Consider the following 144,179-nt stretch of genomic DNA (forward strand, 5'->3'; position numbering starts at 1 on the left):
TGGATTGCTAGGGCTGTAGCTTCTGGGTCAGATTTTGCAGTACCAGCGTGCATCTGGTAACCAGCAGTTCTGCGTTCAGGAAGTTCTGGCCCCGTTTTGGAATGTGTGTTGGTCTTGACAGGGCATTGCAGCATGGGAACCTTTTGATGGGTAGGTAGATCAAATGTGTGTTGATTAGGGTTATATTTGGAATATAGGGTTTTTTACAATTTAGAAAAAGAATTCAAAATTATATTGGGATTACGATTGACCCGATTCTGTTTTTCAAAGGTCAAAAATTAGGCGGGGGGGAGGGGCAGGAATTAGGCAATCTGAAAATATAACTAAGCATTTAATTTATAGTAACATAGAATGTTTCAAAATAATGTTTCCCCCATTTAATCTGAAAAGTATGAATGAAAGCATGATGGTTTTTTTAATAATTTTGCAATGTAAGTACCAAACAAAAAAGTCACTTGCACAGTACAAAAGTAGTCTGACAAGTCTGTTCTTCTAGCAAAAACAGCCATCCCTTGTTATTTTCACAATATTATCTTGGCTTAGCCCATGGTAATATCTGCACATACAATATCTGTCAAATATTAGTAACTCCACCAAAATAAGCATTTAAGATTCCAGGTAACAGCAACAGGGGTTCAGGAAAATGTGTGAAAGGAGTAAAAGAGAAATAGTTTAGCTAAATATTTATCTCAGTAAGAATTACATGTAAATATATTTTTGTCCAGATTCATAAAGTTCTATTTCCAAGTTATTCCTGTGTATTTTCTCTAACAAATATTGTACCTCGGTTCCAAAATCTTTCCTTTCCATGATACCCATATTTTTTTCTGAGCATAAAACCTCAGTAAAATATATTTTTCTGAGCATCCACCACAGTAAAAGATATTTTAAGGACATTTAAGTTCAGTCCTCTGCTTCTGGGTCACTACGTTCATACCCAGAAAGTAAAGTCTGTTGTTGTCTTCCATGCAGTGTTTCCCTCTGAGCATTGTGGTTTCAGTACATGGGCCTAATGCCAAAGGTTGGTACCTCAGGAGCAAAAATGGAGCAACTTGCCACCTGAGTTCTGGAAGGAGGGACACGTATTCGCAACAACAGTATTGCTTTGATCATTCCCTTCTCTTTTGCTCTTTTTAATTACTTTTCATAATGCCTCTTCTTGCACTATTAGAGTATTTTTGTATTTTTCAAAGCTTGTTCCCTGTACTTGGAGTCCAGTTGTCCCCTCATGCCCGTTCTGCAGTTGAGAGCATCACTCTTTCGGAGTCAAGGGGTGCCGGTGTACTACTGTGAGGGACACACTAGGTCTTCTACATCAGGGCGGCAATTGTCTTTGACTTTAAACTGCAGCTGAACCCATTGAAATTACCTGAGCTGACAGCCCTGTGGATGCCAACAGTATGCCTTAACGTACCTGTTAATAGTTCCTCATCCACTTCCTAGATTGCCAAAAAAGGGACCTTGTAATCCATATATATGTGTATAGGAAATCTGTGTATGTGTGTGTATATATATATATATATAAAAAACCCCTTTTATATATATTACTTGCTTTGTTTAAATTAAAGGATACACATGGACTTCTTTTTAGGGTGAAATTATTTGGCTGACAGGATTTGTGCTTCTTTCTGTTCTCCACATTTTGTCATAACTGGGAATACGGTATTTGTGTTATATAAATGGTTTTTTAATTTTGTTTTTATCACCGTATTACGTTCCCATGGCAAGTGAAGTACCAGCAAATGGTCTTTGAGAGGAGAGATATACACACGTGTTTTCTAATCCTTCCACTCCTTGCCCTAAAATGTGTGCAGTATGATCATGTGCTATTAAAACAACTGATATTTTCCACCCCAGAATGTGTGCCAGTGGCTGGTAAAATAATCTCTTTATGCCTCTCTTATATCCCATAAGATTATTGTGGTAAGTATTTGGAATTAAACACCAGGATATCACTTTTAACATTTTCAGTTGATTCAGAATCCTCACTGTAAGCTGCTACATAGTACTTTTTCATATATTACTTATTATAATAGCAGAACTATTCTAGTAGGACATCATGACTACAGCTTATAAGAAATTATATGGATATCTGTGACACAGAGTAATATATAGAAACCTGTCATATAGAGGAGGCAGACTTGATAGATCTCTTATTGTATTTCTGTATTAATGCAATTATAGAGGATAGTTTCTATAGAAGATGCTAAAGCTTATTGAAAGACAGTGAACGGTAACTATTTTAAACTTGGTTCCATTTAGTAGAATTCTAAATAGGTCAATTGATCTTGTAATATTTTAAACACGTTCTGCTGTCTTTATAACTTGGTTGTCTTCAACATCTTTTTTTCAGGGAAGAGAGTCTTTTTTTTTTTTTTTTAAATAATTAACTGTCATCCTAATGCTTTAGGTTTCACAATTCTTTTTCTGAAGAGCTGAATTGTATCATTTATGTAGTCAACCTGTTAGACACGATCCAAGGTCACCACAGTACAGTCTTTCCCAAAACTTGTAACTGGGGGAGACAGAGGAATGCATATATAAACATTAAAAACAGTGGGTCATATATCGTCTGGGGTATTTAAGAGCATCAGTTGTGGCGTTCTTGGCTGGAGGCTGGACGGAGGTCTGGATTTGTGGAGAACAGTATCAGGACTCTTGCTGGCTTTGCTGCAGTTATGATCTCACCTGTTATGTCAGTGCTTTAATGAGTGATATGGGACTTGCAGGATTTAAGGGGAAGGTCTGAGCATAAAATTGATCATGTCCGTGTGCGTGCAAACATATCTTCTATCTGGATATGACATAACGTACATTCAGCTGTACACTTTAATGCAAGGTATCTCATTAAATTGTGGGTTAATCAAACCTATAAAATTACAGCTTTCGTATGTGTAATACATAAGGGGATATCTTTGCTCTAATGCCATAAGATCATCTGGTACATGGGCCTCTTTTCAAACTCTTAACTGATAAAGACTGTCTTTTCTCCATTACACATCACATTTACTCCTCTGAGATTAGCTTTAGGGATATCGATTTGTGGAGAGACTTGTAAAATGACTCTCTGAACTGACATTACATATTACAATTTTCAGAACACAGTTCTGAAGAGAAACTGCCTTTTCAAAATTCAGCTGCTTTATGAGAGAATGCTTTTCATGAGAACACGTTATTACACCTGGATACAAATTTCCAGTGCAAATTAGAGGGACAAGTGTTCATATTTCTGAGTGCTATTTATCTTACAGCTATAAAAATTACAGTTGTGGCTGATAATATTGCTTTATTCCTTAATGCCATAAAGAAACAGTTTTGTTGCTTTCCTACAGGAAGGGAAATATAAATTTGTTTTGAAGTAAATAACAAGATTAGTTTTTCACACTTATACTCTTCAGTATGAGTATCAATAATTATAAAGTGTCCATCAGTGTAACCTGCTAATCCTAAATTACTTTTAAAATCCTGTTGTTTAGCAAAGTCTAAATTTCCAATTTTATGACAGACACATGCATATAGATATATATAGATATGTAAAATAAGGTAGAATGTATTCATTTGTAAACAGAACTTACCTATTTGTGTGTCTTAACAGCTTCTACTCTAACATTATAGGGTTGTTTATGTAAGGCCTTTTCCACTACAGTATACGACTGGATGATTTCTTGAATTCTATCTAAAAATGTAAATAAACAATGTACTTTAAGTATGCTAACCAATACAATTTTTTTCATCACTAAGCAATGTATTTTTTGCAAGTACATTTGTTCGTATTCTGAAACTGGAAAAATCCCCTTACGTAGCATTCCCGTAGTCAAATGTTTACAAGGGCATAAGGAATATAAAACAAAGACAATTTTTAGGATTTTGTTAAGATTCATGTTTATCACAGTGTGGACAGAAATGCAAAAAGAAGCATTTTCTTATCTATTCCTGTTACATTAGAAAAGTTCATGCCCTGCTCTTAGCATTTTCCAACACAGCTGTAGAGTAGTTTAAAGCCTATTTTTTAAATAAGTGATGCTCAATTTGTCTTTGATGATCCGCATGATTCAGGTGAGATGGGAGCACGGTCGGGCCCTTATTTGCATAAAAATTAATCACAGAAAAATGTAAATTGATAAAATTTTGCCTGGCTTTTCCCCCCTATTCGAGAACCCATGGATGGCTCCCAGAAGCAATCATCTCAGTATGGTGCCGCGTTGGATGCTATACAAATGATCACATTTGTGTTGAATACTCACTCATTTAAATGTCAGCACTGATGGGGCGGTACATCACTAGAAAAAATGAAAAATAAATACACAGCAGCTGAAGACCATCAAATCTGTGGGCACTCTTTAGAGATATATGATCTAATGTGAAAAAATTGTAGATTAATTATCCTTTTTCAAAATGGTAATTGTTTTAGTATCACATCAGAAAAAAAAATCTGCAATTTATTTGGAATCAAACAAAAACCAGTAACATTAAATACGTCATTACATCATTGTGTTTATTAGAAGGCTACAATTAATTCCTGAGGCTCCTTTGGTCTCCAGAACTGCATAAAATGAAACAAAAGAACATTGCTATTAATTTTCAAACACACTCTAATCCTGCAAATAATTTACCCAACAAAAATAAAGCAGTAACAATTCAAAAGTACAAACTTTGTGGTTTTACCTGCGATGTATTTTTTATTTTTCTAAACTACATATTTGCATGACATTGCTGTCATATAATAGCATCTCACAATCCTTAATGAATTTTTCATCTTTTCAAAGGAAAGAAATAATTTTCCTCATGTCATATATGTGTAACTGAAGCATAGATATTGTAGAAAAATTGCAAAAGCTCCCAAGAGTAGGCAGCACAGAATCCAGCCCCTCTTGTAATTTTGTATTAGAGAACTAAACTTGCTTCTGCTGCCTTATTGTGTAAACTTCATATGGGAGAGTAAATAAATTGGGTACCCTGGTTATGGCTCCAAATTCAAGTTTCTAACTGAGCTAAATCTAGCAGAGACAGAAGAAATGGCAGTTTACACTTTTTTTTTTTTTTTTTTTAACCTTCTGGCTTTAAGAAGCAATCTCTAGAAAATTATAGCAACACAAGGACTCCTCTAATTTATAATCATCTGTAATGGGTCAGCCACAGTGCATTAGATTAGTGCATTAGATCTTCAGGGCCTGGAATGCAGTGTTTCAGCAATGCAGCATGAGTCTGAACTGAAAGGACAAATTTCAAAAGACATTTTTTATGCCTGCACTGGAGAGCTTTGAATATTAGTATAATGTAGGTTTAAAAAAAAAAAATTTTTTTCCTCTTTCAATTTTTTTTATTTAGAGGGATCTGGCAGTGGTTGCAAGTGTGAATTATCAGGGATGTGCCCCCACTTTAATTCACATGCCTTACCTTCCATGCCATTTACTGTACCAGTATATTAGAAAATGTATGTAACGCACGTTAAAAAAACCCACCACCGTTTCACAGGACTACATCTGACTTTTTGCAACTATATTAAATGCAGAGCAATAGTTCTGCTTACAGATAGAATAACGTATTTTATGGTTTTTGTCTTTTGTTGTTAAAGTCCGTGATTCAAATCCTGGCTGCACTGAAATTGATGGGAGTTTTGCCAGTCATTTCAGTTCAGCAAGAATTTCAGTAAGGGTACATATTATTTATTTTTTGAAAATGTCAGGTAGTTGTAGTTTTGCATGTGAGTAATTGTATTTATATACTGTAAATGATGCTGTGTGGGAACAGAATACATGGCTGATGAAGAAGGCTTGAAGAGTATCTGATAGCATAGGTGAGAATGCTGACTTAGTGCCTTTTGTTGTTGTTTGGGGGTTTGTAGGGATTGTATGGATAGGAATTTAACCCCATACTGCAGGGCTGGGGTTGGGGGGAGATTAATATCCTTCACATTGTCATGTATATAGCTGTCAGTGTTGGCACTGTTGTTGTATCCTTATTTTTCCTATATCTCAGTTGAGCATTTAGACTGCTTTTGTCCCCACTGATCTATTGGGCATACAGATACTCCTCTTCTACTCCACTGTACAACAACCACTCTTCCTCTGACCTCATGCCTACGTATTGTCCGATCATGCTTCTGCCCCTCACTATATTCCTGCTACATTTAACTCTTAAATATTGATCGATATCAACAAGTAGCTACATATGTAGTCTGGAAATAATCCACAAGACAAAACAGGTTAGACTGCATGCAGCATGAAGGAATACACTTGAGTGTAGAGGAAACTGTGACCAGGAGCAGGAACATGACTGTATGAGAAGGATGCGATTAGCACGTAAGTGACGCATGGATAGCATATGTGCTACGCACAGTTTACTTGAGAGTATCTGCACCCCAGGTAGTTACTTTGGATTCTGCGTGCTGGGTTTGTTTTCCAAACTCTGTCACCTCTCACTGTTTGATACCTCCTTTCAACCTTACAGAAGCGGGTACATCATCGCCTCTTTGGGTCACCTCCCCACCCCAACCTTATGAATGGAAAACAGAACAAAGCCACACACAAGGCTTTTCTGCTTTCCACAGAAAACCAGGAATGCCAACCCTGTCATCCCCAGTAGGTACTTAAAGAACTGTACCATGCAGGGCAGTATTGTGGATGCCACATAACCACTTGCAGATCTGCAGCCTAATGCAGTGTCTCTCCCTCAGCTACATTGGACTTCTCCAGTGGAGGTTATAGCTATGGCAAGAAGTAAAAGGAAGATCTCAAAAAGCAATGGACTTTCATAAAAATTTTCTTTATGGGTAAAAGGGAAAGGATTTTTTTTCTTTCCTTCTCCCTCAACCCCTGCATGTAGAGTCCAAAATATCTTACTTAGTCATGTATATGGAGAAAAGGAGGAGGCTGAGGGGAGACCACATTGCGCTCAACAACTACCTGAAAGGAGGTTGTAGCGAGGTGGGTGCTGGTCTCTTCTGTCAGGTGGCTGGTGATAGGACGAGAGGAAATGGCCTAAAGTTACAGCAGGGGAGGTTTAGATTTGGATATTAGGAAAAATTTCTTTACTGAAAGGGTTGTCAGGCATTGGAACAGGCTGCCCAGGGAAGCGGTGGAGTCACCATCCCTGGAGGTATTCAAAAAGGACATAGACAAGGCACTTCACGACATGGTTTAGTGGGCATGGTTGATGGTTGGACTCGATGATCTTAAAGGTCTTTTCCAACCTAAATGATTCTATGATATTTGGAGAGATATTTGTAAGTAGCATAATACCAGATATGTGAAAAATACCATGGCTTACAAGTGGAAGGGAAGTATTAGTCTCCATCATATTTCATGAAATGGCTATATTTTATCAATATTAAACATAGCATATAATTTCAATGAATGGCTTTATTTTAGCTTAGATTTCTTAAAGTCAAGTCTATCTTTTCAAGCCTAATACAAAAAGTGACCTGATTTTCTAGAGCACCTACAGCTGCTGCTGACTTCTAGGCTCCTCTACTAAAGAGTCTTTGAAAATCTCATTACTCTTCACTATGGAATTCAGAGTGCAACTTTAAATACCAAGGTTTGAAAACTTTAGTGTGTATTAAACACATAGAAACTAGAGACAGAAAAAGAAAAAATTGTGCATTGCTCTGTGCAAGCTGAATAACTGAACAAAAGCATTTGTCCTTGGCAATAATAAAGTCCTAATCTGTTAATTTTTCATACGTGTTTATTAAAGACATGCTGATTGGGCTACTTTGGGTTCACCAAAGTAATTATTATATACAGTATCTTATTCAAATTATATACTGCACTGCAGTTTGCTTCATTGCAGTGTTAGAAAGAATATAATTGTTTCTTGATAGAAGATGGAAGGGTCCTCTTTTTATACCTTAAAAGCTTTTATTTTTAATCCTTTATTTCATGTCTGCCTTTCCACACAAGAAGAAATTTGTGTTACTGTCCCCATGTAAGAGGAGCCTTCTCAGAAAATATGGGAGAGAAGTAGGGGGTTTTTTTAAAGTAGTTATTTCATAGCTGGTTTTAAAAGAACAGGCATATCTACGTCTTTTTCAGAGTGCTTAAGCTCAAATTACCAAGGGGAAAAATACTGCTCTGAAATTCACTCTACTGTCACCAAAATCAAGTCCAAAGCATGTGGTTACCCTGATATTCTTCATATTCTATTATGGATTCTCTGATGGTTTTTTATCCCCCCTTTCCTCTGGTTGTTGTGAATATATGTACCCAGCATGGCTTGTGGAAGTTTATTATTATCAGGAAGACAGACTGCATGTAATTACCTTCTCTTTTTTGAAAAGGAAGTAAAGGAAGGTACTGTGAGTGCATCAGGGATAGCCATAATTCAGAAACAGGCTAAAAAAAGACAAACACAAACTACCTAGTCTAACAGGGGCTCTGGCAATGCAAAATCACTGCAAATTATGAATAAACAAACTCTGTAGTTGCTTGAATATAACAAACCACTCAGTACAGGTGGCTGGCTGAATAGGTATGTACTTGTTTCCCCCAAGCTACTCAGTCTGTAACACTTCCCCCCAGAAAAGTAGAACTAGATTCAAGGTTTTTAGTAATAAGTAGTCTAATTATATGAAACATATGAATGAGTCATTGAAAAAAATGGAACTAAGAGAAAAAGCTAGAGTAGTTGTTGTTGTTCATTTGTCAGGCACTGAAGACTGAAATAAGCTGGTGGTAAAATATTCTAGAAGGACAGCCTGGATTTTTTCAGTATGCATCACAAGCTATAAGCACAAATCCTTTGTGCCCTGACTAGGACCTTCAGAAGTCCTTTTTGGTCCATTTCATATGATCAGGTATGTTTAGGCATTTGTTTTCAGGTTAGGTGTCAGTACTGATGATGTATTTTAAAGACAACAAAAAAAATCATTAAAACTGGTAGGAGCCTTCTCATTTCCAAAAAAGGCAGAAAAACTTATAATCCTGATTAAGCTATGAATACTTAGATGGAATTAGATGGAAGCACATATTAATGATAGAAGTTCCTTACTTCCAGTAGTAAATTATATTATAGATAGTTTTGGTGAATGATTACCGGGGAGGTCAATGTATATTAAATAACCTCAGCCACTGACTTTCTGACCCTCAAGCAGTCTGCCCAACTCTCTCTTTCCCCTCACACTAGGCAAAAAGCTGGAGGACAGCTACAGACCACAGCATCGTGTTCTCTGAGAATTATTATCTTGCTTGCTTGGAAAACAACCCTGCATTTTCCTAGTTTGGATGCACTGTCTGTTGTATCAATCAGCAAATTTTAGTATGTTCACTTCTCAGAAAGAACTGGATACCCTGAAGGGGGCTCAGATAGGTGAAGCCAGTTCATCTTTCTCGCTGTTGTTCATGACTTTTGTTCAGCTTCTACCAGCACAGTAATAATGAACGTGTCTCTTTTTCTCTTTGAAAGATGCAGTAGTGCAAACAAACCCGAAGAAATCAGACCAGGCTGTATTAATTCCAGCCAGTTTGTGATCAAACGTCAGCAGTCTGCTAGTGAAATCTGCCAAATGCCTACTATGGCTCTGCTAACTGGAGCAGATGTTTTCAAGAGGATCCTTTTGGATGTATTGTCCCAACATGGCTGCATAGGCTGCAGTCAGCTACAGCTAGGCTCAGCCAAATTCAAAATTTGAAGTTTGATTGCCATTGGGAAATTATCCCACCCTCCAGTTCAGTGTGTTTAAATGATTTTTAAGTCAAAACAATGTCACTGCCAGGAGGTCCCATCTTTCAGACAATAGAGAGATAGTACACCAGCACCAGAACTCCAGCTGCTTTTGTCTTAAACAGCAGCCTAATGAAAAGGACTTACTCTATGCCTGGGTTTTAACTTTTTATAATTCAAACATATCATGTACTGTGTAGTTACTCTCTGCTAGTTACATGCTGTCTCACGTTGATGCCATATACCTTCTTAAATCACTAGCCCCTTCTTAAATTTTAAGCCAAAATATCTGCAAAGTGGTCTCTTGGCAGTTATTTAGTTGCATGCAATTATCTTTCCCTGTTGGCTTTTCTGTTTTAGCATCCCTTAACTGTTCAAAACTAGTTCCTATGAAGTTAAAGAAAGGGATGGGATGTGTGATATCAATCATTATTCCTGACTGGCATGTGAGAACTCTCTCTAGCTGCTAATTGGGAGACCGTTCTGCAGCAAGGACAATTAAATATGCCATGGTAGCCTCAATATATTGACTTCACACGGGGAAAGTAAACTAATGTGTATGGATTTATTTTTTTATTTCCAGGAATTTCAAAAGAATCCTTGATTTCACAAGCACTTGATTTACTCAAGTATGAGAATGTATTTTCTAGTTCAAAAAGTGAATTTCAAAACATGGGTAAGGATTTTTCTTATGGCTCTAATAAAAATATGATGAGAGTTACTGTTAGTAAATAAATTTCATACATATTAAGCCTGGAAATAAAACTCTGGTAGTTTGTTTATAGTTTGCATTGAGGTTTGTGATTTACATATGCATACATGTGTGTGAAAGAGATTCAGGGAGACCTGCTAGCTACTCAAAGCATGCGTAATTTTATTTCACTTTCTTTGAGACAGCTACTAAAAAAAAAAACCAAACCACAAACAATTGTAACCCTGCAATCTGTAATAAACTGAATACAAAACTGAAATAACGTTAGCTGGCAGTAACGGGGGTTCAGCAGCTGAAGTGTCTGTGAGGCCGCGTTGGGTGAATCACTGTCTCCACCTGCTGCTGGCTGCAAGAAATTAGACTGCTAAACCCTCGGTGGCAGGTGATGCTACAAACATAAGAGATTCTGTAATGATATAAATTTGGTTTTGCGTATACATAGTTGCTGTAACTGCAGTCATTAATTCAGTATAGTTTAAAATATGTCAGCTTTTCATGTGTAACACAGGAGTTTTATAAATTGGCTATAAAAATTTACCAGGTGTCGAAATTTGCTGGCCTCAGAGTTTTCTGCAAAGACTTTTTGGCATATGTTCATTAATATGTTCATTATTATTAACTAACATGTTCATTAATAATAACAGGGAAAACTTGGCAGAAACTTCACATAACCATGGACTACACTCATTGCTGTTGAGCATCTGGTTCAAGAGCCTCTCTCTAGTGCCGTTAGGAACAGAAGAAACGTAAAGATAAGGACTAATTTCCAGCTGATGAAGTATGTAAATCAGTGAGTGGGTGATACATTATAGGCAGTGGTCTAAGTCAGGAGAAATGGGGAGGAGCGCACGAGTTAGTTCAAGGAATTAAAACTGACACAATTACATTACAACAGCTTCCTAACAGTGAAACAAATATATTCTCTTTTTTTTACAACACCTTTTGCTCCAATACCAGGTTAAAAATAATTGCAAATTCAGTGTTGCCTACATTACCTCCTCCAGCTACCTAAAGAACCTTCAAACCTGAAAGGAAATTGTTGTGAAATAGAATTTGTTCCTATGAATAAAGCACCTGCAAAGCATAACTTCAGCTTTCTTCTTAAGAGATACTATTTTGCAATAATTCCAGAACCAACAGAAATATGCAGACAAACAGGGACTTCAACCTGCAACATGTTTTAGGCTTTTAAACACTTGCTATGAATTCTTACTACAAATTTCAGTCTTGGCTCAGTATACTGAACCTAGCATAAGTAATTAGCTTGTCCCCTTTTAAGGAATTAGAGATGCATGTAGGTGTGACTGATGGACCCATGTGAATTTCTGTGCTTTGATACATACACCAACAGACTCTATTATTTAGCATAAGAGAGGACTGGGAGCTGTTATAAAATGTTATAGTGCTTTAAAAGGCTCAAACCAGAGTAAGCTTCATGGGGGTATTGGTGGGTATATTGTAAATTATTTTTTTTAATTGTGAAAGTTATAACAATGAGGAAAATTCGTCATAACTGTAATTTTTATCTAACCCACTTTTAGATCTTTGGATAATTTTAAAACCATAGGTTTTTTCTGATTATGAACTGTAACTAATTTATCTAATCTTGCTCAAATTAGATATTTCACCAGTTTTGTAGGACAGTTTATAAACTTGTGTATTAACAACTTAAATCAAGATTAGGATTATAAATCTTTGCTATGAGTTAAAATAGGTAGGTTAAATAAGTCAAGATAAGAATAGTAATGAATTGCTTTTTCTCATTTAAATCAGACTGTGAGCATTGTTTGTATCTAGTTTTACTGGTTATTATATAAAATGTATGTATTAAGTGGAAAGGTTTTGTCCTTATGTAAACCAGGCATTGGGGACAAAAAATTTAGGACAACTCTGTTTTACTGAGTCTGAGTTATGACTCATCAGGAATGTGTAATATAAGCCTCTGAGTATTGTTAGGTACTTTCCTACATCCTCCAACCAAAGACAAGTATGTAAAAACAATTAGCTATCACAATGAACATAAACTAGAAATTTGTATGAGAGCTTCAAATAATTCAAATAACTTGCAAGGTTCATTTAAATCTGAGTTTCACTGTACCGTCATGTGGACCTTTGGATTTCCCCAAGACTGTCAGGTAATGATACATGGATTAGTCTACATTGTGTCTGGGCTGAGGATGCAGCTGTTTAATCCTATTGCAATTCTTGCTAGTCTCCTGGAATGAAACAATTAGGTCAGAGACCCTTATATTCCCCTTTCTGGGATTTGAAGAAAGCGCCGCTTATTTTCCACAGTATGTGTGAGATCATAACCGCAGGTCTGTCTTCTAACCATGTTTGTGACCGCTGCTTCCTATTGCAAACGTGTACAACATCAAAGTTTGGGCCGTCTCCAGCAACCCAATTTGGCTAAAGCCTAGTTCTCTGCCTTTCTGTGTATTGGAAACTAAGGTATTGTCATGGTTTAACCCCAGCTGGCAACTAATCCCCACGCAGCTGCTCACTTACTCCCCGCCTGGTGGGATGGGGGAGAGAATCAGAAGGGTAAAAGTGAGGAAACTCGTGGGCTGAGATAAAGACAGTTTAATAGGGAAAGCAAAAGCCATGCACACAAGCAAAGCAAAACAAGGAATTCATTCACCACTTCCCATGGGCAGGCCGGTGTTCAGCCATTTTCAGGACAGCAGGGCTCCATCACGCCTAACGGTGACTCAGGAAGAAGAACGCCATCAGCCCGAACGTCCTCCCTTCCTCCTTCTTCCCCCAGCTTTATGTGCTGAGCATGACGTCCTATGGTCTGGAATATCCCTTGGTCAGTCGGGGTCAGCTGTCCCAGCTGTGTCCCCTCCCAACTCCTTGTGCCCCCCCCAGCCTGCTCACTGGTGGGGTGGGGTGAGAGGCAGAAAAGGCCTCGGCTCTGTGCAAGCACTGCTCAGCAGTAACGAAAACATCCCTGTGTTATCAACACTGTTTTCAGCACAAATCCAAAACATAGCCCCATACCAGCTACTATGAAGAAAATTAACTCTATCCCAGCCAAAACCAGCACAGGTATATAAATTAGCATCCCCTAATAGAAGTTAGACAAGGCCTTTCATTTCTGGCACCTGAATGTCATAATCGTTTATCTACCCATCCAACTGTATCCCGTACGTACACCTCCTTCCTTTGCACTTTGTGACCAAAGTTCTCGATGTTCGTAAACCAAAAGTAGTAGTCTGTAGCTATTGTAGTAAGAGTGTGTAAGAGAAAAAAGAGTGAGTAAGTATACGTTAACGGTTTGTCACACCAAGGACCGACTTACTCGTAACAGTAACGTAGGCAAGAATAGTTTCTAAGAAAACTTCAATGAACAAATGTTTCAAATGGCTTTCTAAATCACACCTTCAAGAACGAACTCCTTTCTAGAGAGAAAGAGAAAATGGTTTAATACAGCAGTTGTTGGTCTGGGTCCTCATCTTGGCCATCCACACCAAAACCAGTATGGTAGGCTCAGCAGGATGCCGTATGGACTGATTTTTTCAAAAATATGTTTGTATGTCTAGTTCTTATTGATTGCAATGGATTGATTTTTAAAAGTCAAGATATAAATCAATCAATTGAAGCAATAAATCCACATGATAAGGTCAGTATGCAGTATTCGTAACCTCACATAGATCAGTTTCTTGTCCACCACACTAAACCTGCAGTATGACAATGTGCACTGTATACATTGCTATCAAGAATCACCAGGTATTTAAAATAATCTTGAATATATCCACTGTACACACACAAAAATCTGATGGTCTGAATTTCAGTTTTCCTTCTGTAGACAATTTTTTTTGGTTGCTGCAAAACTTTATTTTTAAACAGAGTCAGTTCACAGTTATTTGGCTCTAATGTTAGCAACATTCAAACAGCTAAGAAGAATTGAACTACAGTCACTTTCAAATGCATTTATTTCAAGTGAATTTTTTCTGAGGATTAGATTTTATGTTCATTTCAATTGTTGACTTTAATTTCTTGCCAAATCAGCAAGATTCTAGCGAATCTCTTCTGAATTTTGCAAAGATATTTGATTAAATTCAACAAACCCAATAAAAAATGAATAGGATAACTAAAGTCACGTTTTCTCAATTATTTCTTTCTGCTTCCAGAAGAGATTTCTTTTACTTCTCTAGAAGTAAAATTGTTCTAGTTCCAGTTACTCTGACCTAGACAAGCGCGAAGATAAAAACAAACAGAAATCAAAGCAAAAAGAAATCTCATATCTGTTTTGCTGAGCCAAAACTAAAGAAATAAAATATATCCACAAAGATTCACTTCTTTTTTGTACCTAAATTGCACAAAAGCTCTAGCTGCTTCTTAGCAGAGTGCAGCATCTTTCAGCTGTTCTGTTTGATCTGCACTATTGCAATGTTCTTTTATGAGGCTTTGTGAACATCCCTTGACCCCTTCATCCCATGTAAATGTCATAGAAGTGTACGGGATCTTCTTGAGTTCTTCTTTGATATTCGCTGGCAGAAAGTATTTTAATGAATATTTCCTTAAGATCCTTTACTTCAGGTTGTCTTTTATTTTAAACATGACATGATGTCAAATCAATGTGATAATTTGACTATCACTCTCTTCCTCTACATCTTTCTAATACTTTCTTTAAAAAGTTTGAATATCTGGTGTCACAGATACATTATTTTCTGATTTGGAGATCTTATAATTTCTGAGGATTTAACTGAAAGTCTTATATAGCTAAATTATATTTCAGTGAAGAAAAGTGAGACTCTTAAAGCCTGTAGTATTTCATAGAAACTTATGGAACATAAGGAAACCTCTCTATTAATAAAAACCATGTATCTCAAAGAAAAATTTGCCTCAACTTTAGCTTTGATTCCAGGGATTTCAAGGTGATCCAGGATGAGTAACTGAGGTGCATCTAATGTTCAATGAACTTTTATATACCCAAGATCTATATAGTAAAGAACATGAATCAAAAGTTTAATATGCTGAATCTGTCTGTAAGTGGTCAGTATAGTTGACTTTATAAGATAAATCTGGGAGAACATTCTATTACGTCATTTAAGTGATAAATAAAATATAAATTTAAGCACATACATGAAATTGAGTATACTTCCATGAAATTTCTAAATCAGTTCTATATTTGTGTATCTAAGAAAGGGGGGGCCTCTTTTAAATAGGTGCTGTAATTTAAGTACATTATGATATCGTTGTTATTAGTGGTACTTCAAGCTGATAATACCTACCAGCCAATCATTTTCTTTACTATACTATTTAATATTTAATACTTACTTTAACGTTTGCTATTTAACACATTAATGTGTGTTTTGATATGTCATGTATTTTCACATCTCAGTGGTCCGTAATGTCAAGAAGCTATTTAAAGTAAAGCTCAAAAATCAAAGCTCAAATGGTAGACCTAGATCAAAATGTGATGCGTGTTCTTGCAAGTAAGTTCGAGTGCATGTGATCAGCTGCAGAATCAGGGTGGTGTTACAGTTCAGGATATGTTTTCAAACTATCTGTGGAAACTATACCTGAGCAGCTCCTTCAGCACATAATGGAGACTTCAAGCTTCATAATCCAGACTTTCAACTTGCCCACCTCTAGTTTCACGATACATCTGATGAAAGAATGGAAGAACTTTTACTTTAACTACTTAATAATCATTTTCCATTATAATTTTCTAAGACTTAACTATATTTTTAGATGGCCATGAGGGGAGAAGCATGAAGGGACAACGACATCTGGCCAGTGGATACATACCAAAGCAGAGTATCCCTTGTGGAACAAGGTAACATACATGTTGCCCATCTTTCCAAATGGAAAATTTAATGCGTTAATTGCAGCACAAAAAGAAATAGCATTTATGGTAGTTTGTTTAGTTTATGCTAAATGTAACAAAGCAGAGTAAGCTTAATTTGCTGTACAGACATACCACGTGAAGGTTGCCATTTGAAAAAGAAAAAATTATAATACTCTGTGGTTTTGATAAATCACAAGAAATATAATGAAGCTTTGGGATTTGCTCTGTTGACCTTTAATGCTGAAACACCAAGTTTTCAGAGAATGCTGTTTCCATAACAACATGTTACTGAGTGTTCAGCTTTTTAGAGAAACTTTTTTTCCATTGTTTATTTCATCAATGTTCACCTGTAAATCAGATACTCACCAATAAGAGGTACTTTATTAGCACAGGATGAACTTAGCCCACTGATATCCTTTCATACCTGTAGTACTTATTTGCATTTAACATCTTTGTGTGGTTTTTTTTAATATACCCAGTAATCTTAAATTACAGCAACAGCGGTTTTATTGCTTGAAGAATACGGTTCCATTCTTAGACACATTGACATACTTGTTGCAATTAGCAATCAGTAAGTACAACTTGAGTATTTTAGGGTGATGTAACTGGACTCTAAATGATGGAATTTTACAACTGTATTAAATCTAGACTTGATAGGTTAACTTTCCTCAATAAAATAATTAATCAGGAATTGAATCAAAAGTTGTCTGCTTGAGCAGGTGACTTATCTGTCAGGCTATGTAGTTTTAGTAGCCTTCACATGCCAATACATCTATTCAAATAGAGGTAAAAAAATTACGTGAGGGGAAGGAAAGGAGACAGTAATAATTTATGTACACTCAACACTCATTAAAGAGGGGGAAAAATGCCAGTCACATCAAAAACTGTTTAAAATAGCCGAATGCATTTCTAATAGTACTTTCCACCAGGGATGTTGTAGAGTCACCTCTGATCATAAAATTAGAAGGTAAAGTATTCTGCAAGACAGTATAACCCGAATCCTGAAAAGACTTAGTTATGCTTGATTTCTGCAAGCAAGGGGAACTCTTTGTGGTAGTGATGTTTAAAAGGCATTTGCTGTGTTTGCAGAATGAAGGTCACACATAAGATGTAATAGATCCCATGGAATGTTTATTTTGAAACTTCAGATAATTTTGCATGTTCATTGCTTCCAAGGTTGAGAAGCTAGAAATATTTTCCTTTGACTGTCAGCCTGTGTGTTCTTGTATATGGGATGTCATTGCTCTGTATAAACATTTACAATATACTTGTGTGAGGTTAACTTTAAATATACACAGCATTCTCTGCAACACACTAATAAATCAAAGCAGAAATTGAGAAGGTTTGTTGAAGCAAATGTATCAAATTCAAGTAATGTTTTGCTCTTTCACTGAAAGCATTTTTACTAGCCACTTGAAGTAGTCCTCACTCTTAATAGCCCATTCACTACAGAAGTCCTCAGTCAAACAGTCTTATTGCTTTATGCATGTGAAACCGCAAGTTTGATGTAATGGAGAGACAAAAGCAAAGCCATCAGCTACTATTGGATGAGATACCACAAATCTGTTAAAAAGACAGTAAGCAGACAGTAATTCATTTTAATAGAGGTATAAAATTATTTTCTTTGAACACAGTTAACTTTAACTTAAGTACATCTTCAACTAGAAAAAAAATCAGTTATCCGTATTTTAATCAGAAACTTACTGTAAAAGCCACAGTGCAAAAGTCATCACTTTTTGATGTAATGAATTCATTTCTTAGTTCAAACAGACATTGAAAATTACCCTTTGAGCATATCTTACCTTGCCAATGGTTTGCATGCGCCTAGTCTCTTCCTTCAAGTCCCTTCTGTTCATTTCAGAAGTAACTTCTGGACTTCTGAGCTAGAGTTGATGCCTTCCTTGACATAGAATGTGGAAGCCATATAGGACTTGGGAGGGTTTTAATTTTTTTGATACTTCTTGCTCCATTACTGTTTATACAGTTCACGAGTGTGAGGCAGTGAATATGGAAAATAAAAATTTCCAGTCCAAGCTTGTCAGAAAAGTGTTGCCTGTTGGCATAGCTCAGGTTCCTTTGGGCAGTGACTTTTCTGGCTGGCATGTGTGCCTTCCACGCTAACCTAACCAACTGAGGTTAAGTCTGCAGTGGTATCGAGAGCGCTTTATATCCACAAGATTTTAACCTATGGCACCCACTGTGGAAATGCTTTTAGAAGGCGGTCATTGGTTGGACAGGGACTGAAATGCTGTCTGCACTTCAGATGGAGCAATGCTGGACAATGGGGTTGGAACTGCTGCCTTGAAAATGAATGTTTTTCTCATTTATGGCTTTTGGACGAATAGTTTCTCATGTCTAGCTGTCTCAGTCAAAACTAAGATGACATGTTTGTCACTGTGTTGGTGGCCCTGGAAAGATTGAAAAGGATAGAATAGAGGCTCGTGTGATGTTTTTATTATCATCCTTGGATCTTAATAAAGAGGGGTTTGCAATACTTGCAAAAACATGTGAATTATTGAAATAACTGTCCTTGTTCTCAATTACCTTATTCTGTAGTAACTAACGCACTGACAAAGGATTTAATGATGGCCACAAGGACTGTCCTGTCGAAGGTTTTTGCAGCCAGCCATTTAAAATGCACATCAACTTTAAAATAGTTATTTAAATATCTCTTAGCAAAGCATTGAAAACTTACTTGATCCACTATCTTTATGATATTTTTAATCAAGGGGATAAAACGCCCCACATTTTACATTGTAATTTTATATGAAAAAGGTTAATGTATATGCCATGAAAAACTTGGAGGTAAAGAATAAGTTAAATACATTGTTTCTCATATTGTTAGCAGAGATGTTACCTTTTGACCTTCCTTTTGAGATTTTTTAGAACATTTGATGCTTCTGATAATAGTTTAATATTACTTTCTTCACATTGATTAAATACACTTCATACATCACTGAACAATGAGTAACATTCAAATAAGGCTGTCCGCTGAACTGCCTGCAAAAATGATAAAGTAAAAAATTAATCTCCAAAGTAAAGTCAAGCCTGAAATTGAAATCTTTGATGCATACATTTCATAATTAGTTCATTCTGCTATATCTAAAATGCAAATATAGTGCTTTTAAAATAATTCAGATCTTCTTGCACGGAGCATTAATGAATTGTTCTAGCTTCTGCACCTCTGACTTCGACAGATTCTGGAGTCATTTGACTTTGTTGTCGTTTTCTTTGTTAAGTTGCTGAATTTTCTCTTTTATAAGGTTACTTAAAGTAGTCCTCCTTATCTCTTGTGTTGATATAACATTTGTTCCAGTCAGTGGATCCACCTACATGTCCAGGGAAAAGAATTCCATAGAGTATATGCAGAATCAAGGCATAAGGATATAGTAGAAAAAAGTCCCCCCATTGCTCTGTCATCAGCCACCTGCGACCATTTTTAGTGGTCCGACTGTCTGTAGATCTATTGTCTGAACAGTGAAATTATCCTGCCACGGTGGGGATTGTTGGGGATTTTTTTTTGCATGTGTGCATGGTTTTTGTTTTGTATTTACATATTTTAGCTTGGGTCATTTTCCTCAAACAGTTAACTTGGCAATCACAGCAGCGTTAAGGAGGTAGAAGCAAGTGTTTGAGAATGGACAGAAATGTTGCCACACCATGTCTTACCAGAAATCTTCTGGCAGGTACGATGCTCTGTTTGCATTCCTGCAGTAATGATCTTGAGTGATAACATAAGAAATAGGACATATTTGTTGTCTTTTGGCTTTTCTAGGCTTAATTTATGTGGAAGTTTTCAAGACCAAGTTTTTAACATATGTCCCTGAATCTCATTTAGATGTCTACATCATCCTCTGGATCTGGATGAGTTCCCATTTTATCTGATAGTGCTGACTAGTTATCGGGCCAAAACCTTGCAAGATGTTGGGAACTGAAGGGTTAAGTCATAGGTAGTAGTTGTGTTAAAATAATAAGCAGAGAGTAATATTCTTTCTGTGTCACTTCTAAGACAATAAACTGTTACATTCAAGGGTGACAAAACTGCAAATAAATGATGCAATTTTACTGATGAGCTGAGGGAAAATAAATACTTACATTTTACCCCAAAGGACATGGCCTTCTTCACCATGCAAAAAAAAGTCTTCTGAAGAAAATGTTAAAATTCAGCTTATGAATAAGGAAAATCTTCATTTCATAACATGTGATCTAAGCAAGAAAAATAATTACCAAAAGGAATTTAATGCTTATGAAAGATCAACGCTCTCATATATTCTGAGAAAACCCATACATAAGCTGATTAAAGCAGAAAGCCGGAAGACTGACTTCCACTCAGCTACGGTACAATTATGCTATCTTACTTTACATGTCCATTTCTTATTTACCCTGGCTGTAAAATGAGCATTTATTTCACAGAAGTTTTCCCACAACTTCACAAAACAGTGTTCAAGATCATGGTGGAAAGCTGTGCACAGCAGGCGGTATAAGTGTTCTTCTTTTAAATATATGTGTAACTCTCATAACATCTGCAAGAGAAAAGGTAAGGATATCAACAGAGTACAGGCACAGCAGAAAATTAGAATGAAAATACTTAACAGAGATGGATAAAATAGATTGAGATCTCACTTATGATGCACACCTAGAGTAATCCTGTAATTTTGCTGATATCTGTGTCTCACAATTAGTCTTCAGGTCTGGGGTTTATGGTACAGACAGAGGAAAAAAGGTGCAATTGTAACTACATCTTAAAAGTTCAGCATTCTGGAGAATATAAAGTTGGGATAAATGTTCAACATTATCACACTTCCTTCAAAAACTAAGTTTCTTACTGATTTTTGTACAAGTTCATTTTTGTCAATACTCTAGCAATGTTTTGTAGCTAACCCTTTACAGTGGTAACAAAATAGTATCTAGCGACAACTGCATGTACCTTTGTATTCACAGCTAGTTGTAGAAGTACAAGGCAAGTACAGCTGGAGCCAGGCTTTCCATGGACGGAGGTTCTACTTTTGAAGAAGAAAAAATTGAATAAGGAGCTGGAGGAGGAAACAGAAGAATCATTATTTGTAAGTAATCTGGAACTGTCATATTAGCAGCTGTGATCCATAAATTTTAGCATAACAGAGAAAGATATGTGAAATACTTTAAAGGCAGATACATATAGATTACATACTATTGTGGTGTTTCTACAGCGACTATCCGCAAAAACTACCTTTAATCTAATGAGGCTAATCTTCCTAGACTGCCTTTATGGTTAATGCAGTAATTCAGTGCCCAATGGACAAGTCGTAATAGGAAGCCCATTTTTGCTGGTTGTAGATTAGCATCCATAAATTTAGCCTTTGTGAATCCAAGCCTTGTGCACACTCTGATGAGGCTGTGCTGCCCATACTTGTAAACAAGGCATTTTGCTTGTGCCTTTTGGAAATAACACATTATGAACAAAAAATAACAAGACCAAGCTGGCATCAGTGTTGAACTGTTTGTAGTTTCACATGCTGAGTGATACTGTTTGTCAAATTTTCAAGAAGATATGGATCAAAACTAGAGGGAATTAAATAAAGTATGATTTGGAATCAGGAACTAGCAGAAGACTGAGAAAGAACAGGAAGAATGAGGATGGGGAAGTTAAAGTGGGAGACGTTTAATCAGCAAGTCAGAACTGGAATGAGAGTAAAGAGTGCTTTTGAGAGAATGGGTTAAATTTGCATTAATCACAGATTTTTGCTTTCCTCTTGGGAAATCTAGTTTGCTCCATCTCCTGTCCCATCAGATGTGCATCTGTAAGAATTCAAAAGCAAAGTTTTGAAAGCAGATGGTTGAGTTTGAAAGACCCACAGTCCTCCTAAATGCAACCAAATGTCGCTAGCCTTCTGTACCTTCATATACTACTTGTGTGTGACTTCTGTTGGTAAAACAAGAATACAGTACAGCTTGACCGGAGAGATTAGAAGTGTGCAAGCTAATTGGAAGAAACTGTGAATAAAGCAGAAGACTGCAGATGCCATACATCTTATTTGGAGTTGAAGGGGTTTTGTTTTGTATGGAATTTTTTGTTTTGTTTATTTTCTTGGCCTTTAAAAGATTAAATGGTGACCCTAAGTATCTGAGTGAAAAAAAGAAACGGGAAAATTTTAATATATAGGAATATAAAAGCCTTTGTTAGATATTACATATTAGAAATTTAGAAAGAGCACATGTTAGAATAAGATTTTCATTCTTTCCAGGTTCTTCTGTATTGCAGATTCTAAACTGTTTCCACAACAGTCACCTCAGGCCATTTGTTTCATTATAGCATCAAGGTAAGAGCCACGGATTTTTAAGTAACAGTGAGAGCACTAAATGCACTGTTTTTTCTCAGCAGCCCGGTGGTTAGTAACCCCAACAGTTAATCTCTAACAATTAGAGAAATCACCCTTCACTCAGTGGCATAATTCTCATAAATCCTTAACCAACCCCCTTATTGACAAATAAAAGTTTTATGCTTGTTTCAACATTTTACCATGTAAGTTCCTAGAAATTCATTAAGCTACTCTAGCGTGAAACAGGAGTAGCCCAGCTTTTTCGAAAAACAACTGAATTATTGTAACAGCAGAGGTACGCAGAGGGCAATGAGAATCGGTTGACCAAACAGCAGCTGTAGGAGTAGCTGCACTTACTGCATGGAGCAACAGATGGCGGTATTTTCTTATCTGTTAGGAGAGTTAAATACGGGCTCTCACTCTACGACTATTCTAAATCATATATTGACAGTTACTGAAATCCAGCACAAAAATAGTTTTTCAGAAACTCGGTGCATATGTCACTTATGGATAAATGTTAATTTTAGAAGCAGATTACACTGTAAGAAACTCCTTTTTTAGATATCCAGAATTTAAATATAAAAACATCCAAGAGCCCTTCCCTGCTAAGGTCACTCTCTGAGATTAATTACTGCGTGGCCTTTGAGCCCAGAAGATGATATGATGGGAAGGAGTAGCAGGAAAAAGGCACTCCTCAACCAACAATGTTAATACAAGGGATTTTACCTGCTTAGAAAAGATGCAGCACACAGGTCCGCAGAAGGTGAAGAGGCTAATTTTGCTCCTTGCTGAAAAAGACTCCATAAATTTCCTGTGCAGCAACTGCACATGTACTTGGCCTTTGCATGTGAACGCAAGGAGGTAGCTCTTAGCAAAATGAAAGACCTCGCACTGACTGCCAAGCCCTTGGAGTGCCCGTAGAAACACATGGCGAGCTACGAGACCGTGACTTCTGTGTATATGCACTGGTTGGTCCCCATGTGAATTGCCATAATTTCTGCTGGCTTGTCCATAAAGCAGACCAACTGGGAGATCAATCTTTTAGCCAGTTTTTATCTAGTATTTAAAATAAATAAAAAGTGAGCCTCTCCTGTCTCTAACATAGAGAGGATAGTAAATCATACGTGGGACTATTACTGCTCCACAGCCAACTTCCTACCACATCAGAAACTACACTGGGTTCTAGTTTCTAGAAAGGAGTATTCATGCGTTAACATACTACTACTGGAGGGAAAAAAAAAAAAAATATATATACACAGACACACACACATATAAAAATTAATCCTTAGATGAAATCCTGAGTGTACTATAGAGAATGAAAAACCTGCCATTCACTGTAGAATACGTATTTCACCACTTTGCATAAGATACAGTTATATCTTTTCTTTTTCTTTTTTCTTTTTCTTTTTTTTTTTTTAAACAATTCACATACAAAGTCAAACCATAAAGCAGATTCTTCCTTTTTAAAATACAAACACTCCTGGCAAGAAAGTATTGGAGAATTTGATGATAGGGTGGATCCCCAAAAGACAAGAATGAAGAATCATTTGAAGATGATGAACTGCAAAAAATCACAAGACAATGATAGCTTTATACTTTCTTTGGAATATTTTCCCATCCAGTTCCTCTTCCTCTGCTTTTTCTGTTTTTTCTTTTAAAACCCAGCCTTCCTATTCTGTCTTTTTGTCCACAAGTATGCATTATACTTTTCTAATTTAGTTCTCATAAGGAAGTTAGAAACCTGGGGCATAAAAAGTAGAGACTCTGAAGACTAATGTTTGTATATAACACTCAGTCTTTTAAGTTCACAGAGCATTTTATCAGCCTGAAATTCAGCTGTTTATTCAGACCTCAACCAAGGCTCTCTACAGGATTTAAGGAAGTGCAACCCAGCAGTTTGAGTTCAGAGACCAGCACATTATAAGCCATGCCTTCCCAGGCCCTGTTTTTGGGAGTGTGGGATTCTGACCTGGATGTTAGGACTGAGGTTACATTAGTGGAAAAGTCACCAGACGGCAGCAGTCACACCGGCTGTGGAAAGAGAATGACAATTGAAAGTGTTATGTTGGCTCATGTTTTAAAGGCTCAGTGTTATGAATGCAAACTCTCTATATTATTTCTTAGAAAATAAATGCAACTTTATAGATGGTTGTCCAACTGTCCTTTATTGTGTTTGAGAAAGAATTGGGTTTAGTGCTTGAATAGAGCCTCAATATTATTCTGTCATTTCCTTACTTTATTAGCCACTATTTCCTGCAAAGAATCTCGCAAATGAATTTGAAGAAAGCTAATGTGCTGGTCTAATGATGGATTGCTTTCAGGACTGATCAAGGTACTTTCTTCCCATCCAGTGAATGAATCATGGTCATTCAACAGTGGACTGTTGGACAGATGTGTGAAGTGCTCTTTGCTTTAAAGCTTTCCCAACATGAGGAATAATCTTAGGACCACAATGTCATCAAATAAAAATACTATACTGTTATAGAGGCTCAGATTAGTATTAATATAATAAATCCAGACACTGTGTCCTTCAAAAACAGAGAGAAAACATCAGCATGTATGCACCATTTGCCTTTAATCACAGAGACATACTGAACATGCTCGAAATGCCAATAGTTTTATAGATTGCTGTGCAGTTTACTACTCTTTTCTCTACTTCTTTCCCTTAAGAGATGAAATCTACAGCAGCAGCATGACAGGAGATACATTAAATCAGTCAGTGGACCCATGAAGAGAGAAACTCCATCTTTCTGCAGTAATAGCAGAAATTCAAAGTAGGTTTCTTGAACAGAGAAAGGTGTCTGACTCCAATAGCAGCATTCCCTCTGCATCTCCTGTAAATCAAAACAAGTCCACAATACTGAAGGATGTCCATATTTTCAAGTTCTTCTATACTTTCTGATACACTAACTTTTCATTGTAGCTCAACCTGTGCAACCATTTTGCATGAAAACTAAAATCCAAAGAAAACTCAGCAGAGTGCACCTGTTTAAATACTTATTTATTAATTTTAATAAGAAAATGGTTTTGCTTTCCTGAACCCCTTTTGATTCTTACCCTCTCAAAAATAGAACCACATGGTCTTTCATTTTTCTTTTGTAGGATCCAACATCCTTTTGTCTTCATATCAAATCTTTTGGTTTTCAGAGATAATGCCTATGGATGTTATTACCAAAATACTTAGTTTTGAGCTGGCTGCAACAGTATGTGTTGTATGAACTGTATTGCTGCAGAATTGCTGCTGCAATTACACTGTAGATGCAGTTTGTATTTAGCAAGGCAAGCTTCCATTGTATTATAGAATCATAGAATTGTTTAGGTTGGAAGAGACCTCTAAGATCCAAACATTATACTCACAACCATTCTGGTGGCTTCTTTTAGAGAAACTGAGTATGGTTGGGTTGCTCTTACAGTTAATGTTAGTAAAACTGAATGTTAATAGGAATATTGGAATGTACAAATAACATTAGTAAAAATGTAAAACCACTTTCTTGTTCACATCATGCAGAAGCAGCTGTAATCTGTATGTTATCAGGATGTAAAGAATAAGAACTAACTTCATTAAAATAGTTTTTCTCAGGTTAATATGGGAAACAATGCCACCTTCTCAAGCTATTGATGATGCTCCAAAGTATTCATTGCTCAGAGTCCGGGTGGGCATCAGTCTGCTGGTAGGAGGTGGTGAGTGATTGCTTTTGTGTCACTTGATTTTGTGTTTGCTGAGGTTTTTTCTCCACTTAGTATAGTGTCTTTATCTTGACCCACAAGGTTTTCCTCACTTTTCCTCTTGCAATTCTCTCTTCCATCCCGCTGGGTGGGTGTGAGTGAGCAGCTGGGTGGGGGCTTAACTGCTGGCTGGGGTCAACCTACCACCACCTGTTTCAGATGTGGTACAGTAGAAGAATATAAACCACTCCAACTTAAATTCCCTTTAGACTCACTTAGATTTACCTCTGAATTTGACCTAGTGATTTTTATTTTATTTTATTTTTTTTAGTCCTAAAGCAGTAGGTTGCATTTTGCGAAGTCCTAAATTCTATGCGGTTACCTATTCATATTTCACAGAACAGGCTGCCAGGCAAGACGAAGGTGGTGTTCAAATGGCTTTTTTATCCCTTGAGGGTCTGACGTTATTTTGAAATGTGAACTATATTATTTTATATACTAGTATTTTATTTAATTTCTGTTATTGTACAGCACTTAAAGAATGCTTTCCATGGTAGAAGCAGACTCTTCTACTGCAGTATAAAATATTGTGCCTTTAAAAATAACAACTGAGAATGCCAAGGAAAAATAGCAAGGGGTTATGGGTTTTTTAGTATAGTAATATGATATGGTGCAGGGCATGGATCACATGTATCTGACACAGTGATATAGAGAACAGAGTCCGTCACAAATATTTCCTTCTCTTCTAGTCTGTAAAGATAGCCGCTACTTGGTAATTGTGAAAATCTCAGACAGTGAAAACCTGTGACCTTCTGGGGAGACTCAAACAAGAAACTTTTTAGGCCAGACTGTCTTTTCAAATTTGTTCATTCCATCAAAAAATTTTAACTCCTTCTAATTCCTTAACTTTATAACATATTGACATTTTTACATTTTCCTCTCATAAACAGAATTTTTTACTGTAGGAAAGAGAAGGAATGCTCATAAATTTGGGGATGAACTGGGAAAGCAGTACACTTAGAGATACACCAGAACTGCATTTTAGAAACTCCCTTGTCCATTAAAAAAAAAAAAAAAAAAAAAAGAAAGAAAAAGAAAATAACTGCTCCTATCATTATACAGTTCAGAGTCTCCAGAGCAAAGACAGCAAATACTCATCTCACACCCTGAGAACAGACTTTTGCCTACATTAAGTAACCCTTCAAAGGACAAGAAGAGAGAGAGAAAAAAGTATGTGTGCGGGGACAGTCCTTTGTTGCTAAAGACAGTTAAAGAGAATTGGACATGTTACCACTTATTTTTGCACCTGAGATTGTACTGCAGTGATGATCGGAGCCTAATGACAGAGGATTCATGAATTCAGAACGCAGAATGAGTTTTTGCTTTTAAAAAAATTTAGCTGAACCAATGGGAGCTTCATAGCTGAGTCAGTGTTACTTTGTGCTACACCAAATTTGTTGTCATTTTCCTCTTAATTGTTCTTTTCCTCTTAATATTAAAAAGGATTGATGTTAGAAGGCATACTATCCTCTTTACTGCAAACATTACATTCTTCTAGCACTATCTGTCCAATAAACTAAATAATAGTAACTTGAAATAAAGAACAACACATTATGAAAGTTAATTCAGTTGTAACCACACATATACGCAGGAACATTCATTGAACTTTAAAGTAGGTATCTCATTAGCAAGAAACACCAAATTTTGCAGGACTGAAACCTCCTATCACATTTAAAAAACAGCTAACATCTTGGCTCCTAGATCACCAATGGTATCTATGTGCACAACAGACATGAATACAGCCACCATTTCAATAAATTGTAGTTTTGACTGAATTAATTGTAAATTAAATTTTGGACTTGATTTTAGAAATTTACTGTTCATATAGTACATTCAAGTTACAAAATATAGAGCCTGATGATATTTCTTTCTTTTTTTTTTGTTCAAGACTGATTTCTTCACTTTGGAAGCTGAAAATATGCTGCATCTTCTACAAGAAGATCTGTCTTCTTTGTGGATTGAAACCTTCTCACAAACTGTCTCAGAACAGACCTCTGCAGCTATGAACCAGAAAGCAGTAAATACAATTGCATATAGAAATGGAGCTGGCTGCCAAAACAGGCAATTCATATTGACCGAGGCATTCCCTTTGGTAGGTAACAATCCCCAAAGTCAACTGTAATGACCAGTCACTGCTGCTACCTACTCACTCCTTGTCTATTTTTCCGCATTCTTACACATGGTCTTTAAAATTTCATCAACTTATACTTAAATCCTTGCATTATTGCTAATAAGCCCACTAAGGAGAAATATGCAATCAGTATTAAAGGGCTTAACAGCTCATCCCTCTCAGGATGTAAAGGCGGCCAAGCTATGGAACATTTCAGACAGTTCAGAGAGCTGACCTCAAGGAACTGTGCCTGTGGAGGACTTACCTACTATCGAGGGTGTGGTGGCTTGGCTTGGTCAGGAATGGAGGCCACAGATTCATTCTGTAAACACTACTAATTTTATGGGATTGTCCTGGAACAGACCCAGTTATTGCAAAGGTGACTCTCAGTAACTTTAAGCTGTTTCTTGGTGGCTGCGTGTCTCTCATCCATAAAGTCCATCTCCTGATTCCTTGTCATAATCACTGATTTCATGGATTTAAAGATAATCTCTTAAGTGGGAACTCCCTGTAAACCAACTCAGGGGTGTCCTGAATATTAAGCAACTTCTTAGAAGTATGAATTGTCCCATACTTTCCAACAGAATATTTGAATGCTAGAGAATCCGTATGTCAGCTAAGGCAGGGCTAATCACTGTAACAACCATGTCAAGCATGTGTGCTTCTCCCTGTTCATTCAATATGGAGACAGATATTGAGCAGAGTAGGAGAAGCATTAGAACATCTAGTTCTGAATGTCTACAAGATAACAAAACCACAGAAATTATCTTCTTTTCAATGATAGCCCATGATAGTGTTGTGGGCTGTGAATGAGCAACAGAAACATTCGGGAGAGGAGTGTGAAGGAAAAGCTAAAATCCACAATGCTGCTGAAGGAAGGACTGTAATGGACATTGCAGGTAAAAAGACAATCTTAAAGTCTCAGTTAACTCTTTGTGAAATTGCATATAGGTGGGTTTTCATACAGCTACAGTATTTTGTTACAGAGCTAAAAGACGACCCTTTCCGAATAAATGCTTACAACTATCTTTAGAAATCCTTTACCTTGATTTTCACTTTCTTACAGAAAAATTAACGCTATTAGAAAAAATATTAACATTGAATAAACATGCTGTTTGGTTTTGTATTTTAATAGGCTTTTTTTAGTTTAATCTTAACTCAAAAGAATAGCGCTTTTGGACTAAGAATGAATTGCACTACATATAGGTATTACTTTGAAATGTTTGTGAAAAGTTAAAGGGAATACACCTATAAGGCCAGAATTCTACACCATCCAGAGCAATGATGTGCCTAATTTGAGAGCATAATTCATGTCATTGTATGTACAAATTATACTAGTTGCTGCCTAACTGACCATTACTTTTAAAAATTTTTAATCTATGTACACAACTGCAGTCATTGTGCAGGTTAATTAAATGCTATCGAAAATCAGACTTGGTGTAAAGGTTATGTTAAATAAATATCAGAATACTTAAAAATTATTAATTGATCAGTATTGCATGCAAGATGATATACATTTCAGAGTAAGATTCTGAAGTATTTTTATGATATTACTGTTAATAATTTTTATTGCTTACTTGATACATCTGTGAGTATGTAAAGACTGATTGTTCTTAATACCTTTAAAATAATTAGAAGAAAAAAAAGGTTATTGGGATCATGAATCCATTTTATATACTAGTCAATCAAGAGAGTAAGAAAGGAGAAATAAAGACTTGAGATTAGCTCAAAGATAAAACAAACATTAAAAATGTAAAGGAATTATGTGTTAAATTTACAATTATATTTTTATAACATTAATTATTAGATGGATGTCAGTCATGTAAATTTAGGTCAGATCAAAATTACAACCATCCCAAAATATCATTGAGTTTATTGAAGGTTTTAAAGTTGAAGTCATGCAACCGGTGCCAGGAATTAGATACCACAAACAGGTGGCTCAGAAGTCAGCAACTTGCTCCCTGCTTCACACAATACCAATTAATTCATTAATTACACTTAAGGCAACATGGACAGGCAGTATTGGAGAGGAGAGACCAGAAATGAAGTTTCTCCATCTTTGCTAAATACATAACTACTATGCACAAGAAGAATAGTCCTTTTTGAATTTTGTCTGTTTGTCCTTATTAGTTTTAAATGTGTAATGACCTGTTTTCACAGAGGGTGATGAGATTTCTGACCAACTGTGCTCTAGTTTGTATTATAAGAGGTTCCTGAGAGTAGGACAACCAGAATCAGGCCCACTGACTCCTTCAACTACTCTTTTAACAGCTAAGCTACACGTAATAATAGAGGATGCAAACCACCTACCCTGTTTTTGAATAAAAGTAGCGTGGCTGATTTCTCTCGTGCTCCACTCTGCTGTCCATTCCTAAAAAGCCTGCTCAGATGCACATAACTAGGACCTGCTAGGTTTGACCTGGAGATTAGATATTATCTCAGGACTGAAGAAAGTTGAAGGGGAAGTTACTTCCATGCACATATTGAAGCCTAATTGTAGGGACTTGGGGAAAAAAAATCACTCTAAGAGACACAAACTGAATTAAATCGAGGACCTACAAAGTGAAGTACACAGTGAAAAGTATGTCACTTTCTGGTTTATGGGTGACTTCCTTGATTTTCAGTGCCTTCTGTCTTCAATCCCTTTTTCATGCACCAAAACAAATATCTTGATATTGTCCACTGTTTCTGTTGAAGTGCAGTGGCAGCTGCACACCTGAATTCCTCCTGTTACTCTGAAAATCACCAAAAGTTATTTTTTAACCCACCACGCATTTTCTGCTTCATAATGATTAGATCTATGCCTACCTTATTGATATTTTTTTTTCCCTTTTCCTCATTTCTTCTTCTAGTTCATAACCAATATTCATTCCTCCTATGTCCATCTTTAGGCAGCCTTTACCTTGCTGCAGCTGTATTCTTACCCTCAGATAATCAACACTGTTTACCTCTCTTGTAAAAATGATAAAGTTCAATAAAAAGTTATAATAAAGAAATGATTGCGTGGTAGTTATCACTCTGTAGATACAACTAGTAACAGTAGGGATTCCTGACACACCATCCTTTCTTCAAAAACTGCCAGTGTCACTTCTTTTTTATGCTTTTGCTAGCAAAACTGAATCAATGGGCTAAGAATGCATACACTTCAGCTAACTTGAATGAGCAGCATAAACGCTAGCATGCTGCTTGGAGAATTAATAGATGGGAAAGAAGATAAAACAGATAAATCTTTTTCGCAAAGCTATGATATGGAAAGAATTGTGATTTACTGTATCAAAAATAAATTCAAAAAAATCTAGAAAGGGAAAGCCAAAAAAATGAGGAAAAGAAACGCTTTAAAAACTGGGGGAAAAAATCTCTCTTTTTAATTTTAGAGTGTTGAAAAGTTTGCCTGGCATTGATGTGCTATATAAAATGAATGTAAACCCTACTCAGTACTACTTCAAACAAAAATGGCAGTGCAATTTTCAAATTGTGAATTTAACATCTTGCATGCTTTGAGTGGTTTTAAGTGTTATTCTGTGTATTAACAGGAGACAGATCCTCTAGATGATAAAAGCACATGTGCAGTGTATTATTCCACCCTTTTGGGAGCAGGAAAAATTTTTTTGCTTGTGTTTCAAATGCAAATTTTCTCACTTCCTAAAGGAACTTTTGAGACTCCTTAATATTGCATATTATTAAATTTTGAATGCTAGGTAATTTTAAAATGAATTGCTTAACTAGACACAAATTCCTGTATTGATGTTCTTTAAAAGTTCAGATTAAACTCATTGTATTAGCATTAACAGTGTGCGACTTGGTTACTTGAAAGACTCTCTGTTCCTTGTATACCTTGTTATAGCACAAAGAATTTAAGTTCAAGATGAGGACGTGCTGACTTATCTAGGATTTTCTCATAAAACATCCTACTAGAGCTATCTAAGCTATGGTTTAAGAATACAAATTCCAGAATTGACCAAATCCTGAAATTTCTGTGCTAAAGAGAAGATCCAACATTTTTCTTTTGACTGTATGGAATGCGAATTTGGCTGATCATGGTGGTTACCTGTTCAGATCTACTAATTTGTGTAGTTAAATATTTTTTATTTTTCTTTCTGTTAAGCATAATGACAGGAAAAGCAGACTGCTGACAGTTAATTCCTGATCTCTCTCATTTGTTTTAAATCTTCTATTTCATTTTTCATATAACAGTATCACTATATAAATTGTTAAAGTAAAAACAAGTATCAAAAAGTTAGTTCTAGCCAAACTACAGAGAAATTACACCTTTTAATCTGCTTCTGTGATGTTAATTTTTTAAAGTTTCATTAACATAGGAAAGTATGAAATATTAGGATATTTGATGCTTTTGCATTTGGATATACCATTCTGAGTCATACAGTTTTAGCCATAACATATCTCTGAATTATAATGCCCCCCAAAATTTATAGATTTAAAAGCTGCCATCTTCATACTATAAATAACCACTGCTGTCACTGAATAGTAGTAGATGAATAAATCTGTGTCTTTTAACCTCCCTGTTGTTAAAGCCAAGGTTTTAAAACAATGTTTACCTGACGTTATAATATCAAATTTTCTATTTAAAAAAAAAAATCAAGTGGGAATTACTGCACATTATGTTTCTGACTTTCATCTATTTAACAGAATGGTAAGATAGTAGTCTTAACTGTTAATGCACAAAATCCCTGTATTGTGTTTGAATTAAGGTTGCTGTGTGCATCAGAAGTGAAATTCGATCCCCTTGAAATGCATGGGATGTTCAAAACCTAAAGAACACAGAAATTAAAGGATTTGGCTACCAATAACAGTTTTCTTATACCGTATAACAGACACAAACAGCCTATATGGAACACAAACACGTTGCAGGAAATACGCTATATAATTCTTAGGCATGCTGTTATCACACACCGTCTTCCCCTAGGGAAATCCATGATATTGTGCCAGAACAGACGTATTCCCAAGTTACATCATTGCTCCCTTACTGAGAGTATATATGCTGGAGTTTGGAAAGGCATTGCTAAAACATTATCCTTTACATGAGGTAAACAAAAAAATATGGTACGTGCATGACTGTGGACATGGGTCATCAGCGAGCTGTGACTTGGTGGTAGGGAAGCATATGTAATGCTGACATTTGTCAGTTTTCATTTTCTTGCTCCTGCCTTTGTACTAAGTATAGCATAAGTAGAATAACCAAACTGGATGGACAATAAAGTGATTTTGGAGAGGCGAGCACATAGATTCTTTTTATAAGATATTTAACAATGGTTCAGGTTCATGCATATCAGAGAAGCCCAGCTTCTTTAAGCCCTCCAGACAGATGAAGAACAAAATGGTTGAACAGTTTTATGGAGAGTACGAAAGAAAAGGTAACTGGTTTTTCCTTTGTTAAAGATCCTCACTGTTGTCCATTCTTCAGCGGTTTCCTAGGCAGGTTTAATAATTTCTGGAATTTCCTAGTCTGTCACAAAGTAATTTCTGATTCGTCAAAGACCATCTTCATCTAAAAAACTAAGATTCATGACCTAAACAAAATCCATTCTCAAGGCCCCTCAGTTGTTTCAGAAAACATTACTGAAGGCATATATCAAAAGGTAGTCTTATATTCTAGTCCTGATCTTTATGACAAAAACCCCCTTTTTTTTCTACAAAGAATTATAGTATTTTTTTCCTTCCTGTAATTAACCAAACAAATATAAAACGCTAGAGAGAAAACGAGACTTTTGCTATACTGGATATAAAAATTTGCTTTTCTGTAACTTTAGTTTAATTTAAATGGGTTTCAGTAAAAATCTCACAAAGGTTGTTTACCCAAATTTTCCTCTCTAATCCTTTAAGATTTCAATGGTGCACCTCCTTTATCTTCCAGCAATAATGGTTCAGACCCGACGATATTTGCGTTCCCATATACAGCTCAGTTTTAGTACAAAGACTTCTTTTAAACATCCAGAGAAAGAGAGGGGTGTTTTGCACATCTTGTTGTTGTTTCATCATGGACCATTCTGCAATGTTACCAGCTACCCCTGTGGTATTACTGTTGGTGGTGGTTGTTGTTGTTGTTATTATCTTCTTCTGTGATGTAACTATAACTCAACCTTTTATTTAAATTGTGATTTATTAACATCCAATATATGAACAACTGGATGAAATAGAGTGTAGGTAGTTTTAAGTAATGTAGTAAGATCAGAATAAATTCTTTATTCTAACATGTTATAAACTTTGTCTTTGCTTCTCTGAAAATAGAAGAAAAGCAAGAATGAGAAGAGTGGAAATAAAATCACCATTATCCTTAATGACTCTCTGGGCAGTTTAAACATCATAGCTGATTCTTTGTTTGTGTACATCCTCAGAAAGCTAACAGGAGTCCGAGTTTCCTGTGGAGAACTTCTTTTTGGCCAAATGGTATGTACTTGCTGTGCATCCTTCCTCCTCTGTACAGTATAGAAAGAAAAGATGGGGTCGGAACTGCCGTCGAGTTAAATGTCTGGCCCGTGTGTACGCGGCTGCCTCTGGGAACAGAAAAGCAACGAGTAATGATTGCCTTTCCTCAGGGGAAAATCTGGGTCTGTCTCATCTACCCTATGTCCATTTTTATGTAATTTTTAGGAAGGTAATATACCCGAGTCTTTTATTTGTCTGTCAGGTAGAATTGAAATTAGCCATCAGATCTGAAAGATGTTATGGGAAGGACCCACAGACAGAAAAACAGACCTATTGCTCTTGCATGCATAAGCCTTATTTCTGTCGGTAATGAGGCTGTTTTTCTGACAGTTTTCATTTGTAAGAGTAAGAGCAGTGGGTACATGTTAATAAGGTGGCATAATACCATCTTCACTGCCTTACAGAGGTGTGTAATACTAGAAAAGCAAATGTAATAAAAGTATTTAAAATAAGTGCAGGGGTTTTTTTCTTCCCTTTCAAGTATTTTTGTAAATCTGCATTATTTGTAGAACTTCTTTAGGACACTTATTTTCAATTATTTTTCACTCTTCATCTTTTTAAAAGATATTTTCCATAATAGTTCTGATTATACTAACTGGTTAGTATAAATCCATATGAATCTGTTAATGCAATCATTGTAAGATATATGAGCTATAGAAATACTGTATGTGTTTTATGACACATTTGGGAAAAAAAAGGCAAAGATATTTATCTAGAAAAGAATATGTTTTTGACTGATCTAGATGCCACAAAACTCAGAAGGAGAAAGCTACAATGTTGATATCATTAAGCATTCTGTAATGCACTGTTATTTGTGTATTTAGGAATTTTTGTTGTAAGGTATTATGAGGTATAAGTATTTTTGCAATTCCAGATTTGTTCATACAGTTCAGCATTTGGGCATGTATGTTTTTTGACCTAGAGAAGCCTTTGTGCCATATGAAGCTCTATCCGTACAGATTTTTGGCAGATGGGTTCCCTTAAGAGGTGTTGGAAGAATAGCATTGTCCATGTTGAGGAAATGAACTACTAGAAAGCAAGTTAAGTTACATGTTTTCACAAATGAGGTATAATGTTTGGGCTTGGTAAACCCAGAAGAATAGAATTCACTGTAGTCTTTGTAAATACATTAGGTAACTGAAGGCAACTGGCAGGCACTTAATATTGAAGTGTAGTAGATAAACCTCAGTGTGGAAAAACCCAGCAGTTTGAAAAATGTAGTTAAATATAGCTGTGTTTAATACTGTGTACCAGAATGGTTGTCATGTAATAGGTACTCTCCTAGGATAATATTAGATAGAAAGCACAGGCAACATAAAGAAAGTCAATTGGGGTTATTTTCAAGCAATCCCTTATCCAAAAATATTTCTTTGAATAGTGGGAAAAGGTTTGTTGTTGGAGAACAAGACAGAAGTTAAACACAATATGGAAAGAAAATGACATAGGCTGGTTTTGCTTTAACATCTAAACAAATTTTTTATATGTATGAACCCTTGGACTAACTCAGATACAAATTGGATGAATAGATTATTTGTTCCTTTTACTTGGTCTGAAGAGAATGGTATCTCTCCATTTACTAGAGCTTTATATTCCTGAATACTTCCTTTTAGTTTTGCCTTACAAATCACTTGTTTAGTATTTCAGTCTCAATAACCTGAAAGATATTATTTCCATCTTAGGGAAATGAATAACAGCCTTTAAACCAGCTACACCGGCTCACGCAAGGAGCCCTATCCAGTCTGTGGAGGAGGGACTAAAAACTCAGGAACAAATGAAACTCATTGCAAATATACAGTATACAGAGGTATTTCAATACACTTTGTGTGAATCTTCTACAATATAAAATATTTTTCATGTTATTCAAGAACTTTATCAAAGACACTGATTTTTAAAGACCCCAGTGAGGTACTGATCAGGTAAATTCAACAGATGCTATATTACGTTGTCTGTGAAGGCCTTAAGAAGATACTCGAATATACGTGCAATTTAGGCATAGATATATTTTGACTGATTAGAAGTCAAGAACTATGACCTTTACGGAGATTAAAAAATAGTCATGTGGACATGTGCATGAATAATTACATATAGGACAGTAAAACAGGCCTGATGGTTTCAGTACTAATAACTCCTTAGGGTAACTGTCAAAACATGAAAAGAGCAAAGAGTGAGGTACTGTTTACTTTAGAGGCATTTGGAATTTAAAAAGTAATTTTCATCCATATGGATAAGCAGTCAATATTTTAGCATCTGGTGATGCAGAGGATATGTGATCAGAGCTTAGCATATGATATATGTAGTAGAACTGGAGAGGGTCTTTTTTTTTTTTTTTTGCCTTTGGAAACATTTTCATCAGAACTGTATTGAAATTACATGGACTATAAAAAAAAAAAAACACAACCAACAACTGGTGCTAATAACCTTAATACTATGTAGCTTGTGGATGTGTTATGTAGTTTGTTGATGGTGTTGACATAATGAAATAAGTCCCAACTGAAGATAAGAAGTAATGCTTCATGATCAGACTGGAGAGATTATCTAAGCATATGTTGTACAACATAAACTGTGCACAGTACATATTTCTATTCTGAATATGGAAGACACAGGAAAACCAGCAATTTTTAAATTAAGCATTATGGCAAGAATAGCTGTTTTCTCTAGTATAAGATGTGTAAAGATCTAGCCATGAAATATAAATGAAAAATAAAATATTCTAATTATAAGTAAGCAATATTTGGACCATCTGTTGGCCATAATCAACTCCTGTATCAACTGAATTAAATATCACTCAGGAAGATGCAGTCGGCTAGGCATATATACCTTGGATTTTTTAAGATGCTACTGAAATATTTAAAATGGATTTAGTTATTTACAGAACCTAAAATCCTGGGAGAAATTTGTGATAATTTCGTTCCCTGAATTTTTTGCCACGTAGACATATTACTCAGAGTTGCAATTCAAAAGAAATTTTTCATTATTACTTAAACTGCCATCGGCTGAACAGAGATTTCTGTATGATCAACCAGCTGCAAAAAGAATTGTGCTTATCTGAATGCTTATAAACTTGACCAAGGAACTTATGCCTTAGGGAAAATAATTGCAGAGGTAAAGGTACTAAAAAAGAGATCTGACTGTCAAAAGATGTGCCTTGTATGACAGAGCAGCTTACAAGACTCAAAGCCCACTGGAAAAACATGGAGATCCAAGGACTGATTCCTTTCCTAGATTATTTCCACAGATTGCTATAGCACAGTCAAGCTGATGAGGATTTGACTAGAGAATCTGTGTTTCTAACTTTGTTGTTTATAAAGAGCTATTCTGTATGTTGTCTATATATTATATGTATGATATCTATTATATTGGATATTTGTTTATCATATAATTAATGCAGAAATGGTCAAGACTGATTTTCTCGTTGTTGTCTACTTTTCTTGGCTTCATCTGGTACGTCTTTCATGTGTACAACCTATCAGTGATCCAAAATGAAAAATTATGTAATTACCAAAACAACAGTGAAAAAAAATTAATATCTTCAGTAGTATCATGGGAAGAATTTGCATGAAAATATTTGTAGTGCTCTTCAAACAAATACAGTAACAGTGCCTATAGCTCTCCAGTTTACATGGAGTACTGAGTTCTCAGCACTCTGTTCTCGCTTGTAGCTGACCCCAGGCATGTCTTGGCAACTGCAAGTAGTTCAACTAATCTGCAAAGAAGTGACTTTAAAAAACCTTTGCTGAAGATATTAATTATGCAATACAGCAAAGGAATGAAGAATAATGCACTATATTTATTAAATGACATATGTAGGCTTATTTTTGTAATAAATTTAATACAAATATTTTTGTTTGTTAGGAAAAATCATGCAGTCCTGTTCCCTTGAATCCAGGGTAAAGTGAACTATACAGACTATAAGGTATGGTCTGTTTGGATTTCATTCCAAAAATCTCTTGCCAGTATATTTTTTTCAGGATCATTCTATCTCTATTACTGTGTCTAATACTTTCTTGTTGCTTTCTTTGTCAGTTTTACGGTGGTCTTGCAGCTTTCTGGCCTCTCTCATCCTTTTATTAAGATACGTTCAGTAAAGTTTCTCCTTATAGCTGAAATTGTTCCTATTTGCAAAGATATGCTTATTAAGCAAGAGTCTTCTATTGCTTATGATATCTTACTCTACAAAGGAGCTTAATGGCTTTTTATACTTATCTTAAATGTATACCAGGGCTTGTACCATTTCATCCTGCTTCAGGGAGTTTTAAGTCAAATTATAATAGTGTATTCATATTCATTCTCATTGTTATAAAACATCCTATTTTAGGTATTTGGTTAAATGTATTATATGAAAGGTTAAAGGAGGCCCTTAAGAACCAACATCTTAATTAAAATAGTTATAAAATTTTAAAATTTTGTGATTGTTTTCTACTGTGGGCAGGATTCATCCACATGATCCAGAAAATAAGGCTATGATAAATTGAAGTTGCCTGTTAGAAGAAAATAAAATAAAACAAACCAGTCGCCATTCTTTTTCCCCTGGTAGATCACATCTAGTTACAGCTCTCAAGTGTTGGTGAGTTCCCATAAGTTGTGTTAGAAAGCAAGTATGACTTTGCTGGCCAAGTATACAGGATAAAACCGCCCTGACCCGCAGATTGTGCTGCATCTGATGAAGTGGAACAAGAACAAATATTTGTAGCTCTAGGCCTCCCATTTAAATCAAGGGAATTCACAAGGTTGTGAGCTTTTCTGATATTTTGACCACCTCTGTCTTTTACATTGCCGTTATCTACGAATTTCTTATATGTATGTCTTTTGAGAATTTTTGAGGGAAAATCCTAGCCTCTCTCTTTGTGGTGGGATGGTTTTAAAATACAAAAAACCTGCAGCAGCAAAGGTCAATTGTTTGTGTATGCATCAGAATGAAATATCATCTTCGATGTTCGCTGAGTTATTACTGTATTTAATGCATAGATCCGAGACCTGGGTCATCAGGGTCACCCACGTTGTCAAGAATCACACGTACCTCCCCTTGAAATCACTGCTGTCTTTTCCTCCCGCATAACTCACGGTCTCACCCTGACCTCCAGCTGCCTTCACCTCCTCCCCTGGCCTGGTCTATGCCTTGCCTGCCAGCCAGGCTTCGCCCAGTGCCTGCTGCTCCACAACAAGTTACGTCCAACCTGGCATTACAGCCTTTGTCCTTCCCTTCTGATGCCCGGGGACTTAGGAGGACCTCTCGTGCCCAAACCTCCCTCGGCTGGCCCCAACCTCCCTCGGCTGGCCCCAGCGCGCTGCCCGGGGACGGGCAGCAGGACCCCATGGAGAAGCAGGCTCTTGTCAGGTCCAAAATAATATTTCTGCATGTTTGGCACCATCCGTTACTTGGCTTTATTTAACAGTTCACACCTAATGTCTGTTAGGAATTACTGAAAACAACATTATAGAGCAACTTTTTATTCTTTATGTAAATACATACGTGCATGTGCGTTCACACACTTAACATGGTTCAAGAGTTCTCTGCTTATCCCTTTCTTGAGTATCAGTTTCATTAACTTTGGGGGGCAATATGTGATGTTGCAAGATTGTGATGAACTATTCCTGAAATTGTCAAATAATGAGCTAGATCACCTTTCAAGCCTGAACGAACTAGGCCAGAAAGTCTAAACTAGTATAAAAGAATTCATGTTAATATGTTATTTGAAAAAAATTTACTCTTAAAAACATCTTAGATATCTGTCTCTGTCTAGTGGTGACTCTACTAGAATATCCTTCATGATTTCTGCTAATCCTATGTTGCATGGATCACATCCAAAACATTTTGGGGGGGGGGGGGGTTGGGTGTTTTGGTTTGTTTTTTTTTTTTACCCAGACTCTTATTAACAACTGTAAAAGGCTTGTGTAAGACTAAGCGTGGGCCTCGACTGAGAGTCTGCAGCAAGAGGCATCGTAGCATTTCTTTTACTGGAGTGTGCTCTGTTCTATCATTATACACCAGTATTATTTTAAAATTCATGGTACTTAAGTACTTTAAGTAAAGACTCTATTTTAAGTTGCTACACCAGAACACGTAATGATTAACTTCATATTTTCTTTATTTTGTCTGCTAAATAACTGCACCTTCCAGCTAAATGTGCAACAGTCTACTAAAGCTCTTTGTACACCAGACGGTGAACTGCACAAGCCACGGGATGAAATAGAGAGCGGCATGTTTCTGTTTGTTTCTTCAGGAAAACCTTTTATGAGCAGAGAACGTAATTAATCAGATGTATCCTTCTACAAAAATTGAACAAGTTGCCAAGTCTTGCCAGATGGCCAATGCCTGTTATTGAAAAAGAATGGACTTAACTGTACACTGTGGATAAAATCCAAACCCTTTTGAAGGCAGGACTTCATCTAAATTTAAAATATCAGTAAGACCAATCCACTTTTGTATACAACTCTCTTTTTTAACAAACTCAGTTTTAAATGATAATTCGGTTTAAACCAGTGAACTCCCCAGTTTTAATTTGATCTGTCTGTTTTCCTTTAGTGCTTATTTCTGAGATTATTGACATTTGCATGATAAAAGATCCTTATTGCAAGCAATTTATCAGTTTGGCTGCTGGTTTCTAAACTAAATTTATGTTGTCTTCAACTGGATTGAACATCTGATAAGACAAAGATTACAGATGAAGGAAGCGGTTCACTCTATGATTCTTTAGCTTTTGAAAGGCAATACCATCGTTCATCAATTTGGATATTCCTGAATTATATTGTAATTTGACTTAATGGAGAAATAATGAGAAACTGAGTGGGAGCAAAGGATGCATGCTCATCCTCTGAAATAAAAAATAAACAGTACAGGAATTAAATAGTAAGGGATACAGAAATTACAACAGATTTCATTGGTGTCTTATTGTCTGATAAAATGAAATATATTGCATTCAACCAGTATGCCTGTGGTAATTGGCATCACCAAACATATTTCAAAGGAGCACTGTGAATGAGATTTACCAGAAAAGAATAGTGAATTAAATGACTTGCATGTGAGGAACACAGACTTTCCCCCTCATTTATTCAAGATTGAACATAATAACCAAGGAAAACTGATGTAGCTAACCACTTCTGACTTCTGTAAATTGATATGGGATGAAGCTGTCATCTCCTAATCAGATTAAGTCCTTTCTTTAGGCCATTTTTAATCCAAGTTCTACCATAAGGTTTTAGTTTAGGGGAAAATAAACTGCTTGGTGTTCAACTACTAAACATTATTGATTTAATAAAATGACCAAAAGATAATATTCCACTGGTAACCAAACATTTTAGTTGTAGTATGTATTTTGTGAATGCCTTTTCACTTGTCCTTTATATTTTGGATACTATAAGTAAAATGGGAACCAAACAACTAGATTGATTTAAACCTGAATTTAATATTATAGCATATTTGTTCTTTTGAATTACTGTGATACAGGAAAACTTGGAACATAGTCATTAATATAAAAAACCACACATAGACAGAAAGGTAATTTTTATTAGGTGCCTTACAAAGTAGCCACTGATTGCATATGCAATTGAAAGAACTCATACTAGGAAATGCAGGAAATGCAGCAGCAATACTTACAAACAATTAAGAAAGTAGACTGACCTTTACTGTGGTCAGAAACTTCACAGAGCTCCACATTGTACTCAGACTCAATTTGAAAATTTTCACTCAAATTTTCAGCGATAGTTCTCAATTATCATTTACGTTACAATGAATTCATTTACATTCCTGATGCATTACAGATGTCAACATTTTTCTGGGTTTACTGCTTCATACTTCAACTGGAGGCTTAGAGTTTTATATCTCCTTGGTTTTTCAACTTCTATAGCTTAGAGTATTACAATCCCCCTTATGCTAACTTAAATCTACCTAATATCCCAATAATGCTTGAATTCTAAAACCTGATTATCCCTTCCACTTCTGCAAGGGATGAAATGATGATCCTCTTTTGAGAGGTGATGAAGGAGCAATAGCAATAATCCTAGCCTTTTACAATTCCACCGGAGCTCTGTGCGGTCAGAGGTCCCCAAGATTTTGGAAAAAATGGGCAAAATTAGAACAAAACATGTGAAAGCAATTTCATATAGTCTAAAATGTTCGAACAGCAAGCCATGTTATTTGCTACACGGATCTGCTATGGTCCTTCTGTTGTAGCTGTTCTGCAGAGATGATTAGTCTTTGGGAACGGCATGAGTGATCGCTTAGGAAAGAGATGCTCCACTGAGTTATTAGGGTGGGGCCAAACAACAGTGAATGCCTTCCCTCCTAAACTGGGACTGCTTTTCGATGATATTTGGGACCAAGAGCCATATCTCCTTTCGTTTCCTTTTCAAGCACTTTGCATGTGAGAATACAACGATCTAGAAATTCCAAAAGCCAATTTGATCTGTTTTTGTAATCTTCTTTTCTACTGTGATTTATTTTTCCTTATGTATCAGCTTCTTTCTGTTTGCGTGCAGCTGTCAGAAAAAACAAAATTGTTTAATATTAAAATGATCAATAGACACACTACCAGTCTGAAATTCTGATTCATTTCCTTTAAATTCTATAGCAGTTTTTAGTCTGCAATCTGTAGGCTGAAGCCAGATAGTTTATGTTAATATGTATTCTTGATATTTTCTTTCATCTTGTTATATTTTTCTTTATATAATTCTGCATGTTATTGGACAGAATAGAAACTAACTGCATATAATAAATGCAACTCTTCATACATTTCTATTTACAAATGTACAAATTTTAATTGTTATTCCAGCATCCAAAAGCAGCAAGGTCCAGCTGCGATAGATGCTGCTGTTTCTCCTCCAGAGAAAGGTAACAGCCAGGTGTTTTGATATAGGAATTTTACACAAAACCTAAGAAAGATACGTGGCTACTATTTTCTTCTTTTAATTAGAAATTATTTATTCCATCATGGTGGCACGTGACTAGTAGCTTTATACAGTTCATTGCTATACCCTCTTACTTCAAATTAATACAGAACTGATCTCTAAAAGAATTCAGAAACAGTAATTTAACATGTTTGAAGTTTACCCTAGAATAAACAAAATAGTACTCCTGATAATCAAAGATTTTTATTTGACTTTATTAGAAATATATTTTCCATTCTATAAAAGCAACAGATGCTTTAAAACTGTTACATGCATGATAACATCCATGCATTTTTTCAACAGACTCAAGTGAATCTAAAAGACATTTCAGTGACACTGTTTTGGAATTAAATTCATTTGGAATTAAATTAGTTGTGTCCATGTCCTAGGAACCTTTGTCATCTAATCTGTGACTGTGACTTCAAGGGACTGATGTCACTTGTAATATTTTTATTTTAATGCAGTATAAGCTGCTTTCTCTTCAGTAGAAATTAAGCAATAAAACTGTCAAAACAAATACAACACAAGAACCAAAGAAGCTCTCCAAGTGAGTAAAGGAGTCTGGTATCTAGTTTTTCAGAAATGTATGTGAAACCTAAAACGCATGAGAAACTTGCTTTTAATGCACTAGTTCATTTTTAAAACATATAAATAAGGAGTCATAGTGAGTTAGGATTAATAATCAAAACCTGACTGTAATTAGTTTGTTACTCTTCTCTTCCCTCATTTTTCCATCTTCTCTGCAAGTAAATTGCAGGCCTCCTGAATGGGTCTCATTTAGCCAGCACACTCACTTACCAATCTCATCTTCTTTCTTTCTCTAGACAAATTTTTCCGTAGTGCTATTTTCCAGTGTGGCTGAACCAGACTAACATTTTGAGTGTAAATGAAATCCCCAAATTCTCTCTCCCTCCCCATGACAAGAGCAGTGGTAATTCCTACAGAATGGCAAGTAAGTATCTCTCATTTCTAAAGTCATAAAAATCATCCTAGCTGTATGAAATAATTCTTCCCTTTCTCCCAGCATGGTAAGGAAGAAATCCCAGCTTGCAAGGTAAACATCTGTTGGTTCTCCTCATTGAATTTCTCCAGTTTCATTAAATTTCCTGTTAATACTCTGAAACAAACAAAAAAAGAGTAGAAATGTTTGTTGTGTCCAGTTCTACAGTAACCCCACGGTTAAGGGAAATGTAACTGCCTAAAACTCTAGTATGTTGTCAGCTACATAGAAAAACAAGTGTTATCATAGTTCAATATTTAACCAAAGAGGTGTTTTAAATTAAGTCTGAATAATGAGACTTCTATAATAAAATAAACAAATTTGAAGGCAGGTTTCTATTCATTCTTAAGTGAATACTTGTCAAGTAAGTTACCTATTTTTCACTCATAAATGCTTCAATTTCTGGGTGTGGAAATATTCCCTGTGGTTAAAGCTGATATGGACTCTTTGGTTAAACCTTGACTTGTGGGCATGATTGTCAAATACCATAACTTTTTAACAAACCCGGTATTTTCTGAAGGCTTTTAAAAATTTGCATCAGCTATTTGAAAGCCACAAATCAGATTCCAGTATTTTTAGATGAATGAGAAACCATGTTGTTATTAAACTTGAAAGGTTCCAACATCTCTGAGCTTGACAGCATCCCATGGAAGATATATTTCCTGCTGCTACAGAAACATTAAGGTGATCCAAAGGTAAATCAGCAGTGACAGATCAGTGACCATATTGCACACTCAGCATCCTCAAGAGAACTGTGTTTGTCTGCATATCTCATGCTTTTCTTGTCTAAAGAGTTTTCTTATCCATAATTAACATGAGGATTTGATAACCATAAAGTGTTTATTTGCAAGGTGTTTTCAAGCAAAATAAAAAATAGCTCATGCTGTGACTGCCTCCCTTTCTGTGACTGGACTACAGGTTTGGGCAGAGTGGTGTATAAATTGAAGTCTCTGACACTTTAATGTTGCTGTAGCAGCTTCAAAACAAAACACATTGAAATCAATTATAGAAGAAGCCAAGATATGCATTGCAATATTGCTAAATATGCAAATACACCTCAGGAGTTTGTTGTTTCTCTTATCTCTATAGACTTTATATGCTTATATGTCTACTGATAGAATAACTCCATATTTATATATTTAAATAAGATTTAAAATTATTCATAATTTTAAAGGGACATTATGGGTAGCCTTATGCCATGGCTGCCTTACTTTGGATTGTTTTATAAAGAATATGTGATTACTTAGACACGGGCAGAAGCTGTTCGGTTTCCTCAATAAATCATGAGTGTTTTGGGATGGTTTTCTAATAATAAAATGTTAGCATCTACATGTATGCTGCAAGAAGTTAAGAAAACAATATTGCTCCAAGCTACTGATTTTTAATTTTATTTTAAACAATGTCTAATTTCAGAATATGAAAAGTATTTTTTAATGTTATGACACAGTTATGATTATTGTAATTTTCTATTAATGCCAAAACTCCCAGTTTACTTCAAGCTCTTACTAGCAGTGCCCGTCTCTGCTTGAAGAACTTGGTAAGTAGCAGATGTGGCCGCTGCCTTGTGACAGATTGCTCAATATGTGATTAGCCAAGCAACCGATAGCTTTCCGAGTCTATGCATAAAGCCTTCAGTAATTTTACCAAGCTTAGTATCAGGTTGGAAACAATATTTGTGAGGAAAGTTTGGACAGAAGCAGAAATAGAGTTGGTGGCATGATTATGACATATTGAACAGCTATGACACAGTCCACAGCATGTAAATGATAGCAACATGAAAACTACTATATTCTCAAGGACTGGTTTCCATAAAATTGTTAAAGAGGAGGACTTCCTCTGTAACTATCAAGCACATTCAAACTTGAGAAGGAGAAAGGATTTGCCTAGTGCTGAGGGCCTTACCTAGCAAGTTACGTATCCATTGTGCACCACGATGAAATTAAGCTCACATACTTTGCTAAATTGAAGCCTAAGCTTATTACCAGCACCTGAGCAAGCAAAAAAGCATGGCAGAAAGAATGGCAGCTATAATTGTACCTTTTTACACCCAGGAAAAAAGGAAAATACAAAAATCGGTACTGTTAAGTAGCTGTAGAAAAACAGAGGTTCATCTATAGTTTACAGAACAGATCTTAGGAGAATTACTTTGCTGCCCTCAGTAGAATGTATCTCAGAGCTGCACGTGATTCTACAGGATTTCCTCAGAGAATATTTTGCATTGAGGGACATGTGAGTCTTTAAGTGTTTTTTCCAGTGTTGATGAGAAGGTGCCTGTACACTACCACAGGATGGAAAGATTGTTACAATGAAAGAAAAACTGATATGCAATGTGACTACAACACAAATGCAGAACCTCTTACAATTTCCAAGGAAATATTCTGTCTTTTCTAGCTAAAAAAAATTGTCATGCTTAGGGTCAAAGCATGATGCAACAGAACCATTAAGAACAGCTGTATCTTTAGCCAGCTTGAAATGTCAGTTGTCTTCACTGGGACTCTTTTCTGCTTAAAATTAAGGAAATTTTTAAGTCTTGGAGAATAAAAAACTAATCTTAGCTGCTTACGTGATTTTTCAGTACCATAATGGTTAAGCACTTCATAGCTGTTAATGTTGTTAGCAGTCTTGCCCCAGGACAGATTACTGACTACATGAGGCTTGATAATTCAGTTAGAAACCCACCTTATCGCAATGAGCTTCTGCCTGTCATTGGTAGACTATTATATTAAGAACTCAGTCCCCACTGGGACATTAGCCTGGTATTTCAGGACTCTTGGAAAGCTACATTTTGAGGGATCGGCATCCTGCTCATTATTGCATCGTTTTGTGAAAGTAGCTTCCCAGTAGCTACTACCTTTTCTACGAGAATACAAGAGATACAAATCAGTATGACTGACTCGCCATATACTGTGCTTTTGGGAGAGGAACTGCATTGTAGGAATCTTTCTGAAGTAACGTTTGAGTTTCACCTGATGTCAGGAGCATGTCTGTAGTCATTCCATGCAGCTGTTCCTGACGCAGCGGTCTAAGGAAATGGTTATCTCTGTGCACAGGTTGTTAGAGGGGATAGTAGCTATGCTAGAAGATTGCTAAGGCAGAGCCTTTCAGGCACTGTGGCCTGACTAGATAGACTAGATAGATCTAGAGCACAAGTTAAGGCAGACAGAGCTCAATCCACATTTTCACCAGCTGCAACACAATTGCAGAAGAACCTAGGACAGATGTCGCACTTGATAGAGCAGTGCTGCAATGACCGGAGTTCTTCAGGTCGTGTTCTCTCCCTCCTCCCCCTGCTTCTCCAAATCCTTGTGTAACAGACCTGAGATGACACGGGGTGTATTCTAAGAAGGGTGTGGTTTGAGTATGTCCAGGTGAGATACTGTGAATGGGAGAAAAAGCTAAAACATATATGGACCAACTGTGGGAATGGATATGTAAACAACATATCTTTAAGAACTCTTGTTATTCATAAGTAACCTCCCCTTCTAAGGGACATTGCTGTAGAAAATCAACAAAAATGCTATGTATTCTCATCCAAATAGTAGTAGTAGTAGTAGTAGAGCACAATTAGTTTGAGCATCTCGTTTAATTAAAACTCAAACCCTCCCAATGTATTCTCTTGTAAAAGAAACATTGATTCCAAGTTACATTCTATTTTCAAAGGACAGAAAGAAAGAAAACTTGACATTATCCCCTTTAAGGATTAATCTTGCTCTTATTCGTTATTATTAGATCCTGAAAAAAGTAAAGATACTACATTAGGTGACTTTAAAGGACCTAAAATACATCAGTAGTTTCTTCAAAGATGAGATTGAAAAAGTTACCATGATCATACCTACAAGAAAAAGTGGTATAACACTAAAAAGTTACCAGTTAGAATTTTTACTTGTCTTTCTTCCTTTGATGTAAAAAAATCTTTTGAGAGATGAATGTAGGCTTAAAAACAGTGAAATTACTTAAAAAATATAGTGGAAGACTTGACCTTTTGAATTCTGCCCAATGTCCCAAAACCTACTAAAAATGTTCAAGGTGATTCTGTGAAATGTGTTCAAAGCACTAACATCTCATCTGCAACTAAGAGTCGAAATAGCTCTTTTATTTGAAAGGCTTTCTCCTTCCATTTCCATATTGCTCCTCTTTCTTTCTATGACATTTCATTCTTTCTCTTAAACTCAGTTATTTCTCCCATCTTCCCCACCTTTCAGTGTTGAAAAGTGACTGCTAGATCACTTGTTTCATTCTGAGCTGAGTCAATCCTTTCTCAGCTGCAATTCCCAATAGTGAACAGGGAAATTCTGCTTGCAGAAATGCCATGTCAGCAGAGGGTGAGCCTGTTACTAGAATCTTGGAAATTATGAAAAAAAGATGAAAGACATGAAAGCAAAACACTGTCAACACCACGCATAAAAATGGGCCGTTTTTATACCAATTGTGGCTACTGACATGTGTATTAAATATTGAAACTGGGCAAAAATGCAATTTTTAGAAATTCTTTGAAGATTTTTGGAAGTGATTTTTGATTAAGAATTTGACATTTGAAAAAAAAAGTAAGCAGGTCTATTAAATATTAGACCTTACATTTGCATAACAGTAGTAAACCTATTTAGGCTATCATAATTACAAATAGCATCATAAAAATCTGCTCAAACCCTCCAATAATAATATAGAGGGAAATAAAACTGTCATCTGTTTCCATTCTAATTATTAAAGTATCACAGTTAATGAACTGAGAGTAGTGTCTTGTGATAATGTTTCAGCTAAAATTGGAACTCTCTGGTGTTAGTTACTATCTATTTTCAGGGGTATTTTCTTTAAAAAAAAAATCATTCCTTTTGAAGTTTACAGTACAAGGGTGTAAGGGCTTTTTATACTGAATTCAATGGCTGGAATATGCTAGGAAATAGAGCATAGAGAGGCAATAAAGTACTCTGGTCTACATTACTATTGAACCTATGAACATTTCATGAGGAAACCAAAGATTAACAAAGAGGTTGTTTAGCAATAATCAAATACTAATAACCATGTTGATTATATTTCTTATAAAGACTCTGTCAGCTACAACTGCATTGAATCAGTTACCATAAGCTCTAAAATATACAAATAGATTCAAATATAATTGCTTGAGTTACCATTACTACAGGTTTCATTTTAACATGCTTCAAGCTAGTCACCTCCTTGAAAAACCTTTCTAGCATATAATCAATCCCCTCTGGCCTTTGCTTGGATGTACAGAATAGATTTTAGCTCTGTCAGGAAAATAAATAAGTAAAAACATGTGAAGGAAAAATATTTTGGAGGATACAGAAAACTGAAAATCAAGACCTCCCATGAAAGAAGAATGAACCAGCTTTGTAGTTCAGGTGGATCCAGACTACTTCTTCTTGCCCCCCCCACCCCCCCAATTTACGGAGCAGTTCATGTAACCCCCTTCTGGACATGCTATGTAGGTAACAGCCGCAAAGGACATGGGCATCGCTGAAAAAACAGCTGCAGTTCTTTGTTGTGTGCTGCCTGCAAAGAGTTTCCAATTAGAATTACAGCTCATCAAGACAGTGCCAGCAGGCTTCTGGGTGGTTAAGCCTCCAATTTTAATTGAACTGCCTTTAGCTGGTGATAAAATCTGTCTTTTTAAACAGGCAAACTGCATAGTTCCTATAGCAAGTTAAATTCAAGTTGGGTTTGCGTTCAGGATAATTACGTGGAGTTGGATCGAATTGATTTAGTTGAAATGTGTATTTTATTCACCAAAGTGCTACAAAATGTAATTCCTTTCTTCAGAGTATCCTGCATTTTCCCATTTCCTATTTCTCTTCTCCCCTATTTTTCATTTTTGTCATCATGTTACTCCTTTCAGAATAATTAATATGTAAGGAATAAGACATGAGAAGAGTTCTCTGGTTGAAAATTGAGGTTCTTCAGAGTTTCCATACATATGGAAAAGTAGTTTAAAGACTAAACTTAATTCACATTATCCATTTTGTACTGCCAAAACCCTTCAGCACTGTGTGAAATCTAGAGAAATATATTGCACTAATTTATAAGACGGTAATACCAGAGATCACTGGAGTTTTTCCAGCTTCCTATGCAACAAAAGAAGGAACAAGGAAAGACTATTTTTTCAAGACATTCACTAGCTAAAGCATATTTTTTAAAACAAGTCCTCTCCAAGAATAGCATGACAATCTTTAAAGGTATGGAGTCATTCCACTAGAATAAATGCATCAGCCATGTATAAATAGAACTATAAGATAATCTTGGGGAGGGGGGAGCGAAAATGGAAGCAATGCTTTCTTTAAATCTCATCATATGAATGAAATTATAAGTAGTAATGAAATAAATTTCTTAATTAAATAGGTACTATAAGGGTACCTTTTAACTATTACAGGTTATTTTTAAAATTCACAAGGTATGATTGGGACAGTTTGAAACTGGCCACAACTGTATATGGTGTAGTTAAGCTGTTAGTGTTAAGAAATCAGTCCATCCCTATCCAGCAAAACAGGTACGCACAACTACTACTTTGAGTGCACCAGTCTCCTCAGTTATGTTTATTATATTCATAAAGAAAAGAGGACATGACCAAAAAAGTATGTTTTGCTTTCTGTCTGCATCTCTGTGCAGGCATGTCTGACAGCAAAATAATCTGCCTGTTATGTCCTGGCTCACTTGTCCAAGGGCTGCCATTTAGCTAAAGGCCTAATTTGCAGCTGATCAAATACGCGGACATGTGATTATTTTTCAATGATGCTGAGAAAGTAATTATTGATCTTCACTTGCAAAAGCAATATTCAGATTGAAAAAAGGATTTTTGAGACATTCAGCAACAAAAGCTAACAAATGCAGCAAAAATGATTCTCTAAAGTGTGCATGTTCTTTATTAAAAACATTTTAAAAATCAGATTTTTCTACCCAAAATAATCAGCAGCTGAAAGTATGACTAATGTTCCATCTTCCAGCAATGTGTTGTAATCTCTTCAGGACAGAGGTGTTCAGGGGAGGTACCCAGAAGTCATTCTGAGTGCACATGCCTAGAATACTGCACAAGAGTTTATTTTCTTAGAATCACAGTATCCTTTCCAAGTTTGTATCTCAGGTGATATCAGTCAGAAGGATGGTCAAACTGCTTTTACAACCCCTTTTGCAATGCTGGAGGAAGCCCAGAGTTACGTTGTCCATTGTAACGAGTAAGAAATGAGAGCAACAAAACCCATTGCAAAGTTGTAACGCATCATCAAAGATTACTAAGCTTTTTCTTGACGATTTATCTCTCTTCTTTTTTATGTTTGCCTTCTTTTTGCTAGCAGTTAAGTTAGATGTTAATGGAAAAACCATTAAAAAACCCTATTATCCTATGAAGAAAAAAATGAATGCACTCAAGTGGAAAAGGAAGACTTATCGATCAATTTTCAGGTAAACCTTCTTGTCTGACACTTAGCAACAAAGGAATGCATTTTTATTACTTGGCCAGGTAGTTCAGAATTCTGTTCACTCTTAGTAAAAACCTTTTTTATAACATTTATAAAACTTTATTACAGAGTTATGAGAATAAAATTAGATTTCATAACTCACATGAGATCTTGAGGGACCTGCGTTTATAAGCTTTAAAATCATTATTAAACTTAATGCATCTATTCTGATAAAATGTGTGTTTCTTCTCATTTCTCTGAAAATTTTAACTATATTTTTTCTTTCCTTGGGCAGGTGAGACTGTCTTTGGCAATCGTTAAAAAAGTTATTTTATTTTTTCAAAATCCAATAATTATAGTTAGTTGATGTTATAAGTCAGTTGGAATTTACAGGCATATTCTTTTGAGGGACTTAAAAATTAAGCTAAATCACTGTATAGTTGATGTTACCTGAACTCCCCTATTCGATGACCATGTTTTAGGAAGCTAGTTGCTGTTCTTGTAAATGCATACAGAGTAACTACGAACAAGTATTTGTACATTCTGTCTCAATAAATAGTTGTGAATTGTATGTGTTCCATGTACTAAATTAATTATAGCAATGTCAAAATTAAATAGTAGTAAGCGACTGGAATATTAGGAAGGAGGCATTCCCCGTACTGAAGGATATGCATCTGCCTGAGGTACAGTTAACAGAGGTTCCTCCAGAGGAATATTCAGAGTTTGGAGCCCACTCTCCAAACGAGCCCTTAGGGTATCTTGTCTCTATTACTGTACATACAGCTGAAGGACATCAGCTGCACAAGTTAGATTTTTCAAGTAGGTACCTAAATCTAGGTGGTATGATACCATGAATTGTCAAAGTCTTCTTGCAAATCCTGTCTCACGTGTTTTGAAGTTTAGTATAAGCGTTTAAACTGTATATTCTAAAAGGCATGTCTTCTGAAAAACAGAAGATGAATTCTAGTTCTAGATTTAAAATGTCCAAGTAAATTAGGATAAATGATGTAATTTATCTACTAAATAAAAAACTTTACTCATTAAACTTGGTTTAAAATCTTTTGAACCTCCTTTAGAACTACATATTGGGCTAACATTTACAGAGATAGCCTTATGAGGAATGGTACCATTTTTACTCCTGTTGAATAGATTAATGTCTTCCTCGAGCTAGCTAGGGAAAGCTAAATAGCCAAAGATTCCATGACAAAAAAATGTAATCGTAGACTTCCCTGGAACGTTAAGAAATGTCATAAAATCAGCAGCATCATATCCAAAAGTATTTGTAAATCCAAGATACTAGGCAAGATCCTCACCAGAGGTAAATTAGAAATGTTCCAATTAAGTCAACTACACTATGACTTTAAAACTTGTAGTTGAAACCAAGTCTGGTTCTTTTTCGGGCTGTTTTTCTGGAATGAGGTTTCTGCATTGTACAGATCCTAGGATCCATTTACCACATAATTCTGAAATTTCCCTTCTCTTCAGGACATCTCTGAATTTAAAGACTTTCTTTCAAACTCAGGTCAAACTATGACTCATCAGGTAATTTTTTCTTCTTTCAACTTTCGGCTGTTCATGCTTTAGATTTTTTTTTCCCCCCCTAGATTTCCTGCTTGTTGCATTTCCATGACAAAATCTTACTTCCAAAAGCAGTAAAATACTAAGGTTATACTAAATGGATTAAGGTGTGTGTGTGGGTTCTGTTGAAAATACTGGAAATCCACTGGTGTTTTCGAGAACAGATTATAGCCAAATTCCCATTGTTCTGACTACTCATGGGTTGCTTTTTTAAATTATTCCAGATAATTTTTTAATTATTATCATAGATACCATAATTTCTGCACTGAAGCTATCTATGTATTTATGTTACCATAAAGTCCTAGCAACAGATACAATCTTGGAAGTAACTGTGAATTTACAAAAGTAACATTCTTGTTTTCTCTTAAGTAATTAAAAGTTTTCTGCAATCCTTAGAATTCTGTTAAGTAAGGCTGCACAAAACTGGTTATCCAGAGGGTAATATACAGATATTTACTTCCAGAATCCATAGCTGAAATAATTTGTTCCCTGAACAGGACTGCCGAACCAGAAAGTTAGAATTCAGTCATGACTATGCCAGCCTCCTCCATTACAAATTTCTTCAAGCAATAGAGAGAAACAGCACAAGATGCTGGATAGGGATTATTCAGATCGAAAAGAAATTAAAAAACGGAAGAAGAGTTTTAAAAAGGACTGATAAGGGATCAGGGAGAAAATTCTTTAACCCTTTTCCCTACTGTCTGAAAATATGTACCGCAAGAGATCATAAACAAAGGTAAGACTAAACACTAGAATTTGAAAAACCAAGATACACGTTCCCTATAGTTGTGGATGTTTGGATACACCTGCCTGTAACTGGTGTCAGCTCACAGCCTATATTCCAGCTGCAGTTCAGTAGTCTTCATTTTTTTTAGCAGAATTGCCTACTCTGATATTTCCTTCTTTGATAATGAGTTTTCTCAAAATCATCTATTATCATGAGAAAAAAGTTTTCAACATGTAACATGATATATCTTTACACTAAAGACTGAAGAACTAGGACTTAACTAATATGGCAAATTTCACTACTGTGGATAACATACATAGATTTTCAAAACATAACTGAAATGTGGTAAGGGAATGGCATAATTGGTTTTATGCATTGGGAGTAAAATTTTCATGTAGTTTAATGCAATTTTCAACATAGGCTTGATAAAGCTTTTCCAAATACACAAAAGACTTGGCTGGAAGCTATGGTTCTTCAGCTTGTATTACTTAGTATGATTTAAGCAGACATAACTCAATAGTCTAGACATATTGTGTTTTAATTTAAATAGTTTTAATCTCATTATTTTAGATTTTGGTTAAAGTTTTGAGGGTATATTAGGAAAAAATATTAATCAAAAAGGAACAAATAAGAAGTTCTTAAAAGTCACTTTGATTCTTACTGTTAGATCTCATTATTAGAAGTATTAAAGAGAAATCGTTTTCCACAGAAAAAAGCTAAACTTGATGCCCACAGTGTTCTATTACGTAGATAGCAGCAAGTGGACAACGATAAGTCTCTGATCTTCGTACTATGATAAGATAATTGAAGTTGATGGGGTTATTCTAACGTAACTGAGAGGAGAGTGAGGCCCAGTCTTTTGAATTGTCTATTTAAAAACCATGAATGAGAGTAGTTTTAATAAGAGGCGTTTCATTACATGAAACATACTTTTGATTATTCCAGAAGGCTGGGCCCCCTGACAGACAAGAGGTTTCCTGAAATTTCCCAGGCGTAAAACTGGAAACATTATATGGACGTGACAGGAGGAAGCGTGGCTTCTCATCTTGGAAAAATTGTAGTCTTGCAGTCTTTTTAAAGCACTTGACTTCAAGGTAGTGTTGATACAGAGATTTGTACTTATTACAGCATAGTTTTATTGGACATAAACATTTATACCAGGCTGATATAACGGCATGCTACAGATTTCTCTACAGAAAATAGGAACAACCAATACATATCAAATAATCTCCAAGTAAAAGTATGGGTAAATTTTTAGAGTCAGTTACTGTCTACCCTGAGGTGTGGGCAGTGAAGACCTTGGCACACTTGTATGCACATTCAAGGGTATTCTCCAGGTGTTTTATTTACATCAGTTAACTAAAAGTGGTTAAGAGAATGACTCCCACCAGAAAGAGAATGCGAGTATATGACTTGTTGTCAATGGAGTTAAATTAGGAAGCTGCTTAAAAGCTTTACTGAATCATAATCTTATAACTTTAATTTTCCTGTGGTACATTAATTGAATAATATAATTGTTTTGTGATTTTTTCAAATAACCATACATAATATGTGCTGTTTAATGAACGAAGGGCAATGAAATCTATCCTTTTAATTTTTTTCACATAATTAACTTTTATTTATAGAAGTAATTGTATTTAAATCAAGAGAAGCAGTAGTGTGCTTTCTCCTGTGAGCAAGGTTTTCAAGGATAAATTGAAAATTATCAATAAATGCATGCTTTTTATATCGGGGAATAATTTTAATATCTTAATATGTGTCATTTACCTACGTTTGCCATATACCACCTAGAGTTATTGCAAGATCTATAGATAATCATGTCTAGCTTTTTAAAAACATTATACAAGACAGACTAAATGTGGTTGGTTTCTCTGCCACAAAATTGAATTCTCTATTTGTTATGTCTTGATGACATGATGATTAATTCCAGTGATAACTAAATTTGGCATGGATGTAACGTATTTCTGTGCTATTGTTGCTATATATATTCTTTACTATTTAAACTTTTTTTCCTTTGAGATGGAGCTTTGCAAAGCTTAGCTTATAAAGCATTAGACATGCTTTATAAAGTTGACTCCAGCTGCAGATGCAAAGCATATAATATTGGCAAAGTAAAACTAGAAAGACGTTAATAGAGTGATGGAAAGCAATGGTGTCATGGACCTAACAGCCAAGTCACACTGATAACATCAGCCTGAGTCACACCCAGTCTTTTGTACCAGCTGTTACCTTAATGCCCTTGCACAGGAAAGTATTTTTACATTAAAAAATACTGGACTTGTTTATACAAAATGAATCACTGAGAACAGTAAGATCACGTTTGCTGTTAAGCATGTAACTACCTAGACCTCAACTTTTAGGTGTCTTAAAATCAAATGCAGGTTCAAATGCAGAATCAGGGCCTCTGTCAGAAAAGACTTACAGATCTGGTTACTACTGTACAGAATAGGTGTAATTTAAAGTCCAGTGAAATACATCAGAGGGGGTTTTATTGGTTCATTGGGTTTAGATCTAGTTCCAGAAACAGTTCCACTGAAATCAGCTCATACTGTATAAAGCACGTGTATGTGTCCTTACACAGTCAGGGTCTGAGCTTGAAGCCCAAATTATGAGTTTAAAAAATTTGGGATAGTTACTGAACTTTCCAAAATATATCAGTGCACATCTCAAAATCACTTACATATAGTGATTAATGCAGGAGCAATGTTAAAATAGAGGAGGCGGTGTAGCCAAGAAGCAAGGTGTTTGGCAGAACCTCTGGTGGATTTTTATTTACAGTACCTGACTACTTTGGATACACTACATTCATGCAAAATCTTAAATGCAAAGAGAAGTCCCATGCCATAAGAGGCCACGGCTTCTCGTGCTTCTTTTTTCTTTTACTTAAATCATAAAAATTATTCATTTGTCAGGTTCAAGCAGAAACTGAACCTTTTTTCAGAGTTCCAGCTACTCTGATTTAGTGTCTGATTCCGTACCTCTTTAAAGAAATATGAAACCTTAACATATTGGCATGCTTAATACAGCTATATGTAACAGAGATTCTTAATGTTATTTGATTCATACAGTAGCTTTTATTAAATTAAAGCTATAGCTTTAAAGGTGATATTAAAACTTGTTTCCAATAATAACTGTAGCTTTTTCTGTAGGAAGAAGAGCATGCTCTTAGTCCTAGGTACCTACAATAAGTTGGCAAATTGTACCAATTCCTTCTGATATTTTTCTTACTTCTTTTATGGTAATGATGCCTGAATAGACAGAGATTAGTTCCTTTAGCTCCTTTCCATTTCAATCTTCAGAGGTTCTGCCATTCAGCAACTTGCAGGAGTGGGCTCAGGAGGAAGACCCCAAGACAGGAAAGGTTAAAAAAAAAATTTTTTTTCTTTAAAAAAAGGACTGTTGGGATTCAAGCTGCTTCTATATTGATCATAGTACTTGTAAGAGTCTCAATATTGTATTAAAAGCTACAACTGTTATTAAGACAGTTTTTAAGACAGGAAATGCACTAGTGCATTTCTGAAACACATCTATCATATCAAGGGGGAATACAACAGAACACAAGCATATTACATGTAAATATTTTAAAATATAAGTGTCAGGAAATAGTATTTGCTACTCTAATATTTCATTTCTGTAACAGCACGCACAAAACGCCAAGAATGCTTAGAGACCCTAAGCTCAGTAATGTGACACCAGACTTTTCGTTCACAGTCCTTAAGATACAGAATAATGATCATTATAGATTTTTGCCTTATGCTGACATCTAAAACTCACATGGTGAATACACCAGAGTGGCCTATGATGTTAGTACAGAGAAAGGAGACTTTTAAAACCGAAAAGAAAGTACTGTTAGGAGCCAACACAAATCTTTTTTTTTTTTTTTAATTGCCATGTGGTGAATAGGGAGTCTGTGCCATGCTATGCTTCCTTCTTGCACAAGACTGATGCAGCATTTAAATAACCCTTCACACGTCATTAGTCATTTTTTATTATTGTAATAAGAACACGTCCCCGCTGATATCAAGGCCCTAAGGGTGTTGAGTGCTAGAGTACATAAACAGTACAACTCTGGAGAGCATCTCTTTGGAGTCCAGAAATTAGGTACATGCTATAACTCTACTAAAGTAGTTGATCAAATTATTGCGGCTCGCCACCATGTTGCTATTCTCTCTACTTCTTACGCCTCAGACCTCCCTCTCATTTCACAGCCGGATCCTCTCCGCGCCCTGTGCCCGCACGCAGATCCCCGCACCTTCCACGCCGGGGCTACTGGACAGCTCAGGACTTTCTTCTCTTTAAATAATGTTTTTATTGTCATACCTCTTGCTTTTGTTGTTGATCTGTAAACAGTTGGAGCAGTTGGATAGATGCGGCCAGGGAGCAGGGTAACTGTTAGCAAAATGACACTCGCTCATTCCCCAAAATCTTCTGTTCTCGCCCAACCTTTTGTTGGACCGTTCGACTGATGGAAAGACCCAATAATTTCAGAGAAGTGTCAAAAACACTGCTTTTCTGAGCTGTAGCGACGCCAGGCCTCAACAGCCGGCAGGAACCTGCTGCCATTTGCACGCCGCTGCCCAGTGCCGCTGAGGCGAGGGGAGGCCCCTGCTGGCCTTTTCCCTCCCCATTAAAGAGGTAAGGAAACGCGCTTCACTTGTCTGGATCTTAACCTGCCCTGAAGATTTAATTTTTTTTTTTTAATTACAGGGAAGAGGTGTCCCCCCCAAATTAGGGCCGAGCCTCTTACGCGAGGCCCGCCGCCGCCAGGTGGCGCCTCAGCGCCGGCAGCCGCCGCCCCCGCTCGGGCCTCCGCGCCGCCGGCGGGAGCGGTGAGGCCGGCCGGCCCCGCGGGGCTCAGGTGAGCCGGGGCCGGGGCCTGGCCCGGCCCGGCCTCCGGTGTGAGGGCCGGGAGCCCGTGATCGAGGCCAGTGCCCTGCTCGGGGGGCTCCGCAGCCCGGTAAGCGTAAGGTGAGACTCAGGCGGGGGCTGCCTCCGGCGGGTGGGCCGGGCGGGAGGCTGGCGGGTTTTGACAGACGGTTTCTGCGTCTTGTCAAGCAGCTGCCGAAGCGCCGGCCAAACGCAGACATGCGGTCGCTGTGTTAGGAGGGGAAAAAAATAAAAAATTCTGTGGTTTTCTCTGGCGGAGTTCATGAGTATCCGGTTTATGACCAGGGCTGCTCACTTTTTCTCTGCAAACTCCCACAAGTCTTGGGTCGCTTATGGGGAGTCGTGGTAGAGGAAGGTTGAATGATGGAATGGAGATTTACTGTGTTTTTCTGAGGAAAGACTGTGCTTTCAGGTGCTTACTAACACCCCTCCGTACTTGCTCAGAAGATTTAGTCCTTAAAGTGCACAAGTCTTCAGTTCATATATTTCAGCGGGCTTTTTCTGACTTGCTAGTTGTGTTTTTGAAGTCTCCACCAGATTTATCCTAATGGTTCCCAAATGCATAAATATAGCTCCTCTCCTAGGTGGGCACACACTTAAAATACGTATATGCTTTGGCATGAGCCTAGTCCGGTGAGCTACATAATTCCCTTGGGAGTTTAACAAGCACTTCAATGGGCTGTGAAAGCGCAGAGGGCAGAGTGCGCTGGGTACGCGAGCGGGTACGCAGCAACTCCGCTGGCCGGTTAATAAAGGTTTTATGGTTTAATGTCCCTTGTGTTGAAGTCTTCTTGGCCAGAGGACAATATACTTGCATCTTAATATACGGTTGCACTAAAACTTCAGTGACTTAGATTTATTTTAAATGTGAGTTCATTAGCCCCTTTGCATGCAGTGAAAGATACAGCAATTATATTTATTTCTCAGGTGTTGCTTTTGGAGTAGTAAGGCTGGAGGGCACAGATGGGCTGGGGCATTGGTTGTGGGTTGGCTTATTCATACGTCAAATATTACTGAAATATTACTTTTCTGAAAAAGTAGCCTACTTCCAAGTGGCTGTGTCTTTTGTTGTGATGCGCTTTTTTTTTTTCTTGAAAAAAAAAGAAACATCTGCTTGTGATGTAAGCCTTTTCTTAAAGTGATACATTTGGGGTAGGATATGGCTCCACCACAGTCAGCAAACACAGAACAAGTCTATATATTTTTGGGCTGAAGGACTGATTAGGAGGCAGGGAGCTCAGGTGGACATTCTCTATTTATATGATACTCAGGCACTCCATTTTCTTAATGTGTTTTCTCTTTTCTCTGCCTGTTATAGGAAATAGCCTGCAATTTGTGTCCTATGAGTGCTCTCCATTGAGTCAAGCATGATCTGGTCTTCTATTTACAATTTCTAGTGAAGTGAACATATGTGAATATATATGGCTAAATTGTTTTGCATTGCTAAAGTTGACAGTAGGTATCATTCTCAAATCGCTCTTTACTCAGTGTGATGAGACCTTTCTTTTCTCTCTTTGCCTCTCAGGCACACCAAAGTTATTAACCGTGGGTAAATGGTATCACCACCATGTGATTTCTTTAAAAATTATCCAGCCAAGGAGGTCACTCTTCTAACGGTAATAGGAGACAAGTACATCCCCTGATGTTCTTCTCATAAGCCTAATTTAACTGCTTGAGGGGAGGCAGGGGCAGATTTTAAAACAACCATTTTAACTAGCCTGTGGCATTAAATTGTTTGAATTTAAGCTTTTTTTCTTTTTGGGGGGAGCTTCACTGGTAATGAGATAAATCTTAGATTGACCATATACTTTGCATTTGTTTAAGCTTTCTGTTTCTCATGAGTTTAGTCATTTTTCATGTAAATAAACTCTGGAACAGATCAGCTACTGAAATGGAGCATAATTGTGCTGACATCAAAATAGCTGTGCTCATTTATATCAGCTGAACATGTGTCCCTGTATGGTCAAAACCTACATGTGATTTATTTTTAAGTGGAGGACAGGATGGCTTCTTGGTCAGTTGCAGGTTTCATTGTCAGGAAATACAAGCTTTTATTTCTGCCCTGGTCCTGCCGCCTTGTGTAACCTGGAGCAAGCACATAATTCCCTTACATTTTGTCTATAAATTGAGAACAATTCTTTTCCCTCTCACATGGGTATTATTAAGTTTAATTCAGTGATGCATAAAATGGGATAAATACTTAGATTAAAGTTGGTATGCAGACTGTCGGTCAGAGTATGAAAATAAGTACCTTTTAAAGCTGTGGGCCATTTCCTCAGCCAGGTTAAGTTGAAATGGTTTCCTTAAACCCCTGAAGGTATGTAGGTTCATACAAGCTGAAGGTCTGATCCATATGTATTTCTTGAGAGGTCTTCTGTAGTTCAGCCTATACAAGAATATCGGGGTTTGCATATTGGAGATGCTGTGAAGGCTGGAAGGGATCTGTAAACGTTACTTATTAATGGTCTTTATTAATAGAAGGAAAAAAGCTTGTGTTAAATTTTTCAAATTGGCAATGCGTTTAAAGCTGAAGTAGATTTGATTCTGCTGGTTGCACATAAATGAAATAGGTTACCATCACTACTGCTCTGGTGGGCTTTTTTCCTCCTCGGATGACACTTTGCAAAGCTTGAGGAGAAAAATTATACGCAGCTCCAGTGTACTTTATTAAAAAAAAAAAAGAAATCTACGTGTGTATACTCTAAAGGGAGGGAATAATAAAGCTGAGGAAACACCAAAGTATCTGCAGGCTACTCGGCTTTGGTAAAATGACTTTGCGTTGAATTCATATATACTGTACTTGCACAATAGAATGTAAAATAACTTTTATTTACTCTGTGATGCTGGGTGACCTACTTATTTCTGTCCCATATTAAATGGCAAGAGGGATGAACACTATCTCCAGGTGAATATTTCACAGTTCTCCAAGGATTTTTGTCCTTGTCAAATATTCCACAGCTTCTGTATGTGGCTGAGCTATTCTCACTAGATGTGGTTGGATGAGAAAATTAGTTTTGGCCCATGCCATGTAGACCTTTAAAAGAAAAGGCCTGAGGGGGAGATTTTATTTAATAACCCTTTACACCCCTGCATAGCAATCCAGTGCTTCAGTGCAGCCAGAAATGGATTTGTGCAGCTGTGAAAGGTATTGGTTGGCATGCAAAGGACATTCCAGCTCAGAGGTAGGCTAACAGTGGCACATGCCTCTAGTCCTGGACTGGTAGAACTGGATGGGGAGTCTATACAACACTTCTGGTCTGGAGCCGTGCTATAATCACACGCTGCAGGTGTCTTTACAAGTCCTTTGGTTTTTTGGCTGTTGCACTTTTATCCATCCCAAGGCAACTAGGTGCTGTTTCACAATCCCTATAAAAATGGATGGTTGTAGAGTAGGGATGCTGTTCAGCAGAATGTTTTGTGTTCAACTTCATGCTGTATATGTACACAGGGTACCTGTCTTCTACTTCTTAGTTTACTTACGTCCTCTGCTATTTCTGTGTATTTCATTGGTCCATTTCTCTTCAGTCACTGTGACCAAGAAAGGGTGTCTGGATGACAGAGTAATGGAGATAATTTGCTTCACAGAAATGTGTTGCCTGTTACTAATACAGGCTACTGATACTGCAAACATCAGGATATTAAGAGTGAATAATGAAAGAGGATAAATGCACTCCATTTTCATATAGACTGGGGTATTGTGCTGGCATTAGGTACTCGGCAGTCTTTAGCTTTAGGATATCAGTGTTGGAATACACATAGCAAGAAGATGTTGTCTCCAGATGTCTACAAGCAGATATCCACATCAAATTAGGAAAGAGTAGGAGGGAGAATAGGGTGGAAGCTGCAAGTCTATCCCAGGCAATAATAGAAAAGCATGTAAGCTATGCTAATTGATACTCTGAGAGAATCTAATGTATTTTTCCCCCCTTGTACTCTAGGTGATGACAAACGGTGACCTTGGCTCTATTCCCCCACCCCAAGGGCTTATATAAATATATCCACACAGCTTGACTCCAAGGGCAAGTTTACTTCCCTCCCTCTGTTCTTTATACTTAGCCTATTTGCAACTCGCTCTGACATTTTGCTAGGACTTCTATTACTTCTCTTTCATCAGTATATATTTTTTATTTACAGTATTCTCCTTTTCTTCCCCTACATCCTCCAGAAAGATATGAATTTGCATTTTGCTAAACCTTTTGTTATATGTTGGTTTCCTTCTCTCATAGAAGGATAAGCTGGGTGAAAAGAAAGCTACTACTTTGTCTTTGGGCTTTCTCCTATTTTGTGTCATTTTGTTCTGCTAGACAAACTATCTTTGATTTAGTGGGGTTGAAGTATGAGTGCATAATAGATTATCTGTCACTGGACCAAATCAATCATGGTTAACAGTGTATTGACAGAGCATATAGCAAGTATCCTTGACCTGAGGTTGAAAATACCTGTTATCAACGTTGTGTGGTTCTTGCTGCTGCTTGGCATGAACTTTGAGGCAGAATATTCTTTATCAGCTTTTTTATTCTAATATATGTACTAGTTTTCTCTCAGCCTTTTTGAACTAATATGGGCCTCCTTCATCGTTTGTGGAGCCCAGAAGAACCTGACCGGGCACATCTCAGAGTTTTAAAAGCAAAAGAGAGAGAAACTCTTGTGCTTTAAATAGAAGCCAGCCTTTAAATATTGAGGTTAGAGTGAGATTTTCAGTATAGTTAGGCTGCCATTTAATTGCCCAGGCCAGGGTGTTTTACATATTCATTTGTGGTATCTAATACTGTATGTTGTTGGAGGGAAAGTATGGAATTGGTCTTGTCCGTTATGGCAGTTCCTTTGCTCCTTTATTCATTTTAAGCATTTATGCTTAAGCATTTATTTCACACAGCCCTTGGTACTTCTATTAGCATTTTTTAATGTAATAGCAAAATGTTCCTGCCATTTGTTGTATAGCATCAGTGCTGTAGTAGTTTCTGTTGGAGGAGGAGTGTCTTTTCCCTCCTCAATGAGCCTCTGCACAAATGAGGGTGCTTAGCTACTTGCAAAAGCAGTCAGGAGGTGACAGGGTCTGACTGAACCGTTGCTCTCAGTTGCGATGAACAGGTGACGTGTGCGCTCAGTGGTATCTTGTTCCCAGTGATACTGTTGTTTATGTCTGAATTCAGAAATCAGAAGGTGGTTTGAGCATATGAACAGCCCAGCTGAACTTACTGGTACTTAAGTTCAACATGTGCTTAAACGCTGTGCTAAAGTAGGAGCTTATTTTGGGTCTGCATGTGTCTTTACAAAGGTGAAATGGTGATGCGGAGTAAGTAAAGTAATTACTACCAAGTGAGAAATAAAAGACTTGGAGGAATATTATTGATGTACTTTGCTGCTTCAGGAAAAATGTATTTGGTAAGCTTCCAGGCAAGCAAAGTCTTTGCTCTAGTTTGCCTTGCAGTTTATGGACAAATGAAAATATATTCTGCCTATGAACAATGTAACTAGATCTTCTTTATCATGCTTATCAAAACATACATATATTCATGCAAGAATGACCGAACTTCTACCAGAATGGATTTTTCTTCATTGTTACTGATCTTGTTTTAGGAAAATGCTTTCTTGTATTGTCTCCTAATCCTGGCATTGGAATGCCTTCTGTTTGCATAATCAATGGTATGTTAATATCTTGTCTGCTCCTTATCTCCCAAATAAGGAGTATATGTTTTATGAAGGGGAAGGTGAAATGTTTTCTTCTGTGGACCAGCTTGTAAATACATGTTGTTGGCAAGGACAAGGTTATAGTTTGCTTTCTATTTGGGTCAGAAGTGAGGAGGTTTGGGGTGATTCTTAGCTCCTGCTCTTTTGTAGTTGTTTCAATTTCTTGTTTGATGTGTGCAACAAAGAGAAGCCTGTGGTACAAAGTTGGGAGCATGGTGCTATTGGCCCAAGTACAGTCTCTCTGAGCATCAGGAAACTAACACGACAAATGTTGAATCCTGAAAGGTCTGCAGAACATCTGCAGCCTGGCTACACTACTGTTTCTAGTGCTCTGTAACAGGCTCAAGGTGTATGTGCAACATATAGCATTTTACTACATAACATAGCATCTTTGGTTTCTTGACTAGTATTGGGGTCCTGGCCTCTGGAATACCTGGGTTTGTGACAAATGAAATTCACAGATGATTACAGGAAGCTGAAATTCCCCCATGCTGGGTTTTTATTTTAGTCTGTCATTGCAAGCTGACCTGGAGAAAATTCTGTCCCCAAATTGCTAATCAGTTTAAACCTCACCACAAAGGCACAGCCAGGCACTGGAGGGTTGATCTCCACCCACGTATCCCACCCCCTCCTATTGGCAGTCATGTTCCTACTCCATTCATTAGCAGAAATACTGACATCATGCCCAGTTATCTGTGTGTCATGGCAGGGAGGTTAAACTGGGGGTGGTGGAATGCCTGTCTGTCAAGTAAGCAAATGATGGTTTGCATCTGGAGCCCCACTTGATGTTTCAGATGACCAGGGCCCAGGTTCCTGCTGCTATGAAAACAGGTGGAAACCCTGAGCTTTTCTCACTGTTTGAAAATGTCAAGATGTGAAATATGTTTTGTTCCCACAGGTATTGCTAATTGGCTGATTTTTGTGAGAATTCCTGCACACATGCAAAAGGGTAATTATGTGAACCATATTCCTAGAAAAGTTTCAGACATAATTCTTAGGTGAAACAATATCAGGCAATATCAGTTGATTTCTATGTGGACATCTAAGCAATAGATCATGCTGTGAGAGGACCATGTATTGGAAAACTGCAGGGTTCCAGCAGATTTATTCCTTGGGACAGAGCTCTGGAATTAGGTAATTCTGTGTCCTTCTGTGTTTCTCATGATATAAGTGCTGAGCTTCTGCGTGTAGACAAAACTTTAAGGAACTTCGAGCAACATCATAAACAGACTTCAGACTACTCCTTTTGCCAAAAACTCCTAATGAATGAATGAATTCAAAACAAAGTATCATTTATCATGATAACCTGTAGTCAAGCATAGAGTAGTTGAACTGAAAACACAGGCAGAGAAACTGCATTTTACATACTTTATATTCCTCTCATGGCAAGAATTTGAAGATACCCATCTGTTTGGGTTTGGGGTTTGGTGGGTTTTTTTTTTCCTTAGCTAGATTTGTAGTATCCATATATTCCTCATGTCCAGACCAGTAGAACTGAAATATGGACCTAGCTCTGTGTGAGAGCTGTGATGGATTTTATAACTCTGTTGCAGTTTCACATCTCTAGATGCCAGACCAGGGACCTACATCTCCGTTTCAGAAAAATGAGCTCACAGTATGCCTACTGTGTGATTTGTATACCAATCACACCTACCGTCACTGTGTTCAGCACACATGCAATGCACTTCTGTATTTTGCTTGGCTCAAGCCTGAGGGAAGCCAGGTTATAAGAAAGTGTTTGAAGTTTTTGTTAATGCATTTATTATAGTGTAGTATTGGAATATCACCTAACTGTTCCTACTGGCCCTGCAGGAAGCCCAAACACAAAAACAGTTTTGTGATGTCCAAATAGTATGGGACTGGTTTCACAACAAGGGATGAAGGAGCTCAAGTGGAGAACCCTGATCATCGTTTATAGTAAATATGAAATAAATAAGCAGCTATTGAAGAGAAACAGGTGATGTAACTAGATGATCTCTAAGGTCCCTTCCAACCCAAATCATTCTGTGATCCTATGATATGGTAAGAAACGCCACTGTCCTTTGTTTTGTTCTGGACGAAATAACAAAGCCCTTATTTCTTTACATCCTTATAAAGCAAAGACAGAATTGGTGTAAAATATGCAGATCTGACCCCATTACTTATTTACAGTGACATAACCTTATACTTTTTATCCTCTCTTTGTTTAGGTGAAATGGCTATGGTATTGATACAAGTAAGGTAGATGCTGGATGTTTTAAATTTTCCACCTTCCCTAGACAGAAAAATACTTTTTAATGTAGCATTCAAACAGCTGCTTCCTCTCATTGCTATAAAGGTAAATCAGAGAGCTTGGTGGAGGTTTCAGGAAGGAGAGAAAGAAGTGGATGTTTTGTATAAGTAATATCGTTATCTAGAGTTATGACAGTGGTGGTGTATGTGCATACAAAGTTACAGGAGGGCATAAGCTGAAGACAGAAAGAAGGTGTCTCCAGAAATCACAGCTTTCTATTATGGGATTTTTTTAGATGCTGTCTGGAGCTTTGGCGCCAGTTGCTGTTGTAGAGAGGATGGTATGTTAGGTCAGAGATTTGACCCAGAATTTATCTATTTCTTTTTGGTTAATATTGGAGATAGCCAAGAACAATATTGGAGATAGCCCAAGAAATGTGGGCTATTGTTTTCAGCTGTTATTTGCTTTTCCATATTTCCTCTTCATGTGTCACTGATGACCTGTTCCACTGTTGATTCCCTTGTTGTCCATTCATCAATAATCTCACAAGAGGCTTTATGAGGAACTTAGCCATATTTGTTAGTGAATTCCATGATTGCTGAACTTTGTCTGTATATGAAGTACTAGTGCATCTCCTTCCCTTCACTCCACCTCTTCTGGCATCTGCTTGTTCTTCTAATGACATTCATTGTTATACCACCTCTTCCAGCCACCGCTATTTCTCCTTTCAAGAGTTCAGAATACTCTCACCAGTCCATTCCACAGGACTTGAGTGTGAGCACATGCTCCTTTCCCAATAGCTTCCCTACAGGATTGTGTTTACATACAGCCACTTTCTGTTACTACAAATATTTGGTAATGGTACGTTCACCATTTCTGAAAGAAAATGTTTAGTAGGATCAAATTTGGTCTAACCTTGGCTCAATTGAAATGCCACTGGGAAGTAGATTGCTCGCTCCAGCCTGGAATCAGCAAAACTGTTGTTAGAAAAAAACAAAATCAGATAATGGGAAAAGCAAATCTGAAGTGGGATAACTGTCATCCATCCTAAACCACAACATTTTAGAAAAAAGAATTGTACAGAACAGGAAGGTTTGTCTGTCATCCAGTTTCTCAACATGCTCACATGAGCCTGACAAAGAGTTTTCATCTGAGCCAAATATAGTTAAAGTTTCTTCTAGGTTAAAAGAGAGAAAATAATAACTCACTGTATTAACTTGTGGAGCATGAAATACTTGTAACAATAACATTCCAAAGAAGTGAGATGGCCAAAGATGTGAACAAATGCTAATCCTTCTCAGACTAAACCCAAAGGGTAGTACTGAAATGCTGATCCTTTGTCACTCTTGGGAGCTGGGGGGGGGAGGTTTGGATTGTTGTGAGATTGTTTTGTTTTGTTTCATTTTGTTTGTTTGTTTGGCTGGGGTTTGGGGGTACAGTGACACTCTGCTGGAACTGAAGGAGCAACCATCTGATAGTGTTTCCATTTTCTCTTTCTGGTTTCTGACCTAGAAGGGTGGCTACTTTATTGAGATACTAGTTTTCCTCAGGCTTAAGGATGAGGCTTAATTCTGGGTTTTCTTTGTTTTGTCTCTACTGCTCTGTTTTAAGCTGTGTTCTGGTTCAGCCCTAGCTAAATTAGGGCAGGTTTTAAGTTTAAAAATGAAGCAAAACAAAGCTCTGGAGACAATGTATTCCCCCTTTTCTAACTGCTTGCCTTTAAATGTCTTTCTGTGAATGTCTGGTTGATACAGAGTATTACAACGGAGATGTGAACTCTATGCTAATAAGAGTTTAACTTCTGTGAAGTTTTTCCCTTAAATCAGAACTATAACAAGGTTAAATGGAAAGTCTTTCTAGCTGTGCATGGGACAGGGAGAACCACAACAAATGCCATGAGCAAAAGGAGCTGAAGCACAGTAAATGAAGAGACAAGAAGGAACCAAGCTGGGAGGATCTCACTGTACTTCTGTGTATGGACAGCCTCACTGCCTTCTAAAACATTGCCTCAAAGTCCAGGGAGGCTCATGTGAGATTGTCATTGCCATCTTCACACACCTAGCTGCTTAGCATGTCCCATTGTTTCAAGCATTTGTGGTGGGCTTGGTGGTTTTGTGTTGTTTGATATTGCCGTTCTGTTATGGTTGAATGTTCTTCACAGTTAACATCTGCTGAAGTTTTCCAAGCGTGGTGGTGGAAACCAACTGATAACAGAGAAGTAATCTGGGCTGCTGCAGTTCTTGGCATAAGGTCTAGTGGAGAGCACATGAGAGAAGGCTTTGGGGTCTTTTCTTTTCCTGTGGTGGTTAAATACCAAGGCCTTCAACAACTTCAGTTCCAGCTGGGTCATTAGGACCCTGAACTATGTACTTCAGCATAGTTTATGGATTTTAAACCTGTCACATTGTACTTTTATTATAGATATGGTCCTGCACTTGCAAGCTGTTTTCTTGATCTTTTGCCAGCAAGGCTTTTGTAGCAGTCCTTGGAAGATATACTGTAGCAGTTCCCTTTTATAATATCTATCATTAACACCTCTTTGGCATCTGTAAGAGTTTCTTCTTTGTTGGAGATTGGAACAGTTGATTAAGCAGCCTTTTGCTGTCCACAGGCAATTTCTCAGATTTCCATCTTGTTTCAAATCTACCTTTCTAGCAAAGGTCCTGGAAAAAGGTTGTGGCAGGGCAACTGCAGCCTGTACCTTCATGGTAATAATAAACTGTTTGAAAAATTTCAATCAGGCCAAAGCAGTGAGACAGCTTTAATGAGGATTTGTAGTGACCTTCTGTTTTATAGTAGGTGGATTCTGGCACATTGTCAATTTTAATTCTTACTGATCTTCCTGTGGCTTTTGATACCAGAGATCATAGGTTTCTCTTAAAATACCTGTAGAAGATCCTGAGCCCTGTGGGCACTGTTCTGACATTGCTTCATTAGTATTTGCCTCAGTGGTGCCAGTTTGTCACTGTAAATATCTCATCTTCTGATATTGCTCCTGTGAACTGTCAAGTTCCCCAGGGCTATGAATTGGGCGGGTCCCTGGGGTTCCTCTATGTATATGTGAGCTGCGGCTTGCATTTTCAAAACTTATACGCGTTATAATGGCATGCAGAAAGTGCTTGGACATACTTATTTCTTAGAAGTATTTCTGTGTATGTGACAGCAGTGCTTGCCTGCCAAAGTTTAGACTGTAAAAAGTTGCAAAAGTAAATGCAAACAAAATGGGGTTGTGACTACCTATTATCTCCTTTTGATTGAATCATGTTGTTTTAGTCTTGATTCAGTATCTTCAATCACAGAAGCAGTCTAGGCATGGTCGTGAATTTTAGTCTGTTTCTGGTTAGTCATGTAATGTTGGTGAAGTACTTCTGGATGCCAAAAGGCAGCAGAGACTGACTGCTGTTACTGTTTGAGGTAGTCATGACAGTAAGACTTGCTGATGGAAAAGATCTGCTAAATCATCAACTTTTCCTGTCTAGCAGAACTTGACTTATGGGCCATCTGTTAGAGGCTTCAGCCTAATACCTGAAAAAAAAAAAAAGTCGAAGATGTGGCACTTTTATTTCATGTATAGGAGGAACTTTTTTTAGAGTTAATCTGATGTTCTTTTTCCTTCACTCCTAGTATTCTTCCAGTGACTTGAGGTAAAGTTAATCTTGTATTGAAGGTATCAGTAGTTAGATAAATAGCCACCACTGCGCTAGATATCTCGACTGTGGACTTCTGTCTGTGGAAAGACAGAATAAATCTGTGCCATTATTCATTTAATCCATAACAAGGCTTGTACAGCATAGACATATAAATCCTTGGCCTCAGCCAAGGAACTGAACCATCATAGTTTGGAGGGTAGGTGTATATAGAAGATGATGGTCTGAAGATATGTAGGCTTGGGAAGCAAAAGCATAAAAAGGCAAGATGTCAAGGGATCCACAACTAGTTTGTGCGATGTTTGCATGTCACAGACTTTTTAGCAGTACTACTGTTGGTAATCTTGCCCACCCAGGGTGTGCAGCACATCTGTCAGGGGCTGTATTGTGGATTAGCTTAGTGAAGTGGTTGGGCTCACTTCTGGGGGAGTTATTTTTTTGGGGTGAGGGAAGAGACATGGGCAGAATTAGTTCCCTGAAGGGCTGCTGTGTTGCAATGCAGAGGTGAGGACAAGTGTCCAAAACACAGAAGGTGCTTGTATTGCTGCCCACTACCACAGCTTCGTTTTGTCCCTGCCACTCAGGCAGTGGTTTCATAACACAGTGTGTCTGAGCTCCTGGTTCGTCATGGTATCCATTCAATTAAACTGTCTCTGTCCATCTTAGAAGAAGAGCTAGTTCATAATTTACCTTGTGATTCAGTGTATATATCCTCAAATTGTACTTGCCTATTTGGATCATATTTCACTTTGAAATGATTTCTAAGGTCTCTTATTCACAACCTCTGTGGATTTAGCTGTGGCAGCTGAATCTGACAGGGATTATGAATTGGAGCCCTTCACCACCACAGTTCACAGTCCAGGGTATTAAAGTGAACTGAAATCAATAGTGGTTTACATTATAATGCGCCTGGCTCTCGACTGGAAACTGAAGAATGGACACATCACCTGTTTTTGCCTCTTCAGCTTTCAGCAGAAGGTAAGGTGGCCAACACCAAGAAAGTACTTGAACTTTGCTTAATAGGACTTGGAAGAGCTCACAAGGAAATGTTCTTCTTTGATAGTTTGCTTTCCATGTTGCTTGTTCACTTCTTCCCTCTGTGCTTTGGATTATATTTGCCATTTATTAAGTTTACATGTGTTTCTAATTTACCTAGTTTCTTCAGATTTTGTAATCTTGTGCATTTTTACCATTTATCTCAAATTGCTAGCAGCTGTAAATATCACAGTACGTTTTTTCACACTGTTTTCCTAATTACAAATGAAAATGCTAATAACTAAAACCAAAATAACAACCTTCCTATTCCACATGAGACAACTTCTATATTTAATACCCTGCTTCAAGTCAGTTGTTATAGAGTGCTAAAGCTATTCTCTGTGTAATTCACTGTTCTCTCTCCACCAGTGGTCAGCAATAGAAAGGACAAGACAGCAGCTTCCTTAAATACATATCTAGAAATCGTGTAATGATTTCAAGTTATTTTTACTGTTTCTAGTTTTATCTATCTGGCTTTTAATTCCTTATTGTCTAATTAAATGCAAAAAAGATGCTAATATTAGATGCTTCACTTAAAAAAAAAAAAGTTCTTTCACCTAATAGAACATTATCAGATGAAAAGAATGGATTAGTAATTTAATTAGATTTGAAATAGTGTCCGTGAACCAATGGTATTCGGTAGATGCTATCCTGCATCTTCTCTGAGTTCTTTTAAAGCTTGAAAGTCCATAAATGTTGTTCCTACATAATGACACTTTCATAACAGAAATTATTAGGAGCACGCCTGTCTTTCTAGTTCTGCCAAACAGTGCTGTGTTTTCTTTTTTCTAGTTTCTCAGTCTCTCCCAGCTGGCTATGAGTTTTCAAAAATCCTTGTCAGTGTTGTGGTAAGTGTGGCAGTGAATTCCTTCTGAGCCCTATGATGTGGACACCTGAACCAACAGGTATGCTTATGCTATGTTTTCAAGGGCTGCCTCACCTGCTGTTTTTTGTAGTTGTTTTTGATTAATCCAAGATGCTGTGACCATCAGATAGTATTGTTGAGCAGTAATGTTAAGGTCCTGTTTATTCCCACGAAGCAGAAAGACAGCAGCAAACCTTATCACCTGAACTAAATATTCACAGCACAGCCCCCTTCCCCCAGGGGCTGCACTGGCTTTGTGTTAAATAGCATATTGATTACAAGATTACAGCATTTTGTGTATAGAAAGTGTATGGTCATGGGCTTTTAGATTTCAATTGCCTATTTATCTCTGGAAAATTGTATGTATTCACAGAGGAACTGCTTGGGGTGGTTCAGAACAATGTGGGGGAAATGAGTTGGGACAAAGAAGCAGATACATGCTCTTCAGTAGCTCCCTGTACCTTAGTGCGTGAACATCAGTGGCAGCAGAAAATGTGTCAAGGCTTTGCCTGTATTATCACTGATGCACAACATGGTGTCTCCTCATTCCTTCCTCTCACCACCTAGCCACTAAGGATGATGTGTAAGACACGAAGGATTTCTTCATCCAAAACACTATATATGTAGTTGTGAAGCATTTCTACTGTCCTAGGTAGGGAAAGTGCCATTATTTTTCCAGTGGCTACACCTGCTTTCATAGAAGGAATCAAGTGTTGGGTTAAAGTTAGCTCTAACATAGTGTGTTTTATGAATGACTGGGTAAAGCAATTTCCTGTGCAACTTGGGAATGCCTGGGATGCGGAGCGTCTTGCATGTGGATCAGCACTGGTAAAAGTAATGTATGTATGCATAATTTGCAATAGACCATGGTCCACTTCATCTTATAGTTGTAATCTAGTCCGTTTGGCTGCTCAGTTTATGGATGAGTTAAGTATGGCTGCTTCCCGGATAGTATAATATTTCATGTTGTGGTGAATTAACTTAAAATCCCGTTCTGTTCTCCCGTAAAGTGCCTGCCTCACTTTCTTTAAAGTGTTCTGAGGTCTGTCTGGCTGCAGCAGTGTATCTACTTTTAATTAAAAAAATAATAAATTCATTCCATATTATGCGAGCGTATTTGGTCATTCTAGGCAAGTAATAATTATGTAATTTCTCACTCTAGTTTTCGGGTTTTAACTGGTTGCTTAATTTTCACTCTATTTCTCCAAATTTTCACTAAAACTTTGAAAGGCTAACCTAATATTAAGAATTGGATGCTAAGTATAAGTGTTAGAAACAGTGATGAGAAACTTGAATCTGTACAGCTGTATGCAAAACTGTGTTAGTGAAAAGTGGAGAATGGCAGATACTGAGAGTTTCCTGATGATTTGGATGCATTTAAAGTATTCTCTTGATACCTGTACACCATACATGTAAAGAATATTTATTTGGTCATACAAAGGTCAAGTACAATTCAGTGGCCATGAGGAGTGTGGTATAGGCCTGTATTTGCTAGAAGAAATATGTATTTTGAGACTGTTTTGTACCAGGAGATGCTGATCCATTATAATCCCAGTAGGAAAGGCACTCAGACTCTGAAAAGTGTCGTTTAAAATAGTACTGATTAAAGCTAACACTAAAAGGAGAAAGAGAATAGTAAAATCTTACATCCCTCTAGATGCTGGGAACCCGGAGCTATGCAGCATCAAAATGGGCCTCCGATCCACTTACAGCACACCATGCAGACCTGTCTGTGGAAAGCGTTACCCCATTTTGGTCATTCAAGCTATTATAGCACTTTCTAACAAGAAAACAACTCTATTCATCATTTCTACTGTCAGACAGAAAGGATGTTCACAGGAGAACTGGTTAGATAAAGGCAAGGCCAGGCGGGTGGCATAATCACTGGTATCAAGTGGGAGCTACCCACAGGCTCCTCCATTACAATTAGCGCTAAGTTTATCCTGCGGCCAAGGGATACGCGTGGCACATCACAGGCCTGAAGGCCAGGCTGTACAGGCAGCACAGCACAAGACCGGGACTGCTCAGATTAACTGTTAGGTGGATCACTAATTCTTTGATGTACAGTGGTCTTCAGGTCAGGATCACTGCAGAGACCACGTCCCTTTCGTTCACAGCTCAAAACTGTAGTATCAAAATAGGAAAGACAAATAACTGGTCAGCTGGTATCCAGTGTTGCTCACCTTTTGAAAGCCCTCGTGTTCATCTAGCACAAATGCTTGCTCCATCTCTTTGAATGAAATTTGGGAACGCAACAATGTGTGTAACTAGTCTGCAAAACTGATTTCCAGTGAAATCAACACCAGGGATTATTAAAAAACAATTACTTGCTCTTGGATGCAGCTCTAGAGTTTTTATATGCATTAGGGCAGCAATACCTCTTTAAAGAAAGGCAAGAAAGTCACCAGCTATTGATACACTAGAAAGAAAAACTTCATTAATGTATTTATGAGTGGGAGAACTTCAAAGAATGTCCCAATTTGATCAATCTCAATGTTACTGCATTGCCACAGCTTGAAATGGGGAGAATGTAGAATTAATTGAGTCTGAACTAAGTCTTTGGACAAAGTCACAAAAAGAATTGTGCACGTTAAATCCTGATGCTGACCTTACTCAGGAACTCCACCTGCTCAGTCCACACTGCCTCTTAACTGTATAACATGAACTCCGTTGTTATGCAAAATTTCTTTAATGTATACAGAGTGAGTTTATAAAATAAAACAGTGAGAAATGCATCTCCTAGTTATGCTCAAAATACAAAAATCTATTTAAAGTATTTTGAAATATTTGAACTTTATAACACTACATCTTTCCAGACATCATCTGCTGACTTGCAGGTCAGCTACTGAGCAGTATTAGTAGCAGAATGTTTTTTAATATTTCAGCTTCCCAATTCCAATCAGACTAAATGTGAAATATGTAATTTACGAGAACATAACAAGAGTCAGCTCTGAAGTTATGAAAGCAGGGAAGCTTGAATGTGCTTGACAGATACTGTACTAAAATCTTGATCGTGTTTGATATACCTATTACCAAAAAAGGCCAATTAAAAAAAAAAATTCTAGTTGAAGATGTATAATTATTATTGTGGTTTTGCATGCATAATCCGTATCACCAGGTAACGTGCAAAAATCAAGGCAGAGGCAAAGGAGATATTAGAAAATTTGAACCTGGGAACCATTGGAGAAGTACAATTCTTGGTTAAACTTTTGTATAACCTGCACTGATGCTTATTATGAGATATTGTGGGGAAGCATTTTGTTTTGTCACTTAAAATAATCTGCAGGTTATATGTATGAAAATATAAGAATTGTGACTACTGCACTGAGTATCCTTCAGCCGTAAATCTTAAGTAATTGTGCACATATATATATACACACACATATTTGCCATATGCAGCTGTTCGGTTTGCATTCTCAAATGAGTTTTGTAGCCATGCTCGTTGCCAGATTTTACTTTGTTCGTATTGCTGTTCATCATGCTCTGTTGCCCAGTGTAACATCAAACATAGTGTGCTCTCTAGCCTGTAAATGCCAATGTGTAATTACTGTTTTAAGGATCAAGTCTTTTGTGATAAGAACTGCAGTGCCCTAAGCTGTGTCAGGTCTCAGAGTGGCAGGTAGAACAAATAGGCTGAACCATAAGGGAAAGAGCTGTATCCTTCTGATTACACTGAATTACCTGGATTTCAAAACTTAAAGATTTGGGTTTTTTTAAAATACAGTATGTTAAAACAGATGGAATCCTTTTTCTGCCTCAAGGTGGTTAAGGATATTTTACTTTGGAAGGACTCCACAAAGTAATTATTACCCAGTTTTATAACTGCTACAGAATGCAGGAAACTCGGAGAACCTAATAATTAAAATCTTAAATGAGTGTGGTTTTGGGGCTAGGTTATTTTTCTTTTCCCTCCTAGAAAATTAAATTGTTTGAATGCCTGCTAATTAGAGTAGGGATGGTCTAGATTAGATTACCTTCTTTCTTCCCCCTTTCTGGTGTATTTGGAGAGTTATGTTTCAAATTATTTACAGTCTTGAACTGGTGAGATATTCCCAAATGTTTCACTGATTTTTTTTTTTTTTTTCCTGCTGTTGCCTTAGATTTAATGTAATTAGTTGTCTCCTTTTCATTAGGTCACTCAGGCTGATGTATATCCTGAATGAAATCTTCTTATTTTATATTTAACTAGTAGTTGTAACATACTTAACCAATAGGATCTGATATTTATCTTGCTGTTTTAAATCCCTATCTTCTGCATTTCAAAAATGTAGTGTTACATTTGTAATGATACCTTAATTATTTGTTTTGATTTTTATCAAATATGTTGCTTTGTGGCATTATACAGTATGTTAATGTCCTCTTAAACTGTGGGAGGGTTTTTGCCATCTGGACCATATTATTTTAGACATACTCTGAGCATACACCCAAGCCATGCACGGTGCTGTTGAATCTGTTGTTTTCACAAGATGTATGAAGTTTTGATTTCTGTTTTTTTGTTTGTTTTGAGAAGATTCCCTCTCTTCCTCCTTACTTTGTCAGTCTGGTCCCTTTCACTCCTTGTGGGCAGTAGGGAATAATCTTACTATTAAGACAAGGATATATGATCTATTTTTTTTCCTGCCATGTTCACAGCAGTCTCCCTCCAGTTGCTAAATGTTTTGTCCTGTCGGCTCTTTTGCAGACCAGGTTATTAGGAAGTAGAATATTGATTATTTAGGATGAGATTTTCAAAGCTTGCCTAGAGGGTTGGGGTGTCCAATTAGAAATTAATGACCTAGAGGCAGCTTTGAAAATCCCACCTGTAGAGTTGAAGCTTTTAAATGAGTCTGAAGTTAAGAGTGCAGCCATAATGAGTGTACAAATGGTGTGATATTTTCCTGTGATTGGAGGGAGTGTTAAATAGCAGCTTTCTATCTTCACGTCGAATAATTAAGGAAGTTACCAGAAGTAGACTTCAGATCAGTAAACTGATCCTCTTTTCTTTGGAACCAGGCTAACAGGCAGTTACTTAAAAATACCAAGGCACAGTACAGCCCTGGTAATGACAAGTTTTGTCTAGGAAGTCTGTTGTATCTGTTTTGTGAAGATACTTAATCAGAAACTTTGAAATAAGCCTAAAGTAAGAATAAAAGCAGGTCACATAGATGTAGATTTTTTTTTCCAATGGAGTGAGTAAGAAATATTTTTTAGTTATTTTTAAGAAGTAAAAGTAATAGTATATCAGCTATAAGAATAAAACTAAAGCAAGGCTCTTGTGTGCCAAAGATTTTTTTTTCTTTTCTTTAATGATTCCAAGGGTATGGCAGGTGAATCCATTTAGCAAGTATAATGGCTGGAAAGTGGAATGTTTTTCAAATAGCATGGATGAAACGATCTGTAGCCCATCAGTGTACAGCTGGAATGATGTCATACATGGTTATGCTTTAATTCTTCCTGCATTGCTAAAGGGGGAACGAGGTCTGTAATATCCTCAGACTGCCTTGTTGAATGCAAATCCTCAAGCTGGAAATGGAGAGCCTTCTCTTTCTCCACATGACTAATGTTAATTTCTTTAGCAGAAAAAAATTTAATATGTCTCTCTAATGGTAAATTACCATTTATTGTAAATGTGCCACATAAAGGAAGTAATAAGTCATTATTATTGACCTATTACTGTTCTTTCTGTTTTACCTTTAATTAAATAAAAATGTGCACTTTGAGTTAATATGCTTTTTGTTTGAATATTTTTTTATTAGTCCAGAACTGGTGCTGATATTCCAACACACTGTAGTAATTAAACTTCATCTTAGATTTTGCTTAAGCTGGGGGTGAAGTTTTCATCTTAGTTGTTCTCCTTTAATTGGATTCCCCAACCTCATTTCACTTTTTCTGAGACTTCTAGTCCCAATATCATATTGTTAGGTGGTGTTTTTAGTCACTTGTTTGCTCCTCAAGCACAAAGGTGGGAGTTTTTCTGTGGGGAGACAGTACCCTACTAGCTAATGATAACTTAAAATATGTTAGTGCTTAAAAGACTGGATTATAATATAGAAAAATACATGAGAGTAATTATAAAGGAAAGCCAGAAATTTGCAGGGTGTGAGTGATGTTACAGTGCAGCTGGTGGAACAGCTGAATGATTGAGGTGGTGGAGTAGTGAATGCGCTGGACAGTGTTAGAAAAAAGCCTCAGTTCTCTCTTCTCAGGACAACTTACGCGTTTACAGAAAACTGCTAATAAGGTAGAAGCTATCCCAAAATAGGCTTAGGAACTGAGATCATAATCTGGGAACCTAGAGGCAAAGTACCCTATCTATAAAACCAGCTATGCTCATTCTTTCTCCTAGGGTTTTTTGGGTTATTTTTTTTCCCCTTGGGTTGGTATTTCTTTCTGCATAAAAGCACAGGCTAAGCAGGAGGAATCACGGGAATCACTCTGTAGCTTGATATGCACCCTGGGGTAAAGGCACTTTCCTTGGAGCTGGAAAACATAGACTTGAACCTCGTTAGCTAAGGAAGGCATTGAGTCTGACCTCTTAGACCCTAAGCAAAGGTATGAGTGTTGTGACAGTATATGAAGGTGAACGGTGCAATCACCACCTTGTTATCAGTCACATTTAGAAAACCCCCCAAATAAAAGAGGAAACCCTGATCAGATCCCATAAAGAATACATGCAAATGCCTATTGTCTCCATCTCTGAATAAATGTGTTCACTCTGGCATTTAAGATGCTCTGTGTGCTCAGATTTTTCTCTGGACTTCAGTGCACTGGTTGTTTTGAGTCCCAATCTGAAATGCCAAGTTCCTCCATGCATTGCAGACATCAGACTCCAAAATCTGAATTCCCTCCTTGGGATCAGAAGCCTAGAAGTTAAATGCCATTGTGTGTTCTTTATGGAGCACAATGTCTTTTATTGGACATATCTAATCCCAAGTGTGTAGGCAGAGTACAAAGCCAATATGTTACCTCATGTCTCTTTAGTGATCCTGTTGCACTAATTGTCACTAGGGGTACTCCAGGGTCACCCTTGTTCAACTACATGTTGGCAACAATACTGTAACTATAGTGGGGCCAAATCTTTGCTTTGTAGCTCTGTTAACTCTGAGTAAAATACGCTGATTGTATTGGGTCTGCATGGCAAGGTTTTGGTAGCAGGGGAGCTACAGAGATGGCTTCTGTGAGAAGCTGCTAGAAGCTTCCCCCATGTCCGACAGAGCCAATGCCAGCCGGCTCCAAGATGGACCTGCTGCTGGCCAAGGCCGAGCCCATCAGTGACGGTGGTAGTGCCTCTGGGAGAACAGATTTAAGAAGGGGGGGGAAAAAACCCTGTGCAACAGAAACTGCAGCTGAAGAGAGGAGTGAGAATATGTGAGAGGAAGAACTGTACAGACCCCCAGGTCAGTGCAGAAGGAGGGGAGGACGTGCTCCAGGCACCAGAGCAGAGATTCCCCTGCAGCCCGTGGGGAAGACCACGGTGAGGCAGGCTGTCCCCCTGCAGCCCAGGGAGGTCCACGGTGGAGCAGATCTCCACCTGCAGCCCGGGGAGGGCCCCACGCCGGAGCAGGGGGATGCCCGAAGGAGGCTGTGACCCCGTGGGAAGCCTGTGCTGGAGCAGGCTCCTGGCAGGACCTAAGGACCCATGGAGAGAGGAGCCCAGGCTGGAGCAGGTTTGCTGGCAGGACTTGTGACCCTGTGGGGACCCACGCTGGAGCAGGCTGTGCCTGAAGGACTGCAGCCCGTGGAAGGGACCCACGCTGGAGAAGTTTGTGGAGGACTGTCTCCTGTGGGAGGGACCCAACGCTGGAGCAGGGGAAGAGTGTGAGGAGTCCTGCCCCTGAGGAGGAAGGAGCGGCAGAGACAACGTGCAATGAACTGACCCCAACCCCCATTCCCTGTTCCCCTGTGCTGCTGGCGGGGAGGAGGTAGAGAAACTGGGAGTGAAGTTGAGCCCAGGAAGAAAGGAGGGGCGGGGGGAAGGTGTTTTAAGATTTAGTTTTTCTTTCTCATTATCCTACTCTGATTTGACTGGTAATAAACCAAGCTAACTTCCCAAAGTTGAGTTTGTTTTGCCCATGACGGTAATTGGTGAGCGATCTCTCGCTGTCCTTATCTCGACCCATGAGCCGTTCATTATATTTTCTCTCCCCTGTCCAGCTGAGGAGGGGGAGTGATAGAGCAGCTTCAGTGGGCACCTGGTGTCCAGCTGAAAATTGATCTTCAGCTGATGATAATGAGCATGTTAATAAATGTTGGTACTTTCTAGGTAAAAATTTAAAACTGAGCCCAGTCTTTGTTCTCCAACGTATGTGACTAATCCCACTAAATTTGACTTAGCACTAGCTGTCTAGCTCCTTGGCATTTTTTAAGAAAAGATTACAAAGTTTGGAAGTAAAAAAATTGCTGCTATTACTTGAATGAGAGATGCTAAAGGGCATTGCTAACTGAGGCCCTCATAGACTGTTAGGACTGTTGATAAGTATGGCAGGCTGTGGATGTTGCTGAAGGAGTAAGAAAACCTGTTGAACCACCTGTCATTTTGAATTCCTCCTTGCACGTAGATATTTTTCTGAACTGTGAAGTCTTCTGAAGTGCTGAATCTATTTAAATTTTGTTTCCTGGTAGCCATAGTTCCCTTTGTCACCTCTTGTGCAGCCTCTCTGTTGCTTCCCCAGTGTTCCTATACATACCATGCTCCTTCCTTTGCCTCTGAAACACACCACTGACCTTGATCTCTTTTCCCAGAGTTCAGCCTCTTCTTTCCATCAGTTCCTTGCTACCCTTTGCTCTGTGCTTTTATTCTTTCCTTCCTTCATGATGCCTTCGCTTACCTGAACTTTATGTGAGGAATACTTTGAGGAGCACAGGTAACTGAGGCCAGATAGTAATGGAATAATGCATTTTAGCTAATTGCCTCTATCCAAGGAAAAAAACCCATCCTTTCTGGCAGAAGTGGCATTGCCCCATAGTAAGAACTCTTAAAAAAGAAGAAAAATTTCCTAGTATTCCTAAATGTCGATCTATTCAGCTCAAACTTTTAAATCCCTGGTGATCATATAGTTAGTCTTCAGCAATGGTCCTTAATAAGATGGAGAAAAAATAGGAAGTATAATTTCTCTTTTAATGCTCTTTGTTTGAGACTTCTGATGTAGAAAATCAATACTTGCTATTCAAAGGAAAGCTTTTGAAACAAATAATATCACTGGTTGGCAGGCTCAGCAGGCTGTTTGCTTTGATTACGTTCTTGCTGACATAGTACTGCACTGGTCTTTAGAAATCCCCAAAACCGATTTTAAGTGCTTATGCTATGAAACATCTTAAGGAATTTATTGTTTGGGATATAGTTGAAATAAACCTCAAGAACAGATAAGAATATGTTCTTATTTGAGCTAAAAAAATTTTTGTATTAATGAGCAAATAGAGTCTGTTATGTCAACTGAATGACAGCTGCTGTCCCACAAATCCTTTATTTTAGTTGTTCATGTTTTGTTGTTTGGGGTTTTTTTTAAGTTTTTTCTTTGTTGAATTCTTAAGTGAAAAGTACGATACTTGGATTTTTTTAAGATATCTTTTAGCCCATACTTAATCACAGGCATTTACCTTGTTATATCTGGAACACAGATTACTCAACGGTCTTTCTTTGTCTGTGCCAGCTCATATAATTCACATTTTTATTACCCTGATCAATTGAAACATTTTATTAAAGGTCAAAAGAAAAGAAAAATTGTAAAATTAGAAATGGAAATGGATTTGATTAACGATTGAAAGCATAAATATGGAAGCAAATGATCCAATTTATTACCTTTTTCTGTTTAATAAGTATCTTTGTCTTTGATTCTAGTTCTGCATTTTACTCCAGCTGCTTTGACTATACAACTATCTGTTCTTTTTCTATCTAGCCATTTATAAGCATGGGAGAAATCTGCGTTGACCTATGCATGTGTAAAATGGGTGGTAACAAAGACAGTATATGATGTAGTATTAAACTTGGTCAAATGTGTTAAGCGTTCCTTTTTTGATTTGCAAATTCAATACAGTACTGAAACTGTGTGTGTGAGATTTTTTTCCCTGAGACTTAAATTGTAATGCTAAGCATATATTAGTATTGAAAGCCTATTTTGCAAACAGACTATATATGCATAGTGCTTAGAATATCAGTCACTATGATTATGTCTACACTGCGGGGCGAGTATATTCAGTGGCGCCTTGTGACACTGGTGTTGGCTGTGCATGCAGATTATGGGTACTGAGACTTCTGCTGACAGTGAGACCTGATCTGAGCACCCATCATCTCCCATTGCTCTTGCTTTCCTCTGGAAGGAGATGGAGTGTTTGAGCAAGAAGAGAGCTGAAATACAGTAGGTCAACAAATTTGGTGGTGGGGTGACCAGGACTGGGGAGTCTTTGGCGTGTCTGAGCATACTCTAATCCCCAATGTATACACAGTGTAGGTTACTCCAGTTTGGTGGTGGTGGTGTAACTGCTGGGTTCAGTGGTGGTAGAGTGTTTAGTGGGTATAACATAGTGGAAAATGAAGGCATTTTAGCTGTGTAGTAGAGGGTGTTCTTGCTGTTAGTGCCCAGGTTCAGTAAAATACTAGGTATTTTAACTTTTAAGTGTGTGAATGGTCCCCTTGAAGTTCATGTCAGTTAAATATGAGCGTATGTAACTTGCTGAGCTGTAGACTTCTTTTCTTTTTCTGGTTAAGGCTGTAAGGGGGCCCTTGAGACCCTTTGGGAAAAGGAAGCCCTCTAAGCAGTCAGTGACCAAGGCATCAAGCAGCAGAAGGTGCACCCTGTGCACAACGTGCTGTCTGAAGTGCAACCAGGCTACATCAGAAACCTGGCAGAGGGCAGGTGATGAGGGCAGTTGGGCTTAGAGAGGGAAGCTGGGCTGACAGTACAGCTGGATGCTCCCCAGGAAGCTGACCTGGCAAGGCTTCATTCCCCATCGTGACCCAGCTGAGATTATTCGGAGGGGTGAGAGTCCAGCCATCCCTGTGACAGAGTCTGTGCGAGATGTCTCTTCACAGATCTTCAAATGTCCAGCAGGCAAGTGGGTGACTACTTTTATGTTCTTTGTGTAGATAAGGCAGTAGTACATAAAATATCATGTAAAGAAAGTGCAGATAAGCACTTCCTGGACTCTTAATTACAGGAAACAAATTGACAGGTATAGTGACATTAATGTTAGCTGAAGACCAAAACAGACTCAAGTCTTTTATCAGTGATCTGAGTGATGACTGTATTCAAAAGAGAAAGAAACTGAGGGTATTTTTTTTTGGAGTAGGAGTAGTGGATTTTTGTTGCTGTTTAGGAATCATGGTACACCACTTCTAACACTAAAACCTCATGTCCCTTATAGCTTGTATAAATGTATTTGTACATAGTTCTCTACCTTCTAGTGTGATGTGTTTATCTTGGTGCCTACTGCTTCTATCTGACCCTGAATTAACAACTTTTTTGTGAGCTTTTAATTGCTGATTACAGCTACATTATCCAACACAGCCATGCCTCTATCAGTGACTATGGCTCCAGTGGTCCTCTTTAGCTCCAGTATTAGTGCCATTTATGCTCCCAAGCCTCAGTGAGCTGTGGTCTTTCCAGCTGGTCAAGTGTTGATGGTAGAGGTGAGGTGGGAGCACAGAGAATGTCCAGTGGGAAAGCAAAACTCATGAAAGTAGGCGATGAGTAGGATGGGAAGACAGTACTTACAAGGGTTGCTCCAGAAGGCCTGGGAATCACTGCACTGCTTTTTGGATACTGAATGTAAGATGCCTAGGACATGCACTTTAGAAAACTTAGTGGCAACAAGCACTTCATATATTGAAAGCTCAGCTTGCATTGAGGTCGCTTTTGAATGTGCTCTATTTGCAGAACTGTATTCACACTTCTGTAAATCAAACCCCATGCCTGAAGTCAGGACTGACAAAAAGAAAATTGAGGAATTAGTGACCATCTGAGGGCAAAAAAGTGATTAGAGTGATTTATGTAGCATCCTATAGCATCCGTGGCAGGTGAAGAAGTTCTATACACTTTCCAGGTCAGCTTATCAACTGACATATCTTTCATTTTGTATCATCCTGGTGTCTTTCAAAACATAACTCCCCCCCCCCCAACAACCAAAGTGGGTGTTCTTTTAGTTACAGCTCAGTTCCGTCCCCCAAAAACCTCTACCATGTGCAATGAATGAGGTAAGAGACTTGTTAAAATATCATTACAGTCTGTTTTGTACATGTTGTATCACTACACAGAAGGGATTGAATGGAATTGTATGGTCAGCCCTAGTTTGGTATTTCTCAGGTTTGGAATTCTGGATTTTTGCAAACTGTTATAAGAGATCATACTGTTGTAACACAAGGGGTTTTTTGTGTGCAATTATACAATACTCCAAATATGTTAATATGCAGTGTTTGAGAAGATTGATGGATTCTAAATATATCAACAAGGAACTAACTGAGGGTATTTCAAGGGGTTATTTTAGAGACAAACAAGACAAGACAGTTATTTTGAGCAACAGTCATATAATTCTTTTACATGGAACAACTCTTTCAGAGATGTCTGATTCACTGATAATTAAAATTATAAATGAGTCTTGTTTGGCCTGAGTGATTATGTTCATGCTCCAGTGACCATGGCCTCTAAGTACTAAGGCATATAATTAGACCTTTCTTTGACCTTTCAATATCATGTTGACCATATCTAGGCTATAACAGATCCATAGCCTAGATAGTTGTTTAGGGCCAGATGGCGTTTTCATGCAAAATTAACGCAAGAGGTTGCTTCAAAGCTCCTTGTTCCATGCATAGCACAAGAATAGATTATTGAAACGGGGGCTCTGGTATGATATGATGAACTGTAACTGAACTTACTGAGGATGGGTACTTTGTATGTATCATCCTCTTTCCTGTCCAGCATTCTCCACGTCATTCTAGGTGATTTAACTTGTAATTTTTTAAACAATTTTTTTCCATTCAGCAGCAAGATGTACTTTTTAATCTGACTGTAGGAATAATTCTTATATTTTACCAATAACAATCTTTGTGTGTTTAGCTAAATATAATAATTCTACTTTCAGAATAGCATGACAAGGTACATAATTCACATGAAGCATCTATGTACTTTGTAAATCCAAAGTAAGCATTACCTTCCCAAACTGCAAGAAGAATAGGGGTTTTTCATTCAAATGTAATTATATCATGTGGGAGACTTTCACATATAAAATCCAATTACCAATTCCTTTTCCTGAAATTTTAGTTTGGCCATTTCCACTTCAAGCATTTTAAATTTTGACAGTTTTTGTAGGATGAAGGGTCACACTAAGGAAAATGAGGAAACACAGGACTCTAACAAGTCTGTCAGACACTGCTGAGAATTTCCTGAAGTTAGAAGACGACAGCCAAGATAAACATTGCCTTGAAATATCCTGATGAGCCTGAACTTTCACAAAGTAGTTAATGTTCAGTGTATGAACACAGCACTTCTTTTAGGTACCCAAGAATACAACGAATCATTATGGAAATTATATAATCATTATGGAAATAAAATGAAGTTGTGAAATAGAAACTAGGGAGAAGTGTGTATCAGCTCTGCATCTTGACTGCAGCTGTTACTTTATCTACTTAGGAATTCGTCAAGAAATAATGAAACAATCCTCAATATTCCATGCAATCTTTAAATCTGTGCATAGGAAGGTTTTTATATATTCATTGATTTGATGTTCACAAGATATTGGGCTAAACTGTACCCTTGGGTAGCTTTAGTACTGCTTTATGGAGAATTAATACTGCTTGTTTTTTTCCAAAGTCAGCTGTGAGAATTTCTGTAGTGCACAGTTGCCTTTTAACGCACTTGGGCAGACTTTGGAAATGAGGTCCAGCAGTAACTTTTTCTGGCAGTGCCTCCATTTTCCACATGTTCATTTATATGATTTACATCATCTTCTACCCTGTCCCCAGCCAAAGTCTGCATTCTGTACCTGCTGCTGCAGGTAATGGGCCCAAGATGTATTTAGAAGCCTGGATGAGGGGTTATTGAATTTACATACTTTGTGTATAAGGCATGTGAAAGTCATATAAAATAGTGTGACTGATGTTGACAACATAAGGGAGTATAATACTTTTCAATTCTTGATTTTAAACTAGCCTTTTGGTAAGCATGTCTTTGATTCTGACGTTTCTGGCTCTTAAGTGTCAAAGAGATCAGTGTGGTTTTTCGTTTGTTTGTTGTCCTCCTAACCTGTTTAAACCGGGCTGCTACATATGCTGTCTTTACAATGGTAGATCAAGGGGTTTCTGTTTCCTTTTGTTGGTTTCATGTGTAAGTCAGGAGTAAGCCACTAACTTAACAGAGTTATAGTAGCTTTGGGTGGTTATGAAATAGATGAAGATTTGGTTTCTGTGTTAAGTATCACTCAGTTTTGTTGGGCGTAACTTCGTTCATCAGTATTTATTCTGAAGTCTGACTTGCTGGAAGTGGTGTGCCTGTTCATGGCATGGAATTGTTTCATGAGCCCTGTTCCTCTTTCTCCTGAAACTTATATAAAACATGTACTGTGCAAATGATTGCTCTACCAGAAAAGTACTTGTAGGCTAAGGTTGTGCTAAAAAGGGCTGAATAAACTGTAATTCTTCATTTATGGGGCTGAAGGTACTGGAAAGTGTAATCTGAATTTGAACCTTTTTTTAATTACTAGGGAAGATTGCTCCCGGTCATTGTTTAATGTAATCTTTCATTCTAAACCACTGACAGGAGGTTGTGTCATGCACTGCTGAAATGGATCTAACGCTTGTATTTAAACCATGTTATCAGCAAGAAAAGGGTGTTGGTAGGAGAGCAGCGGAGGGATGACCCTTTATATAACTGGATCTTCTTTTTTGGAGTTTACCTTTCTTAGAAAAGACACGATAGGGAAAGGATGGATGCATAGATGGATGGGGAAGGGCTTCCTATTGTCCTTTCAGAAATCGGCGTACGTTACTTATGTGTGCCTGGGGAGCCATGGCGCGCTGGGAGCTGTTGGAGTTGCTGCTCCAGGGAGCAGGGTATGAGGGAGATTGGGGCCAGAGTGGCTCCAGAAAACACTGAACTTCAGGCAGTGAGTGCCTGGGAAGTCACTCAGGGTTTGGCATCTGGGCCGTTCTATAAAGGATGGATTTGATCCTCATATGTTTCTCATTCCCTTTCTGTCACCTCTCGTGACTCCTGTCAGCTCCCCTGACTTTTACTCTGAAAGGGACAACTCCTGCTCATTCTTCTGTTTTGCAGCGAAGAGGTGCGGTTTGACCTGGTAGCCCCAGAAATTGTGAAGCCCCTCTGAGAAACAGAAGATCTAATATAGGAGTCCTTAAGAAACATGAGTAAGGCGACTTAGGATATCATTTTCTAAGAGGTTTTTTCACCAGTGCAGAACGTGCTTTAATTACCATGTGGTTTCTTTTACTCTGTTAATTTTATCCAGTTGTACTGGTACTGTCATTCAATTTTTCAAAATATGAATATTCCCTTTTTATTATAAAAAGAGGATTATAAAAAGATGCTGCTAAAGTAAAGAGTGCACACCTGCTGTGTTAAGGCCTTGCCCTCTTTGTGGTTACTTGGGAAAATGCTGTCCTAAAATAACCCCTCTTCCGAGGCAAGCATATCAAGAGCATCTCCTTTCAATTGATTGTATTTTAACTATTGACTATGTAATCCTGATTTAAATATGAATAGATGTTAAGTTGCTTTTTTTTTTTCCCTGGAGTTAAATTCTTCTATTTGATTTTGGGTCTTTGCTTGTGTATTCTCATTTTGTAAGCCAGCTGTTTAGGCTTATGCAATACTAGATAATGCTGACTGAACCTCCTGTGTTTGTTTGCATTATGCTTTTGTTTTACTCTGCGGTTCCAAATGATAGGTTGCAGTAAGTATTCAATTTTCTGATGAGGCTTAAAAGAACTTTGGCTCTCCAGTGCATCAGCACACAACTGTTTCACCATGATAAGAAAGTGTTTGCCTTTAGGGAAAAGGAAGATGATTGAATGCGTGTGTTTTACATTACTTGAACCATGAGCATTTTACTGAAATAGGCCAAGACATTAACAAGGGTTTGGCCATGAGGGAATTAAGAGTCAGTTGTGTATCTTGCATCCTAGTCAGATGTTGCTTTTCTTTTCTTTAAAAAAAAAAAATAGTGCTGGAGTGGAATGCAGTTGGTTTTATATAAACATATCTAGATAAAAGCATATGTGTCCATCCACATGCACAGGTGGCCTGTATGCAACATCTGTATGTAAACTACAGCATTATCACTGAATGCTAATAGTGTTCCTCAACTAGCAAAATGTGTTTGGAGAAGAAAATACCATTTTAGCATTTACATAGTGGTAAGAAGGAATGAAGAACAAGATGTGGTTATACCAAGTTCAGTGCCATTATTCATATAGATTTGAATATAAATCAAAGGTATATAAAATTCATATGTAAAACTGTGTTCTTTGTTATATATTTATTGTATTATAACTCCTTGGTAATTATTTTAGCCTCATGCCATTTTCAGACCTTAGATCCACTCTCCTTCAGGAATTGTCTGGCCACAGTCTGGCTTCCTCTAAAAATTTTGGTTTTTATCTTTGAAGTCTCCACTGAGCTGTATCCAGAAGTATCATTGCTTCTGAGTCTTTGAGATTCCACATGTCACTCTGCTCCCTGAAAGGTTGGGAAGTCACTGGGATGGCAGTTCAGATGATAATCTACATGTTGTAGCATGATCCTCTGTGCTGCATCAGTACTGATATTCGTCCATCACTTTCTTTCAAAGAGTAGCTGCATTGATGTCCTCTTGTACAGCATGATGTAATGGGCAAGCACAGGACCAGTTGCTGATATTTTGTAAGAAGTGATGTTCTAAAAAATGAGAATTGTTTGCAGCAGTACTTCATAACCAAGTTGCTTCCATAGACTAAACCACACCAATGAATGGAAAACAAAATCCTGAAATCTTCCTACCAAAAATAGAATGGCACAATTCACAATGCCTTATTTCAAACAACGATATGATAAAAATGAACCTTCATTAGATGCAATTCAGCCTTTCTCCTGAAGCTGGTAGGGCACTAGTGGTTTATCATAGAATCATTTAGGTTGGAAAAGACCCTTAAGATCATTGAGTCCAGCTGTTAACCTAACACTGCTAAGTCCACTTTGAAATTCTGGAAATGGTTACCTCATTGTTTAGAGAATGATACTGCAAACTCTTGGAGGTACCAGGTTGCTGGCCCTTTGGGAATCACCGTATAGACCGCTGAAGCTTGTGCCAACTCTGTGATCCTGGGCAGCTCTAGGATTAAGCCTGTAGCCAGGCCCTGTTATTTCATACATCCTGGTGAGACACACGGGGACAATGTGTTTCAAAAACTGAAGTGGTTGCAGTCTCCGTGTTCATATTCTTTAATTGCATGGACCAGATCCTTTGGCTGTTTATGTCAGTCTGTGTTGATACAGCATATGCACCAATTCATATCTTTCCTGTGTATTTTGTTTAGTTCTAATGATAGACCTTATGAGACCACAGCTCTTCTGATGTTTTCTTGTATGTGCCCAGAGTTTCACACTGATCTACGAGAGAAACTGTTAGACTCCAGCCAGGCTTTCTCATGGTAGATTTTGGTAGTTTCTAAGGCCTGTTGTTTTCCTTGCACTGCCAGGGTTTCCTGGGGGAGACACGGGAACTTTAGGCCTCACGGAACATGCAGCATTAACCTGTGAAATCAAGATTTTCACTGCAACATAAGCTGTCACCCAGGAAAGCAGTGTACAATGCATTTGTGAAATGTATGAAAAGAAGTCCAGGAATTCAGTTAATTAACCACATCAGTTTCTTAACGTGATCAATTTTAATTAAACTGAATTTTAATAGAGATCTGTGTAGTCTGTAGAGAGCAATTGCTAATTCTACAAAGCATGTGCTGCTTTTCACTTCAGATTTGCTCCCATCTAATTAATATGGATAGGGCATTAAGCCTTTTTGGACTCTGGTGGTTTTCATTTCATGACTATTAATGATTTTAATGAACTGGACTAATTCAGTAGTTTTCATCCTAGTGTTTCAGAGCTTTGTTCATCACAAATTTCAGGTTTATAATTGGTTTCCAGGTCTTAACAGTGGTCATTGATCAGCTTCAGCAGTTTCTTTTACAACCCAGTAGGAACATAAGAAAAGTTTTTAACCCTTTGCTAGCATAAGGGCACATGAAAACTGCCTCAGTATCCAGAGAAAGAAGATGGGATCTGCGAGTTCATTGAACATGCCAAATTGTGTCTGAATGCAAGTTCTGTAGAAATGTTGCCATTTAAGACAGAAGACAAATGAAAAAGCAAACACACAAGGTGAAACTGTCAATCCTAACGTATAATTATGTCACAATACAGAGGACCTGATTCTGCAGTGTTTCTCCTGGTAGTTTTTTATACCAATACAGAACTGTCTTAAAGCATTGCTATTCTAAATGTATATTACCTATCTGATTTATTTTTATATATATATATATATATATGGTTGTAAAAAGTGTGGAGACTGCTTGTTCATACAGTACCATGTGTATTCAAAACTTTGCATTACTAATCAACAGACCTTTTTAACTCTTTCTGTACCTTATGTGTTTAGATTAGAAACCCTTCATAGGTTCATCTCTCTGGCTGCACAAAGACTGGCACAAAGTATCCTTCTCTCAGTAGAGGCCTTTAGTGTGCTATGTATTACTGCTAATAGCAAACAACTTCTTTCAGTAGGACTTAACTCCGCTGTTGAGATAAGTAAAAATAAATATCTATTATTTTTGCATTTAAAAATATTAAATATTTTGAGTGGGATTTGAGAAAGAAACCGTGTAACTGTAAGACAAGTTTTATTGATTCCTACAAAAAACATTAATGCTGGAAGTTCTCTTTCAACAAAAAAGCAAAGCCCCTGTTTTTGTCCATTCATGTGGCTACCTGCACTGTCTTGGTGGTACTTGAGAACTTTAGAACCAATTCTGAGGAAGCAAATAGTATCAAGGTTCATTTTGAAGTTAGTTGGTCATCTTAGACTTGGGAAAATAAAAATAAAAAAAACTTTTGCAAATTTGTTTTAGATTTAAAGACTTATTTTTGTTTACAAGCTACATAGAGTGCTTTGCAGTTGCTACAGTGTGCTGAGCCATGGAAATAAGAAGCAGCCATATGTGTCATGGTGTCATAGTGATGGTATTGGTGTTTCGTTTGTTGAAAACCTTGATCACTGACCAAGACTGAGTGTCGAAGGTAGGAGAACAGGGTTAGCTTGCTACACAGTGTACTCAGCAGTTACCTGGCTGTTTGTAGATGGCCATCTGTAGAAGGCCGCAGCCCACTGTGGGACCACTGCTCATTGACATGAGAAGGCAGCATGGTCTGATGAATTGGGCTACCTGTGGGCATTTACTTCCTCTCAAATGAGTCAAGAAGAAGCTGTGCTCTACAAGGCTCTTGTTCAGTTGTGTGCCAATATTTTTATTTCTCTTTCTCATGGGCCGTGCACATTTGGAGTCAGTAAAGATGAAGCATTTCACACCAGCAATTTCCTAGTGTTTATATGCATTTCTAGTCTTCAGTTACTTGATTTCTAAGTGTTAACGACAGCTCGGAATGATATTTGCAGTCTGAAAAAAAAAAAAAGTACACGTCTAGAGGCAGATCAGAAAGCCCAGATGTGAACCTTCAGTAAAGCATCAGGAGGCTATGAATTAAGGCTGAAAAATAATGTGGTGTGTTTTTTTTTTTAATTTTCATTTGAATTTTACCAGAAGAAATAATAGCAGCTTTGATATAATACTGGAGATATATTTTGTAGGTTTGGTGCTGAAGGGAACTGTATTTGTGCCACTTCACCAGTAGCAGTTGGTACCATTTGCCCATCATCTACTACCGCACATTAGATAATTGTGTTCAAGTTCTGAATAGATAAGAGTAAGTTACAAGAGAGAAAGGCTTATGTATGTTCAGAAGATTAAACAATGATCTTAACTATTGCTTCTGGTCCCGTAATCTCTGCAGACATTAGCACAGGGTTCCTGTTCCTTCAGAAAGAAAGAAACCTTGCACTCTGACAGGAGGATCTCTTTCCTACTGCTGCCAGCTGTAATCTCTTTGGTTGTACCCAAGATGAGATGATTCTTATCCAACTGCACTGTGGTTTGGAAATATCTCTGTTTCAGCACTGATGTGTGTGAGTCTATCAGCTGTAGTAAATATCCATCATGCTTTCCACCTGCCTGTTAATCCTGCTTCAGTCTTTTTCAGGGTTTGTTTTTTAGCTGCCCTCAGACTGTGTCACTTCTTAAGAATATGACAAGGATATAATATATGGATGTGTAAGGCCAAAATTGTTGGGTTGTTAAACAATAATGGTGAAAAAGATGCTAATGACTTTCATTATTATGTGAAATAATGCTCTTTTTTTTTGGCTCACTTTTTTCATTCACCTGGCGTTTTTAGCACTTTTAACGTTTTTAAAACAGTGTTGTCTGAGTCAGAGCTAAGAAACATGCTGAAGTAGTAGGATCTAGTGAGTAGGGTAGTGAAAGATGGTGAATGCCATTTGACACTTAACTGGCTCAATATTTTCACTGAAAAGTGAATAGAAGCTCTCATTTTATTTACTTGCTGTTTGTGAGATTTGAGCTTATCTGTAGTCCAGCAAGCTTCTGTTATAAAGTGCTGTAATACTTTCTTGGAGTGAAGGTAAGAGGGAGATTTGACCATATGCTTATTAAATTTTAAGAAGGAGGAGTTATCCTTGGATTTCTACTCTATCTTGAATAGATTTTGAGACCACTGGGAATATGCATAAGAAAATCCTTCTGGACAAAATTAACAAAGTAGAATGCCTCTGACTCCTGGTCCCTTTCCCTGTTTTGCTCCATCTGCCCTCCAGAACAGACTCCTGGGAGGTGAGCAGTATTCTGACTTTATGATGACTTGCAGCAAGATTTGCACGACACTATCTATGTGTGTGTGCGCCAGGCAGCGTTTATTCTTTTCATGTAATTTACAATATGCTGCAACGATTCTGTAAAGTCAGGAATCATTCTAAACGGAAGGATTAAGAGCTAGGTTTACAGCTGGAAGAAATACAGATATGTAACCATGTTTTATAATCTATTAATTCCCTTTCAGTGATGAGTGTAAATGTTAATGTGCTGACATAAAATCCATTGACACTGAGACACACTGTTAAAGGTACCATATAGGTAAATTCTTGATTTTATAGTGTGGTCCACAAGAATTGACTAGAAGGTGTTTCAGGGAGATCGTATGTAAGGAAGGGTATGGTCTTATTAGAAACAGTTTGCCAACCAGATTTTAACCATTATAATTGGTTGGCTGTTGTCATGCCAGTAGACCAAAAATGTGTTTAAAAAGTAGATGCCAATTTGTTCAGTATAGTTGAAAGTGGCTTTTTCAGTTTTCAGTTTCTCCCTTTGATATAAGGCAAGTGCTGCTGAAGACAGTTTAACAAAAGGAGAATAAATAATGGAGAAATAGACAAAATAACATTAAAATACAACATACTGCAATCTGTTTTATTTAAGGATGTGGCTTTGTAATCAAGGGTCAGAGGGGAGGAAAAATGTTAAAAACAGCACCAGAAAGGGACAGAAGTATGTTATATTGTATATCTAATACAGTCCTGAACATAGTGTTGCTGCAACACAAAAAGCAGCTGTGATTTAGAAAATGGTCACGTTTGAAATGTCTAGATCCCAGTTTTCCTTTTTGTTTCATCATTGCACTCAGCATAGTAACAAAAAATAGCTCTCATGATGTCATAAACTTTACTGAAGAAAGCAGTGTCTTTCTTGAATTATTTATTTTACATAAAACATTTATAAAGTGCTACCAGACAACATATAAGAGCAGTATAATAAAATCAATAAGCATTAAAATCAGAATGAATTTGGGCACCTCATACATTTTGTGGGATTATTCTTCAACTGTGCCCTGTATGAGGCTACAAAACACCTTTTCTGCCATCCTTGATCCTGTGGCCTCTCTGGGGAGGCTCTCAATATTTTAACGATGTTGCTGGACTGTCAGCCAGTTCCTAACTATTGCCAAGGGACTGTTTCCCAGCTGGGAGCTGCATGTCATGGTTTGTACTGGCCTTACCATTCTCCCCCCTCCGCACCTCCAGTGCCTTTCTCGTGCTGTTGAGTACCAGTATTTTTGCAGAAGTTTGAAGTGTAGCACAGAGTTGGCTGGCTTGGCCGATGAAGCACTGTCCCTGTGGTTGGGGATCTCCCAGCTGCTGCTATAGTAGAGCTTTAGGTCCCATAAACTCCCTTGGAACAGCAGAACAAGGACCAAGGAAATGACCCGTTGCAATGAACAGTGATCATTAAGCTCAAGTTTGGAAAGATGATAAATCCTGAATGTAAGAAATAAAAAGCAGCTAGGGAGTTCAAGTAATGTGGAAAGGCGATAAGATGGCTTTTGTTCTTACTGAATAAATACGTTTGTAGTTATCTGAATTAATAATGTCACACAAATATGGCATTTATGTGAAATGACAGTATTACATAAAGCATGTAAGTGTAACATAAATGACCACTTTGTTTAAAAGCTGACTGCATATGTACAAGGCAGAGGCACTGGACTTTGCAAATACAGCTTGGCAAGTGGAATTAGATCATTGTCACATACACAAAAGCTTTGCAGCATACACTCTGGTGTCATATTTCTGTCACAAAATTTATTTTTTAAATTGCTGAGTGATAGTTTTGCTGTGAGGTGGTGCTGGTGCGGCCAAATACCCCTTTGAGAGTGCTGCTTTGTCTCTTCATATAGTTCTCAGGTGCATCTCTGCAGTTTATCTTTTGGTGAGACTCATACCCTGGTGAGGTAGATTATCATGCTACCAGCTCTTGCTGTGCTCAGTATTTCTCATCTGCTGTGTCATCTGTTTGTTTCAGAGTGATCTCTCTGGGTTTCCTGAATTAGTATAGCGTAATTCCCCTGACGCAGTATTGGTATTGCCGGCTGATAAGCTGTCAATAGGTTTCCCAATAATAACCTGTCAGATGCTCTGTGCTCTGGTGTGATTTCTTGGCATGTAATTTGTTGGTGGGGGTATAATAGTTCCCATCTAGTTTCTAGACAATATCAGCCAACAGATGGTCCTCATACTCATACCTCTTGTTCTTGGTAATCCTGTTGGTTCCAGATCACAATCACAATTAAGTATCTGGAAATAATTGATTTTTTTTTTAATAGAGTCTTTAGGTCAGCTGCTGAGGGGAAAAAAATCTGGCAGAAAACTTACTTTGATTTGGAGCAAATCTTAACTATTTATTTTCTCATCTCAATGAAAGAGGGGAAAATTGAACAAAGCATATCATTCAACTTAAATGAGCACAAAAAGACAACTGCTGCTTCACTACTTTTCCCACAAGAACTTGAACTTGCGTGTCTCAGAAAATTGACTGTAAGGCCAGGCAATAGAGTTGCTTTCTTTCAGATGCTGGGGGTTTTGTTTGGTATGGTTTGGTCTCAGTAAATATTTACATATTTTGTACTAACCGAAGGAGTATGAACAGCAGAAGCTGAGAGCACATAGACAGAGGCTGTGTATGGTTTTGGCTTGTGGAGTGAGAAATGAAGGTTCAGATTTTCCTAAGCAGAGAAATACACTGAATCTGGCCTTGCGTTGCTGTTACTGGACAATGCTGCTGACAACTCCACTGACAAGTTAGAAAATTGATCTTCAAAAATGTTTTTTCACTCTCCAAGCCTGTTTTGATGGGTTTCTCACAAATTTCCTATTAGTTTTGGCCCATGTAGTCTTGAGTGGCCCAAATTAAACCTTCAGGTAAATAACTTGGATAATAATTTAAATTTTGCATGTGTGTACTTGCTTGGGTTTTGTTGTTATGTTGTCCTTTTTAAAGGGCATTGTCTACATGACAGTGCCCTTCAGCAGCAGGCAAGAATATGTGGTTAAAGTGATGTTTTGCCAAATTTTGCAGTTTGTAAGTATATTAAAGACTCAGCAGATAAAAAATTTTAATTGTACAGGAGGTATTTACTTTCAGAATTGCAACAGTCACTGGTACTGTTGAATGTGCTTTGTGCATTACAGTAAGAAGCCTAATCTGGTAATTTTTCCATAGTGTGTTTTGCTGGGCTGATCAAAATGTACTGGTCTCATGACTAAACTGCTAAGGCACCTAAAAAGCTTCTAAGACTTCATAGAAAAGCCACTCTAGTGTATGACTGTTGCATGTTTTTGCATGCAGGCTTACCAAACTGTGAGGTTTTATTTTTACAGCCTAACTGTATCTATAGCAAATCAAACAAGAGATCTGCTTGCTTTAACTAGAATTTGTAATACAGCAAAGCCCTTAGCATACCTATTGATCTTGGGTAAGACTAAAAATGTTGGAGTAGTAGAATTCTACTTAGAATCAGTTTTTGTCCATTTAAGAACTTGCCAATAGTCAGATATTACTACAATTGAGCCCGTTCTTCCTTTCTTTGCACAGGAAAGACTCCTTCTAGGAGGCAGGAAGAGTTTTGTGTAAATGAGGCAGGTTGCAGTCTTCTAGATGGGCAGTATTTTCGCCAGAGCTGCTCCACATATTTGCTTTCTGCGTTCACCCTGTCCCCAACACACATACACCTCTCTATAGCATAGGCAACACCAACCAACCCCTCCAGGTAGCTACGTGTCATGGGTGTCTCACCAGTAACCAGTACCCTGACAAGAAGACTCAGTGGCTCAGTTTGGATAAAGTTCTGAGACTTCGTTAGTGATCTCGTGGTTTCTGATGACTTGAGATGTTTAAGATCTGCTTTGATGCAGGAAGTTCAGTGCCTTTAGGTCTGCGCTCCCGTCACAAAAATAGTAGAAGTCCTTTGACTGAAGTGGTTTGTGGCAAAGTGCATCTTGTTTTTACAAATCTAATGTCATCGAAGTGGTAGATGTGATCCAGTGACGGAGGATGGGTCAGTGGATATTATGTATCCTGGTGGAATACACAGTTTGTGAGTAGCAATATTGAAAGCTTTTTATCAGCTTTTCCTGTCAGGCTTTGCTAGTACACCAAGTAGAGTCTGCCTGCGTGGGACGATGGACATGTGTCTGTTTCTCCCTTCTTGAAAGGTGGTGGGTATTACCGGTTTGTGTCAAGTACTCTGGGCTAGGTGGGACCCAAAACTGGCACCTGAGTTTGTGAAGGAAAAAAAATAAGAAAAAAAAAAAAAAACAACCCAAACCCCAGATTTCCTTATTTTTTAAAGGAGCTGTTTTAAGGGTTTATATCTTGTATTCTCATTGTTCAGCTATTTCTAGATTTAGCACATTAGCCTGTCTTGTGAGGATTAAAAGTGGGGTTAATTTTTAGAGCTAACTTAACAGCTATTTGTTATTTTTAGAATATTTATTCTAAATAATGTCTTGTTATTTTTGAAATTTGTTCTTTGCCAGGTTCTCTGGTTCAGTTATAGCCTTGTGGCTGGTTGCAAGGCAAATACTTTGAAATGTACTGAAATAATAACTAGAATAATGACAAATAATTTATTGTCTGGATTTGGTTTGAGTTTTGTTGATTTATATTTATTATTATTATTTTTAAAATAAGCCTGTCTGTTCTCTGAAGCGAATACATAGTATAGAACTATTACCCAATAAAAAGAATCATCTGGCTAAAAGTTAAATATAGATAAAGTGCTAGCCAGTCAGTGGAACTGCCATTCTCCTGAATGCCCAAACCTGTTTCATGTAGTATTACTCTCTGCCATGCATTGTTCAGTTTTGTACGCAGTGCTCAGATAAGCAGGCAGGGATGGCTTTTCTCTAGGCGGTAGCATAGGACTGCTGTAATCTATGAACTCAGCCTATGCATGCCTCCACATTGCTATTTGTTCTTCTTACTACTGCTGAGCAAAGCGTGGGAGTGCAAAACGAGATGACAAGACAGCATTGCTGAGCAAGGTCACCTGGAGCTCACATTTCATGGCTAAGCAAGCTACTGCTCTTGACTAAATTCCTGGTGAGTTCACTGCCTTGAAGAGTAGGTGGCCATGGCAAAGATAAGATTTCCTTGATTACTTTTGGTAAGAGGATAAAGGTGATGCTTTGTGCCTGAGAAGAGACAGAAGCAGTGAATTCTGTCTTGGAAAGCTTTTATGCTTATTCTTCAGGTGGCAAAATTCAGTTTTGCTTGTACTGTATGGAGCCGACCATATGACGATGATACTTTAGATTTAATTTTAGTAAGTTATGAGGAATGTGGAGGTGATAACTTTGAAAGAAGTGATCACAAGTGATTTGGTTTAAATTACATGGAAGGATGTACATAAACATCTAAGTAATTTCAGAAGGGAAGAATTTGAGAAACATATCAATTAAGGATCAATTAAATGAACTGAAGAATTTAGGGAATTGAAAAGTGCTTTGGAACTTCAATTTAAAGAAATTCTAAGGTGCTTTGTGAAATTTGCAACCAAGGACCTAATTACAGAGCATCGGGTGCAGTTACTACAGAGATAATTTAGGGCCAAAATTAAGGGATGCAACCCATAAACAATCATGTTCATTGCGTACCCCAAAACGATAATTAAGCTAATGCAGATCTGGTGGGAGAACAAATGTGCATAAATTTTCTTTGAATAAATTCAGGTTGAAAACTAGCTATTGAGATTCTGGCACAACTCTCCAAAAGAAGCATCAGGAGACAGAAGATCTAAATGGAGTTACAGTGGAGCCCAATGTACTGTTTAAATGTGTTACCTAAAAGGAGGGTGTAAGCTGGGGCTGTAAACCATATATGAACTGTAAGCTGCCTCTGGTGGTTTTCTGCACAATATTGTATTGTGCAGTATAGGTTTACCCTCAAAATGTGTTTGTTACAAACCTGCTGTACTTTTTCAAGACTCCCATTGACTATAAATAGGCTTTGAATTATGTCCCAAAGCAGCAAGTGGGGTTTAATTTGCACAGCTCCTAGTATCTCAGCTGAAGGTACTCCTTATTTTCCGTTTCTTGCACAGTAAAGCCTAAGAGAAAGAAAAGTCTGATTACCAATATCTTATGTGTATCACCTGCAGTTGATATTTTTAAAAAGAGGGGAAGAAAACAGGCATAGAAACACAATTTGTCTCTGACAGTTCAGTCCTAGGGAAGGCTGTATATGAGTGTGGGAGTGAACAGGGAAAGGGGGACCTGAGGTCCTGCCTTCCCTGGTGCCTTACTTGCTTCCTCTTCAGCATTCAAGAAACTCTATACCTCTGACTTTTGTAACACTTATCTGAAAACTTACTTTAAATGAACAGTATTTTAAAGGTAAGCAGGTTATTTTATAAGAAAATAATGTAAGCCTAGAAGTGTGAAGTCATATATGTATTTTTTTTTAAATTTCAAAACCTCTCTAATAGTAAGCAAGAAGTGGTCCCATTACAATAAGCAGGATTTGGCATTGACTTAAATTGAGTAATTTGCTTAGCTGATGCATAGAAATATCCAGAGTCCCAGTGCTTAAGAAATCAGAATAATATATCCTGTACCCCCTTCACGTTTTATATTTTGGGAACCCAGGGGTTATATATTTTTCAAACATATTTGAAATCAAATCTAAGAAACAATATTAGCAAAGCTACTATACAGGATATAACACTTAGAAGAGAGAGAACATTTGAAACTATTAAATTATTATCTACAGTAGCACCCAAAATATTTTAGCTAGGTCTATGAGAACTTTGAAATTTGCTTTAAGGGCTGTATAGTTAAACACTTTTTAAATGCACTACTTAATTTTTTCTCACATTGTAATTCATTGTTGGCCTTTTCCGCAATGAATTGTTGGGATTAACCAATAAATCAGCAGAAAAGACATGCCAATTTCCTCAACAGTTGACAAATTACAGTGTGGGCAAAGTACTGTATGTTTTATTTATATTTTTTTAAAATTTATTTCATGAGGAAGGCTAACAATCAGATGCCCCCAAAATGTGTTGGTTTTATTTGGTAACATTGCATTTAATTATATTCCACTGTTTCTCAAGTAGCATTTGTAAATGTATTGCTAATAGTCAATACCGGTATTAAAGTAACATTTTCCTTGATTTGTGAATATTTGCTTAGAAAAAATAGTATTATTTGGGAATAGAAGATTTGTAATTACAAGGTTTTTCTTGCTAGAGCTTCATTTTAATAGAAGACCTTTGTCTTGGGTGTATTTTTTTCAGAATAAATAAAGCAGAACTTTGGGTTTGAATACCGTAGTTCTAAATTATTTAAATATTTGCATTCTGGTTTCCACACATTCATTATTTCCTAACGTTTTGGGATTGTAGTTGTGCAGTCAAACTAGGCACAGTATCTGCCACGTACAAATCCTGTATCTGTATTTCTAAATGGGTATTTAGCAGGTCATTCCTAAGCAGCACTTGCTGTGTGTGAGAAATAGTGATAAATAGCCATGCAAATTAGACCCTTAATTTTGCATTACCTTGGATTTCTCAATTCTTAAATATCATTGTCTGCAATACTTAAAACAATACTTACAATATCATTGCTTGTCAGGAGCGTAGTCTCTTTTGTCTTTATCATAACAAACCTATTGTTTAAGACAAGCTTTTGTTAAGTGCTTAGAAAGTGCCAGTAGAGAGAAAATGTTCCTGACCTTGGCCATGTACTACACCCCCTGAAATTGTATTAGCTTTTATACTGCATGATGTATGAGCAGCCTTTTGAGATCTAGGGGTCTGGAATATAATGCTGAAAAATAACCATTCACGTGATCCATTCAATATTTAAGGTTAGGCACGTCAAAAAGACGGCAACGTTGGAGTGTATTGCAACATGGCAGGGTTTCTTACAGCCCCGAAGCTGCCGTCTGTACCTGGGGAGCTTCCCTGGGGCACAGGGATGTTCCCGCGCAGCAGCTGCCTTGTAGACACCATGGAGACCTCTCCCTTCCGAAGAGATGCCCGAACCGCGGCAGGGAAGGGTGTTGTATGAACTGCGGTGTGCCAGGTCTGTAGAAATGAGGCAGATGCCCCGTAGCCACAGTCCCGACCTCAGCTGCTGGCTGTGCACAGGCCTGAAGCTGCTCCCTTGGGGGACACAGTTAGGAGGGTGGAAATGGGATCCTGTCACAGAACAGGTGAAACGTCCCAGGAGCGACGGGGATGTTGCAATAACAAAACCCCAAATGATAACAGTAAATCACCTGTGACTGAGCAAGATCTGTAATTGAAACAGAGCTTATGCTTTCTAATGACTCCTGTGGGGAAGAGGTGCAGGTCCCCAGTGCCTGTGGAGGGATGAGCACAGGTGGGCGAGGAAGAAGGCTGGCAGAGAACATGGCTGCATCTTCCACCTCCCTGTCACGTTGCACGGGGAGGCTGACTCTGCCCCCGTCTCTGCCTTTCAGTCAGCATACATTTTTGCATGTATGGGTGGCGTCGTAACTTTCTAAAGCTCTGTGGAAATCGAGGGAGCTCACCTTATTCCAGGGCCATGGCACCGGTCCCATCCCACCGGCAGGGCACCAGGCAGCCCCCACGTCCCCGTCACCCCTCGCTGGCTTAGCACAGCTGGGGAGGGAAGAGGCAGTGCTTTGGGAACACCGTGCTTTTTCTTGCTGCCTTTTGTTAAAAATTATTTGATCTTCAAGTATGATCTCTGTCAAAAATGGTGTAATTTCTATATTGCTGTGTGACAAAGTCATTAGCCTGCTACTGGGCAGGGAATGTTCTGGGAAGGGTGAAGACCTTGTGGGGAGCAAAATGGAGATGGCAGTCGTGAGGAAGTACTTACAGCATCTGTTTGCATGTTAAAACTGAATTTCTGTTTACTCATTTAAAACCCTCTAGAGATTATGGCTAAATGTATATTATTTTAGAAACTATACATTATTTACGTAGCTGTGACAAACACGCTCCCGATTTAAAATGAAACTGTGCTGCTTGTTTAGGTACCAAGTAAAAATACCCCCCTACGTAGGAGAAAGTATAGCTAATGAAAAGCATCAGTGGTGTTCAGCATGTTTGTGGGAGGGGGACTGGTTTGCTTCTGAAGCTACAAGACTTGGTGGTAAGATGCCAGTAGGCGGAGTCATGTGGATACAAAGCAAGTTCTTGGGCTATGAAGATGTCTGCCATGCTGGCATTAATTAAAGTATAGTGAAGGGTAGAATAGTGTGAATTAACAGCACTTTGGCTTTACATCCAAACTTTAAATGATCAGCTAAACTCTCTGTTGTAAGAAGCTCTAGCTGTATTTATGTATTATCATCAAGGTGTATGAAACTTGTCTGTTTGGATATAAGTATATCTCAGCTTTTAAAATTTAGCTTACTTACATAATCCGAAAAGTGCGATAGGACCATTCAAGCTTTTTATTATACTTTCTGTAACTAAAATCTGAAAATCTTGGGGACGCAGTTTTACAGTGCATTGCTATTGGTAGTTGGGCTGGCTCGGGTGGCTTCCAGGACGGGCTGATCATTTGCGTTCCCTCTGTTCGCACAGCTTTCTGTGGTGCTCTTCTTCCAGGGAACACTTGCACTGGTTAAACACAGCCTCGCAGGCGGCTGAGAAGACAAAGACCTTGCACTTTGGGGTGGGGAAGGGGAAGACTGCTTGTGCCAGCCCTGCCAGCACAGCCTCAGGCTTGGGAAACTTCATCCTCCTCCTCAGCTTCTGCCCTGGCTTGCATGTTTGCCATTGAATTCAAGGCTTTTAAAAATGTTTTATTTATTACAGTACAGCAGTATTTCACCTAATAGTTTCTTTTTGTCTTTCTCCAATGTTTCAAAATGAAGCTTCAGAAAACCGTTAGGGAAAAGGAAGGTTTCCTTTCTTTATGTATTTGTTTCTGTAGGCACTCTACCTCTTTCATAGTGTAAAAATATTATTTACCTGTCTTAAGAAGGTTGTAAGGGAGAGCCTGAGAAGTTGGTATTCAAATATGTATTGGAACAAAATGGTCTTGGAAGGTTACTTTAATTTTGGTGGTAGTTTACAACTACTTCTGGAATCACTAGTTTGGCAATACTTCCTTCTTTTGTAAACAAAATACAGCTCATAAAAGCATCATACCATATAGGAATACGCAATACATACAGTACATCTTTCTCTTTTGCACCACTAGTAATACATGATGAGATATGTAATCTGTCTAAACAGTTACAGATGGAGCTTCAGTTTTACTATTAGGATCTCTCATAAAGTGCTAATTACTTGGCTTAAAGGAAAGCACTAGGGAAAAAATGGATTTTGTGCATCAGAAAGATGGAATCTGAACTGAAGTTTCTGTTTCATAATTACCTACACCTTTATTTTGGTGTGGGCCATGCCGTGACCCAAACCCCTCTGAAAATAAAGGTTTCAATTTACAGACTTCAAAAGCTGTATCTGACTTTCTGTTTTCCCATTGATAAACTTACATGAGGCAATAATTTAAATAACCTGCCAATTTTAAGGTAGCATTTGAGTATTTTTCTTGCTGTGAATATTACTGGCAGAAAAGAGATTCTTCCCTTGCCCCTTATTTCCCAACATGCCCAACATGTCAGAAATGAGCTCCTGACAAAAATTTAAAAAAGTCTGTCTCCCCAAAAGTGTGCATGTTAGGACAGGACCCAGGTTTGTGATCCTGAAGAGTGAACTCAAAGAAAAATCTGTATTTACTGTTCTTTTTCAAGTCAAAGGTCTTTATAAGGATAAAGGTCTTTATATGTGGATAATTTAAGATAATGAAACTTTTGTCTCAAATTGTGCAAGTTTCTTGCTCTAATAAATTTGTCCACTGATAGTACTAGCAGTATTTTCACTGTTTGAAAAAAATGATTCAGATCACCCACAAAGCCTACAACTCATTGCTAGAATTGGATCTTCTCATCCAGTGGGGCCATCCTAAAACGCCTCAAACATTTTGTAAATAGGTTTTACAGTAAAACATCCTTACTTGCGGGTGGTAGAAGCAAGTTACATTTTTATTTCAAGGTTTAGTTGGGTTTTCTCTGGCTGATGAAGTTTGGATAAAAAGCCTTAACGTTTCAAGAATTCAACCTGCTTCTGGTATTTGTCCTTTCATGCTTTCAATTCTCAATTGCGTGACTCTTTTGATTAGAAAGAATACGTATGTATGTGTGCTAATAATTTTATCTAGGGATTAATAATTGCTGTGGAGATTCATTTAGGAATAATGATGATTTGAAAAATATTAATTAACCAGTCGGGTTGAGAGCATTGGCTAGCAGCACTAGATTTCCAGGCCTTTGATTTCTTACATGTACTTATGTTCCGTGAATCTATATTTTTCTGCATCTAACTCTAATTAATCTTTAATCAAATTTTCTCTCATTTCTAACCCTTTGCTTTTAGAATTCTGTGGTCTTGTTCTGTTTATTAAATAAAGGTTCCTTTCCAAATACAAATGTATACTGAAGAAAATTAAGATAACACTTCAAATGAAGTGAATGATGCAATTTTAGGGTGTTTAATTAATACTAGGACACTTGAAACAATGTCCTGAAATGAATGGGGATTGCTGATGAGTTGGTTTATATTTTATTTTTTTATAGTATCCTACTTCTCCTAAGGGGAAAAACATTTTTTGTTCTTAGTCCAACATTTGTCTCAAGAGTAAGCATAATGAGCATCTGAGAGTTGACTGTAGGTGAAATGCTGTGACATGCCAATGACATTGTCATTAAAAAATATTTTAATGAGAACAGGAAACAGAAGGGGGAGAAAAACCCTGTAGGCTCTGATGCACTGTTAGCTGCCAAAAAGTACAAATATTTACTTTGGAGTGTCGGGGTATGTGTGTGAGTATATATATTCTTTCCACAAAATAATCTTTAAAGAGGTGCCTAAGTTTTTTTGCAATGAGATATAAGTAACACAGAACATATGGGTAAAGCAAGACTTTGAGTTAAGTGACATGAGCTGCTCCTGTTCTTTGTACTGCTGGAAGCAGGAGACTCTCAATAGTAGCTGTTTTTAACCATTCTGACAGTTTCTTGAAATACTATGCCATTGAAAGGAACTGGGAAATGTAATGTGCTGAATTTCAATATGCATTTGTATCACCTTTTTGTTTATAGCAGCAGAAGCTATGTCATTAGAATGAAAATAAAAAGTTAAAAAAACCCAGTAAGAAACAGACAACATCAGCTGATCTCTCCCAGGTGGATCCACTTATAAAACTACAGCAATATCTATCAATAATTTCAGTTATCCATACTTTGGTTTATTTGACTAGTACCAAAGCAATTCAGATTTAAAGTGTTGGGGAGTACAAGCTAGATAAGTAATAAGACTAAATTAAAAAAACCCCTTGTGTTTGCATAAGTCCATGCTTTCCCTCTAATGCATCAACCATTTGTATGAGGTGTGTTTTACTCTAAGACATGAGCGCTGTAAAAGCATACAGGGTATACATGGCAGAATGATCACCTTCCCAAAAACGCTGAAAATGAAGACTCAATTCTTACCTTTTGTGGTAAGTACATACTAATGTATGAATCACGAAATTTTTAGCGTCAGATTAAAGCTTGGGTCTGCATAAGTTACTCATAAAAGGCCACATAAGTGGAAACGAACAGACTGGCCAGTGCAGTAGCAGGCAGGCACCCTCGGGTCTAGCTGGGGCAGTGCCTCATGTGCCCCCCAGCCGTGCTGGTACCAGATTGGGGCGGAAGCAGAAAGCATACAGGTTGCAAAACTTGTTGCACTATGTTATGTTAAAGTCGATGAGGCCTTACAACTGCCTGCAAAAATATTTTTAATTACAGAAAAATAAATGTTCAAAGTCATATAAGGGAAGGCAAAGAGAAAAATATCTGTTTAAACCTGCTTCTGGCTGTTGGCTAGTGTGTATACGCCTGAAATTTTTGTTTGAAATCAGTCAAGATGTTCTATAAACTTTTGCAGTGTCATCTCAGCCAGTAAGAGCCCGAGAGAGTAATTCACGAGTGAATATTTTTTGTATATCTCAGAACACTTATACAATTAATCATTCCCTTGAAAAACATTTTCAATTTTTGCCAGTGCTTATATTGGTACAGAGCCAGTGCAGAAATAATTGAAGGGTCCTTATGTGTAAAAATTGTAATATGTAACAGAATTTGGGAATGAGGGAAAGGTCTGGGTTCACATTGCAGTGATGTCATCCCAGAGCTAAGATACTATGTGAGAAGGGGGGCTGCAAGCTAGAACAAGACAGAAAAAAATCCCTCCCCCTCTTTCTCTTTTCAACTATTGCCCTGATGGCTCAAACGCTTCTCTTCCACACTGTAATTGAAATCTGAAGCCATTCTTGTTCCAGTCTTTAAATGCAACAAAGAATGAGATGTGGAAGCATCTTGTGTAGCAGGGTATTTGGACCAAAATAGTAATTGATCTTTGGCTTGGTACTAATAATCTGAATGGGTAAGGACATCTTCCTTCAGTAATTTCCCTTCCACGCTGAGTAGGCAGGGATCCTAAAGTTCTAGTAAGTATCAAAAAACCACTGGAATCTGTCCCTGACAGTAACAAACCATTTAAAATAAATGAGACTTGCATAACTCACTTCAAGCACCCACAAAGGCAAGTTTCATACAGATGTCTGTAGGCTGTCTCAGCTTCATCTGCCAACTCAGTGTCTTGGTTGCCCTTTCAACACCACTCATAGTTCTGCTGTAAGGTCACTTAAAATGGAGACTGACAGCATCATGCCAAACTACATTAGGCAAAAATTAGGACATGAATAATTTCACCCCAGAATATTTTTTGCTTGTGCCTTTGGGTGGATATATAATAATAAAATTATAATTACAGAAGAATAACCTCATAAAATCCTGACTGAGTAATGTATTGGTTGCTTACTTTAAAAGAAAGTCCTAACTACATTTTATCTAGAGAGGGACAGAGGGAATAGAAAGGTGTGCCTAGTTTTTAATGTCCTTAGTGCAGTGTCCTGAGTTCTGTTGGTTTCTAATATTTTTTTAACTCAGAAATATATTTAAATGAAAATCCATTAGGTAGAACAATTTTCATAGCAGAAATAATGACGTGTTTTCTTCAGTCTCTGACCTTACAAGTTGTACCACAGGGAGATTTTACCTTTTTAAACAAATCAGGTATTTCTGTGCAATGAACTAGCTCTGAAGGGCTGCAATTCATAACACATAATTGTACTGGAAGAGTTAAAGGCAACTTATTTTTGCTTTATCGTGGCAAATAAATACTAGATTTTATTAAATATAAATGGTCCAGGGGCAAATGCTCCACATATGGAGGAAATGGCATTTATCCTGCAGGTGCAGAAGATGCATCGTGCACCTTCCCTGGGCACCGAACTTCACTGGTTAGCAATTAAACCTGAAAACAAGAAACTGTAGGACAAGATGCCATGGCAGTGATCAAGAGGGGGAAAAAAGAAAAAAAAAAGAGTAAAAATAAAAGGTTTCTTCTCTATGGTTATGGGGTGGGGGGGAGGGGGGTGTGAGCTAAAGGTATAAAAGGGTTTATATTTTAAGAAGGGTTTATATATTATGTAGTGTTTGGAAAGAGTTCACAATACTGAAGATTCAGCATTTCTTGATCCTTTCCCTGTCCTTAAGTCTTGGGTTTGTGTAAGGACGATCAGTTCATTCCAACTTTGACATTCAAATTGGCTCAAATCCCCAGCATCCAAAGGCTACATTTCAGAGTTACTTGCCATTCGGGATACCAGTTAAATGCACCTCTGTTAGGGGTTGAGGTTTTGGTGATTTTCTGTTTTACTGTTGCTTTGTTTGTGAGTGTGGAATCAATATTTTCTCTAGAGATCATTCCACAAAGTTCTTGCAGTTGAGGGAGGGGGGCTTGTTTGGGGTTTTTTTGTTGTTATGATTGATAGCTGTTTCTGCATCTTGTCTGATGAAATTAGGGTATTTTGAAATTAATGCCTTTAGAATCTGAATATTTTAGTGACAACATTTCCCAGTAATATGAATCAACTGAATTTTCATTTGCAATATGGGTAGTATAATATTGACAGTGTTGCAGTGATGATCTTCTAGCAGACAAAGCAAGCACTCCACTGGAAATCAAATAACCTTTGAGTTTGCAGTCCTAGGCACCAAAGCTGTCACTGGTGTGTTCAGGTAGGAGAGGAGATGGTTGTACATAAGCCAGACTGTCGATGCTTTCCAGCAGAGGAATTTAATGGTTCCATCAAAATGTTCAAAGAGGAAAGATGAAAAAAAATCTTGGGTGCTGCAGTTTTGCTCTCATCTGAGAACTGCAAAAGTGTACTGATTTGGACTAAGATCAGTGTGATTGACTTGGAGGCTGTCTGATTACAACTTGGATACCAATTTTAACTAAATTGGTTTAGAAACTAATTCAGGTCTATAAACCACATCAAGCTAAATCGATTTAAGGTTCTCTTAAACTGATTTAAAAGAGACTGCACTAGGGAGTTGCACGGATTTAACTAAATCTGTTTCTAAACCACTTGAGTTAAGTCAGTGCTCATACTGTATATAAATCAGCCTTTAGATGTAGAAGTTAAAAGGTCCATATTTTATAGTTGTTCACTTTGTTCATTTGATTTGGCTAGATCTATGTACAAATGTTCACTGTACACAACTATTTCATTAGCAGTTAGCAGCATGGAACGGGAGTTATAATTTTCTTTAAATCGAACTAATGTTTGGAAAAGGAGAGATTTGAGATGCATATAACAGTGCTTTCTGCTGAAACCTTTAGAAGGATGAAGAGACACTGGATGATAATGAAATTGTATTTTGAGCTTTTTCCATAAAATGAAGTAGTCATTCTAGTGTGCGAAATACTATAATTATAAAGCAATTTGCCACCCTTAATGGGAGGACTTTTATTTCATAAAATATTAACAAAATATAATATCGGTGCAATAGGTTAGGAACAGTCTTATTTTCTCCATAAAAAGTCAATTTGTAACCACTGAAGACTGTCTTTCTCAAGATGACTATATTAGGGTAACTGATCCTTTTATAGAAATATCAAAATATAAGCATTAAAATAATCACAACATATGTCTCATTTACCTTTCTACTTAGTAATCAAATATTTTTCACTGTCTGCCTCTCTAATTTAGAGGCTGGTGGTGTTTCTGCAGATGATTGGCCAAGGGAAGTAGCATTTAATCAGTGCCTAAAAAAAGTAAAAATATTTGAGACAAAACTACGTTTAAGAAGGGTTATCAGCTAGACAACATGGACCTGTCTCCCAGCTTGTCTAAAAAAGCATTTGTATTAGGCTAGCAAGTAAGGAAAAAATCAAACTTCTTTTTCCACAGTGAAGCAAGAGGAAGGAAAGTGAGGGAGCATCTGTAATTACAGGATTTCAGCTCTGATCTGGGCAGCTGCAAAGCATATGTATCATATGAAGAACAAAGGACTGGAAATGGCAAAATTAACCAAGCCCTAATGGATTCACTCTTTCATTTGCTCTCTTTGTTACTATTTTTAATTAACCGGTAGATTTCCTTTTATTTTTCTTTCTTTTTCTTTTTTTATTTGCTGCTGTTATTGTTCCAGTGTCCACTCAAGCAGAGCACAAAGTCGTTAATCATATTCATTTTGATAGTGCTTCAAGATCAACTAAGAAATGGAACTCTCTAAATAGTTGAGACAAAGATTATGAAGGAAACCACTTGAGCAGAATGATAAGTGTCATTTTTTTCCTAAAATAAATGAGATTCCTCCCCTGTGCTCATCTTAGCTAGTGTGTTAGCTAGGTAGAAAGGTAGGGAAATGCCAGGAGAGACAGAACAAAACGTTCAGTTAGCAAAGAAGTATCAGAACTGAAATGTGAACCACCTCTTTCTCCAGCTTCCCAGTCTGTCTGATCAGTCACTAAAAATGAATACAACAAACCTTGTTACAATATATAATTGTTGCGATGAAGTTGATAAGAGATATTTGGTCTGCCTCTGCTCTGTTCAGGATGAGAACCTGTGAGGGCTAAAGCTTGTGTGTTTTATGAAGCTAAAGGGCCAGGAAATTGTCCTTTCATTTTAACAAACAGTTTATATTCATTGGCTTCAGTGCAATTGCACCAGTTTACGCCAAAGATAGTCTGGATCCTGTGTCTGGTAAAACAAGAGTCTCGAGTTCTGTCCAGTTTTCCAACTGACCCAGAACACTCAGGTGTGATAAAATTAGGTGGAATTAGGTGGAGTTGATGTTATCTCTGGAGGCTACAAATTGTTGCTCTGCCTTTTTTTTTTTAATCAATAATGACTATGTATTAGTAGCATAGCTTTCTCTATTTAAAAACAAACCAACCAAACAAAACCATAGGTAATCCATGGACCAGCATTTGTGTGTACTGTGGAGTTGTGTCCATGACAGAACATTCACCGAACTCTTTTTTCAAATGCAGCCCCAAATCTGTCTGGCAACATATATTTGTAAGCTTTTCTAAGCGGACTAAACCTCAGTTTTAATGATGATTGTTGGTTGTTTGCATTTAAAAAATAAAGTAAAAACAAAAAAAGGAACAGCAGCACAACAACCAGTTGAAATCTTTTATTTCTAACTGGATTTTAAGAGTTCATTTTCTGAATAGCACAGAAATAGCTTAAGGAAATTACATTTTTTCTGATTAAGGGTACAATAAACATCATTAGTATTTTAGCCATTCCAATGCCATGAGGTCCCATCTTAGTGTCCTTTATGCAAGCAAAGCTTCCACTGATGTTACATGGGCTCTACTGGGACATTAGTTGGTGTTAAAACTGAGGGATGGGATGCCAACAGTATAGCTAGCAAATGTATTTGGTCCCTAAGAATTCAGTATACAGTGTAAACTTGATTATTAGCTGACAAATCACCGCGAGCTGAATGTTTAGTCAGTCTGCCAAAGCCACTGGTTGGAAAATCTGTATCTAGCAAAGTCATTCACACTGGAAAGCCATCCTGCATCTATTATTAACAGGGTGGAAGCAATCTTGCTTATGTCTCTATGTATGTTCACAGCTGTCTGGCAATCAGGAGTGGTGGAAAACACAGAAGAAACATGGCCTAAACTAGTTGCTTGTGGGTTGAAAAAGCAGTGTGTTGGTATTTATCCCTGTCAATAGCAGGCCTTATTAACTATTTTTAATGAATCACTACTGCTTTTACTTTTGCCATCAGCCATGACCTTCACCGTTTAGAAACACATGGTCTCTCATAAACGATGGTCTATGACATATAAACTTGAGAAGGATTCTATCACGGCTCAAACTACAATATCTATCACTAAAACAAACTGCTCATTCCAGCTGAAGAGACACTCATATATATCATGGAACCAGCCTTCCATATTTTGAAATTTACTGCCCTGCATTGGTGCTTCTTTTTCTTGGTTTTTTTTTTTTTTTTTTTTTTTGTAAGGAGGCCATGCAACCTTGCTCACTTAATACTTTTGATAAACTTCTACTGACAAGGAACTTGATTAATGATGGTTAAAAGAATTGAATCAAGAGTAGGAAAGACAGGGCCAAAAAAGCAGACTGCTGGGCTGATGGAAACTAACGTCTCTACAGAAATATATGATGGACCCTCCTTTTTGCCATGCCAAGTAATTACTCGCACAGACCTGTTGTAATAATTCCTATTACAGCCAAAACGGAAAAGTCAGTAACTCACAGCCCTGGGACAAGGTGAAGGCAAGGCCAGAGTAGTGTGGATCAATATTTCATTTACTCACTGAGGTTAGCTTCTATCCCTGTATCAAATTCTTTTACAGAAAGCCATGAAAGAAATGAGGTTTGCTGAAAAACACCAATACAGGGCCCTCATTTCCTTGGGGGTGCTCGTAGAGTACACGAAGCAACAAAACCTTTCAGCAAAACAATATGCACTCAAGGTCACTCATTACTTGCTACTGTTGGAAAATAAAGTGCCATTAGCCTGATATGAGTAATGTACATCAATCAACTGCAGACCAGCAAAAGTATGTTTTCAACATGGTATTGCAGCTGAAAATGAATGAACCACGTTAACACTTTCCGAACAGTTTGACAACACTGAAGAATTTTTCCTTTGGCATTATCATTTATTTCAGAGTTTCACTGCAACTCATCTCTGTAAAATCAAGCCAGAGCACCTCTGTTGTTTGCTGTGCTTTATTATAATTGAATTAATTCTCATTAAGCAAAAGTCATTATTTTGATGGGGGCAGTTGGATGCTTTCCAAAAAGCTCCTGTCTGTGCTTTACACGACCCTCAGTCTAAGGGAAGAGAAACAGATGTAAAAAGAAATGATCTATCTTATTAGGAAAATAATTTAAAGCAATACTTGCTTAGAATATGAGATGACATTGAGGTACACAACTTCTCCTTTGCTGCATACAGCAACTCTTTTCTTCCGTAAGGAAGTTTTGAAGAAAAGGAGGACTTCAATATATCACTCAAGAATTGCATGTCGCATGGAAGGCTACCACCGTGCTGATCTGAAGGGCAAATGTAATATATGCTTCTGAAATAGTTAAAGTACAGTGATGTATTTTTTTTTCTGCTTCCTGTCACAGACCTCCTTAAATATTTTAAATGTTGTCTTTCCTGTAGATTTGGGGTTTCCAGAGAATCTATTGGGGAAAGGTGGTAACTGAATGTGTTCTGGAGCTATGTACAGGAGACCTTATGAAGCACAGTCACAGTGACATGACATAGCTACTGTGCAAAAAATAATGTTTTTTCTGGGCATCTGAGGCATCTATCAAAATGCAGGCTTTCTTGTTTGAGCTTTCTCATTTGTAAATATTTCCATGAAAACAGAAGAGAAAGTTCTTTCGTTTCTGTGCACTGGTAGGGTTACAATTCTGCTTTTACTGGCTGCTTTTTGGAAAAAGTGTTCTGTGGGTTATTTATGATTGCTCGTATGGTTGATGTTTTAGACCTTTTCCAATCTTCTTGATTGTCATCTGGTCAGAAAGTTATGTTTTGTGTTATTAAAGTTCATAATTCTCTAATCTTACCTGCACCATTGAAAAATTTATATCATAGTCATGAAGGGGTACCTTCCCAAGAACTGGCATGTCATCCTGTTCAAAAATAAAGGCATTATGTTGGCATAAAATAAACTGTTACAGATTAGGGAGAATTACTGTGTGAAGAGCACACATTTTTTTTCCATGAGATGGTAATCTTGTCTGGCTTCCCCCCCTTTTCTCTTTTGTGGCATTCTCTTTGTCTTTCTTTAGCATTTTGAAATCACTTGCTAAATAAAAATGTTAAGTCTTTGTTCCAGAATCTTATCCTTAAGACTTACCGAGGCATTCAAAAATAGTTGAAGTGTTTAGGACTTTGCACTATTACTGTCTTTTGTAGTGGTGAAGATAAAGTGCTTTCCTTTTCTAGCACCATCACCTGAGATCAGACACCCAAAGCAAAGCATTCTCATCCAAAATGAGCGCTGAGCTGCTTCCAGCACTGAACTCGCTTAACCCATGTTAAGTCCATGCAACACTGTAATTTGTAAGTAAACACAACCCAGAAATGATGGGCCAAGGGGAAGATGACTGATCAAAGATCACATGCTAAGTCAAAAATTATTGTGGTCTTTCAGGTTTGGCATTTTGAAAGTTTCTGTTAAGTTTACTGCTGTTCAGTAGAGTCTAGGGTCATCCAATGAATTAATTTCATGTCTCCAGCATAAACGTATCCTCTACAGTTGTTAACAACTTGGATAATGCTGTTAAGTTTTCTGCAGTCGTGATGTTTTGTGTTTTCATTTACCATTTGGAATTATTGGCAGTTCAGCAGATACAGTCTTAATCCCAGTTCCTTGCAGACCGTGGTGCTTCCATTCGAGTAAATCAGTTGAACCACTGGTAAATGTGAGTTTGATTACATTTGGGGTTGGTTGTTTTTTTTTCCTATGGATTTCCTTCTTTTATAATGAAAATTGTAGTAATTACAGTACTGCAGAACACTTGCCTCTGCTTCCTGTTGTTCTTCCTATGTGCTATTTCTTTCTAATGATTTAATGTAAAATGTTATACAGTGTATGAGTCCTGAGACAGTACTGCTCCCTTCTTCATGTCTGCAAGAAGGAAAGAGAGATGAACATTTATAACTGCCTATGAAATGAAATAGATCAGTTTAAAGAGAGTCTGTCTTTCTAGTCACGTAGAGAAGCTCTCTTGGATTAAATGGGTCCACTACATTTGATTTGCTCCATGGTTTAGATGTGGAGTCAACTTTGTAAAGAGGGGGTAGTTCAGTCATAAAAAGTCTAATAATTCCTTAGAGAGATTCTTTGAAAGGCACAGAGGAGAATTAGAGAACCCGTCTCCTGTACTTGTAGGAGAATTAGAATCACAATTTCCTTTTTTTAAAATCCTGTTGTTGTGATTAAGTTACTTTTCAAAATCTCATTCACTACAGCTAGTAAGCCTGTAACACTGTATGGGGCTGCTCTATGCCTATGTTTCTAGAGTCCCTGAGGCCCAAGTCCTCAAAGTTATTTAGGCGACTAAATATAATTTGAAATGACTCAGTGATGTTAGTCGTTCATTCTTGTGAGCCTTCTTTGAAACAGGGAGACAGTATTACCTTCATTTACTGGGAGGAAGAGGAGTGGTGAAGCATAAATAGTTTTAAAGGCATTTAGGTGCCCAGTCCAGTTAAACCAATAGGAAGTGAGCACCTAAATATCTGTGGAAGATCTACGTTTCATTTACTATAGGGAGGATCAGCACATAGGTATTACAAATCTCTGGAGGTTTTGCTATGCTTCTACTTGCAGTGAATAAATCTTTCAAGAATGTCTCAATCTGGGCCGGAGGGTCTTGTGATGGGAGGTTGAATGCTTCAATATGTTTTAAAAGAAAATTAAATCACTCTTTCTCCCCTAACTTTCACTGGTATAAAGGAATCAGAGATTTCTTTTTGTGTTTGCAAACTAGCACCTTAACTTTTGGGTTTGCTTTTTTTCCTATTTCACAAGAAAATACCCTGGTGGTTCTTGGTGTCACTGAGAACTAGGAGTCATTATTACTTTGTGTCGGTGAGCACTCTTGTATAGTTTTCATAACAATAAAGTTGCATGTGGCAGTGTTACTCTTTGAACCGGAGTGTTAACTGAGAGATTGGGGTCACATCCGTCACCCAAATGTGAGGCAGTCTGCTTGCACTTATAATAAAGAACAAATGTTTGGTCTGGAGGTCAGGATTTTTGGATTTACAGTGCACTTAGTTAGATCAAGGTCTGATCCGGGGTTAAAATCAATATCACAAATTGCAGCTAAAATGACAAAGAATATGTTTCCATCTATGTTATATTTTAGGTACAGTAGTCTTAATGTATAACTAGGTCAATTCCATTAAGATGTAATTTCATTAAGGGACCATAACTGCAACTGGAATTTGGCCACTAGATGAATTTTTTTGTCTAGAGCAACTGTACAGACATGCATCACTCTTGGATGCTGCTCAGTTGGGTAGTTCTGCTTCAGAATAATAAACCCAGTAATCATACAGTGCACTCCACAAGAAAGTTTGAAGGAAATCAGTAAAAAGCATTTGTCTGTAGGGAATGCATTCTTTTTTTGAACTGTCACAAGAATACCTGTCAAAGTAGTATAGTAAAGCAGTCGAACATTTAAAAAATGCCCACTTTATAGAAACTGAGACCTTCAGTTTAATGCACTTGTACAGGTACATATGCAAGTAGAGTATTTAGCAGTAGAGCCTTCAGGCTTGGTTTCAAAAGGGACATGAAAAAATTTTAGGAAGCTTCAGTTTCTGCAGTGTGGCAAATCTGAGCATAGTTGACCATAAAAGACTTTAAAGTCTTGGAATAAGGAGCTGAAGGTGTCGTTCAGGAGAAGACGCTTTTTCTGCGTTCATGCTAGTTAAGGTGCAATGTCTGTCCCCAGGCATGGTGCATGAAGGGGTGGCAGATGAGGAGGAAAGGGGAAGTCATCTCAAAATCTTGGAAAAGGAGGAAGATTGTGGGATGGCTTTTATGTAATCCTCTGTGAGTCATGTAGAGCTTTGTAGCCGAGCATGATGCTGTGTTTACAAAGGGTGTCTCTATGTCCACTGGTGGCTGGACATTAGGTTGAAAGTCATCTGACTCTCATAACTGTTGAACTAGAAGAGGCTGTGTATTTCTTGCACAAACCAGAAGATTTTATTTTGGGTTTCATCGCCACTGCCCATTCCCTTAAGGGCATCACCCAGTATTGCCATACAGCACAGAGCATAATACGCGTTTCTCCACTTAGAGCGCAGAGTTGGGGAGGAAATACAGCCAAAGCTATAGCCAAGTGAAGAGCTCTGGCTCTTTTTCTCTGCTTTGGGGGCCTTAAAAAGCCCCAGCTTGCTGACAAGGATCTGCTGCCTGTATGTGGAGGAAGTCTGGGGAGAGAGAAGATCATAACTGGGCAACAGCTGCTCTGTATGACTTGCTTCCCTGGTAACCTGGCAGGTCTCCAAGTCAAAATCTGAATAGGAGTTAAACTGCTCGAAGCATTAATTCCCCTTATAGTCATGAGCCTTCTCGTTCTCCTCCCTGCTCCCACTGGAGCAATGCTCAATAGAAGTGGAAGTATCCTACGCCCATGCAGGTTTTGGAGGGTTCATGCTGTCAGCACAGGCAGGGAAGACGTTGCTACACAGTGTGGTTTGTCTCAAGTATCAGCTGCCTGCTGTAGTGAACAGGAGGGCTGGGATGTTAGCGAGCAACTCTTCTGTCTTCCCTAGGCCCCATCACTTGACGAGGCCTGATCTTATGAGGAGTTAAACACTGCATGTAAAAGCCTTTGTGATTGTATTGATATCGGGTGATTCCTGTTTACATGGAAGGCTTTTCCGTGAATTTCCAGTCATGTGTAGGGATCTTGGGATTAGTTTCTACCGCCTCTGGGTGACTTGGACATCGTCCCCCCGCACTCCCCCTGGTATTCTACACGAGCAGAATTTTCTTGGCAGCTTTTCAGGACTCCCCAGCTTATTATCGGGTCCTCTTGAAGTTCAAAGCACTGCTCTGAATCTAAAAATTGCAAAAAGTCAGTTTTATGTCCCATGGATATTTATAGACATAATGTTTTAAATATTCTGGTTTTAATCATACTATAATTTATGATTTTTTTAAAGTACCTTTTAAATCCTCCTGTTTCCTTCCTGCTGCTTTTTGTAACAGTTTTCAGTTAGTGTATATTAGTGACTCATCTATTCCAAAATATTGCAAAGAGGAAAAAATTAAATTTCTACCTGTTGGAGAGTGAAGAGATGTAAGTTAAGCTGGACACAAATTAGTATTTATTGAAGAAATGCTGTTGTTTATTTTGTCAAGGTATACAAAAAAAGCAGTATAAAATTAAACAAGAGTAATACATACAGCTACTTTGTGCTTACTCGTAAGTTTTCTCTCTATGGAGGCAGTAACGACAGCAGCCCAGACAGTTTCTTAAGGCTTTTCCTGCTCTTCTGTGCCCTCTATTTGATCATCTGCCAAGGCTTGTGAATAGTGCCAAATCAAACAGTACAGCATCTCCATAAGTCTGCTCTTAGAAGCTAAGGAATTTAGCAGTTGAAGTGCAATGCCAGATATAAAAGAAGCAATTATAGTGGACTTCCAGGAGTTTAGGTTGAATAACTTTAATATTTGTATAACATGTTTTGAGGCTCCTTTTACTAACTGGACTTCTTAATTTTATATGCTTTATCCACGTAATCTTAATCTATGCAAATATAGTCTTGCAAAAACATGGTTTTACTCTTCTTTTTTTTTTAGGTTCTGAAGTTCCATACAAACTTTGAAGCCTATTTCTGTGTATACTGGCATTGGCAACTGAAGTGCATTGTTCGTCGGTGAAAGAGAACCTTTGCAGGAGGAACCATAGCAGCTGCTTTGAGTATAGAAGACCACCTTCCTCTTTGCAAGTATTTCTGTTTCTTCATATTTATGCAGAAGCCTTCTCAAGTTTTTTGTCCTTCTTACTTAGTAACAGTTAAGAAAATACTTGATGTGGTATCCTACAGGTTTTCATGCTTTATACAATGAAATGAATTAGTGGGGTAATGAAATTGTTTAGAGTGAAAGGAAGAAAACTTGGATTTCTTTCATTGAATTGCAGTGTGTACACTTGCCAATTCTGACTGAAGTAAAATTCATCTCACTGCAACTGACCATCCAAAATCTATTCACCATTTAATCTTCAGGAGCACAGAGAGGAGCTTTGCCCAAAATGAAACTATTTTTACATATACGTTAGTGAACAGCCTCTTGGGGTCTAGAAAGCCAGTGTCCATTTGCACTGATTTAACACACTGCTTGCTTAAATTCTAGATGAGGGGGCAGGGAAAATCTAACTAAACTTGAGACTTGATTACAGCATGACAAGATTAAGGGAATAAATTGGCAAAATCAGTCTCACATTTACTGATTTTGCTCGTAAAGATTCCCTTTTTAGCTTTGTGTGTATTTTCTTATTGTCTCATAAAGAAGCAATGACTTATTACTACCCACATGACCCAGACTTTCCACACTGTGCCTGTTTGTTACATTCACACCACTGTGTTCAAGGGGGGAAATAATTTCTTTGAATAGCTTTAATGAGATAAAACTTCGGTCTCTTTTCTTTGTTGTTTCAGTCATTTGTACCTTGGAATACTTGGACCATCATGAAAAAGGGAAAAATGGTTGAAGATTTCCACTTTTATGTGAAATTTATTGAAGTAGCTTTTGATGGTAGTGAGCTCTAACAAACACTAAAACAAACCAAAAAAAATCCTTTTTCTTAATTGTACGTGGATTTTTCCCCTTGTTATTTTACTGTGCAGGCTCAAGTCTTCACTACAGTAGATCAATAAAGAACTTGTTTGCATTAACAGGGCTAACTTTACACTTGATGTAGGTGCCTGGCTGTATACAGAGGTCACTTGCACTGGAAATGCATGAGAGAAATCAAATCTTTTACCTGCTTTGGTTGAATCTAGGGACAACTTCAATGTGTACAAAATTACTCCTTTTCCCTCCAGGGACTTAGTTCTTAATTGTAGTTACTACAGCTCTGTTATTTATAGTCTCTGTGAGGTTTGTAGGAGTAACAATGAAAAAAAAAATCCTAGATTTAATTTTTTTTTTAAGCTTACTGCAAAAAATCAGTCTACTTGTATTGTAAGTTTTACTTCACAACATCACAGTCAAATTCATTCATTCAGAACCACTTTTTAAATTTTATCCTTTGGACTAATGGGTGGCTTCATTGCTGCATAGGCATAAATTTTCTAGAGTAACATAGTGCAGGCTCATTGTAAAAGATCTCATGCTTACACTCAGGGGAGTTCACTGTCCTTGTTAGCTGACTTTACCTGCTGGTGAGCTTCCAAGTTGTACTGGCATCTGTTAAAGACAGGGATACTTTCTGTCTCCTCTTTCTTCTCTTCCCTTGTTCTCCCCATCTTTAGTGAAAGGTGCAGCAGAAGTGATGATTGCCTATCAAGCAGATGTAGATTCAAGTATATGTAGAAAACACTGTGGCAGTGTGTGCAAGCTAAGTATGCTGGGGAAACAATCTTCATGATACACATATGTCTTTAATGACGTAATGACTCTAACTTCTTTTCACTATGGAATGGCTTCTTTCATCCCTGCAAACAGTGAACTGATTATGCACCTTACTTGTATGGATTACTTTGCACCCTTTCAGAGGGCAGTCTCTTTTGAAGTGAACTGCATAAAGGCAAAAAGATGTGTGCATTATAAAGTGCAGTGCCAAAAGTCTGGGGCTCAGCCATGGAAGTAGATGGCACTGTATGGCCTGGAGACCTTGGGTCATTGTTGAACTTGTGGCAGAGAGTTAGGTGTCTCATTCGGGACTGATAGCAGACACTGTACTGAGCTTTGGGATGCTAAAAAGGCACATGCTAAGAAATGTCAGAGAAGGCTGCATCTAAAACTTCTCTCTCTACCACAGACATACATGCCTATGCTCAGGTTTCAGCCATGCCTCTGGTGAATGTTGGTTTCATAATTTGGAGCTCTGCTCAAGCAGAGGTGTGGGAAAGGAGGGGGAGGAACTCTGATTAGCTTCTGAGATCTTGCAAGATTAAAGCTTAAGTTCACAGGACATATTTGGTCCTCAGGATGCAGCTAGTTGATTTAGGGTGGAATTGGTAGAATGAAATTTTCACATTTCATCTTTCAAGGCTCCTTGAAATGTGGAAAAAATAGTATTCTAAGGAATCTTTATACTTCTTGTATGCAAACCTAGTGTATTTTTTACTCTACTTAACATGAAGGAGAGGTTTTTTCATTTAATAATTTTATTTTTTGAAGGAACAAGTTTCTAGCTTTGGGTTTTGCTGAAAAATAAAACCTACACACATGCATACATATGTGCTGTCAACCAGGTGACATTTTCTAGGATCTTTTTCCTAGAGAAGTAGGATATGTTGAAAAGAGAAGTAACGTAATTCCACTTTGCTTTGGAAAGCAACCTTTTGTAATGTGTAATCCTGTGTTACCACTTCCTTGAAAAAGCTTTCTTTTACCTAAAATAAACTTTCTGAAATAACTCTCACCATTTGGGAAGCTTTCAACACATTGTAGGACAGAGTTCTTTCTTTTTCTCTCCCAATAATGCTTTGCACCATGCTGTGACTTGAACTTTATTTTCACATGTTGTGGGAGCATCTGAAATCCCTTGCCAATCCACCTTTCTCTCCAAATCCTTGAAACAAAATTAACAGAAAAACAGCATGTACATATAGGTATGCTACAAATACATGTAGTGGTAATTATTTTATAACAATGGTAGGTAGCAAAACAAGATAGTCTGCAAATGGAGCTTTCTGACATAATTTCCATGACAGATATTAATAGTGAATGCTGACTTTACATCAGGTTTACAAGAAACTGGTGAAAGTTCACGTGGTGCAGGGGCAGACCAATGATATTTAATGGTATAAAATAATGTTTACAAAGTGATAAAAAATGGGGTTTTTTAAATTGCAAACTGAGTAGGAACTCTTCAAAGGAAAGAATATAATCAAATAAGAGGTAGGGTTTTGTATAGCAAAGAGAAATGTTGGGCTAACCAACTGTTTAGAAATGGAAGTACGGTGTAGAATCCAGGCATAGCTATTACCTGTGGTGTGGTGAGGATGCTTAATCCACAGTCTGCATGTTGAAAAAATGTTTGATTTAATCTGATTTGTGATAAATAATAATGAATTTTTCACTTTGTGCAGTTATGTTTGTTGTTGTTTTTACTGAAGCAGTTTATGTATAAGTTTGCAAAATCCTGAAACCCCATCAAGCAAGTTTGAGAATTCAGCAGTTCATGGGAGTAATCCAAAATAAGCTTGCTAATTGGAAATGTTGTTATGTCTTTCACTCCCCCCCCCCCCCATGAAATTTAGGTTCATATTAACCCACATTATGTTCAAAGAGAAAAACTAATTAAGAGCCTGATCCTACAGTCCCAATTTCTTTGAATCGAGAACTGTATGATTGGGTCTTGATATAGTAACAGTTAACGTTATAGATTTTTGCATTCACCTTGAGCAATTATCTGGTTGAAAGTTTATGCAGCAAATTATTAGGTTTGGCAATGACTCAGTCGTCAAGATTAGTTTTACACCAAATTGCTTGCAGATACCAAATGACAGGTTTTGTAATGAAAGGTTGCAATTATTTCTAATTTCTTCAGTAGTAGTCACAAATCACTGATGCTGATTCTGCCATTTGTGCATGGCTTTCTAAAATAATATCCTGGTGTGTCTGCCTTACCAGTCTTTTATTCTGTTCACAAAGTTGAATAAATCAGGTAAAGTTACAAGTGTGCAGGAGGAATTTTCAGATAAATTATTACTGAATGATCAGGGTGGGTGTTCTGTGGGGTTTTTTTCCAGCACATTTGGTTCCTACTATTTATTTTCCCTTGCTGGTTGATTATGTTTGTTATTCCACTCCCCCCCCCCCGAATGATTACAGTGAACTGCAAAAATGGGTAATTAACCATGGTACAGTATTACACAGATGTGACTATTCTGCTCCTAGTTCTGCAGGTAGCATGCTCAGCCCTGGCTCAGGGATCTTTGCATTCTTTGCTACTCAGTACAGCATAAATGCTTTCAGTCTTCCCAAGCTTCTGAAATTATTCAATCCACAGAGGCTTATCACGTTGCCAAGCTCATATAATCTCCTTATCACGGTCAGTCTCACACAAGTAACACCATGACTTATCCTTATGCTGTCTTGGCCAATATTAATGTATTCTTTCCAAATAAAACAGCTTCTAATTGCCTAAGCTGTGTGTGAGCTATCGTCCACATGGGTACTTCTGCTATTACAAGTATTTAATGGCTTTGTAATACCACGAGTATGAACAAAACTATGTAAAAGAAACTTTGGTTTATTTTATGTCATGTTTCAACAACTTGCTGCAACAACACTGCAACAGTACTAATCAGGATTCTAATGCAACTTTCTGATTGATGCTTTTGTTTATGGTGCATATTTAACTGCAATTTACCAAGAACAAAACTGTACTGCCAAGAGAAAGCACCTAAAATCACACAAACTATGTGGAATTCTTTTCATTAAATACTTGTTTCATCTTATCTAAAGTTTTTGGTCAAAGCTGTGTTAGCAGTTTACACCTATTCAGATCAGTGCATGCAGGTGGATGGCAATGCTATTCTGGACTGTATGAATATGTGACGACCTAAGTCCTCAATATGATCTGGATTTAGATATTCATCTCAAATTCTTTCATATTTTGGTTACTTGCAGGAAGTAGCATAACTAACGACACTTGATATAATATTGTAGAGTTAAAGCAATATTTCATTTGGAGAACACACTGTGGGAGCTTTCATGCATGTTTTGAAGACAATTTCCTCTTTGCCCACGGGTTTTGTGATGGTGCCCTCCAGCCCCCAGGGGTGGAATGTTTGCATTGCATTTGTTTGCCCAGTACAGGTATTCTTCTAAATGAAAAGTAGAAGTGGAGATTGTTGCAAAAACCTTCTCAGTGCTTCTCTCTCATTCTGACAAGATGTTAACTTTTGGAAAATGACTATCAACAGACAAATAAAATTTTCTTCCTATTTTCCTTAAAAATTTGTTGCTGAAAAACTACACCAATATTATCCTTGTATAAATTGCAGTAACTCTCTTGGGGTTAAGCTTCTTTAACTTTCAAACAATTCTCAGATGAAGAATAATAGAAAATAAGCCAACATCAGTGGATGTTCAATAAAAAAGTTGACTGTCCTCAGCCAGTTTGGATTTCTTTGTGCTCAATTTTTATATTTGCAGATATGGGTGTTAGAGAGGGAGCATATTATACTTGAAATAAATATTTTAATATTATTTTATTGAAATAACTTGATAACGCTTTTATTTCAAGCAGTGGTTTTTAGTGTATTTTATGTGTACACTAAATATTTTCTCAGAAATTCGTAGTTTTTCTGTTGAGAGAGAAAAAAGTTTGATATCCTTAAGTAAAAGGGTTGTAGAGTATAGAAATGAAAGATACACGTGACGTTATTTCTCTGGAATGCAGTTTGTTCTCAAAGGTCTGGGATTCTCAAAGGGGATTCACATAGAGGAAAGTCTGAGACACCCAATTCCTTCACATCTGTGACATTCTCTTATAAGCAAGTAAGACATCTCTGCTTTACCAGTCACACTTGGGTATCTGCAGTATGATGCTGCTACGTTGGAATAACATTGTCAGAAAATCTGTCAGTACCCTAAAAATGACAGTGGTAGGCACTGACGATCAGACTAAAGCAAAACTTTTCTGAGATATAACAAACCCAGCAATATGTGCTAAACATGGTAGTGTAAACAATCTTCCGGCAATTTAGCACAATACAATAAATTTTAGGAATGCATTCCGGAACCTGACTCTTCCTGATGGAAAAATAATCCCTTACGCTGCCTGGGAAGGGAGAGGGCAGCAAAGCATTTTAACAGAATATTTTGGGGAGGCAGCAACCTTATTTCTTCAGCATATTTTATTTACTACAGACTTGCAGTGGCGGTTTCACTCTATGGCATCTTGGTGCTATACAGCTAATGAGAGACATGACATTAAATGCAAAATAGGTAGGAAGACTTGCAACTGCTTGCAGATGGAATGTGTCTCCATGTATAATCACACCAAGTCGGTTGTTACCAGGGCTTTGGCTAGCATTTCAGACCCTTTGGTGTTTTGATTTTTTTTTCCCTATTGCCAGGTGGTTTCTGCTCCCTAATTGCATTTACATGTACTGCGTTCCTGTATGACCTAACGGGCAGCCTGTATTGATGGTCAGGATTGAGCATATTTTATATTGTAGTGCAAAGGGAATGATTTTACACTCAGGGTATTGCCTTATGAATAAGGCTTAAAGCTAACCAGAGCTTTAAAACCAGAGCTATATTCTTTCTGTATTACTTAATTTCATTTTTGGGCAACTAAATTCTTTTTCATTTCTCTCTGCAGTTTCAAAGAATTTTTTATAAAACAATTCCTCTTCTAAGCTGCAGTAAATATGAGCAATGGTACTTGTATGCTTTTGAAAGTGTATATAGTAATCAATAGAGACAGAAGGCTTTTTATAAAAACAGAAGTTAGTATTTAAAATCAACCTTTGAAATACTGCAGAATTTTTAATTACTTTTAATTTAATTCTCTTATTTTAATTACTTGTCAAATGTTACCTTAATTTTTGTCAGATCGCCTTTTTGATATAGGTTTGGGTCAGGCAGAAATACAGAGGTGTCAGAACAGAACAAAGCAGGAAGCTGGCTATGTCTCTTCCCATCCTTTTCTTGTGTGTAGGTTTTGTACACGAGGATGAACACCTGTTACATGCCACAACTGTAAATATTGCAAATTTTCTTTCTTAAACCTGGATGGTTTCAAATATATTATTTTGTTTGAGAAATTAAATGATAAGAGGACTATGTCTTTCTAATGAGACTTCCTTTTAACACCTTTGCTCATCTCCAGAAACACTAGTCCCAAAGTAGCAGACTTTTTTTAATCCAGCTTCCTGAAAGGCATGCAGCTTGCAATTAACTTTTTTCTTTACTTTTATTTTTTTGTGGAAGAATCAAACTTTCTAACATACTTTCGACAGCCTGAGTCATTTGATGGGGTCCTTCAAGGTAAAAGGGTCATGAAACATCACAGAAAAAGGAGACTTCATCAAAAATCCCAGACCTTAACCTTTGCTATAACTATACTTCTTTTACTTCCCAGGAAGAAACACTGTGTTTCAAAATGAAATATTTCCATCATATACTAATGAACTAGTGTCGAATGAGGAACAGATATAAAATTGCTCGTCAATTCTGTTCTTTTTTAAAGTCTGCATTGGAAAAGATGATTAATATAAGGTCCATAACAAAAATGACTGAATTTATTTTTCTGTTCCCTATTCTTTGGTCCAGTCTCTTCTTCCCAAATCAATTTTATGAGATACAGCTTGGGACTTCTGTTTAAGTAATACCCATAATACCAACAGAATTTGCAAAGGTGGACTTACAGTACAATTATTAGGATCCACCAGATGCCAACTAAACTAATAATAATGTGTTTGATCTCAAGCATTAAGCCTTGCAGTAGGTCTCATGCTTAACTGTACTACCAGTAGGAATGAAATCTTGATCCCATTGCCATGAGTGGGGGATTGGCTGCTTTTCTCTCAATGCTCAGACTCTGACCTAATCATTATCAGCCATATTGCCTGCTTGCTTTTCAAGCATGAGTGTGACAGTTATAGAAGTTCTTTTATAAAAAGGGAAATGATATAAAGAAAATCTCTATGACAACTATGGCAGCTTACCTGAGTGCATTAATATCGATATAAAGAACTATTGATAATTGTGTAAAATAATTTTACCCTTTAAATAGAAGCTAAGGAGATGAAAAGTATACTAATCTATCATTAAAAGAAAATGAAACTCCAGAAAAATTTATGACAATTCCCCTAGCTCACTGTAGCCTTGTGGCACTTGTTATGAACATTAATCAGGAGAGGCATAACGGTGGTGGTAATAGTCAGGTATGTGGCAAGGGAATTGAGAGAACTGTCTAATCTGATTAGAAAACTGGCAGATGCCATGAGGAACACCTGAAATGTTTATGGGCTAAGCAATGCCAAGGACCTCAACAGTAAGATGAACAGATATATTTAGCACGGACTGGACACAAGACACAATAGAGAGTCTAAAAGCAAGGTGAGTAAGCAATGGTGTCTGAAACATGACTGTCAAAGGGTTTGCTTCATTTAGGAAAGATAGAAATTAAAGTGATCGGTGATTTTCTGTGCTAATGAATCTGTAAAGCAATACAAAACACTAGAATGGCTAAAACAAGGGGTTTGGAACTAAAATGCTTCAGTGTTGATTGAACAATGACCTAATGGAAAAGTATCAGCAGTGAGCTATATAGTACCAGGCTAAGTTTTGGTTGTAAGCAAAGAGCCTTGTTACATGGTTTGACAGAGCACTGTGAGAATTGTGTTGTGGTGAAAAGGTTTAATGTTCCACATAAAAATGGGTGAAAAATTGAGAAATTGGTGGTAGGACCCAATTTTGATTCAGTGTGAGAATGATGAGTTTCTTTATCAAGATGTTACAGAAGAAATAAAAAGTGATACTAGGCTATGGTAAGCAGTGAGCACATAACAAGAAGCTGTTCACAGAGAAAAGCCGTGGCTTGGTTGATCCTTTGATTAATTTCAAATTAAATAGAAATATATCTCAGGCTGTTTTTGAAGAAATGACTTAAATCAAAGTAAAGAGCTATTCAGTAGAGTCACTTGGACTGTAGAACTCAGGACCTGGAATTGCTCTCTACTTTTGGTTTAAAAAATGTTTGAAATTTGCATCTTAACCAAGAGGGAATAAACTTGTAAGGAAGGTTTTCAGGTCCAGTTTTGTGATGTTAAGCTGTAACCATCTAAAAGTTTATTAAGAGTAAAAATCCCACTAGAAATGAGGAAAGAAGCCAATGAACAGAGGAACAGATCTGTCATGGGTAGGAAAACTGTCTGGTAAGTATGACATGACAATTGCCAAGGTCAAGATGTCTGAGACTTGGGAAAGAAATTGAATGTAAATCAATGGTAAATAGTTCCTTATCTATATTTTTAAAGAAAAGAAGGTGGTAAGAGAAAGTGGGACTTGCATTTAATATAAATGAGATGTAGACTGAGAATAATCTAGTTTTGGACAAACCAGTTGGAGTTGGGGGGGGGGGGGGGGTTGTCAAGGAAGAAACGCAGTTCTTAATGAGAATAGAAAGTATGAAAATATGATCTTAGTAAAGCCAAAATAAAATGAAAACTTGGAAAGCATAATATAGAAATTTGGCAGGGAGGAAGTAGGAGAGAAAAAACAAAACTGAATAACTCTTAAAAAAAATGGTATGTGAAACTATGGTTCCTGTAGTTCCTTTTTATTTTTAAAAGATCAGTAAAATTGTATATGGTGTCAAAAAACTACTATACATGGTAGTGAGGATGGTCCTAGGTAACTGTCAGATGTTCTAGCTTTAATAGTATTCAGAACTTTAGAGAAGAAGTTAAAAGAAGATGCTAAGAATAAACAAACAAAAAGTTCTGGAGATTGATTTAAAATGGGATAACACACAGTGAATTTAGGAAAGATAAATTATACCACATCTCTCTCTGATAAATTGAATTCTTCGTGTAAAGGATTTTTTTGTTTAATCCTGGCTTCATAAACCATTCTGTGTGGGTCGTGGGAAAAACCATGAAGGATGGGGTAGAGGGAAATAAGAGAAAAACCATAAGGTAGCTGAAGAATTCTACAAAAGTCTGTTCTAAAAGTAGAAAATTTTGACTGGAAGTAAATTGAATGGAGGGGTTTTTTAAAGGCCACCTTTGAATCATCGTTATATAATAACACTGGAATAAAAAGCAGGTGCAGCATAATTAAATTATTGCAAACCCCCAAATTAAGAAGTCATTGTTATTAAGAAATAAACTTCATAAAGGAAGAATTTGGTGACTGAGGATAATGGAAATGGGAAGGCATTTAATACTACAAAGGGTGATGCTATGCTTTTAAAAACTAGTCATAAGGATTTCTTTTGCAAGATCTGAGCTAATCAATTGGAAATGACAACAAAAAGAAGAACTTGAATACATTAGCAGGTTACAGGATGAGGGTGAGCTACCACTGTGATGTGGGTTGTTGAAAAAAGCAATAGTTTGATGCCCTTGGAGAAGTATTCACAAGGGGGGCAGCAAACTGCTAAGGTCATATATGCGATAGTGCTACATGTCATTTAAATTATTGCATGCTGTTCTTGCTCCTGTTTCAGTAATACAGTTCCAATTGAAAGAGGTGTAGGAAAAGGCTGCAAGGATTATCGACGGGATGGAGAACCTCTCTGCTGAGAGGAGACTCAAATAGTTTGGTTTGTTTAGCCTAGCAAAGTGAAGCTATAAAAGAGCTTGCTTGCTCTTTACAAGTACGTTAAAGAAGCGAACACCAGACAAAACAGCTGCTTAAGAGAAGGGAAAATATTGGCACAACAACAAATTGTGTATCACCTGGTCTTCAATGCATACATTTGGGCTGGAAGTGAGGAGATCTCTAAGGATTGGAGAAAAGAGATGCCACAAGTGCTGTCTGACAGTAGAAGTGGGAGAGAGATGCCAAGGTACTGTTAAGATGAACTATGATTAATTTATAAACCAGATTGTATGATGATGTGGCTTGTGATAGCAGGCAATTAATTTTGATTTAGGACGCTCCTTCCTGCCCTGTGTTTGGGATTCATTAAATGGTCTTCCTACCTGCCTCAGAGTGCATGTTGAACGTGATGGCATGGCACTGAGGGAACACCAACGGTGTCATTTTCAACTGTGTCATAAAATGAGGGGATATACCAGTTGAGATTGTTCAAGATCCTATGACTGTTTTCTTGAGTTCTTTCTTACTGCTTCTGACCTTGCTAGTTTGCCATTTTTATACCTACCTTCTGTCTGTTGCAATTTTGCTGTGCCAATAGAGGTCAGAATATTTGGCCAATTCTAGCCTTCCTTATAGAGCACTGAAGGGCAAGGAAGAAGCCAGACTTCCTCAGCTGAGGAGTAGGTCTGGTAGAATTCCCTGACTCTGTTCAGGTTATGGGGTTGCATCCTACAACCCTCCGAAAACCTCTGGCACTGCAGGATTGGATGTGGGAGTCAGAGGGCAATGACTAAAGCGCTCTTGAGCTTCACCGGTCAGTGCAAGGTGGGACATCCCATTTGGGAACCACAGCCAGCCAGTTCTGTGGCTCCTTCTGAGACATGCTCAGACTGAAGTCTGGCATGAAAACTGGTCCCAGAATCAAAAAGCTGTTGTGTTGCCAATTTCTTTTCGCAGTTTTCTTCTGGTAAGCCTTCAGTTTTTCTGCAGTCTCTGGGTGGTAGGAACCTGGCTAAGCATTAATTCATTGTGGTGTTGTGCATTAGTAAGCAGTGGCTGCATCCGTGTTCTGAAATATATATGCTTTAATGAATGAAATTACGTTTATACATAAACTGAAAAAAGTATGAGTGAATATATCTTACGCAAATGACAACTGATGTTTTTTATTGCATTTAGTAAATTAAAAATGTATATACCGGTAGGGTATTAATACAGATGCTTCAGCCTCAAGGAAAAAAAACACTCAGAAATGAGGTATGAAGAATAATCGGGGGGGGGGGGGGGGGTAGGAGGTCAAATATTAATCATGAGAATTGGATCTACAGTGGGATTTGTGAGGTGGGGTAAGAGTTAGATATTGCCTGCAAAAACACATGCAGCTGGATTGTTTACCAACATATCTTTGTAAGAAATCTTTAAAATAAGGAACCTATCTACCAGAAAGTCTTTTCATGTTTCTTTCTACGAAATTGTCATGAAGCTTTGACTCTAGATAAGGGAATGATAATGAAATAAAGGAAACATTGTTTAGTTGTCAAAACGAATTTGAAGTGTGACATGTGTGGGAAGAAAGAAACCACAGAAAATTGGATATTGGCTCCTTGAAATTTACGTATGTAATGTGATGATTGTGGATTGTCTAAAAGAATCTAGCCCTTCATGGTTGGTAGAATCTAGTATTTTATTGACCTTTCTGTTTTTATGTTTTAAAGAGTATTAGTATTAATGACACATACACAAATACTGCAAAAAAAGCTCAAGAAGTATTTATTTGTAGTCAATTTCATATTCACTGTTTCTGCTTTTGTCAAGTTTTATCACTTTTTGCATCATAAACAAAACATTGGGTTTACTTAGATGATTAAGATTTGCTTTTATACAAATAAGAACTAGTCACATGCCCTGCCTGTGACTCAAAAATCAAATATATTGGTGTAAGAATGCCTGACGCTATTTCTCCTAATTACTGCTCAATAACCTTCACAAGGCTAAAGTATATTATGTGCAAGTGTAAAGAAACATACAGAAATATATTTTCTCTCTCACACACAGTTTTATATATGAGGAGAGTCAAACAATGAATGAGCAGGTTTTAAAATACAAACATGAATTTAAGGCATTGTGCTTTTCTTCTAATAGCCAAGCATTTGCATAATTAGGATCGTATCAACTTCACAAGAAATGTATGGAATCCTGAAGTCAGCTTTGACAGCTATAGCACAGGGGGCTACCTCAATCTTCTGGTTTTGATGTGCCTTTATAGAGAATACTAGAGTATGTGATAATGATAGTGCAAATGAGCTTCTGTAAGACAACTTGTTCTCTCAGTAATATTGTTCAATTCTGTATAAACCATCAGTACATTTTTTAAGTTCCTTTTGAATCCTCTAAGGCCTTTATAAAATGGTCCAGGAATATGCATATGATATGTTTACATTGACAAGGCTAAGGATCTAAAGTGAGGTGAACGAGGGTCTGTTATCACAGTGCAGTGACGGAGATGGCACTGTAAAGCCAAAGACAGTATTATCTGATGCTTGGTTTTTTGCCATTTTATGCTCAAAAATTACTCTTGAAAACTAGGAATAGCAGTACTTTCCTTCACAGACACTGGTCAGAAGTAAAATTTTCCTTTTCCAAAGGTGTTCACAGGAAAAATTTACTCCTACCAACTGATCAATACTGGGAGGGGGAAGGCCTGACTAGTTGGTGGTAGGCAATGTGTCACTGGTTAGAAACTTCTGGAAGCTGGGAGCAACTGAAGTAGTCATTCTCTGACAGCTGTTCGATAGGTGTGTAAACCAAGTTCATGCTCCATTCAACTCTTAGTTGACAAATGCCTTGAATTTCAGAAACTACTGTGATGGTTGTCACCAACTGCAATGCCTTTTTCAGTAATTTCACACTGAAAATCACGAATGAATGAATTACAGACACTTAGATGTTCCTTTGCTACTAAAGTTGTAGTGGCCCTCCTCTCTACAACTGGAAGCCTCCATATGGATTTATAAAGACTCATGGAATTTGAGCCTTAGCTCTGTTAGGCTCATGGTAGAGTCTCTCCCTTTATGCTTTTCTGTGCAATTTTCTTTCTTCTGTGTTCTTAATGTGGGCTTACTGGCCAAAAGGAGATGCTTCATGAGACTCCACATGGTTGCAGGAGCAGGACCCCAAGTGAGCTGTGGGTCAGGCTGACAGAAGGCCCTGCCTCCAGGCATGATCCCAGGGAGAAAGGTCTTTCCCTCTACCGTGCTTGCTCATGAGGGGAAATAATCTGCTGCCTCCTTAGTAATTATAGGACCTACCACACACTCACCTTCTTCCGATACTATGAGGCGACTGAAATGTTGAATAAAAGCTTAAATTCATTTCTTTCAACCAGCCCTATGCCTTATCTGCATGAGGAAATGTGAAACTGCGGCTATAATCCCCTCTCTCCAGGTGTGCATTCATATGAAATGAAATGATGCTATGCAAGTCCATGGCCTCTGCGGGGCTGTGAGGGAAGTGCAGGGAACCAAGCAGACAAAAAACCCAGTGCCCTCACAGGAATAACAGAGAACTTACACTAATACTGGGTGAAATGTTTCGGCAGCAGCAATATTTGTATTTAAGCAGCAGTTTACAAAGTCAGTTCAGCAAGTCAAAACTCAGCGAAGGGAAGGGTTTCGTAAAAATTTATTTTTTATTGAATGTGTGATATTTTGAGACAATAAAACTAATTCAGAACAGAATGCGTTGCCAGTGAACGAAGCCTGTTCAGGAAGACCGACAGTTGCAGTTAGTCTGTGGGGGTGTCTCCCCACATGGCCTTTCACACAACCCAGCTCTTTTTTCCCTTCCACTGCCTATGCCTGGATGCAAGAAGTGGTTGCAGCCCAGGCTGAGGCAGGCAGAGGCCCCGCTTCTGCTCTCTTTAAAAGCTAAAGTAATTGCACGTACTTTAATGGTGTCAATCCTGATTTACCGTGGCACAACTGAGCTTGTAATCTGTCTCCGAAATAATAAATTGATGCACACTTCAGGGAAAAAAGGTCTTATGTAAAATCAGGAAAATGCTTTTGTTAAAGAAGGACTGTGAGATTTTTATTTCTTATTTTGTTTTGCTTTTTTTAATCTCTGGTAAAATTTTCAGTTTTTCCTCAGATTGGTTTGTCGCATCAGAGTAAAATAAAAAAATACAGTAAATAATATTTGGGGCTCTGTGGAACTAGATGTAAACAGTGTGTTGTTTGTATCAGTGAAATGCACGCCTTTTTCAACATGTCAGGGCACTTCTGATATACTTGTATTGGCATCATTATACTGTGGTAGGAGGAAGTCATTTGTTTATTCCCTTTTGGCATCCATAGGATTTAGAGATGAGACATTGCCCTTCTGGATACATAATCCAATTCTGATGCTTTCGTTTTTTCCCGTAAAACATCAATAATTTGATATGTTTCTATTGTCTAAAGCAGTTTTGTCTTGATGAAAGACATTTTAAGTGGGCAGTGTTTCAGAACAAAATTCCTCTTATGTAGCTTGCCATTATGTGTCTAATACGTAAGTAAATCTTATCTATTAAATTAATGAGAATGTGGAGAGAAGGAAATATTTTTGATCAGCGGTGACCAAACTCTGAGAACAGGGAGGAAAAAAGATGTGCAAAAAGCTTCAAAATAGAGCGCCGCATTGTTTGCAAAAAGCCTGCTGTTTCCTTTATGTCTAACTGATCCGTGCCAGAAGCCCTCTTGAATTTCTACAAGAATAGAGCTTCAGATCATCTGCATTCAGTGCCAGAGTCATGGCCCTGGAACCGATAATTGCCTCTGACAGGATTTAATTACCTTCTCCAGGACCTTTTCTCTGTTTGATTGGAGACCACCCCCTGCCTCCGATCAAATCAGACAGTAATAACACGCCGCGGCGCCGGAGCCAATCCCAAGCCCGGCCAGCGCGGTGACCTTGCCGAGCCGGAGCCGATTGGCGGTGTCGGCCTTGTCGGTGGTGGCAGGCAGCCGTCACCGGCCAGCCACCGGGAGATAAGAGAGCAGCATTAATGCTAATGGAGTCTGTCAGCGTGCCGGGCCCCGGGTTGCAGTTGGAGACGGCGGCGCGGGCAGGCACAAGGGCTGCGGAGCCGCCGCGGGCCGCGGGTGCCCAGGCCGATGGCCGTCTCGGCAGGCCGGTTGCCGTTCGGCGGCAGCCCTGGCCGCCGGCCGGCCGCGTGCGCGCGGCGTGGCACGGTCGTGTTCGGGAGAGGGTTTTCCTGCGCTCCCCTCCCGAGGCGAGTGGGGTGAATTTCCTGGGTTGAAACCCACCGGTATTTTGTTATGTAGAAGGAGTACGTCGCTACTTGGTATGCATCACACAGCCCCTGTTTTTAATATTAACTTGACATGTGCAGTCACTATATTATTTATGGTACTTTTAATGTAGAGTCTAAATGTACCCTCGGCTTTAAGAAAGAAAACTGCATTCCTTTAGCAGCTGGCTTTTGGAGACCTAATGCTTTTGAGGGGAAACAGCAGCAGAATTTAGAGTGTGGTAGTTTTTAGCAAATATTTTCTCATTCGCAGAAATTAAGCGAAATCTTTTGCCCGCACCTCATTTAGCAGCTGGATGTCTTGACAGCGTTACTGCTTTGAGAGTTTAATTGGCCGGACTTCAACCGTAAGGTGTGCGTAGCAGCCAAGAGTCAACAGATATTCTTTTGGTTTTGTTCAAAGTTATATTGATCTTGGTGCAGGTAAAGGACTTGTCCCTGCTCCAGCGAAGCCAATGGCCGAGCTCCAGGTGGAACAGGGGTAGGTCCGGGCTTATTTCATGCTGTATTTGTTGCTTTATCTGTTTTCACCTCGAAGGGAGATGTAAATGCCATGTAGTAAAATGGAGGGAGGGGGTGATTTGATGTCATGGTAACTTCTCCAACTATCCGTACAGCTGTACATAAAACGCAGTGCTGCTAGAGGCAATGCATCTCATAGCACCTCAGACAGCAGCAGGCGGATGCCGATGCGATTCTTTTCCTTGCGGTTCTGCTGAGAAGAGCAGCAGCTACCTTGCATTCCAGTATTGCCCCTTCCAATTTGAAAGGCCTACCAGTACAAACAGGAAAAAGGATCACAAACAGTGCTGCAGAAGCAGCGTTACTCGAAGAAGCAAAAGCACAGAAGGGGCAGTGGTGGGGAGCTTGTTCCGTTCTGCATTAGATAATCTAACCCTTTGTGCAAATGCCCTGTCTTCATTTTGCCAGTTACCATGGTTTTCCCTTTTCCTAAGTTTCCATATACCTGAGGATCCACGATGTTTTGATATGCTCTAAACAGGAATTGCAGGGACATAGGGATCTCCTATCTCAAGGCTAAGAAACTACCATAGGAAGGCATTGTTTGGCGAACGTAAGTTGTGTTTCTACAAGGCAGCAGATAACCATGTACGTGTGACTCTGGTCTACTGAAGGCCAATTTAGTTGGGAGTTATTTCAGCCTTCTGTGGATGGTCTGGCAACACAGCGGTCTTCTGAGATGAAGAGATGTTAGAAAAAGATGGAGGTGTGATTTTTTTTTCTTTTTATTTCAAACCTCTGCTAGCATATAGCAAAGTATGCAGACTGCTTGTATAGACTGAGACACTGCACAAATGCTCTTAACTGCAGTGGAAAAGCTCTTCGCTTTTCTCAAAGTACTGAAAGATCAAATAGACAACAAACCGTTTTGAATGCAGGCCCCTCCAGAAACTTGGAGGGAAAATCCACTAACCCTGACTCTGTAAAAGTTTTAATTTCTGGAATGGACAAAACCACTCAATTTTTTCTTATTTCAACTAGCGACAGAATAAAACAGAGTAGTAGTGTGTGTGTTGGGGGAGGGCGGGTGGAATCTGAGGCAAGTAGCATTTTATTTTTTTTTCATTTGCCCAGACAGATTCCACTGTGAACATGTAATGCTTTTCACTGAGGCACTGTGTTATTTTAAGGTAAATCTGCTGACTTCAGAATGCATAATCAGTTTCATGATTGTAATAAATTATATCACAGCCATCACTGGTGGGAAAATGGAAGGAAACACACAAAGCAAGAGTGCTAGGACAGCTTGCTGGTTAGGATGCTAGCCTAGAACCCATTTCATTGTTGCTTTTTTAAGCAAGTAATTTCAAAAGCATCTAGGTCAATTAAAAGTTCATTTTGAAAGCATTGTAGGCACTCAGAATTTAAGTATCTCTGAAAGATATTTTTGAAGACGTTGCTACAGTTCAGTTCCATAGCTGTAAATTGGGAATTGCAGCACTTCTTGCAAAGATGATGTGTGAATAAATATATTTGAAAGAAATTTGAACAAAATAGAAGCTCTCTAAGGACCTAGGATAGACAGACAGGCTACATAGGCTGTGGTACTGAGAGCATTTATTCACTAGCAGTGGTAGCTCAAGCAGCTCAGGCATCTATCCCCCCTCCTGGCAGGTTGTTCCCAGCTTTTGCGTTTGCTGCCACAACTGTTTGCACAGCGGTACAGTTAGCTTGATCAAGGAATAGATCCAGCTGGTAAAAGATAAAATATATGCTGACTACATGGCAACACAAATGTCTGTGCCAGCCAAAACACTGGTTGGCACATGGGGCGGAACGAAGGCTGGGAGGGAGGAGGATGGGAGCTACTTAAGCAACCTGCTACCAAATGCAAAATCACAGTCTATTCTTATTTTCCAAGTACCTTAAATGTTAATCTAGAATGGTAAAGATTTTGTTCTAATGTGCAAAAAGGATTGACCATGGTCTGATGAGAAAACTTGGGAGATTTTTGTTACTGATTGCTGTACAACCCAAACTGGATCTCTGATCTATGTATTAAAAAACAGAAGTAAAGTAAAATAAAACAAAATTTGTTAGCAATGGCAGTAGCCCATGAAAGAGATGATTTAGGAGTCATACTGACAAGTGTTGTGTTTTGATTTTTCTGAAGAATTTGATAGAAAACATACAAAGGGAATGCTGCCTTTAAAAAAGACAGCTATAATTTTTTATAACTTTTCTTAGAAGCTTATATTGGATGTCTGCTACAGTATTACTTTTTTAATTACCACTAATTGTGAGATAAATCATTGTTGCGTTACCCTTTTATATTTGAGATACAGATACTCATACTTCAGGTTTGTCTTTCCAGGCTTCAGTGGCGGTATCCTAAAGATGAATTTCATCTATTCCATGTGACACAGGTTGTTTAACAGGAAAATGTTTTTATTAGAAGAGCTGGGTTAAGGGTCCATCTGGAACCAATTGAATTCTCTAATGGCCTAACCTTCTATTTCTAGAGGGAGAGAGGAGAAAAAGCAGGGAGGAAATTCAGGCTAACAGTGTAGTTTTGCAATGTGACTTTAAGAACTTTCCCCTCTGCTCCCTCCAGCCTCTTGTTCCTGCTCCCTTGCTGTAATTTGCCACGTCCTCAGCTTTGTACATACAGCTACTTCTGTGACTTGCTGTAAATTATGCTGTTCAAATAACTGCTGTTAAAAGTCATCATCAAAAAAAAGGATGGGGGGAGCACTTAAATAGGACAAATGAGGGAAGAGTAAATTGTGCTGTGGGAAAGGAAATGAGTGTGGGTCTGTAATAGAAGACCAGGAGCTCCTCAAGCCATTATCACTTGAGCCCGTTGTCACTAAAGCCCATATGCCATATAATTACAGACTCAGTCATAGACTTTGATGATTAGCAGCCCTCTTTAGGTTACCAAAGTATTGCTGTGTACCTCCCAGGACTGCGTGCAAAGGCTTTATCAATATATGAAGTACTATAAAAATGGAAGGCTACATATTGCAGCCTGATTCAAAGTCCAGTGACGATCCCAGATGTCTCTCCATTACTCCAGGTGGCTTTGCAGAGAACTTGTGTAGCATTTCCACATCAGATGGGAGGAATTCTGCCCATCAGGTGCTACAAATCGGGCTGAGCTGAAAAAAATGAAACTAAAACAAAAAAAGAACCATTTGCAGTAACATATCTTTAAAGGACTTTTTCATATCAAAAAGACATTGAGGCAGCATTTGTCCTGATACTGTGTTCATTATAAACCCAGAACTTAACCAAGCTCCCCATTTTGTAAACCTATTCTCACATTCAGGCCCAACGTTGAAACAATTTCTTTCTCAAATGCAGACAGCCTGTAAGACAGCAAAGGATTGCTACTTGTCCAGGACGAAAAGGGCTATAGTACATACATTAATATATGTCATGGGATTCTGAACTTTTTTTGATTGCATTGCTTGTTTAGTTTCAAAGTGGAGTGTAAGAGTCATTACTGATATATGACTGTATTTGTCTCTGCTGTTTTAGCAGCATAAAATAAGGTCTCTGTCCCAACCACCTTAAAATTTTGTTAGTAAGCGATACAGAAAAAAATTATCCAAAAAGAAAATATTTTCCCATTTTGAAGTTGTCCATTGAAAACATTTTATTTCTAAGTCATGTTATATTATTAACTCATATCAGGGTAGACTGATAGCAAAATGGAGAAAAAGAATATTACTTTGTTAATAGAAACAAACAGCTGTGAAGTCTGAAGCTGTGAATTTTGTGTAGCTTGTGTTCCTTAGCACCACATCCCTGGCAGAAGCATTATAGGGTAGAGCATAGGAGGAAATTAACATAAAAAGTGTTGATTATAAAATATTGGGGAATATATTTGTGTATGTGTTTGGGGAGGAGATAACTGTGCAGTTCACTCCTAACCCCATCTGCTTAAGTGCACTGCATAGTTATTTGAAAAACCTTATAAAAAAAGATAAAATCCTGAGTGCAAAGAGCCTAAAAATGCATCTATATTGAGAAACTGTAGCCAATTGATTATTCAGCTGGCAAAATGGAAATTTCAAGTTGTATAGACAGCTAATTGTGGCCTGCCTATGGAATGACAGGTCTATAATTTTTAGTTTTGTGCACATTCAAAGCCAGTCACCTTGACACTTAACAGTCCATTATCTGCCGGCCACCGACCATATGATGATATTCAAAGAGTGACAGGTCTTTTCCATTACAGAATGATAAAATGCACTATGCTTTATTTGGATAAAGCTGTCTTCACAGACAGAACAAACCAGGTGCTTATCTGATCCTTGCATGCAACAATGACATTGGAACACCTTTTACTCTACAGGGCTAACCTTTTGTTGTTGTGGTTGTTCTTTTGGGATAAAGATGAGTGAAATGAGTGAAACTGGTATTCCCAGTATTATTTTCTAGAAGAACAGGTAAGCTGGCACTCATATCTATGTTTCAGTATTAAATAAGATAGATTGCAGGAAGCATTGGGAGCCATGTCAGGCAACTACATGATTCATAATCTAGGGAGAAATGTTTATTTTTTTATAAAAAATATTGTGGTGTTTTCAGCATGAATACAGAGCAAGGTCAGGAAACGTGTCCCAGGATACTTGCCATCAAATAATAAAAAACAACAAACTGCCACAAATCAGGCTGAGACCTAGCATGTAATTCAAACTTAAATAAGGGGCTGGATCCAGCTGGGGACTCTGCTGTACCTTCCCTGGGTGGGGTAAATGTGTCTGTGGCTCTGTCCCTGGCCTGCAGCAAGAACATGAGACTGGTGACCATCTCTCTTTATAGGAAAAACATAACCTGAAGAGCAGACGGTGCTTGGAGCTGGTTCTTTAGGTTAGGGTGTTCCCTGCCTGGGCATCTCTTCAAGGGGGTTGTGTAATCCAGGGAGGGCAGGGAAGCAGCGCTTCTCTAACAAAAGCTCAAGCCACAGTGGACAGAGGGAGCCTCTTCCTTGCACCTTGCTGTGCAGGGAAAGACGTACCTTTGAGTGCTACAAACAATTTGAGTACAGGAGCTGGCAGTTTTCAGGAACCTAATGGGAGATGGGCCCATGCAAAAGTCATAAACTCTGGTTTAGCCTCAGCACTAGTTTCTGTGCCAAATTGTTCTCAGTGAATTTTATTTATTTATTTGTAAATGTCAACTTTTAGTTGGGAATTCTGAATGTGCCATTAGAATAACTATTTTTAAATTATTTCTGAGGTTTTAACAAGAGTCAGTATTGTTTTTCTTTGCCGGCAGGGCCTGTTTCAGCTCCCAGTGACGTTAGCGCAAAGACGCTTACCGATTCATTGTGTGCTACAGCAAGTGCTATCTGAGTAACCATGCAGACCTTTGCAACAGATAAGTTTTATCAACAGTTCATTTTGAAATGATCTTAAAATGATAAAAATCCTGTGAATTACAAATTTACAAAGCAATTTTCCTGAGCATTTAGAGTTAGCAATAGTAACCTTTGCCACGGGAAAAGATGATTTGTGCATTTTTCCAAATGATACACAGCTGCCATTTCAGTGTTAAATATTATTCTTTTAGCTCCTTGCTTATTGATTAATGAGTGATGATAAATCTACAATACTTCTGTGATTTTTTTTTTTCCCCTGTAAGAAATGTACTTCATATGCAAACGTTCAGTCTCCTGTGTTCTCCTATGTGCACTATATTGCATGTATTTGTAGCTCTGGAGAAAAGGCTAATGAAGAGAGCATATTCTGAAGAGAACAGTCATGAGACTTCATTTGTTCCCTACATGCTGCAATAATACTAATACACCTTTTACTCTACAGAATGGCTTGTACTTGGGGAATTGTGTTTCATCCAATTTTCTTGCAAATAATGAACAAGTTCCCCCAGGTTTATTGGCACTATCTTGTGCACACTTTTTTGGTGTAAATTATTTATTCTACTAATTTAACAGCAAACAGTCCTGGATAGTGAGCTTAGTGAGGCAATTTCATACATATTGGTTGTAGGTTAATTATTTAGGGATTGAGATATCTCTGGTAATGCCAAATAAGTACAGACCTAATCAGAGAAAGCAATTGAATGCATCTAGGTTTTCCAAATCTCAGATCATGCAACCATTATTTGATGGTCATTAAGTTAGGTGTGTTATTGCAAAGGAACACAAATGTATTTTGAAGTAGCCCATGAGTTAACCCTTATAGTTCCTATCATTTCCCAGGCGATTGACCCTTTGGTCACTATGAGCCAGCTAACCAGAGTGTTCAGATCCACATATTCTGTTACTCTGGAAATGGAGATGGTTAAGGATGTTTTTGGATATGTGTCTCATGGGATAGCTTGACGGTTTAGAGGCTGTTGAAATATGAATGCTGAAGAATCAACAGATAAATCATATTTAGGACTAAAATAAACATCCTCTGCTGATTTTTTTTAAAGGTGGTGTGCAGCCACACTGAGGAGATAGTTTAATTGTTATAATTGTCACTAGTTTGTTTTTACATAGAGACTTTGATGCTGATCATTTGAAAAACATGAAACATCTCAAGTCCTATGTAGCATCACTATCCAGTGTCAGTTTAATGGGAATGGGTATTGTGTATTTTTTTAATTCAATGAGGAAAACGTTAATCAGTATGAGGTTTTCTCAGCTGACATAAAATAAGTTGGGCAATTCATTGGAGAGAAGTGTAGGCTCTGAGTAAGGCATGGGAAGACAATGAATGAAAAGCAGCATGAGGATAAATCTGTGAGCAATGCTTGGTGTGGATAAAATGTTGATGTTAAGGCATAGTTGTTTCCATTCTGTCATCTTTATTTCTACAGCAAAATTACTGCTCTGGGCTGTACTGTGCTTGACTCCTTAAATGGCACTCCAAGCAGCCCTTCAGAAGAGCTAGAAACTCTTTTATCTTATGTCCATGTTCTAGCACCTCTTCAGTAGCAGTTGTCGGGGGGTTGTTTTATTTTAGAAGATCCCTAATGGAGTAATCTGCTGTGTAGGCTGTTTGTTTTGGTAGGATTTGTTTTTATTTTCTCTTTACGTTTGTTTTTGTTTTGTTTTTTAAATACGCATGTGGATTCCTTTTTAACGTTAAATTTAAAGCAAGTTCCTAAAATGTGCCTTGAAGTTGGAGCAGATGGTGGGGAAGATTTGAGATCATCCCTTTTTTTCTAAGGCAGTTCATTCCACAGTTTTAGGTCAGACTTCATGGAAGTGCTTGCTCCCTTCCAGATGAGCCCTACCTTCTTGCTTAAGAATCTGTTTTGCTGGAGGAGTGAGTAGTTCATTGCAAAGCTTTAGTATTCACAGGCTTTCCAGTGTAGAGAGTAGAGGATATGATGGTGAAAGCATGATAGTTTGCATTGTCGAAGGGATGTACTGAAGCATTCTGCACTAATTGGATTTTCTTTAGCACGAAAGCCTTTGTGCCAGATGTGTTGCACTGGTAAGAGAGATGAATAACTGAAGCCAGATCATTAACAAGCAGGATAGGATGGAGTCACTTAGCAGCAGACTGAAGGAAGCCCCATTCATTGCCACATAAGGGTATTCTGCTAGCAAGGATTTCAAGAGACAACTAACCATGTTTCCCATTTCACATTCAGTTGATCTGAGATGCATCCTAACAATATATTACAATATATTATTTTTCACTATGTAAAAATAAATACAATCCTTCGAGGAGGATGAAGAGCTCAGATGCATCAGCTGTTCTCTGGTAGGAAGACATGCTGATCTGCTAAATTCTTCAGTTGCTGTGGGATTTTTGCATTTCTAAGGAGAGAGCTAATAAAACTCATGATTAGTGGAAGAAGATAAGAGAACTTGGATAGTGCTTTAATGATGGAGTGTTTCAGGGAAGCAAGGAGACCTGGGGCTAGAGTCTAAAGGACAGCTTCTGAAAAGAAGCCCAAAGAGATGGGTGTTAAAGTCTGTCCAAGGTTCCATGTAGCTGTGGGGTGGAATAAAGAGAGAGTTCCAGCCATGAGCTTAGAGATCATTCAGCAACTTGTATTTTATGGAACCATGGAAACTAAAAATTAAAAACATGAAAGGCAGACTGTAATAGTTGGAAGAGTACATGAGGAATCTTGGCAAAAGTATGAAATAAAACATATACAGCTGTGTTAAGAAAAACGTTTAACTCCATTTTAAATGCCATGAGTCATTAGGATGTGTTAAAAGGCAAAAAGCAGCATAGTATGGTTTTCCAGCAAAGATGAAGAAGGAAAGCTGCATCTGTATTGTAAAATGTTTTAATTACAGGAGTGTGGTGCACTTCTGCTTAGGTGCAGTCCCTGTGCTCTTAAGTCCATCAGCTTAGAATTGTGCAATTACATGTGGAAATGTAAACACAGATAATCAAAGGCTTCAGAGTTACACAGGGTGAATATAGGAAGGGCTGAATGGGTTATGTGGAAGATTTGGAGCAATTGGACATTTGCTAGTTATTTTAGAATCTTATTTTGTTAAGACAAGGTGCCAATGACAAGTAAGAAAAATTACTTTTTTCGTAATTCAAGAATTATATGACCTGATAGGCTGGAATAAAAGAAAGAATCTCTTAATATTTGGCTTCTGTGGACTATTCATGCAGTACAACTATTTTTCCTAGAAAGTTGCGAACGTGTAGGAAATTGAGCTGTGCAGTATAATTAGAATTGAGGAATAGCGCATCTAATTTTGTGATACTAGTCTGGCCAGTGAGTGAGAGCAACAAATGAAAGGCACAACTTCGTAAGATGAATGATTTTCTGACTGTGATAAACCACTTGTTCATTCAGTACAAGGAAGAAAAATGGATATGGACTTAGAGAGCAGTGATGGATCAGTCTTTAAAAGCCTCCTAGTTTGGGGAAAAAAATTAAATATTTATTTTACTAACCTAGATGGGGACACTTTAGCTAGTCCAGTGTTTAAAGTTATGCCTGTATTACACACCTTAGAGTTCTGTAAAGAGCTACCTGACACAGAGGTAAATGAGCAAGCCAGGTACTAGAAACAATCTGGTTTCTAGTAGTAAGGAACTCAACAAACCCTAATTTATCCTGTTTAAGAAAACATTGGTTTTAAATTCCTTCATTTTTCTTTCCTGCTTATACATTTTAAATCATCAGTGCAGGATGCAGTGAAATTAATGGGTTACAAAGGTGTAATTTTGTTGGTTGTGATGCTGTTTCTGGGTGAGTATTCAGTGAGAAAACCCTGGATCCCACTCTGCCAGGTTCCTTGGTTCTGCTTTGCTGATCTGAGCTGAGACACGCTTGCTGTAATATGACATGAGATCCAGCACTGTACTTCTAGTGACAGACTTCGAGT

General features: G+C 37.7%; 2 long non-coding RNA genes across 5 annotated transcripts in view; both read left to right on the plus strand.

Annotated features, from left to right (window-relative positions):
• Positions 1 to 32,051, plus strand: part of LOC128152978 (uncharacterized) — a 164,182-nt gene extending 132,131 nt beyond the window's left edge. The window contains exons 6-12 of one of the 4 annotated variants that reach the window (XR_008238804.1): positions 16,079 to 16,163; positions 19,762 to 19,861; positions 21,117 to 21,238; positions 22,400 to 22,474; positions 25,145 to 25,248; positions 26,045 to 26,155; positions 28,089 to 32,051. This is a non-coding gene — a long non-coding RNA (uncharacterized LOC128152978). Of the gene's footprint in view, positions 1 to 16,078; positions 16,164 to 19,761; positions 19,862 to 21,116; positions 21,239 to 22,399; positions 22,475 to 25,144; positions 26,156 to 28,088 lie in introns of all 4 variants that reach the window. The other 3 variants (XR_008238802.1, XR_008238805.1, XR_008238803.1) reach the window with 3 other exon arrangements.
• Positions 32,052 to 59,199: 27,148 nt separating this feature from the next.
• LOC128152846 (uncharacterized) lies at positions 59,200 to 118,554 on the plus strand. The gene is made up of 3 exons (XR_008238772.1): positions 59,200 to 59,313; positions 72,610 to 72,722; positions 118,414 to 118,554. It is a non-coding gene; the product is annotated as an uncharacterized LOC128152846 (long non-coding RNA).
• Positions 118,555 to 144,179: the final 25,625 nt, after the last annotated feature.

Source organism: Harpia harpyja, chromosome 16 (genome assembly GCF_026419915.1).
Source record: "Harpia harpyja isolate bHarHar1 chromosome 16, bHarHar1 primary haplotype, whole genome shotgun sequence".
Lineage (NCBI taxonomy): Eukaryota > Metazoa > Chordata > Aves > Accipitriformes > Accipitridae > Harpia > Harpia harpyja.